The following is a 101,213-nucleotide window of genomic DNA, read 5'->3' on the forward strand; positions in this document are numbered from 1 at the left end:
ATTATTGCACTTGGGTAGGAGAATGTATGAGTATATCTAAATAGATGCATGTGGAAAAACGGAGCATAAACTTGCGGAAGGTTTTCTATCATTCTTTTAGGTAAGAAATAAGTTTAGAACCCTGAACCTATATCTATCAGATGTTGAGTGTTAAAACAGACTTCATTACTCATACTTTTCCCTACAAGCACATACATATCCTTGACGAAAGAAAATAGCTATACAAGACTTGACTAAACACCCTATCGATCAGTTGACAATAGATAACACTAAAACAAAGTAACAAGTAAGATATAAACTGTAATAAATAAGGCTGGAAGGGATATAAGACAGCATTGGACATCAAAGCTGTTATTCATATATTCTCTAATATTAACCATAATACTTCCAACAATCTACCCATGTATTTAGATGCTGAAGGCTAGGAATGACCTAATCCAAACATCAAATTCATTGGATCGAGTCTAAATCCCTCGATAGAGAAATTGATCATCCGGCGAGATCCAATTACTGCCCTTCGACGCATCAATGCATGAGTGACTGACCACTGCCCTTTCCAATCCCTTAATAGCCATCACTACATGGATCAATCTACTATACTTACTATACATTTTATATCTGACGGTTGACAACAAATATTATTTGTCTAATTTCACTCACAAAACAATATCGATCGTTGGATATAAGATATATAACATGCATCAATATATATATTAAAATTTTCCAACCCACGTGGCCTGAAAACACTACTGTAAACAAATAAAACAGGGCGTAATTCATTATATACCCAAAAATCTACACCCATTTAAAATTAAACCCACCACTTTATTTCTATATGATAGACACTTAAATAAATTAATTTTACTATATATTAAATCCTAATTTTTTGTATAATTTACACATATTGCCACCATTCAAATATAACATCAACATAATGAATGAGCTTAATTGACTCTAAGTCTTAAATACCTTAATTATGTTTTAAATCTTTAATACTAACTAATATGCTATTTCAAGCAATTTCATAATTATTGAGAAACTCATGGAATTTCTGTATAAATTTATGAAAATGTTAGGTGAAAATTAATTAATTCTAGCTCCATATATAGATAAGGTAATTAAAATCATAAATAGGATATATGGGTAACTTTTGCCTATATGAATATGATATGTAACTATTAAGGTACGTTTGTAGTACTTGAGTTTTTGAAACTCATCTGGTATATAGGAAATTTATTTTATGTTTGTTTTCATTGATACCTCTATATATTAGACTCCAATTTAGGTTATACCTTTTCGTTAGGTATACGCCTTTCTATATTATACCTATGTTTTAGTTTGAAGGTTCAATGTCATATTACTCAAGCCCTACTTAATAGGTAAATTACAAATGTAAATAGCTATGAGTAAAAAGTTTTCTCGATCATAAAAATATACCTAAAACTAAGAGAAAAATTAGTAAAAAAAACAAGATCACCATGTACCTTATAGATAGATATCATTCGTGTATGTAGGGAGTAGAGACACATCAAATGTGAGTTTAAGAGTAAAAATGCAATCCAATTTGCAAAAACAAAGCTCTTTGTCTCATTTTTTCCTCTTCTCCAACCTTTTTTTTTTCTTCAGAGTATTTCTTCATCAATTAGTCCGTTGAGCCACTTGCAAGAAGAAAAAAAATATTGTATGCTTCCATTTCTTTGAAGCAAGTAAAAATTTCATTCTCATGATTCAAAAATGAAATGAGACTTTGCACTATATATAAAATCTAAAATTTTATCTGTCATAAAATACCTATACAATAGGGAATAAAAAACTATAAAACTAGAAAATTGCTTAGATAAAGAACTAGCATATATATATATATATATATATATATATATATATATATATATATATATATACAATCAAGGTACAAAATTAAAAAAGTAAGAATGCAATTGATTATGATTGATGTATTTAGTTCTAGCTAAAATTTAGTTCATCATTTAAAATTCAAATTTACGTTGAGGATTGAGAAAATACCAAATTTAGTTTTATACAATATGAAGGGAAAAAAGGTGAAGACATATTAAAATTAATAAAAATAATAATGAAAAATACTATTATATATTTGAATTGGATGTAAATCTATAGAAAATATATAATGGGTTTAGTTTAAAAATGGGTCTTCAAAATCGAGTTTATTTCTAATTTTCTCATAAAACAGCTCAACCCCGCATTTAAAGACACTCTTATTACACCAACTAGGTGGGAATACGGTCAGTGGGAGTCATTCATTCCCTTCGATATTAGTCTCATTAGCGTGTTCGATCAGAAAGTAAATTTGTTGTTCACCCCTATTGTGTCTATTACATGCCAATCATCCTAAATAAATGTCAAATGCATTTTTTCTCAACAATTTATAACTATAATATTATATAAACAATATTTATTATTTATTTAAAGGGGTGGCCATTTCCGTCCGAGACCCGTTTCATTTTAGTATTTTACTACTGCCAGTATCTTTGGAGTCAGAAAGTACAGTGCTGATCTCTGCGTAGTGCGTACGTGCCATGCATCTAATACGTGACATGGTATATGTACGCATGCATTGTGATCCTAGCTAGCTAGCTCCATATAATTACTTATGCTCCACTATGAGATAGCATTGGCAACGGCCCCAATCTTCTGGAAAGCTGCTTTAATTTCAATCTCCATGATTGAGTTCTTGGTACTTTTAAGTAAATGATTCCAGATTTCGAGCCCACCGTCAATTCTGATTGTTTTGTTGAATCACAGTCACCAACTGAACAACGTTATGAACTTATCATGAGGTTATAATATCGCAGCTTTGCTCATTGACAATAAAACATGAATCACGCATGCCTGCATTGCTGCATATACATGATTAACAAAATCCCAAACTCCTATCGAATCGATGTGACCAATAGATTGCCCGATAGTCTGTGTGGAAAACATGCACCCACAAGTCACATGCAATTCACTTTCATTGTGTAAAAGTAATTGACATATTCCAATAATTCAGTCATCCCTTTATATTTATTAGTCATGATCAGGAATCTTTACTAATGATCGAGGAAAAGTTTAACACTACTCTTCTAATTGACGATAGAATATGAATATCTTGCTAAACGTACTATATATATTGTTTTCGTTTTCTTATTTTTAGGTAAGTGGTGACAATAGCATATGTGATAAACTGATAAATGTGCTTTGTTTTCAATCACTTCGTACGTGTCTGTGGATTTTGAATGAATTAGTGCATATGCATGCATGATTTCAACTTTCAAACACTCAAAACGCTTGATATCAACACATATAGCGCTCCTTTTAGTCCTTTCATAATTTACATTCGTACATCGAAATTGATATGCATTTCTTCCTTTCGATGGAAAAGACGGAGATCATGCATGCAAATTTGTGTGGGTATGTGCATGTGCTCAAAAATTCTTTGAGCCGACCAAAACTTGTACGCAGTGACGCTATTAAATTATTGGTTGACAAATTAGCTAGATTAGATAGAATCATAGAAAAACTTGTCCTGGCTTACTTGTTACGTACATGCGCATATTCATACAATGTTTTTTAAATTAGAACATATGCACACAATGTTGCTGTAGAACGCATAGAATAGAGATGAAACTGAAGCTGCTAATAGCCTAATATCATTGATTATTACTCTCATGAATATTACTAGTCGATCAGGTTTCGGCCATTGTTCTTCGTCGAGCATCATTGATTAACAAACTCTTATGAAAATTACTAGTCGATCAGCCATTGTTTTTCATCGAGTTCCTACTGTTTACAAAACACTATCAACGATCAAGATGACATTAGTACGTTATATGAAGTAGGCAGCATACAATCAATCAGTTTTATACCACGTATATATACATAGGAAAAAGTTTTTGCGTCATAGTATGACAGTAAATCCGGCGTCACAATCTCATGTGACATGTTACGTCACCTTGCAATATCAGTAATTATAATAATCACAAATAATTATATCTTTGTTAATCTAACGATTCTAGATTATTATTAAAAAATTATAATTCTTTTTTATATCATTTATTAAAAGACAATCATATACATACTATATAGATATATATGTGTGTGTGTGGGGGGGTGCCTATATGGTAGTTGTATTAATTAATTATAGTCATTAATTAATCGTAAATATAAATTAATTAAATAAGAAAGTCATGAATCTTGACATATTTGTCACTAGAAAGATTACCATCAACATAATTGTATTAAATATGGTATTAATTAAGATATGTATATTATAGGAAAAATAACATTTGTTACATTACATATCCCCTTAAATCGATTGTACCTTAATAAAAGAATATTCAGTTTTAGAAAAAAACCAAAAGAATATTACCAAAAGTTTTCATCTAAATATAAATGTTGTAGTTACCTTACATCGTCTGAAATTTAAAAATAAATATATTTTGTGCATATATATATATATATATCGCGCATGCACACACATATTTGAAGCATATTTTCGTAAATATTAATTTTTTAATTGTATTTTAGAAGCATTATTGTGATAAAAATAAGAAATGATAATAAAAAACAAAAATAATAATAATTTAGAACTGTTGGATTAACAAAGATATGATTGTCTTTTCATTTAAAATGATTTTTTTATATAATTTTAATTATTGATGTGATAACGTGACGGGACATGTCACGTAGAATTGCAGCGCCGGATTTAATGTCATATTATGGCGCCCTAACACTCCTCATATACATAATATGCACAATGATGAAAGCAATACTCGATCATAACAAAGGGACTTACCGGGAACATATACAAATGGAACCACCGTCAACCACGTCTATGGAATGCGACTGGTAATGGATTTCATTAAAATCTTTATCTTAAGAGATAAAAGTAAAATAAAAACTAGGAGCAGAAAAATCTTTATCAGATGAAATCCAATCATAGTAGTTCTATACTTCGAATCTTCGATGATGTGATAAAGGAGCAGAAAAATGAAAGCAGCTCATTGTGCTGTGGACGTCGATCACTGCAGATGGGGAAATCATCCCTAAGTAAAGACATGATCGATCAAGTAAAAGGGTAGCTTCTTAACTATAATGGTTTTTGGGCTAATATTCGTTTAGTCCCTGTATTTTTTACATGTCGTCTATTTAGTCTATGAAGTTACACTTTTATTTATATAGTCTTCAAACTTGTAATTTTTAATTTAAAATGTATGTTCCGTCAATTTAATCGTTAACGTAATGAGGTGACAGTTAAGGATCATAAAAGGGTAAAATGACATGGATATGAACAATGTGACGTACTCGTGATACTACCTGAACGTTCAAAGGACTCTTACCGCACGATGTGATGTGTTATCAGAAGGCTGGTAATTGCTAACATTGCCTTGATGAAATGATATTTCTTGCATCTAATCGATAATATGTCCCTGATTACTTTTCCTTTCTCTTTCAATCTCTCCTTCTTATCTGTTATCTTCTTTTGTTCTCCGGCCATTTAATAAGATTTGAACATATCGGAGCTAGTGTCCAGAGAACTCATTTAAAAACCATGGCCTAACTCCTAGCTTCAAGAAATTTGACAAAAAGAATTGATCGAGACGTAAACAACTAGCTTTGATTGAGCCAAAAAGAATACCAAACCGAATTTGCAAACTTGATTGTCATGCTTTTTGTATCTTAACATATTAGTCAGTATGTAGTCGAAAGTGTCTTTTTCTAATAGTTTGTTCACTACTCCATGGTTTATCAAAGCAATTTCCACTAATCTATGAGCCACACTGCTTGTTTCATAATACATGTGTCGTAATTGAAAAGAATAAATAGCACTTGTATACCTCTTACAATCCTCAATAATCGACCCACATCGGATAGTTAATCTTCATCCATAAGACTTTGACAAGTAAAGCACAAATTTGAGTGGAACTTGCATGATGTCAGAAAAGGCATCGTAGTCATTGATGAAAATCATTGCACCCTGAAAACACCACGGTTCTCCTTTCTTGACCCAATTCTGATTACGTTCGTTGTTGAACATAAAAAATGAATCGATCACTCCTCTCTACTACCAATCCTGGGACCAAAGTTCTCCACATCGAGCGCACCGCGCTTCAGAAGGAGTCGAAGACGACAACGTACCTTCACCATGTTCAAGTACCCAACAAGGTAAAATCTTGTTGCCACAAAACCCTTTGAAGGACATCGGCAATTGCCGTGGTCCACCAGTTCCTCCCCCTTGTTCAGAATAAAAGTCGACGTACGTAGAACCTGATTTCTTTAAAACCAAAGTTATACCAAACTAGTCCTTACTGGGTTAAATGTGGTTGATTTTATAACATAAGGTTAATCGGTTAGCTATAGAGCTGTAGAGCATTTTATGCTTGCTAAAGTTGAATGTGTTGGGTGTTGGGACATAGAAATATCGGCCCAAATTCAATTTCTGCAATCAAATTACCTTGCATTGGGTTTGAGAGTAATGATAGGTGACCCATACTTTTGTGAACCATCGAGAGCCCATCTTATGTGGCAAATGATGTGGTATAGCACTATAGCCAATTCATCGTCTTAATTTCTGATTTTTATAAAATTATTTAAAAAATCTTAATTTATCTTCTAAAGTCTAAACTTTAACTGTTTCTGATAATATATCATATAATCTGAGGAATGTATTTGTGAACCTTTTTTTCATCTCTAACACTCAACCTTCTCAGATGTCAACTTTCTTAACTCCTCTTTAATTAATTGATCAACACCTTCGATCTCATTCCTATTTCATTTTTCTTACAAGCATGATCGATAGAAGCGAGGATTAGTTCTTTTCCTCTTGAGTATGAAATTAGGGTTAAGGAGAGAGCGAATTTGATTTATAGAAATTGCTATATGTAGGCATTAACCCTCTTCTCAATTGATCAAAATGTTGTCTCATCTAATTTCGTTTTCCTCACAATAATCATTCACTGATGTTCTTCCTATTAATCTAATAAGAAATTATTTTCTTGACAAATATCATATTTAGAATTAGGGTTTAGGGGGAGTGAAATAGATTCATAGAAATTGATGAGATAATTCAAAAGGAGGATGGGGGAGAAGAAGAGGGTTGTTGTTGAAGAGGAAGTTGGAAAGATGTTTAATTGAAGAGATCGTGAGTCAAGCATAGAGACAATGGAGGAGGATGAAGTACACACATGAAACCACGATGAAGATAAATTCAAATAAAATAAACAGAAAATTGAAATTGAGCAAATAAGACAAATACTAGAAATTAAGATTTGATAACATACTATGCCACATCATTTGTCACATTAAATCGACTCTAGGTGGTTCACTAAAATATGAGTCACCTAGCATTTCTCTTGGTTTTAAGAGTGTAAGGGTAGCCAATAAATGAATGGAAGAAGAGGAACTGTCTATGAGTGATGGATCATAGTTTATATATGCATGCTATAATTATAGAACTGCAAAATCTGCAATGCAGGCAAAACATCTTGCGATCAATAATGTTGCATGAAGCCTATTACAAAAGACAATTCTGCCAGTTTTTTCTGCTCAAACTTCCATTTTCAGAGTCTGCTGCAGAAAGTACGTGCAAACCCATTGGCCCATTGCCCCAATCACTCATCGTCTTTTTTACAAAAATGAAATCAATGAGCTCGTTTTTCATTCAAGACAAACACAAAGGTGCAATTAGGGTGGACACGGTCCATTCAGTTCAGTTTTAGATCAAACTTATAATTCAACTTAAATTTTAAATTCAGTTCGGTTTGGTTTTTTTATTTTAGAGACTGTGACCACAACCCAACCCAACTCGTACGGTTCGGTTCGGTTCGGTTTTTTTTTTCGATTTTACCCGTATATAAAATACGTAATATTATATATTAATTTTAAAAATACAAAATTTAACATAAAGATGAAAACTAATGGTCTAATGATTATTCCATACCTAATTGATTTATGTCTCATTATTTAGCCCGCGGATCCGAAAAGCTCACAGAGCCCCACAAGCCCGATAGCCTTTTACCCGAAAACAATACTAATATCTCATAAGAGAAGACACATTACCAAAATGCGAACACCAAAAGCCGTTTGCATATATGAAATCACCTAATTTTTGTCACCGATTGTGTGCAGTCGGACCAAAAAAACATATTTGGCACAACCCCGGTCAATGAGGATTTTAATATGTCAAAACACCTTTTTTTTAACCATAGGTACGGACGGTTAATCAATATCCAAAACGGACGAAATTTTTACGGGTTCCCTACATATATATACTGATCACATCTGCTGGTGTCGATCGACCATATTTCAAACTGGAGTTTTTGATCGCCGAAGTGTCCACTAATGTATCATAACCTTTATATTAGGTTTATAATAAAACTATCGCATTATAAAGCGACTATATGAAGGAAAATTCTCGGGATCGATTGATACTATCTGATATCATCGGTATATATATTTAGTGACCTTGTAAAAATTTCATCCAATTCGGACCTCGTTTAACCGTCGGAATTTACGGTAAACCGAAAACACAACTAATTTGTCCTAAGGGATGATCCATTACAAAGGTGCGAACGCCGAAAAGCCGTTTGCATATCTGAAATCACCTAATTTTTGTTACCTATCGTGCGCGGTCACACTAAAGAAATCTATTTGGCAAAACCCCTGTCAATGAGGTTTTATTATGTGAAAACGCCTTTTTTTTTGTTGACCGTAGGTATGAACGGTCAAACCATGTCCAAAACGGACGAAATTTTTATGGTGTCCCTAAATATATATACCGATCACATCTGCTGGTGTCGATCGACCATATTTTGAATTAGAGTTTGCGATCGCCTAAGTGTCAACTAATGTATCATAACCTTTATATTAGGTTTAAAATAAAACTATCGCATTATGAAGCGACTATATGAAGGAAATTTCTAGGGATCGATCGAAATCAGGCGATGTGATCGGTATATATATATATTTAGTGACCATATAAAAATTTCATCCAATTCGGACCTCGTTTTACCGTTGGAATTTTTGGTAAATTGAAAACACCACTAATATACCATAAGGGATGACATATTACAAATATGCGAACGCCGAAAACCGTTTGCATATCTGAAATTACCTAAATTTTGTTACCTATCGTGCACGGTCGCACTGAAGAAATCTATTTGGCAAACCCCGGTCAATGGAGTTTCAATATGTCAAAACGCCTCTTTTTTAGTTAACCGTTGGTACGAACGGTCAAACCATGTCCAAAACGGACGAAATTTTTACGGGGTCCTTAAATATATATACTGATCACATCTGCTGGTATCGATCGACTATATTTCGAATTTGAGTTGGTGATCGCCTAATTGTCAACTAATGTATCATAACATTTTTATATTAGGTTTAAAATAAAACTATCGCATTATGAAGCGACTATATGAAGGAAACTTCTAGTGATCGATCAACACCAGCCGATGTAATAGGTATATATATTTAGTGACCCTATAAATATTTCATCCAATTCGGACCTCGTTTGACTGTCATAATTTTCGGTAAATCGAAAACACCACTAATATGCCATAAGGGATGACCTATTACAAATATGTGAACGCCGAAAGCCGTTTGCATATCTGAAAATCACATAATTTTTTTAACCTATCGTGTGCGGTCGCACTGAAGAAATCTATTTGGCAAAGCTTCGGTCAATAGAGTTTCAATATGTCAAAACGCCTCTTTTTTAGTTAACCGTAGGTACGAACGGTCAAATCATGTCCAAAACGGACAGAATTTTTACGGAGTCCCTAAATATATATACCGATCATATCTACTAGTGTCGATTGACCATATTTCGAATTAGAGTTGGTAATCGCCGAAGTGTCAATTAATGTATCATAACCTTTATATTAAGTTTAAAATAAAACTATCGCATTATGAAGCGACTATATGAAGGAAACTTTTAGGGATCGATCGACACCAACCGACGTAATCGGTATATATATTTAGTGACCCTATAAAAATTTCATCCAATTCAGACCTCGTTTGACCGTCGGAATTTTCGGTAAATTGAAAACACCACTAATATGACCTAAGGGAAGACCTATTACAAATATGCGAACGCCGAAAGCCGTTTGCATATCTGAAAATCACCTAATTTTTGTTACCTATCGTGCGTGGTTGCATTGAAGAAATCTATTTGGCAAAGCCCCGGTCAATGAGGTTTGAATATGTCAAAACGCCTCTGTTTTGGTTGACCGTAGGTACGGACGGTCAAATCATGTTCAAAACGGATGAAATTTTTACAGGGTCCCTAAATATATATATCTATCACATCTATTGGTGTCGATCGACAATATTTCGAAATTAGAATTTATTTGTGACTTTTTAAGGATGTTTTCTAATAATTATTTTATTGTTTCAAACCCTTAAATTAGAGTATTATATTTTTTTTTCTAGTACAAGCCCGGAAGGCCCGGTCTGTAAAAGTTGGCGATCGCCTAAGTGTCAACTAATGTCTCATGTGAGCCGTTATTGATACTTATTCGCTGAGAATATGGAACATTAATAGAATCATTGATTAGATAATTCAATTTTTAGAGTGATGGTACAGAAAGAAACGATGGAAAATGGAGATCGAAGGAAGAGGCAGGAGGGAGGAGTTATATGGACTGGTTTTCCGGAATGAAGTAAACTTTTACTATAGTGCTAAACTAATGAGTGAGGAATTTGAAAGAGAGAGGGTCATAAGTTTTTTTGTCTGAGATATGAGAGAGACTGCAAGATTGATTAGATCAATTAAGTTTATGTTGGCTTTAGTTTTACTTTTAAAAAAAAAATAATTAAAGTAAAAATATACCAAAACGATGACGTTGACCGTTGACTTCGAGTTATTTAGGTCGGTTCGGTTTTGTTCGGTTTATGAGGAACTAAACTTAAAACCCAACCAAAACATAATCGGTTCGGTTCGGTTTTTTTATTCGGTTCGGTTTTTTTTCGATTTTTGGTTTTTTTTTTTCGAATTCAGTTTAGGTTCGGATATGATTTTTTTTCGGGTTTTGGGTCTCCGTGTCCACCCCTAGCTGCAATATGATCATGGAAATAACTAAGACTTTACTTTTCCCTTGGCTTCCCTAATTAAGTTAAGCATTTCAACAAGAAATAACCCAAATGCTCAGTGAGGAGAAATATTATGTGTATGGTGGATTGTTCAATGTAATACGTATACGGAGAGCTATAAATCTCTTTTCTTTTTCTAATCGCCGAAATATCACTTAATTTTTCTTTTGTTACAACTTAGTTTTTTCTAGTTTTCGCTAAAAACATTCTTGATTTTGAAACGATGCACCTTTTTATTATAACGTAGGACAATTTAATGATCTGCCAAACTCAATCGCTCCTTCGCAGTTAGTGATATTATTTCATGGCTTGACCAGTTGGCCCTGAGGACATGCATAATTGAGTATTCTATACAAAATTTTCACCTAGACTAGCAGGAGGAATATGATTGAAGCTGAATGAAAAACCAGCTTTTTAGGTGAATAATACATGTACTATGTGATAACATTCATATATTTGTCGAACAAGCTATATAAGGACCTGAACGGTATCACGAGTGATATGAAAACATGATATGGTTGTGGATGTAGGGCAAAGCCCTTATGAGAGGAAAATGACCCCCTTTCAGTACTTCATGGAGCAATTTCGTATCTCTGCTGAATTATTTCTTTTTCTTTACTTCTACTCTTGTGATCGAGTTGTATACTTGTAGATTGTACAGGTACTGATATATGTAGACATCAGAAAATGAGTAACACTTCTAATATTTTTCGCACCATGCTGGCCTTTTATTGTAGGGAATGCCTTTAATTTGGATAATGTTTTCGAATTTTTCCATGCAGATCTTACCGCGTGGCGTATTTTACGTCTTTTTGAAGAAATTGCATGAACTTGAATTATAATTGACCTGTTTTAGTAACAAATTTGAAATCCTTAATTCATTTTTTTAGAGTACGTTGATACCTATGACAAAGTTACAATTGTCATTTGAACAAGACACACTATACAAGTATACAACTGCATGTCCTTATGTACGTAGGTCACAATAACTACCATTGCAGCACATTTTGGTGCAATTTGCATCACTCTGTCTGCTAAATCACAGCATTTAGCATCATCAGAATCAAATGCGAACTAGGAAGTAAAAAAAAACGAAACAAGAAATATGGATTTTTATTTTCTAATTTTAAGTTTGAGAAAAAACAAATGCTCTGAAATAAATATTGAAAATCAGATACCATGCATGTTGCTGGTTTTGAGAACAAGATCAAACTCCCAGGAGGGTTTGGGTTGCAGATCGAGCATTCAGCAAAGCAACGCAGTACTTATTGTCGATTGGCGATGGCTGGCTGAGCTAGCTGGAGATGGTGCTAGGTTTTAGGGTTTTGGGACAAGAAAGGCCCAGCTGCATTTAATGGATCTGCCTTGGTCACTGATTTCTTCTTAATTTGTCGATCTTCACTTATTGATTTTGTTTCCATTTGGAACCAGTTTCAAATTTCGAATTCTAAGGAATTTCCGAAAACGATAACGGACATGATTCGAGTATCCGACATACTAGAATATGAGTCTAGCAAAAAGTTGCTCGCGTTTGTGAAGTTGATAACAAAGTTTACTTCTCAAAAAGTATGTGAGAATGAATTTTCTTTGAAATAACACTAGTTGGTTTGTATATATATCCGAACGCTACATATTAACATACAATTTCTCTAAAATAGACTTTATGTTGTGATCAAATTCAAATTTGTTTATCAAGAGATTAGAGATAGAACCCACTTACCCGAATATCATTGGATTTTGATCACATACAATAGTACTATCAAGTTCACTCCATTTTACTACATTCATACTAAATTACCAGTTTATAACTTATGGAGATGAAAAATCCACAACCTCAAACTGCACTGCAGGTTGCTCCTGAAATATTCAAAGCTTGAAATGATTACTGGTCCCCTTCGATTTCATCAGAGAATAGGGAAAGGAAAACTCAGTACCATATTGAATAATCAAATGGTCCCGAAATACCCAGAATACAATGTAATTTCAAATATTTTTTTAAAAAACTTGCTATCCCGAAGTCCTTAACTTGTTCTATCTTTTGGCAAATAAGATATGCAATCTTCATGCAGATTGAGGGTCTTTGTCCCTATGCTCTGTTCCCAGTTGCATAGGGAATAGGGCGTTTGTGTATAGAATTTAGAGAAGAATACAAGAAGACCTTTTTGACGTGCATGGTGCAAATCTTCCTTACTATAATCGGTTCGCTCTAACTTGTAATGCAGTTGCTTGATTTTAAAATTATACTATGTAGTCTGAAGTATGAACCCAACAAAGAGTATACCAACTTAGCCTATTTGTTGAGACTTGAGAAGTGTGTGCTAAGCATTCTTCAACACAATTATATACTTAATTCACATCTAACGGTTGACAACATATATTATTTTTTTGACTCCACTCATAAAATAATATCGACCGTCAGATGTGGGATGTATAACATATATTGATATATACTAGAATTTTTCTTGTGTTGGACCCTAAACCGATTTTACCCACGAGAACTCAGCTCGATGGCGGCTTAAAATGTTCAAGCTAAGCTGGATGTGTAGTCTTACAACGATATCGTTATGTGAACTGTAAGACGGCGAATGAATTGCTCAATCAACAACTCGATCATGGAAATGAATGTTTGAGTAATGAATATTGGTAGTGTGTCATAAATTGTAGATGCAACACGGCATTGATGTTGATAACAACAGACAATGCTCGTAGTCACATGTGCCCGAGAGTACAACAGGCAATCAAATATCCACTCCAACGTTATATACTCCTTACGCCTTCTTAACCACCTCTCTAAATTCCTGAGTGTTGGCGGTTGCCGTGGCATATTCCAACCACATGAAAAAAAAAACAGTATTTTCAGTGAAAATGCATCTTTTTCTCAATAGAAGAAGAACACTAATGTATGTCTGTCAAAAATAGTTGAAGCTATCCGAAACTGAATTAGAAGAGAAACCATCGAAAATGCCCGGCGACCTTAATCCATCAAAATCACAATTACATTCACATTATACATCTATTATCTTTTTAAAAGTCTATACACTTTTTTTTTATATTTTCAATAAACTATTAACATAATTCATATAAAAAGTTAATCCTCATTTTGATCATAAGGTTGAACCGTACGAGTTATCGGTTTGGCCTGACCAACGTTGTTTACCAATGTAGCTCATTTTTGTTACAGAATTACAATTAAAAGCTTGGACACAGATGATAATAATTGCATAATTTGCCACATTCATAGTTGTAAATTGTATATTTTTCAACCGATCGAGCATAATAATACATGAACTCACAAAAAAAAGGACTCAAATAATTGAGAGGTACAAGAATACTTGAGCCAACACGTTGCCATACCATTTGCCCCGTTTCTCATTCCCGAAAATCCGAAATAGAATAACCTAAACCGAAGAAGGGTCTTCATGTGGTTCAACAAACACACCTTAGAATCCCAACCAAATTTGTCATTAACAATTAACTCATGTAATAATCTCGATTCCTCGACACAAATAATAATTAACAATGTCCGTTATATTGGACAGGATCCGGATTACGGGGCACCAGTGGCCGAGGGTACCGGAGGGGGCCGCCGCAGAGAAACGACGTCGTTGGGTCGCCGTCTCATGCAATGCAGCGAGAGGCGGGTCCACAGGCGTTAAAAGTGATTGCCGTGAGAGATCGTTAAGTGCATGGGGAAGCGTGTCCGTCCGGCGAGGGTGACAGGAAATATGGTATGATAGATGAGATGAGGTGCGGTGGGATCAGATGGGTCACCGGCAACAGTGACAAACCCTCCGCCAAAACGTGACCTGTCCCTTCGTTTGTGGGGCCACCTGCCACTGTGCCTCTTGCATTTATGGCCGGGTTTTATTTCTTTATTTTAGGGAAGATAATTTGAATGGGGGAAGATGGAGTTACGATCATGCCCTGTGACTTGTTTGTAATCCCCGGCTTGACACGTGTGGACAGGAGATTAACACTTTCTTCTTTTCTCTTTATTACTTTGTTTGATTAATCAAGTTTTCATTATCGCCCTAGATTTAGTGTAGTTATTATGTGGGTTCGGAAGTTGTTATTGTCGAAAGTCTCTCAATTAATGGCAAGAATAGACTATGAGGAAGGAAAAGAGGGCGTTTATTAATATACTTGACTTGCGATGTAAACTAATGGAAGAGATGCAGGGAATGAGAATTATTTAAGAGAACATTAAGGTTTTTATCTAAATGGTTGAATTCATTTATAATAAAAATTAAATAAATTATTCATAAAAAAACCTACGTTATAGTTTCACGCTCAAGATACTACGTATTTGATCACAAATTGGTAGAACATGAGGTTGGTTTAGATGAGTCATGTTGTTCCGGTCCCAAACACGCGATAATTGATCATCATTTTATTAATTTAGTGATCTAATGACATGAAATCAAGTAATTTATAGAAGTTTAACTGATAGTCAAAAAATGAGGGAATATCAAACACTTTCCCTTTACGTTTCCTCAAATCACACTAATCACCTTTAATTCAAAACAAACTAGTCCTTTTCCCCATCCTTTAATTTAAATTCGCCACAAAGTGTAATAAATCAAGTTTTACATGGGCGTTTTCAAAACCCCAGTCATCGACGGCGATTCACTGCAAAATTTACAGCAATCAAAACCTCATCGGGTCTCTGACTCGTCTTGTCTGGGAGGTCACCGTCAACAAGTAGTGTATCGCAGTAAAAAATTAAACAAAAATAAACTCATATTGGGTTTGTAAATCTCGGTTTACAGTTTTTATTGCATTCACAGAAACTTTGCTAACCGCCATCAATGCTTCCCCCTGTGAAACTGTGAATCTCTCTATCTCTATATCTCAAGTTTTTCTCTTCCCAAAAACCCAACCAGTTTACTATTACATTTGTTTCACAGTCTCACTCTCTCTCTCTCTCTCTTTTTGTTTGGCGCTTCTTCTTGACGCTTTCATCTCAAAACAGAGCACAGACCAAACCAGTCTTCCACCAGTTTCCGCCAAACCCAAGATTTTCTTTGCTACTCGGTAATGGTGTTTTGCTTCTGCTTCTGGGTTTTGAGCTTTCAGGTTTATAGTACGTCATGGTCATGGTGTAGTTGTCACAGACTTTCTTTACATGCATTCGAAGATTTGTTCTCTCTTTTTTTTTTTAAATTAAAGAAAAATGGTTTTTCACGTGTGGTGGTTGTGAAATGCCGTATTCCTCGCTCCGGTTTAGATTGTTTTAGCGTCAACTGGTTTTTGAGTTTAGTTTAATCTAGTTGTTCTTTGATGTTGTTGCTATGTGTTTGGTCTCTGGGAAAACCCCAAAACAGAAACCAGGGATATATTTTTATAAAATATATATGAGGTACTGTTGGTTCTCCCCAGTTGTGTAAATGTGGAGTCTCATCAAATTTGGTCTCTAACAGATTGCAGGTTTCATTTGAGGTGTATCTGTGTGGGATTTTGAAATGAGAGTTCATCTGCAGCAAAAGGGCTATGCAGCTTCCGCTTCTTTGGTCGTATGTTGCTGATTTGATTTGATTTGATTTGATTGTTCTCTGTAGTCGCTGTGGTACATCATCATATTGTGGAATCCTAAGGGCTAAACAGGGTTGGCAATAATTCACTGGATCGAAATTGACTGAATGATTTTGGGTGGTTTTACCTTTTGCAGCTATTTATTTCACCTATATTGATTCAGTGATTTGAGGTATCAGGAGCTGGGTACAGTGTAGTGAAGACAACCATACATGTGCGGCTGTGTGTCGTTTTGCAATCTCCAGCCAAAAACTGTTATGATCACTCCTTTTTCCATGGGCGTCAGAAAAGTGTGAAAATCACTACAGGGCTTTTATCAGGGAGAGAGAATCGATATCTTGCTTTCAGGGCCAAAAAGGGTATCTGGCAATCTCAACATTGTTGCCGATTTTGGAAGCATTGGTGCTTGTTTTCACTTGCTGAAGTGACTGAAAGCTGAGCTCTAATGGGTTTGGTCTGGGTTTGATTCTGCAGGATTAGTTGAATTGGTATTAAGGGTCTTTTCCAATTGGGTCTTTGGCTACTGCTAGGAGGCTAGAGGAGAAGAGTTGGCATGTCTGCTAGTGTATGCCGGAGAATCTAGCACTGTGGAAGGAAACTAGTTTTGGAAATGTGCTCTTGTCTTGTTTTTGTGGTTATGGGAATTATTGAGGGCAGCATTTGATTAACTGAGGGTTTTGAGCAAGGTGGCCAGACAAAATTTAGTTTGCTAACTTTGCAATGAGTCGAGAGCAGAAGAGAGTGAAGCAGGAGAAAGGCTCGAATGACGCCGAGAAGGTTGTGGTTGCGGTTAAGGCGTCGAAGGAGATTCCCAAGACTGCTCTGGTTTGGGCATTGACTCATGTTGTTCAACCTGGAGATTGCATTACATTGCTTGTGGTTGTCCCATCTCAAAGTTCAGGTATATTCACTGTGCTGTTGGGTATGCCTCTTTTCATGTTCAATGTTGGTGATAGGTAAATGAGTGTAGTTTGCAAAACAGAAAAACAATGCCTTGATTGGAATTATTCCTCTTGATTCTGCTCTCTTGCTAAAGATGCCTTATCTGCTGGTTCATTTACTTCTCCTGGTTTCAAGGAATTCGATCAATTTGTCTACTCTTGCACTTGTTTTGTTTGATGTAATATAAGTAACTTCTGGTATATACTGCTTCAAGTAGTCAAGTTGGATGTATGCATATTTCTATGTGATTCACGTCCATGGCAGTCTTCTGAACTCTGGGTCCTGATTTATGCATGAGTACTATGATACACAAGTTTTAGTGGACTAATCCTAGATTACCTGTTCTTTTGAGTTCTAATTCCTGCAATCCAATCTTTTACGCAATATCTTAAGTTTAAAAAGTTGCCTTTCCTAACTTTCAGGTAGAAAATGGGGTTTCCCAAGATTCGCGGGGGACTGTGCGAGTATAAACAAGAAGTCTCTGCCAGGAACTACCTCAGAGCTGAAGGGTGATATCTCAGATTCGTGCTCTCAGATGATCCTTCAACTTCATGAAGTTTATGATCCAAATAAGGTAATTGCACTGATATTTATGCCCATTTTTATGGTACTTCTTGTGCTTATCTGTTAAACTATCCTGCGCTCTTTTGCAGATAAATGTCAAGATAAAGATTATTTCTGGATCACCTTCGGGGTCTGTGGCTGTAGAGGCCAAGAGAGCTCAGGCTAGTTGGGTTGTGTTAGACAAGTAATTTTTGCTAATTTTTTCCCCTTTCAAATGCAGGCCTTTTGATATCCAAATCCAAATTCCTATTCTTGTTTTGAAACTACATGCTATCTCTCTCTCTGTTTTCAATATTTATAAGTTTGTGTTTTGCTTTACAGACACCTTAAACCTGAAGAAAAACGGTGCATGGAGGAGCTGCAATGTAATATTGTGGTTATGAAGCGTTCCCAGCCGAAAGTTCTTCGCTTGAATTTGAATGGTTCACCTAAGAAGGATGCTGAGTCAGGCTGTCAGGTATCTTCTGAGCTTGAAGGATCAGAAAAACATTCCAAAAAGCAGAATAATTCTTTAAGTTCCTTACATGGACCGGATGTGACTCCAACTAGTAGTCCAGAGCTAGGGACATCATTTACAGCTACTGAGGCAGGAACTTCATCAGTGTCAAGTTCAGATCCAGGAACATCACCTTTTTTCATTTCTGGAATTAATGGAGATAAAAAGAAAGAGGAATCATTGGTTGATAAGGATAACCAGGTCCTTGATGACAGCAGTTCGGATACAGATAGTGAGTGTTTATCTGGATCTTCAGGAAGTAGGAGGTTTCAGCCGTGGGTAGCTGAGTTTCTAAATTCTCATCACCAATCCTCACAACACACAGAAAGTTCACATAGAACTAATGATAATCCAAAAGCACCTAGTACCAAAGCTTTGCTTGAGAAAATATCAAAACTTGAAAGAGATGCTGAAATTGGAATGTCGAATTATAGAAGTGACATGGACTTCAGTGGAAATCTGAGAGAGGCAATATCACTGTCTAGAAATGCACCTCCTGGCCCTCCTCCATTGTGCTCGATATGCCAACACAAGGCACCTGTGTTCGGGAAACCTCCACGATGGTTCAGCTATGCAGAGTTGGAGCTTGCTACTGGGGGATTTTCACAGGCCAACTTTCTGGCTGAAGGAGGGTTTGGTTCTGTTCACAGAGGGGTGCTACCAGATGGCCAGGCTGTTGCTGTCAAGCAACACAAATTGGCTAGTTCTCAAGGGGATCAAGAGTTCTGTTCGGAAGTTGAAGTCCTGAGCTGTGCTCAACACCGAAATGTTGTCATGTTGATTGGCTTCTGCATTGAGGACAAAAGAAGATTGCTGGTTTATGAATACATATGCAATGGATCATTGGATTCTCATTTATATAGTAATATTTCTTTTCCTGACTAGTTTTTTCTGTATTGTATGTGATCTACTATGTTGTGGAATAACACTTAATCTGGGCGCTGTCAGGACGAAATCGTGAGCCTTTAGAATGGTCTGCACGGCAAAAAATTGCTGTGGGAGCTGCTCGGGGTCTGCGTTACCTTCATGAAGAATGCAGAGTCGGTTGCATTGTGCACCGTGACATGCGGCCCAACAACATTCTCATCACTCATGATTTTGAGCCACTGGTACTTCCACCGTAACTCTTATTTTCATAAATGAATAGTTGGAAATCTGAAAGAAAATCTATAGAATAGTCAGTGTGATCCTCTATGCTCCTTTTTATCCTAAATAGTACTGGAGTTCTTCTTTGGACCAATAATACTGTATACATTCAACATGTCCATTACAAGCTATAAATTATGCAGTTATTTCAGATCCTTGAATTCTGTGTTTCACTTGTTGGTTAGTAGATAGAACATAGAAGTACAGAGAACTGAATTCATCTGTCTTGCTAGGTTGGGGATTTTGGTCTTGCAAGGTGGCAACCTGATGGAGACCTGGGTGTGGACACTAGAGTAATTGGAACATTCGGGTAAATGATGCGTCTCATTTTGCATATGAGCATATGTTTACATGCTTGTCATTATCTAATAAACTGTTATATATGTAGATATCTGGCACCTGAATATGCTCAAAGTGGTCAAATCACAGAAAAAGCTGATGTGTATTCTTTTGGAGTGGTGTTGGTGGAACTTGTTACGGGGCGAAAAGCAGTGGACCTCAACCGGCCAAAAGGGCAGCAATGTCTCACTGAATGGGTATGAGCAAGCAAAGTCTAATATAAGTGTACCCATCATTATCTATTTTATCTTAGTAAGAGAAGACATGTGTATTACAGTTGTTGTCTTGTTGATAAACATGAAAGCTATTGCACTGATGATACAACTAATCACTAAAGCTTTCTATTGTTCTGTTGCTTATATGTTGTTGATCTTAACAGGCACGCCCACTGTTAGAAGAATACGCCATTGATGAACTGGTTGACCCTAGCCTGGAAAGCTTTTCAGAACATGAGGTTTATTGCATGCTGCAAGCTGCCTCTCTATGCATAAGGCGTGATCCTCAAACTAGGCCTCGCATGTCACAGGTAAAAGACATATTTTTGAATGAGGATTCAGTACTGTAGTGTAGTTAAGAATTCCTTCGCTTAAACAAGCTGCTAAATATATTAGTGTGGTAACCAATGTGGTGACATGCGGTGGTGATTACAAGCCTGAGAACTTGTCATGTCGACTAATGGTTTTACAATTTACTTCTGTAAGGTTCTGCGTATACTAGAAGGCGACATGGTAATGGACTCAAATTACATGCCAACACCTGGGTATGATGTTGGATGCCGGAGTGGTAGGATTTGGTCGGAGCACCAGCAGAAGGAACATTATAGTGGACCCCTGGATGAAGCATTGGACGGTTATGGAAAGCTCTCTCTCGAAAATTCAAGGCCAGCTTTCTGGGAGAGGGATAAGGCGAGGACTTCTTCATGTGAAAACCATTTGTAAAGCGCTCACCCCTTTTAGAATTTTACATACAAGGTAGACACTGATTATTTATGCGCTCCTTTTTTGTAATGAAATCCATGTTCCTTTTGCCTTCACTATCACATGCATTTTGCTTCTGTATAGTAAAGGAAGAGGATAACCAGGAGGCTTTGTAATTTTTGAAATCCAAGGAAAGCCGAAAACCACGTTAGTCATGCCCAGAACTCCTTGGTCTACATTGAGAGGTGCTGGTGGGATTTGAGTGCTTACCATAAACTTATCATTGTGGTCTGTGACTAGTGAATGTGGTGAAGTCTAAGAATCTATATGATGTGTTACAAATCCTACTCAAGTAGCTAGCACTATCATCATTAATCGGTCAGCTGTGTCCTGGTCAGTTATATTGCAATGAAAAATAATTTGATAACTTGAAACTGAAGATTCCTCAACAGGGTGGCAACCCATCCGCCAATGATCACTATGCCGTTGGTGGTTGGAAACCAGAATTTCCCAAGGGACGCTGTTACAATTGCTAGTGTTCATGTGGACGACTCTAGAATGCCTTGAATAGTTTCATTTGGCAATCGACTCCTACTGGAATTGGTGGCTACCTTACCTTTCCCAATTGCCTCAAACTGTAACTTGGAAGTTGTGAGTAGCTGGATATAATGCAGATTGTGCATCTTTTCTAAATCAAAGGACGTTTTAACTGTGCCTTTGCATCCTCCTGTTTTTGGCAGCTTCAACCATGGTACATTGATACTGAAGGGAGCTGGCTGCTTGGTGCAGTCATCTGTTCTTGGGGGTGACAGTTTACAGAGACTAAATTGGCTTCGGTGCTGAGGATTTTTTGTCTTACGATTTTGGAAGCTGAGGTGAAGATTATTCTGAGTCCAATTTTATTGATCTCCAAACGGTGTGATTCAAAAGGGTTGGCCGATTTAGTTCTCCCCAATACTTTTACCTGTGTTTATGGCCAAGGCAAGGATTATAGTTGAGAATCCATTGATCTGCTTGCTCGATTTTTACCATTTCCCTCTCAATCTTTTCTCAACTCGTATAGCTTACTCTACCAGCTCTGATTCAAGAATAACATGAGCTGACCTGAATCCATCCCTGATAAAATCTATTAATCCGACCGGGCATAAATATGGATAAGGCACCGTGAATATCGAAGCTGAAGAATGCATGCAACCTAAATCCCGCATCTCATGAATATCAAGGAAAGAGCAATAGCATTACACTAGACAATTGATGATGATATCGATATTCAAATATTCGGTTGCTTGTAGGAGTTGCAGCAAGGGTTGTACTCCCAAATCCTAGAAATTCTCTATGATAGCGTTGCGGCAAGGCTTGTACTCCACTTTGGTCCAAGTTGGAAAAAGATAAGCTACCGTAATCACCTTGGGTTCCAGTTATGACATCGGTTCGCTCAGAGATTCAAATTACTAGCTGATCTGGTCTTTACTGAGGCAACACTGAATATATTATGGCAACTCTCATGGAAGATTATACTAAGGTGAATTTGAGCGGACAAGAATTAGTGGAAGGAGAAGGAAATCTTTGTGTTAGGGAAACGGCTCGACTCAAATGATACAACTCCACTTTTAATCATATATTTGAACTAAACATTCCAACCTGTACGTGTTGCTGCTGGCATCAACTGGACCTAAGTTTAATGATCGACCTTTTGCCTTTCCCGGCAATTTAAGTGTTTCTTTTTTATGTATATGTAAGGGCGGACTATTATAACTAACTCTCGCAAGTAACAGCATTGAACTCTAATTAATCATCAATAACATAAACAAACAAATTTAATGGTTACTTGAAACCTAGACTAGGAATCGTATAGCTTACCCAGGCATAGACGGCGGCAGTTGGTTAGATAACAGCAACAATTCAAATCGTATAGCTTACTCTACGACTTCCTCATTTTGGACCTTGCATATCTTTTTTTTTTTGGGGGGGGGGGGGGGGGGATAGATCATCAGAAGACATATGAAAGAGAAAAAATAGGATTGTAGTGTCATTGAAGACAGGATATCTGAAAACAAAAGAAGAGATGAAGTACTCTAAATGCATGCCGCCCGTCTGAAGATGGTAACATGGTGCCACGAAGTTCATCCATGGCTTTATTTGCTTGTTCAATTTCCTGCCAGAGAGAAACAAATTGAAGAACCCGGAAAATCATGCTCCAGCTATAAACATGCACATCCTAAAACAATATCATTTTTTATGTAGGGTTATGATTATTAACACACCAACATCTCTATTCACACGCCTTTCAAATGTTCCATGCTTTACATTCTCAACAAAAAAAAAGTTCCTTAATTGGGTCTGTGAATAGAGAAAGTGTTTTAATTAGTAACATCCATCCTTATTTGAAAGATACATTGGCTGTGTCAATAGAGAAACTTGTGTGTTGATAACACCACCCTGCTAAAGTTCTAAAAAAAATTTGAACCAGGAAATCTAGTGCCCAATTAACTCATCAATACTGTGTCAAATTCAACATATACTGCTTACACACAATTGTTAGATTAGCAAACCCTCTAATATTTAACTAGAATAACAAATTGCAGTAGTAAGCAAGAGGTACCTCAGAATCAGCAAACGCAACTGGCATCCCACCTTTAGCACGCAATTTGATCACACGTCATCAATTTTACCATAATCTATTCAAACTTCAAAAGCATAAGGATTATCAACTAATTATGCAGAAGAAATATGGACATCATCTGGGGTGCTAAAAAGTAAAAACTTTGTTGGACCAAGCCTCCCACTCTCTTTTCGATACAAATGTGACATTATCCAGCTAAAGAACTTGGGATAATTACTCACTGAGACAAAACTTGCTTCAGTTCATCTTCGGTGCAATTAGGACCTAGATTTGCAATGAAGAGAGTGGAACATTGCCTTCCATCAATATGCTTTTCAGATTGTTCCTGCACGACCAATTCAGAGACAAGAGGTTGGAAACCAATATACGTAGAATCATACACAAATAAATTCCGCTTTCTCCATATTTCAATCTCACTCATACAAAATTCTATGTAGTTATGATAACCTCTTTTCAAGTCTGTAAAAGTCCAAAATAATGAATGATTGAAAGACATTCTTTCTGCAAATCCTTGAGCTCTACACAACTTAAGTGCAAACTTTCAGAGAATTCTGGTAAATATACAACGAGAGGAACACCCTTATATAAAACTAGTATCCTGTCCTCATCTAGGCATATTTAGTATCTTTGTTTCATGCTTGTTCATCTTGATATATATTACTCAAACACGATACACCATAGCCTGTTTTCCAAAACTTAAGATTAAAATGAAAAAGGAGGGTAGGAATGAAACAAGAAGCTGGCTAGCAGACATGAGCCATATCCAAAAGACCTAGAAGTTATTGTTATTGTTGTTTTTCTTTTTCTGCCAAGCTAAATAATTGAAGATTTACGATATTAATGACTAACATAGCATGAGTCTTCTCATTTAGAATATAGAACCATATACTTACAATTACAGTAGCTACAGGATTATCAGAACCCACCACTGCCTCACTGCTGCAAATAACCAGAAATAAAAAATAATAATAATAACAAGCTTAGCAGCTATCCAGAGAGAAAACTAAAATCTGATAATATGCATTTCTTCTATACATTATGCCAACTGCATAATCTATAAAACATAATGAACTATCAAGCTTTTTCACCTCTTTGTGTTTGCTAAATCACTCTTTTCACTAGAATCATGATTGTCAGTTTCAGATGGTTCTTCAGATTCACTGTCCCCTGGATGTGCAAAAGAGATCCATTCACAAAAGTGAGTCACACAATCATGTTCAGGTGGCAGTGACTCCCAATAGTAAAACATTAGATATGCACAGGACTCAAGAACAAGGAAAGATGGAATATGAAGAGATATAGTATTACATCTAATACAGTTATGCTCTACAACGGATAAGGGAAAAACTAAAGAGTAGCTATATAGTCACAACTATGGCTGTGAAACACATTACCGTCATCACTAGATGATCCTCGGTTATCATCCTCTTTTTTACTCCTTCTATCAATAACCACATAGGCTCCACTGCCTGTGCAAGTAACACATTAAAAGCCTTCCATAAAAATAACAAATTGTTCTGATTCAGATCAAACAATATAAAAATAAAAAATTCACTCAGTATGACATGCATATATCAACCTGGTTTACGCTTCCTTCTCGAGTTTGATCTAGCAAGTTCAATATGCAACAAGGACCCAGTTTGAGGATCAAACTTGACACCCTGGTCGTGACCATCAAAGCAAAAATAAAACTTAGAAGGAACAGAAACATAACCAAAGTTTCACACAAATCGTCATCATTGAAAGCTAAACTTAATTCCTCCCAGACTCCCCCACTCTGTCATCCAGCATCATAACCAAATCGAGAAGAAGTGACTTCTTTAGAATTCACCTAATTCCTAAATGACTTCATTACAACTCCATTACTCGAATAAGTGACAAGAAGCAGTAAACAGCTACTTGACATATGCCTAGCTAGTCTCCTTTTTGCTCAACAATCTCTACAAAACTAGAATAGCAAACATTTTGTTGTTCGAAATTTCGCGAAACAGAGCACTCATTATGATAAATTCCTCAATCATTAACAAATAAAAGCAACATAAACATGTAAATAAAAGCTCAATCACTTGAGAACGAATCAAAATACGTACAGTGACAAATTAGAGGCATATAATTACTGACAGTCAAAGCATGTAGAGCTGCAATTGCCGATTGGTGATTGAAAAACGTAGCAAAAGCAACGACCTGGAATCAAAACACGAACAGATACACACATTCTCATCAGAAATTTCATATATTTCAAAAGCGCAATAGAGAAAAAAAGAGAGAGAGAAGCTTGTGCCTGGTTGCCGCGGCCGGTGTACTTGAGCTGGCAATTGTCGAAGCCAGGTCGCCGGCGGAATAGGTTGTGAATTTCACGCGCCTTGACGTCGTCGGGGAGGCCGGAGACGAAAAGCGTGTTAATGACGCTCCGGCCGCTGTAGTCCGGAAGCGGCGGCGGTTGCTGTGGCTGCGGCGGGTAGTAGGGCTCGTAGGGCGGGTGAGTCATTTTGGCTGTGCGCGGCGAGAATGGACGGTTGAGATTGAAGAGGCGGATGGTGATGGGAGGTTGTTCTCTGAAGTCTGAACAGAGGCTCTAGGGGAGGTTTCAAATTTGTTCAATCAACTTTTATTAACTTGAAATTCAAAATGAACTTTAGAGCGTGTAAAAGAGTCCGCCTAGGACGAGGCAGTGTGTTGCTAACTTTATAACGTGGCTGAGGTATTTGTTCTTAGCCGGGTTAATCTAGTATACATTAATGTATGCTATACATTTCACATCTAACGGTTGACAACGGATATTATTTTTTTGACCCCACTCATAAAACAATATCGACCGTCGGATGTGGGATGTATAGCATACATTGATGTATACTAGAATTTTCCGTTCTTAGCCCGCCAACTCGAGGTAGGAGGGAGAGTAATCAAGTGCTGATCAGTACATGAATTATTTGCTAAACTCCAAATATAAAAAAAAAATGATCATGTTTAACACCATCCGATAAATTGAAACGAGGATATTAACATGCTCCCATTTTAAGAGGACACTCTCCTACCGTGCGTATCAATTGAGAAATGAATTGAGGATATTATACTACTGTAATACCAACAATGGTCGCAGTGTATCAACTACTTGTAACCCCAATTCTGCAGTTCCTAAATGATAACATTTCCCGGTAATAACCGGAATCCCCACCTTAAATCCGGGGGTACTCTGCCAAGACGTGACTGACATTTTCTTCTCAAAAAAGAAAAGAAAAGGACGTCGCTGACAGTTGAACACACCAAAGCCAAAAACAAAGAGTTGTTATTGGATCAGATCACACGATCAATTGCAGGTAGATACAACAAGCTCATTCAATTTAAAAATATTTCAAACTCCAAAAAATTAAAAAGGAAAAGCAGTGGGAAGGATGATTGGCCAACTAAGCTGAAGAAGATCCCGCCGGGCCGGTCATCAATCCGGCATTCTCCTCATCCACGTGTAAATCCTCCGTCTTCCTCAGCATCGCGTGCACCGCCACCACCACCACCGCAACCAGCAGCGCGATCAGGATTTCCGTCGTGGCCGACGTCAGAAACAGAAGCACGATCGTCACCACGCTCAGCACGATGAGCACGATGCGGTCGTCGACGGTGCGGCCGAAGAGGACGAGCGGCTCGTCGCGGAGGAAGTAGAGGAAGAGCCACCCGGCGAGCATCACGACGAGGACGATTAGCGAGATCGGGTGCCAGAGCAGGCTGAGCAACAGGATCACCAGGACGATGATGGCGTAGTTCATGCGGAAGTAGGCGGTGTTGTAGCGGAGGCGCGTGAGCGCGTCGCCGAAGCCGTGGGCGAAGTTGAGGGAGTGGAAGTCGAACATGACCTTCCAGGGGCGGCAGGCGCCGAGGCCGGCCTTTATGCGCTCCTTGGCGCGGGAGATGTACTCGCCGGAGGCCGAGGTGGATCCCGACGGCGACGACGAGGTCGGAATGGTGCCGTAATTCGTCATTTCGGTTTCAGGGGTTTGACTTGTTGACTTTTCGGAGGGAAATTTTAGAGGGGAGAAGAAGGTGGAGAGACTTCTTGTGATTGAGAGCAGAGTTGTTTTAAGAGGGAGAATAAATTATGTGGGCGTTGAGGGGTTTTTATACTCTGTGGGTGAGGCGCACTGTGTGTACGTGTTTGTGATTGGTTGTGATGTTTGAGAAAGTTTGGACAAGCGGATCAATTATAGGCTATTATTTCTTGGTTTTTGTCTGTTTTTTGTTGTAATGACCAAAACTTTTTACAAAGGGATTGGATTTTGCTCATAAATTGTTTTCCATTGTCATGTATAGTTTGTCATTTGGTATCACAATACTTTGATTCAAAAATGTTTGAATATAAGCTGGAAAACAAAAACAATTTAAACTTGAACGTAATACATTTATTTTGTCATAGATTAAAATGAGTAAGTCTATCATACGTTGGGTCTCTTCTATGACCTTAAAATGACTTATACTCTTAAGATTTCTAAGTTTGAAATTGAGTTTGACTCTGCAGTTCTTGTTCAACTTACGCATAATGATATTTCCACTATTCATCATCTTGGTTCTTTGATGCAAGGCTGCCACAATTTTATGAGTAACGTGAAATTTTCCTCTCTGTGTCATATCTTTAGAGAAGCCAACATGACAACTGATTCTCTTACCAAAAATAGTATTTTGCATGATAAAGTCCTGATGCAATTTGATTTCCGCCCAATCAATGCTTCTCAGTTCTAGTTGGATTATCTTGTGGTTGTGACTAGGGCTAGAAGAGTATATTCTTCTAACATTTCTTAATTTTCTTTTGTTTTAGTTCTTTTGAGCATCGTTTGTAACAAAAAAAAGACATATGTTTGTTTAAAACACTATTCCAAAAGGAGATTAAGATCCTATATGTGGCTTAGTAACATTGTGAACCGAACACGTTGCCGAATTAGAAACTAAGTATGTAGTAATGATGTTTTCTTAAGTGCGACCGAACAATGTCAATCGTCAATCATTTGTGCTAGTCACATTATTTAGAGAAAAGAAGTATCGAACTATGGATTGGGTGAAAGCGATTAGAAATTGAGAATGCACTAGAGCACTCTACATCATCAAAGACATGAGCTAGATGTAGGAGGGGAGCATCGAATAAACCATGTGGTGTCAAACATTGAAAACAAATTCGTTAAAGAAACGTTGGCAGTTGTCAAAGGCCCCATTCTTCTTTGAACGAACTACCCTTCCATACAGATAAGCCGGGAATGCTCTATTGCGGAAAAGACCACACTAAGCATGATGGGGACGGCGACGATATAGAGAGAAGCCGGCCCGGACACCACGTGGCATGCTCGAAAAGGAACAACAAAGTCGAGTCGTCATAACTATTCCCTTTTGGACCTAAATATCTAGGCGGTCTCTGCTAATTGGCATCGGCGGAATATGATTGGGTGAAATGCTGCGAAGTGGCAGCTGTGGCCAATGTGAAGCTGCCGCGTGTGGGGGAGGAGGATCTGGAATGCACTCTATTGGGTGATTGCCGTAACAAGAGGTCAAGGGGAAGAACGTCACTGACAGAGAGACGGAGGGGCATGTTAGGGTGCGGCCAATGAGAGGGAGCATGTGGAAGTACTGATCATGATGGGTACTTGGTTACGGTGGTGGCATCTCTTTGTGTTTGTCTAGTTGTTACTTGCTATAGAGTGCTACTCTTGGTTCTTACTTCTTTAGACTACTCGAACCTATTTCAATGAAAATTATGGGACCTTTTAATGAAAGTTTTATGATGCATCATAACCTAAGAGCTTTTGATGGTGTGTTTCTTCTAAATTTTTTAACAATATTGAGTGTAAAATTTGGCAGTAGTTAGTAGTGGTGGAACCAGTAAGAACACTGGATTTAGCTGGTTTTAAGCAAATTTGTTTTAAAGTGCAACATTAATCTAGGTATATGAGTTATGTAGTTTTACCATTATTTCCCGAATAATGCAAAGGAGAATCACTACCATTATTTCATGAATAATGCAAAGGAGAATCACCAATTTTAGCTCAAACTAGTTTAGAGTGTTTAACGAGGGCCGATCCTTTTCTTTTTTTTAAACGTCGTCGTTAGTGGTGAGGGGCACTGGGGCAGGAGATTCCCTTACTGATATCGACCCCTCTGTTTTAGGAATTTAGAGTGGATTTGTGCTTTACAAATTGTGTTATTAGAGTAACGGAATGACAGAAACTCCATTAGGGTTGTTCTCTGATGAATCTCTAACCCTAATCACAAAGAAGTTTGTGAATAATTAGAAACAGGGGACATAGGTCCCTCATTCCCATTTCAGATATCTACTTATCAGAAACTAAGAAAGTACAAATGCATGTGAAATTTTCTTATACTCACATTTAGCATTTGATCATTACCTAATGGATTTCCTTTCCAAACTCAATCCCACTAATTAATTAGCACTTGGCTTTGTAATTGCTCTTTTCAGGAACCTTTCTTGTTTCAAATATGTTATTTTCTCTTTTATGTTGGGCCTCTAATCGTGACAATGATACGTACAACAACGTGTCATGCATCGTCCACATCTCTATCTCACCTCACAACATCATTATCTAAACCAGATGCTATAAAATAAAGTTTCTCTCCAGTCTCTATTATATAGAGATTGCTTTCCAGTTTCCAGGCACGTTTTTGTGATATATCTCCCATTTCCAGCCTCTTTAACCAAGAGTTCTTCGGGTACATTTTCTTCAAAGGACAATGATCAGTGCCCTGCTCCTGATTCAATTCTAGATTTTACATAAGTTATGCTATGTAATTGTGTTCTGGAATGTGATAACCAGAAACTAATTGGATACAACCTCTCGTTTGGAACTTATGGAGCCTGATGATGATGTTAGAAGTTAGAACTACCAAATTTGAGGCAAGTGACCGAACCTGACCAATGTTGATGAGTTTTAATCTAGAAATTTAACCAATTTCTACAATCCAGAAATTGTATAGTTTTATACTTGTTTATCTTAACTAGTTGCTAAGTTAATCTGCTATGCACTATGCAGATCAGTAAAGCCCTTAAATCATGCAAATGATGAGAAATCAGATAGGTCCTTGGGTTCAGATATATATATCGGCCATTCTTGGCTGTGGAGGTCCGCACCACTATTTTAGTGCGGATTTCCATATTTGTATTATTTTCGATTGAATTTTCTCATCTCCACCGTCTAATATCTAGATAATATTGTGTAGATCATCTTTGCAAAATTTCAGCCAATTTGCTGATCGTTAAGGCCCTCAACATTGTGTTTTTTTGTTAAAAACATGAACGATTCATATTTGACAGAATTCAGTCCGTCCATTTGTTTTTCGATTTTGAGAACCTTAACACAAGGTACAAAATCTCCCCGATATTTCTGATATATCCTCCGATATCTCTATTTTTCAAAAAAAAAAAACGATATATCTTTAGAGTAAATATCTTATTTTTTTCCCGTATCTGTGATTTCTCCGATAACATAAAATATCTCCGATATTTACGATATATCCGATATATCTTCGATATTTTAGAAAAATATCTAAAAAATTTCACTTAAATTTTTTTAACTCAACTTGAGGATGTCTCAGACTCTTCTTAACCTGAAGTTTTTGATTAATTAATCACCTCGAGAGATATAAAAAATAAGACTAGAAGAGTAGTCCTTTAATCGTCTAATTTTTAATTTTTCGTAAGAGATATCGAGATAAGGAGTGAAAGTTCAAGTCTTAACTCTTAAAAGTCAAGTCATATCAATGACCAATGCTCTACTTGACCTTGAGGGAATCCAAAATAAAGGGTCACAACGTAGTCTCATGAAGTTGGAAAAACTCGTATACTGCTACTACAACATGAAGTTACGACTACGTGATAAACGAGCAAATGATAATGTGATAAATGAAAACAACTATATCGATCTACTTCATGTTGCTAGTGAACCACTTCAGAAAATGACATTGATCCTCTTCATGATTGGATTATGACTGCACACCTCAATGATGAAAATGACAACTCTCTTCCACATGTCGTAGAAAAGGCAACTAATTTTGGAATTGATGTAAACAAGGTATTATCTGATAAAGTTAGAGATCCGGGAAATAATTCTGATAATACTAGTGTGTAGAGCGGTGTAGCAACTCTAGATAGTTCAAATAGTGTTGATGATGATGGTGGTGGTGGTGGTGGTAATGGTGATGGTAGTGGTGGAAGTCGACAAAGTGATGAAGATACAAGGTTTGAATATGGACAATTTTATGTAGGTGGAGGATTTGAGCAATTTACTTGTGAAAGTAATTTTGATCATGCTACCCAAGATGAGAATCATGGATCTAGAGCATGCATTCATGGTGCGCAACAACAAAATATGTGCGGGAGGAAGACAAGATGAGCCATTGATGATCAAAGTATTTCATCTGATGTTAGTTCAGTTGCTTTAAGTTTTGATTCTATCAGTTTAGGCACAAAGCACAATGAGTTGTCAAATGAATCACATGAAGTCAACTATCAATCTGGTCATCATATTTACAATTATGGTCAGTTTGGAGACGTTTATGATCAATTATCGAGTTGAGTTCATTCTTACTATTCCATTTTCGGAGAAACTATTGGTAGTTCAAAAGAGATATATGACTATCATGTTAGCCATTACAATTTGTACTATATGGCTCGTATGTCTTGGATAAAGTATTGTAGTTTTGTTGACTAACGTGCATCTTTTCAAGCACCTAGAGCCTATTTTGAGTATTAGATAAAATTAATAATTGTATTTGTTTGTATGTAATTCAATAATAAATAAATAAATAATTTCGGAAGAAGAACGATATATTTTTTCCAATATCCCCGATATATCTGATATCTCATTTTTTCCAAAAAAAAAAAACGATATATCCCCCGATACCGATATTTTGAACCTTGCCTTTACAATCACCAAATTGGCTGAAATTTTGGAGAGATGATCTACATAATATTATCTATATATTAAACAGTGGAAATAAAGAAATTCGACCGAAAGGCGGTTTAAAAATGGAAATCCGCACTAAAACCATTGTGCTGTCGTGCAGACCTCTTTATTTGAGAAAATCTGATTGAAGAAAGAACCAACAGGGAACAACAACAACAAGAACTACTAAACCAACAAGGCAACAACAACGCTAAAGCATAAAAAAGCAGAAACACAATTACAAAGAAACAAAACCAAGAAGGAAATGGGTTCAGATCTTAACTATTTACTCTTGAGCTATCAATTTATGGTGCCAATGATGAGACGTCAGATTGATCCTTTGGTTCAAATCTTAATCATTTACACTTGAGCTATCAATTTACCACTGTCAAACAGAATCACTCTATATATACAGGCAGAACATATAAAGTCACTCTAAATGGACACAGATGGATCCGCAGAACTACCCGTTAAAAAAAAAACTTTCAAAATGTTTGCATTATGGTATGTTACCAAGTGTCCGTGCATCCACCGGAGAAGGGCAGACACTGTCCATCTTCCTTCCTGTCCTCGGAGAACCTGGCTTGACACTTGAGCTATTTCCATGTCCTAAAATTCACTGATCATCTTCGATATTCAAGTAAGGAGCAGGATCACAAAAAGTTGAAGCACTATGGTCAATTCAATTTAACTGTTCCAAATCACATACAACATCAAGAAGATATTCACAGAACAAAATTCCATGTTATAATGGGTATGTAAATATGAAATGGCCTTCATGATCTCATAAAACAGACAAGTTGAAAGTCAGACAAATTATGACTAGAATGGAACCAGACCAGAAGAAAACTCTTCAGGAGTCACCCTTCTGTCGTACAAATGATGCCTTTTGGTACCTTGATTTCTCAATCTCCTTCCCCAAGAAATCCAACGTGGTGTCAGTGACATGGTTCGGGGTGCAGCCTGAGTCCAGCATCATCTTCAGAAACTTATACGCGTCTTTCAGTCGACCTGCTTTGCTATGAACTTCAATGAGAGTGTTGAAAGTGACAACGTCGGGATTTATTCCACTACTCTTCATCTGCTTAAACAGCTTGTTAACTTCGTCAATCCGGTTAGCCTTCCCCAGCACACTGATCAAGGTGTTGTACATGACTACATCAAGATAACCACCCTGCTTCATTAGCTTATCCAGAACACTACTGGCCAGATCAGCTCTGCCCATCTTCCCCAAGCCTTGAATTATCATATTGTATGTTGCTATATCTGTGGGGCAAACTTTTTCTCCCATTTCACTAAGTACACCCCATGCCTCATTGAAGTAGCCCTTCTTGACAAATGAACTCATGATGGAATTGTAAGTGTAACTGACAGGGTTTGCACCAGTATCACTGAAAATCTCAAACAATTTGCAAGCTATGCTCAGCTTCCCCTTGGCCAAAAATAGAGACAAGAAAGTATTTACCATATCAATGTCGAAAGTGCTTTCCCCTTTGGCTTGAACTCGTTGCCCTCTCGACAGCGTAAACTGTTGCGAAGACTGGTCAGTGGACGTGATTTGATTGGCCAACTGATCCATATGGGGGGATGATGACCACAGATCAATAGGTGACGAAGAATTCTCATCATATGTAACCCCAACATTAGCTGATTCATGGCCTCCATCCATCATTGAGGCAGAAGAACTTATTAAACTCAAAACGTCACTAAAGTCACCTTTACTCGGGAACAATGGTGTATGGTCCTTTTTATTGCGCTGTGGAGCTTTCATTGTAGCTTCCATGTCTACCTTCCATTTAAGAACACTAAGCAGCAGATTACCATCCCTAATACGCTTCATGAGCTTGTCAGTCCAATCCCATCGACTGTGCTTATACAACCCAATCATGAGTGTTGATATAGTAACCAAATCAACAGTAAAGCCTCGCATTTCCATTTCTTCCACCAATTCTAGAGCCTCTTGGAGCAGACCCTCCCTACAAAGTTGTAGAACAACAATGCTGTAAGTAATTCCATCCACAAACTGACCCTTCTTCTTCAAGTCACAAAATAGAGTGTAAGCAGCCTCAGCCCTTGCATTCCTAAACAAACCGTCAATCAAAATATTATACGTCCACGTCGAGGATCTCACACCATACTGAACCATCCTCTCAAACATCTGACAGCCTTCATTAACTTTCCTCGCCTTGAACAACCCATCTATCAGAGAATTATAAACAACAGTATCCGGATTGTATCCATTGTTCTGCATATCACTAAAAATCTTAGTAGCCTCCTCTATTCGATAACACCTACAACACCCCTGAATAAGAATCCGGTACGTAATCCCATCCGGCTCATGACCAGAGCACTTCAACTCCTCCCACACAGTAACCGCATCATCCACCTTCCCAACCAAACACAACACATGAATAAGGCTGTTATAAGTAGTTAAATCAGGGTAAACCGAGTCCGAATTCAATTCCTTCATCTCCTTAAACAGACTCAAACTAGTACATAAATCACCCCAACACCCAAATGCATGAATACATACGTTATAACCCCAAATATCCATCTCAAACCACTCATTCCCCCTAAGCTTATCAAACACTTGCTTAAACTCAACCTTCATGTCACTCTTCCTAAGACCCACCAGCAGTTCATTACAAGCAACACAACTAGGTACCTGGGAACAAGACCCTGCTTCCAAAAGCCTAACCAGAATAGACATAGCCAAACCCAGCTGACCCTTCCTAACCAAAGCAACTAAGACAGAGTTGTACATATCACTATTCAGTTCAGCACCCAGTTGTTCCATAATGTCTAAGATTCCAAGTGCCATGTCAAACTTACCTGCTTTTATAAACGCGTCTAGAACCATCTTGAAGGTTCCGGAATCGACGAGGGGTGTAGTAGCAGTAGTTTGCCTCATGATGCCGAGTAACTCGGGGATTTCGGCGAGAAAGCCGGCGCGGGAAGCGGTGCGGAGGACGTGGGAGAAAGCGAGAGGGGAGTGTTGGATGTTGTGGGTGTGGGAGCACCATTTGAAGAAGTCGAGTTTCTTGGAGGGGTGGAGGGATTGGGAGCGGAGGATACGGAGGATGAGGGAGGAGGAGAGCAGAGGAAGGGGGTGAGGGAGGTTGCGGGTGCCGGATTCGGAGAGACTTTTGGTGATTGAGGCCACCAGGAGGATGTCTCCGAGTTCGGAGGCGGCGGCGGAGAGGGGCTTGGGTTGGAATAGAGGCCTTCCATGGCGCATTGCATTTCCAAGGACATAAAAATTTGAGCTTTCGTTCAGTTCATGAGTAACGGAGACTTAAAAGACTCCAACTTTGGATGTGGAACAGTGGAAGTACTACCAAATGGTACTTTGGAGTTTGGACTTTGGAGAAATCTATGCATCTCTTTGTGTTCGTCTACTCGCTACTCTTGGTTCTTAAAAATAGGTTGTATACATATATTGATCGAGAGAATTATGAGCTATTTTCAGTGATAGCATTAGAAGTTTAGAACGTATGATGTTGGGTTTTTTTTAATTTAAATATCTTGTTCGTATTAGTAACAATTTTTAATGTAAATTCAATGGATAGATAATCTAATTTTACAATGAAGTGTAGTAATGAAATTTCTATAAATAAATAATATCGGGGGACCGAAAAAAATTATTTTAACGAGATTATTATAAGATAAATTATAAAAAGGTATCATTTCCAACTTATATTAGAAAAATTTCACTACTTATTAATTAATTATAAAAATGTCATCACATTTAAGTAGAAATTAGAAAAAATGTCAACAAAGTTAGAAAAAAAGTCACTTAAAAAATATTTTATGGACTGTTATTCCCTTTCTCACTTTTTTCTTCTTTAATTCATTCTTTTTCTAATTTCGGCAATAACTTTCCCGTCCGGCGATAGATTTAGGGTTTGACGAAATTGGTACCGTTAGAAAGATCTCGCTCACCTCTTTCATTTGATATACTACCCACTCCGAATTCACCAACCGTACAAGGCGCAACAACCATCGCAAAGGGTTGACGCCATCAATGGCGGTGCTCCAAGTAATTCCGGCGAAACTGAAGCTCAAGGTTCATTTATTCTAGCTATTCTCTTCATTCTGAGCATATTTATACAAATCTAATTTGAATTTTAACAAAATTTCGCATATTTCCACATTTTTTCTCGGGATGTCACACATACTACCATAATCACTCTCACAGACACTGTCACACTACTTCTTACATTAACTGTCACACCTCCTGTCACAACCGCTATCACACCCACTGTCACATAAGCTGTCACACTATCTATTTACACTAACTGTCACACCCACTGTCACACCTACTGTCACAATCACTGTCACACACATTACCCATGTCACAACCCCTGTCACACTACCTATCACAACTCCTGTTACACTACCTGTCACAACCCCTGTCACAACTTCTATCACACTACCTGTCATAACCACTATCACACCCCCTGTCACAACCCCTGTCACACTACCTTTCACAACCCCTATCACACTACCTGTCACAATTCTGGTGACACTCCAATCAGAGGGAAAATATCACAAATATAGTTCATGGCTCTTTGGAGATGCCTATGCAGACATGGTGCAACAACTGAAGACAATGGCCTAGAGTGAACAACAACACCTCTGTGAGCAGGGGTGATTGTTGACATGGCCTCAATGAAGTGGTACTTTTCAACCCTTACTGAATCAACATCAGTTACAAATTTATCATCATTTGTGTAGACTTGAGGATATTTTCACGAAAAGCACGTATGGTAGCTTCGGTGCAAAAAGCCTTTAAATTAGCACCACAATATCTAACATAGCTAGCCGCAAGCTCTGATTTTAACTCATGTGAAGGAGGATGCTTCCATTTCCGACTGTGGATGTCTAAAATTTCAGCTCGGGCCTCACAACTGGGCAAAAAAAAGTTGAATTCACGATCAAACCTATAAGGGCGCCACAAAGTTCCATCAATTGCAGCAATTCGATTGGTTGCTCCGATCAAAACCACTTGTCCACAGGAATTAAGACCATCTATCAGAGCAAGCAAAGTAGACAATGGAATTGTGAATTTGCTCTTGTTGCTGGATCAAAACCACTTGTCCGATTCATCTCGCTCCACACTTTTCTCGTCGTTGTCGCCGAGGCCTACATCTGCCTTGGTTTTTTATTTTGAAAATGCAGTGGCATCATGTAATTTTAATAAACTTCATGGGCAACGGTCTAAGCGTTTTTTAAAATAGATTTTTTTCCAAGTTTCTCTCCAGTCTCTATTATATAGAGATTGCTTAACAGTCTAGTACCCATTTTCTTGACATCATGTAGTAGGGGAGACAACATGTAGTGATCCGAAGATGAGTTGTGCCTAATGGTTCCAGCATACATTTCTAAGCTTCTTTTCCAATAATTCAACTTGGGGGATACCCAGAAAAGGAATACAAATTTAATGACTTTGAGTTAGATTGGATTTTGTTTAGCATGTCAAACCCAAATAGGTTAACGTCTAATTCATAAACCTCCCTTGCTTGTTGGTTTGTCACTTTGTCTTGGTTTTCTTAGGTAATCAATGTAATGGTCAGCTAATTCTTGGAACTCATAATTTTGAAGAAGACTAAACAAATGGTACTCTATGAATTTAGGTTTTCAGGGCAAGGAAATGTGTTCATTTGAGTTTAAGACACTTCAACTTGACGTGAAAACTTGTGATGGAGTTGAAGGTTGCCTCTAAGACTAGACATTGATAGTTTCACAAGTTTTTCCTATTGCCAGCCTTATCATTTGCATTTTAAGTTTCCCTTCCCAATTATCAATCGCATACATAAAACTTATCAGAAGTCCAGAACACCTTTATATAGTATGAACTATGAACAAGGCCAAGACAAAACGAAATCCATATCATACCTGTCTGTTTCTCTCTGGTTCGAATACTTGCTAAAAGGCTACAGCTTTTTGGTTTTGTTTTTGTTCGGAGTGAAGGTTTTGAGTTATGGAGGGAAAAGTACAAAGATTTCTGCATGGAACACTTGAAGCTACCATCTTCCATGCCACACCTTACATACCACCACCATTTCCCTTCAGTGTAAGTAGTAACTGAACTATGAATCAGGAATATCGAAGCAAATGATTTTGATCAAAGTCGAATAATTAACATTTGATTTTGGTCTAGCTAACAAAAACTTGTGTAAATGTTTTGTGTTCTGCAGTGTGTATTTGGAAATGGGAAGCCAGCGTATGTGACCATCAAGATAGACAACAAGAAAGTAGCAAGGACAACCCATGAACGCGACCGCGTTTGGAATCAAACCTTTCAGATCCTATGTGCTCATTCATCAGATTCAACCATTACTATTACACTGAAAACAAAATGCACCATCTTGGGGAAATTTCAAATCCATGCTCATCAGATACTAAGTGAAGCAAGCTTCATTAATGGTAATCTCCCTCTCCTAATCGAAAGTGGGAAGACGAATCCAGAACTCAAGCTTCGTTTCATGTTATGGTTTAAGCCTGCTGAACTAGAACCAAGTTGGGGGAAAATGATTAGTTATGGAGAATTCCAAGGGCTGAGGAATGCATCATTTCCACAGAGATCCAATAGTCATGTCACTCTTTATCAAGATGCTCACCATTGCTCAAGTTTCAAGCCTTCGCCGGAGCTTTGTGGGACTCCAAGAAGACTATGGGAGGATGTGTACAAAGCTATTGAGGGTGCGGAGCATTTGATCTACATTGCAGGCTGGTCTTTCAATCCAAAAATGGTCCTGGTAAATGAGCTTGCAAAACTACTATCCCTTGGCTATAAAAGAGTATCGTTTGTTTTGTTTTTGGAACCTAATTGTCTGATCTTAACCAGGTCAGGGATCCTCAAACAGAAATCCCACATGCAAGAGGAGTGAAGCTTGGTGAACTATTAAAACAGAAAGCTGAGGAGGGCGTCGCCGTGAGAATTATGATTTGGGATGATGAAACATCTTTACCTCTTATCAAGAACGAAGGAATCATGAAAACACACGATGAAGATGCACTAGCCTACTTTTCACACACCAAAGTTATATGCAAATTGTGCCCAAGGTTGCACAATAAGTTTCCCACAATCTTTACTCATCATCAAAAAACCATAACATTAGACACTAAATGTAGCATTAGTCCAAGAGAAAGAGAAATTATGAGCTTCATTGGTGGGGTGGATCTATGTGACGGGCGCTACGACACCGAGCAACATTCATTGTTCCACACACTCAACACAGAAGCTCATTGCAACGATTTCTACCAGACGAACATTGCAGGGTCTAGCCTTCAGAAAGGAGGGCCAAGAACGCCATGGCACGATGCTCATGCTTGTATAACCGGGGAGGCTGCTTGGGATGTGCTAACGAATTTTGAGCAACGCTGGACTAAACAATGTGATCCTTCTGTATTGGTTCCTGCTAGTACCTTAGCAAGCATGATTCGGCAGACTTACGCAAGTAAGCCCTCAGAAAGAGGTTGGAATGTTCAAGTTCTTAGATCAATAGACCACGTTTCAGCATCCCAATTGTTTCGAAACTTTACTGTGGAGCAAAGCATTCACGAGGCGTACGTCAAAGCAATTAGGGGTGCTGATAGGTTTATATACATTGAGAACCAATATTTCATAGGAGGGTGTCATTTGTGGGAGAGAGACCAACATTGTGGATGTAGAAACTTGATCCCAATTGAGATTGCACTCAAGGTGGTCAATAAGATAAAAGCAAAGGAGAGGTTTGGGGTGTACATAGTAATACCAATGTGGCCTGAGGGTCTACCTGAGAGTGAGCCAGTTCAGGATATACTTCATTTCACTAGAGAAACAATGTCAATGATGTACAAGTTGATTGGAGAAGCTATAAAAGAAACTGGGACTCAGGAGCACCCAAAAGACTACTTGAACTTCTATTGCCTTGCCAATAGAGAAGTAGAGACCCAAGGAGACTATGTTCCTCCACATTCTCCACATAGGGGAACACAGTACTGGAATGCACAGAAGCATATGAGGTTCATGGTTTATGTTCACTCAAAGCTCATGATTGGTATGTGTCTCAACTTTAAAAACTAACTTTCATTTTGGTGGTTTATGTTCACTCAAAGCTCATGACTGTAGATATATCCAATGTAGTATCTCATCTAATGTAGTTTCTCTCTATTTTGGTGTCTTCTCTTCTATCAGTGGACGATGGATACCTGATCATAGGATCTGCAAACATAAACCAAAGATCAATGGATGGCAAACGCGACACCGAGATCGCCATCGGTTGCTACCAGGCAATCAAAGACGGCGATCATGACAGCAAGACTATAAGCAGGATGAGCTCTACAGGGGACATTGGAGCATACCGAATGTCATTATGGTACGAGCACACGGGCCGTGCTGAAGAGTTGTATAAACACCCTGAGAGCTTAGAATGCGTGAAAACGTTGCGCCACATCGGAGACCAGATGTGGAAGACTTACAGCGGCGAAGAAGTGGTTGACATGGAAGGTGTTCACCTTGTGACATACCCTATGAGTGTAACAGAGGATGGCGTTGTTGAGGAACTTGTGGAAGGAGGCGGTCATTTTCCAGATACAAAGATTTTGGTAAGGGGCAAGAGATCAAAAGTTTTACGGCCAATATTTACTACCTAAGTCGCGCTATAATTTGCTGACTCAATACACTGGCAGCTAACAGTGTGGTAAAAAATTTACGTTTTGGTCAAGTTAGTTGATGTAACAAGTAATTCCTTTTTAACCTTAACTTAGTTAAGGAGAAACACCAACATGGCGACATCAGAAGTGTGTTAATTTTCATGAACAGTTTGATGTAAATGTGATTCTTTTATCTTTTCCTTAATTTCCAAAAATTCTTCGAGTTTCAACTAGAATCCCTTCTACAATTGGTGCAATTTTTTTACACCATTTGAAGGCAGCTAGGTAAAAACTGCTATATTCTACATTATTTTTGTAGTAAGAGTGGAAGTGAAAAATAATCAAACTTTTTAGTGATCGAAATTCGTTTGAGTTTATGTGTATGCACTTATGTATCTAAGCCTAGCTTGATTGTCTCCCAAGTTACTATTTTAGGCAAGGAGTAAAATGGTCAGCTACGCATAGTATTAGACTGAAAAATGCCAATATAAAGTCTTTGAGAAAAATCTTCTTCATTTTGTTCTCTCTTATTCAAATCATACTGTTGCTCACAATAATGGATCACAGGACGAAATATTCAATTATAATTACGTCGTTTAGTCTCAATTATTCAAATGCTTACTCATGCATTGTGGTCTGTGAATCTGTTACACATAATTATCCCCAAAGAATAGTTTACAGAAGTACTTTCTTCTTCAAAAATATTATTATCCATCGATAGTGACTTGTGTGTCGTTCACATCCACTACCAAACATGGCACATTACATAATAGAGAACATGAAACTCATGCTAAAGTTCTAATCGACTAGGAGCCCACAAGAAATGCTTCTTTGAATTAAACATTGCAACCTCAACTTATCCTAATGTTTCTTTTCCGTAACCTAAATATTAGAAGCATGAAATTTCATAAGTTGGACTCCGAGATTAAGGTCCATAGTGTTTCTTGAAGAAAGTAATCAATATCTAGATTTGTTTACCGAAACCAAATTACATTATTAAATTAGTAAAACCAATCTAAATCAAAATTTCATAAAACAAAATCGAATTCTTAACTGGACATGCAAATGCTCTCGATAGACATAGGCACTCGAGTCTCTTCTTTTGTCTCAGGAAGCTGCCTTAAATTTCGACTATTTGTAGCGGAGTGCTCAATTTTTTTGCAAAAACAAAAAAAACAAAATTATTGAATTAAATTTAATAAAATACGTAGACATATAAAAAATGAAAATCATCAACCAATAATTCCCTCCCTCCCTCCTTTCTCCAGTCCTATCTTCCATTGGAGCTTTACAAGCTGCAGGTTGATCTAGAGCTTCAATTCTCTAATGACAACGACGACAAACACCAACGAGAGACAGCGAGCTCTTCTCCTCCGCGATCTTCTGTTGCGCCGCAACCATGGCATCCATCTCGGCTTTCTGGTAAACTCATACTGGCTTCTCTAACATTCCCCTCCAATATTCGAGTCAAAAATTTAAACCATGAATGTTTTGATTTGGAAATGACAGGATTCAAGCTCGAGCTCGCTCCGAATCGGCGAGAAGCTCTGCGCCATGTGCATACCGGTGGTTGGTCTCATAGAGGCTTTCGTCTTCAGCTTAGCTGGTTGCTTCCAGCACCACCCTCCACGTCATCTCACCCACGACGACGTCGTTCGCCTCGCCGCCGCCTCCCCATGTTCGTCTAAGTCTTTGAAACTCAATTCATTGTTTTTGTTTTTGGTTTGTTTAGATGTGATGGATTGTTTGTTAGCATTGGCTGAATATTTCAGTGTGTTATTATGACAGTCAGTGTGAATGAGGTGGAAGCTTTGCGAGAATTATTTAACAAGTTGAGTAGTTCGATTCTCGATGATGGGTTGATTCATAAGGTTAGAATAAGATTTCAGTGTGTGTTTATGGGACAATGTTAGTTTTTTTCTTTCTAGAATTAGTATTCATGTTTATGATTGTAATCTGGTTGTGAGTTGTTTGTTTTTAGGAGGAGCTTAGGTTGGCTCTGTTCAATACTCAAGTGGGCGAAAATCTTTTCCTTGATAGGGTAAGTCCATTGCAAAATTTGTGCCTGACTTTACATTGAATCGATTGATTTATGAATGTTGAATCCTTTCTTTGACATTATAGCTCATCCTGGTTGCTATAAAGTTATAACCTTGTAAAATAGCTTTGTTTTCGTTGTGTTTTCTTTCTCCTTTCCTTTCTTTCTCAAATTTATGTTTTGAAGGTCTAATGGGATCTGGAGATATTCTAGTTTGCGGATTTAGGATATGTACTGCTGATGTAGTCTGCACAAATCCTCTTTGTAGATACTTAAAGTTATAGCCTTTATGCAACACAACAGCCTTCTCTTTATTGCTGGATTTTTGTTTACTTAATTGAAATCGGATTTAGAAATATTCATTAGCTGTAATGCCAGATGTATATGATCAATGTGAGTAATCTCCACCAATAATTCAGCTCCATATGTGCTACATGGGTGACCATGGATGTGAACTTAGACATAATTTGTTTCTTTTCAATGTTTTGTGACTCAATGGGGGCCGCAGGTATTTGATGTTTTTGATGAAAAGAAAAATGGAGTCATTGAATTTGAGGAGTTTATCCATGCATTAAGTGTATTTCATCCCTGCACTCCTCTTGAACAGAAGATTGACTGTAAGTACTCTATAGGCCAACTTCATTTAGCATAACTTTACATTGAAAGATTTGATGAAAATTTAAATATATTCTGGGGTGTAGTTGCGTTCAGATTGTATGATTTGAGACAGACAGGATATATTGAGCGTGAAGAAGTGAGTTTTTCCTTGATATGATACGTTCTTGTCCTCATTTTACACAGTATTAATTTATAAATTGCATTCTTTATCCATTTTTCTAATTTTATTTGTAGGTTAGAGAAATGGTAGTCGCCACTTTGCTGGAATCCGGAATACAAGTGCCAGATGAAACTCTTGAAGCTATTGTGGACAAGGCAAGCTTCATGGGTACTCAAAAGTTTTTTTTTTTTTGAATGGTAGTGAAACTTCTCCTGAATTTTCAGAGGCATCTTTCTCTGTCCAGACATTCGAAGATGCTGATGCCGATAAGGATGATAAAATTAGCAATGATGAATGGAAGGCTTATGCATTCCAGCACCCTACACTCCTAAAAAACATGACACTTCCACATTTAAAGTACCTTCCTTGATCCCTTTTCTTTGCAATTTACTCGGTATATCATTGCTTCATACTTTATCCATTCAGAATCTATTGGCACATAACTCCATGTATTTCTATTCCAGGGACATCACCACAGTGTTCCCAAGTTTTATTTTTAACACTGAAGTCGAGGACTGAAATGCTGGCAAGTTCGGCTATGCCTGTGGTTACATCTTGGATGCTGAAATCAAATTCTGTGTCGCATTGTTTTGTAGTAGTTCTGTTTGAGCTACTAAAAGTGCCGTATTGACCTGATTATACTGCATTGAAGGTTCTGCGGTACACCAGCTGGAGAGGCAATTTTGAGATTGAGCAAGTGCAATCCAGCGACAACCTTAGCAAGTTAAAAAAAGACTTCATCTAGTGGAATTCAACAGCTAATTGCTTCAATGATTCACTTAGAGATTATACTTCAATATATAGGCTAATTCTAGCACTATTCTACCTACTCACTTCCACTAATTTCCACTAACTATTCCACTAATTTCTACAAATCATTCCCATCTCCACTAACTCTGACACTCCCCCTCAAGTTGGCGCATACATATCAACCATGCCCAACTTGCTAAGTGAATGATAAAAAGCCCTTTTAGACACTCCTTTTGTGAGCATATCGGCAAGTTGCTCTTCTGTAGAAACAAAAGGAAAATCGATGATCTTCGCGTCTAGCTTCTCTTTTATAAAATGACGATCAATCTCCACATGTTTTGTACGATCATGTTGCACCGGATTATGGGAGATATCAATGGCTGTCTTGTTGTCACAGTACAGCTGCATAGCACATTCAGGTTTAATACCCAAATCTTGTAGCAAACTTCTAAGCCATAATAATTCGCACACTCCCTGAGCCATACCTCTGTATTCTGCTTCAGCATTAGATCGAGCTACCACATTTTGTTTCTTACTCCTCCACGTAACAAGATTGCCTCCAACAAAGGTAAAGTATCCTGATGTGGACCTCCGATCGGTAATATTTCCAGCCCAGTCTGCATTTGTGAAGCCACAAATTTCGAGGATATTGTTGTGATTAGAAAACATTACTCCTCTCCCTGGAGCGGACTTCAAGTATCTCAAAATCCTCACAACAGCATTCATATGATCCACACTCGGATTATGCATAAATTGACTCACTACACTTACTGCATATGCAACATCTGGTCTGGTATGTGACAAATAAATTAGGCGTCCAACTAGCCTCTGATAACGAGCTTTTTCAGTGGGCACTTGATCTGGATACTCTGCTAACCGATGGTTCTGCTCAATAGGAGTGTCAATTGGAGTGCAATCTAACATCCCTATCTCCGTTAGTAGATCAAGGATGTACTTCCTCTGACACAGATAGATACCATCACTTCCCCGGGCTACCTCAATACCCAAGAAGTACTTGAGTGTACCTAGGTCTTTCATCTCAAATTCTGTGGCTAGCTGCTTTTGTAATCTGTCCACCTCAATAGTATCATTACCAGTAACTACCATATCGTCAACATATATGATCAGAGCTGTTACCTTCCCTTGTTGGTGTTTGAGAAATAATGTGTGGTCTGAATTACTCTGCATGTATCCAATTTTCCTCATAAATTGTGAGAATCTTCCAAACCAAGCACGAGGTGACTGTTTCAGACCATACAAAGACTTTCTCAACCTGCATACGGAGTTACTTGGAGAAGCGGCCACATATCCAGGTGGAAGATTCATGTATACTTCCTCTGTTAGTTCTCCATGAAGAAATGCATTCTTAACATCAAACTGCCTAAGTGGCCAGTTCAAGTTAGCAGCGATAAAGAGCAATACCCGGATAGTGTTTATCTTTGCAACAGGTGCAAATGTCTCATCATAGTCTATGCCATATGTCTGGGTGAACCCCTTTGCTACTAGGCGTGCTTTATACCGGCTTACTGACCCATCTGGATTATGCTTCACTGTAAACACCCATCGACATCCTACAGTCTTCTTGCCATATGGTGGAGGTACAAGCTCCCACGTTTTGTTCTTTTGTAATGCTTCCATCTCTTCCTCCATTGCTTTCCTCCATTTTGGATCTCTTAATGCATCCTGCACTTTGTTAGGTACTGATACAGTAGATATTTGATTCACAAATGACTCATATGACTTAGATAATCTTTTAGTAGATATAAAATTGGCCACCGGATACTTGGCTTTAGTCTGAAGGGTAGGTTCATATTTTTTGGTTGGTTGACCTCGAGTAGACCTATTTGGCAAAACATATTGTCTACTATTAGCCTGAATAGATTGACTAACCTCAGATGAGTGATCTTCTGTACCAGGAGAGTATTGATCAGGGGTATAAACAGTAGTACGAGATACATGAGGGGCAGTTGTGTTGTCAGCTTCCGGTGCCTGAATCTCTTGAGTGACGACCTCTGGTGGTGCAGCTTCCGGTGCCGGAATCTCGTGAGTGACGACCTCCGGTGGTGCCTGTGTGGCTGACACTTTGGTAATCTCAACAGAACTTGTTACCATATCGACTGGCTTACTTGTCTCCCCCTCTCCATGATACAGCTCTTCAAAATAGGAATTCTCCCCCTGAAGAGCAGTATCAGAAGAGGAAAAATAACTCATGTCCTCAAAAAAGGTAACATCCATAGTGACATAGTACTTCCGAGTAGGGGGATGGTAGCACCGGTACCCTTTCTGATGGCCTCCGTACCCAACAAACACACATTTAACTGCCCGGGCATCTAACTTAGAACGCTGATGTTGCGGAAGATGAACAAAAGCAACACAACCGAAAACACGGGCAGGAAGATTATGAAAAGAGGGTAATTTGACATGAGATGCAAGCACCTCATATGGAACTTTCCCTTGAAGAACACGAGATGGAAGACGATTAATAAGGTGGGCGGAAGTAATGACAGCATCACCCCAAAGGTATTTAGACATGTGGGCACTAAAAAGAATACACCTAGCCATATTAAGTAAATGACGATTTTTCCTTTCAGAAACCCCATTTTGCTCAGGTGTGTAAGGACATGTTGTTTGATGAACAATCCCGTGTGCATTAAGAAACTCCTGAAAGTCATGATTCACATATTCCCCCCCCCATTATCAGAACGAAGAACTCGAATGGTAGCATTATATTGTGTTTGGACATTGGCATGGAAGGCACGAAAGGCTGGAAAAACCTCATTTTTATTCTTAAGAAGAACAATCCAGGAAAGACGTGTGCAATCATCAATAAAGGACACAAAATAACGCATTCCTGACACAGTAGACTCTTTAGAGGGTCCCCAAACATCAGAATGAATTAATTCAAAAGGAAGAGAACTTTTAGTAGAAGTACTAGGGGAATAGGTAGATCGATGACTCTTGCCTAAAACACATGTCTCACAACATAAACAAGACTCGTCCACACTAAGAAATAAAGTAGGCATGGATTTTTTCATAATACTAAAAGATGGATGCCCTAAGCGACGATGCTATAACCAAACTTCACTTAGCTTGTCAGAAGTGGAGAGTAAAGCGGTCCGAGGCTGCCCTCCTGGTTTTTCCCCTGCGTATGTCAGATCCAGATGAAACAACCGGCCCCTCAGATACCCCCGACCAATTGCCCGTCCGGTGAGAATATCCTGAAATATCACATACATAGGAAAAAAGGTCACAGAGCACTGAGCGTCAGCGTTCAATTGGGGAACAGATATCAAATGATGGGATAAAACAGGCACATAAAGGACATTGTGAAGTTCTATGGTGGGAGTAATACGAACGGACCCTGTCCCTAACACGGGGAATGCCTCACCATTAGCATTAGTAACATAGGGTACGGGTGGATAAGACAATACGGTGAAATAAGATTTGTCATAAGTCATATGATCAGATGCACCAGAATCAATAATCCATGTATCAAAACTAACAGAGTGAGAAATATTAAAAGCCATACCAATTGGACCGCGGCCAATGATGGAGACTGTAGGTGCTCCTCCAGCAGTATGATGATCATTCCCAAGTACACCATAGATATCGGGTTCCGGAACTAATTGAAGAGCGGCTTTTGCCTGGGGTCGATAATGAGGCCTCTTAGGCCTAAGGTGTGGATATAATTTCCAACATGTAGCACGAGCATGGTTAGAATCATGGCAATAAGAGCAAGGAGGACGAGGCTGATTCCCGAAGCCGGGTGGTGGGCCTTGTCGGTGAAGGGGAGCGGAAGCTGCTGGTGGAAGAGGTGGTGCCAGAGAACGAGCATGAACAGTAAGACTGGAAACGACCGCCGGTGTCTGAAGACTACTCTCCTGCTGAGACTCATCCTTTCGGATATAGGTGAAAGCGGTGAGAAGGTTAGGTGGTTCAGTCATTCGGAGCAATTCGTCTTTTGCACTGGTATGCTTTGCATCGAGACCTTTTAGGAAATGGTGAACTCGTTCAATCTCCTTCTCTTTTTGGTACCAAACAATATCCTCGTGATTTTTGATCATGCAAGGACGTTTCATATCAATTTCAGCCCAAATATTCTTTAGTTTGGTGAAATAGTGCGCCACCGGTTGCCCATCCTGATGTATTGCCAAAGCTGTGCACATTAACTCATGAACCTGTATGAAATCAGAGTCATTAGTAAATAAGCCGGCTAGTGTCTCCCATATTGCCTGTGCAGTAGCACATGCTTCCACCAGATCAACTATTTCATCATTCATAGCCTTTCACAAGACGGACATGACAAGACCATCATCGTCGTCCCATTTATTGTAGGCAACAACATCTTCAGGGCTAGGAGCCTTAGTGACGCCGGTGACATGGCCCATCTTGTGCATGTCGCGAAGATGAGCAGTCATAAGTCGTTTCCATTTACGGAAATTGGTTCCGTTGAGTTTGGCGCCTCCAAATGAACCGCTGTCAGAACCTTTGACAGATACTTCGAAGGTCGGAACGTCAAGGAGTGGAGAACCCTCCGCTTCATGTCCAGAACCCATTAAAGAAAGGAGACAATGTAAAAATCAGAGATTAGAGAGCAAAAAAAGAGGCAAGAAATGAAGAACAATCTGTCGCCGGTGCACTTGCACTGTCGGTGAGTAGGCACTGACTGAAGCTGAGTTGACCGGGTCGGGTGGAGTGGACCGGGTCGGGTCGGGTTGAGTGGGCCAGGTCGGGTTGAGTGGACCGGGTCGGGCCGGGCGTCTCGGATCTGGGCCGAATCTGGGCGGGTCGGTTTCGGGCGCGGCCGTGGCGAGTTTTCGCAGCGTGATGCGGCGGTTTTAACGCGGCGGAGGATCTCGTGGAGGAGCTGACGAGACGGTGTGTGCAGCGGGAACGGTGGTGGACAGGTTGCAGCAGCGGGAACGGCGACGAGATCGGAGGCGGCTCGTCGGTGTCGAGGCGCCGAGGGGCTCGTCGGTGTCGAGGGGCTCGTCGGTGTCGAGGGGCTCGTCGGTGTCGAGGGACTCGTCGGTGTCGAGGGGCCCGTCGTAGAGAACGGCGCTCGTCGAGGCGGCTCGTCGAGGTGGCGAGGAGGTGAGGTTGCAGCAGCGAGAGCGACGAGGAAGGCGGCGCTTCGGTGGTGTTGACTTCTCGTCGCCGGGAAACAGTTGGTGATGCCGACTGATTATGTTGCAGTGGAAAAACGGTGAAGGCAGAAAAACAGAGCACTGCTCGGTGACTTGGCACCAAAAAACAAAAAAACGCAAACAACAATCCCAGTAAAACAGAGCACTGCTCTGATGAAGGCAGAAACCCGGCCGGGGAGGAAAAAACGGGAAAAAAAAAATCCCAGAAAGAGACAGAGCTCGAAGGCTCTGATACCAAGTGGAATTCAACAGCTAATTGCTTCAATGATTCACTTACAGATTATACTTCAATATATAGGCTAATTCTAGCACTATTCTACCTACTCACTTCCACTAATTTCCACTAACTATTCCACTAATTTCTACAAATCATTCCCATCTCCACTAACTCTGACACATCTGGACTCCCGAATTATTGCAGCATCGGCCTGAGTCTTTTATTGTGATAGATCAACCTATGTTTCTGTACATCGAGCAGTCTCAGATTAAATTCTTTGGCCAGTATATTTCAGTTCAGCTAAGTAGCGGTTGTTGACTGGCTAATTGTACTCTAATGTCAACTTCAAATGCTCTCTGGCAAATGTAATATATTCAAGTCATTCACAAATAAGTCTGACTGGAATGAGAAACGAGTGCAGGATTAACTGAAAAATGGTTGTGGAGAAGTTGAGAAGAAAACCCATCTGTATTGTGTTTTTTTTTTCCAGTTCCAAGACATTTCCTATATGGGGCCCGAAAGCAATCCAGCGGAGGACAACCCCCCAATGCTCCACGGTGGTACGCCGTTGTATACCGAAGCGGAGGGGCTAGTCTAGAAACCGAGCATCATGGTATCCCCCAGCCGAAAGTAATACTCTAATCCTTGACGGGACCCATGTGAAATGGTTCTAATCCGGAATTTCACCGAGTGCCCTGACCATAGTAATGTTCTCAATGCCCCAACTCAAGTCCATATTGTGGCCCAGTTAGAAACAAAGAGGTGTGTTATGCATCCACCAACGATCGAACCCCTAACCAATGTCACGTTTAAGCCTTGGTCAAAAAGTTGCCGCGTTCAGAAACCACTACACCACACCCTGTAGTTAACTGTATTGTGTTTTAGCTAAACATAAAAGGGGTACCACCACCAATTTCTACTCAACAGCCATTTTCATTTTAAATCACTGATTTTGTACAAGCCCCTCTAACTCGGGTTTTTTTGTAAGAGGCCTGTGAAACTTTTTTTTGTTTTTTAATTTCTTTTGGTTAAGGGAAATTTCATTTTAGGATCTGTGGAATCGGTATCCTTGACTTACTTTTGTTGGGGGAATCGGCGGTCTCAGAATGATTTTATTTTCAATAATCATTCTTGTCTGCATAAGGTGGGTACTCAAAAACACATTAACCCGTAAGAGCTATCTCTTCCTTTAGTAACGGGGCTTTAGTTGCTAAGCCACTCGGTAGATGGACTGGTTGATTGTTTAAATGGAATGGCTTAGTGGTGCGTATCCAACTTATAATGTAAATTCTCCAAGTTGTTCGTAATGGAGTTACACTCGACATCAATTTGAGCTCCTAATTGTTACACGCTGAATGACACTTTACTTCCATGTAATCTAGGTATCCTTTAGCACTTATGAATAAGCTTTCTTATATATTTCATTTTTATCCTACATGTAGTTGAATATTACTTTATATAATTATATTAATTTATTCCAATATCTTACAGTATGTGGAAGTATAAGAGTACACACAAACATATTATTAACAGAATGAGTGATATTTTAAGACTGATCTATGTGTTTTTTTTTTTGGGTCTGAACCAGGAATAAAACCTATGTATATATAGGTTCATACCACAGGAAAGTCATCACGCCCATGTGAATTCCAGTATCATGTGATATACACATATACTAGCTATCGTATGTACTATTTTTGGGAGAAGCCACTAGATATTCATGAGCTGATTGAGCTGTACATACGTAACATACGTATAGAAGCATCGATGCATTATGCATACTAGCAGAGACTACAATCATTCTAAAAATATGTGTATTTTTAGCTAGTACACACATTCCTTGCTAGAAGAAGAATCAAAGAAGATCGATCGGAGGGCAACAGTCGTTTCCAGCTGATAGCAACACTTGGGTTTATAACGCTTTCTCTTTCTTCTTCCTCTCCACACACTTGAATTGAATTCTATTCCAAGCAAGACTGCCGATGAACCTATGTTTCTGTACTTCGAGAAGACTCAGTTTAAATTCTTTTGGCCACTTATTTTCTATCTTGATTTGATTTAATCAACTCATATAAAATGAATAACAAGGACAAACAAATTTCTACCCCCTCCTCCTACCTCACATACAAGTGATACAACGTATCCATTTTCTTTTCTTGTCTTCTCTTCTTTTCGCTTCGCCTTTTTTTAATCTCTCATACCAAGTTAGGTAATTATAAACTCAAAGTTACTGCTATCTATTTAGTTGCATGTTTGCAGTATTTGTCAATTATGTTTGCAACGATAAAGAGTACTAGATTTTTATTTCGCATCTTTTTGCTGATCCAATTATTTTTAGGTAATTGGAAATTTTATATAAGTGTGGATATAATTAGTGGATGCTGCTTTGGAATAAAGTGAGGCCACACCTCCTTTCTAATTGCCTTAGAGATTGACGATGGAAATTGTTATAGTAGAGAACTACTTGGCTTATAGTTTTAGCATAATTATATAATTCTCTCGGGCTTGAATTGATGATAATCCTGAGCATCGGCTAGGTCAATCTTTGACTCATTCGTTCAACTTGAATATTTCTTGGTGAAAAAATATTCTTTGGAGTAGAAGACAATCGATAACCCAAGCTTCACAATAATTTAACAAGTAGCACCGGGTACGATAGACTAATTAATCCCGTGAACCTCAAACAATGTTAGAACTTCATATGCCTCTTCTAAACTGGCAAAGGATTTTTCAATGAAGAGCTAATAAAGATAAATAAATAGACAGTGCATGAGCAATATAAATAAATATAGAAATAGAGATAGAAATAATTAGATGTATTTTGGTAAGTAATAAGAGATGTACTTAGTTTTTTGATTAGTTAAAAAAGTAATATAGAGATATAGTAAGTACGGAAGGTATATAAAGTAATTTTAGAGGTGCAACTATAATCCGTCTTGAGGAAACCTACTGTAAATAATTACTCTTAAATAGAAAAGGCGATGAAACTCATACTAACAGAGTAGCATGTTAATAATTCGTGTTACTAAAGAACAAGCAAATTATATTGTAAACAAGCAATTTAGCCCTCGGAATCAACCTCATTAATCACATTTTATAAGGAAGTGGGTAAAAAATCACAAGAGATTGCTTTCTAGCAAATTAAGCGATTGCCGAAAAAAAAAATACTATGAGGACAAAAATGAGTCATCATGTGATCCCCTCCCACACGTGTGGACTAGCTAGAGCCAAACAAAGACAGTCTTTTCGTGCCTGGTTGTATTGTACCTTTGTGTACAAGTTGCCTAAACTTCTTTTTCTTTGAAAATACTGGCTGGGATGGTCGACCTTTTTTCTCTTGACCCAGATTGGCATCCTCCTTTTCATTCTTACAGTCGGGAAGTTCACAATTGTGTCATCCTCAGCAACCCAACTGCACACAAGGCAATTCAATTCAATCACATTTTGCTGATAGCAAAGAAGGTTTAATTAACTACATGTTTAGTATGAAAAAATAAATACCAAAAATGTGGTTAATTAGCCATACTTGAGAAGATTAGCAGAATGATACTGATATTTTTCTGTATACCTGAACTGAGTGATAAAGTGGTGTAGGAAGATAGAAGCTTCAAGCCTAGCCAGATCAAGCCCAGGACAAAGTCTTTGTCCACCTCCAAAAGGAGTGAAGTTACAGCTGCTTATGTCTTTTCCCTGAAGATCAGTACCTCAAATTAACCGTTACTCTAAAATCAAAGTGAAAAGTGAGAAAAAATTAAAGATATTGTATATGGTGAACTGGTTATCAATCACTACTTACTTGCCACCTCCATGGATTGAAGTCATAAGCCCCACCATAGTTATTCTCATCAAGATGAACTGATCTAAAGTATGTGAAGACACACCACCCCTTTGGTATATGATAACCTTTTATCTCTACATCTTTCATGGCCTTCCTCATCACTCCATTAATGATGTTTCCCATTCTTAGAGTTTCTGTAATCACCTGTATAAAGAATTACATATGTAAGGAGCATATTACAGAAATAGACTCTGATAACATTTTAAAGACTCCTCAGATCAGGTCTAAGAGTAATTTACTTACATTCTGTGTAAATGGTAAGGATAAGTAATCACTCCAACACAGTGGCTCTCCAAGCTGCTCTTTGAGTGTTTTTAACTCGAAGTTCTCCTTCTGTGTTCATTAAGATTTCAGTTGTTAAAAGACCATACTGTAGGTTTCCACAGCCAATTATTTGATCATCAAAATTTGGGGGTCCTAATAGATATGGGATTAATTGTTTAGTGCCTGTTTTCCTCTAGCATATTAGAACTAAAGTATGATTCTTTATACTATTATAGTCACATATGCTCCTTAATTTCATCATCATGATGAACACACATACTATACTGAGGAAAAATGGACCAGAATGTTGCAGCACAGATCTTAGAAATATATTCCACTTTCCCCTAGAAATCTATGGGGCAATGACAGCCACAAGTGGAATGTAAATCTACTAAAACGACAAGAAAAACGAAATTGGCACAGATAAAAGCAGTCAAAGAGTTGGACATAAATGCCACAAAGTTCCAAAAAGTTCAAAAGTGGGCTGGTTTAGTTAATAATACTCATGCGGCTGATGAACCCTAATAAATTTATACTAATGTACCACTAGGATATTTGATTATGAAAAGTAATAGTGTGATTTTCCTGAAACTGATATCTGTAATGCAGTGGGAATCTATGGTACTTAAGTATATATGGCCTAATAGTTTGAAAATCAAGTTTAAGTACTAGTACTTCTGATGTTTCCGTACCGTTAATTGTTGAAGAGCAGAGGGGGAATCTGAAAGGTATTTGATTGCAAGAGTCATAAGAAGTGGAACTGAATCCTCTCCTGGTATCATCATGTCAATCATGTTATCAGCTATTAGATCATCTGTTAATTGATCACTTGTGTCATTCAGCAAAACATCCACCACATCTTTAGAACCATTGGAAATTCCACTCTCCTTTTTAGCTTGTATAATTTTCTGAACTAGCTTAACCATTTTCTTCTTGGCCTGAAATTTAGATGGCGAAAATAATCATTACAGTAATGCTATAGATTAGTAAGAAATTTAACCACATGAAATGTTATTCATAGTTTCATACTCAGATATGTGAGTGAAATAGAGCATAAAATTTGGAGTGCTCAATGACTTTTCGAGAGCGTTTTTACTTGCCTGTAATGATCTGTAAAGTCTACTTCCAGGGATATTGATGGGTATTGACATGAGGCCAGCAATGAATTCTCGGAACTGTTTCTTTAGAAACTCCATATTTTCACCAGGATCCAGACTAATTAAGGCCTTGATAAGTACTTGGAATGCAATCTGGGGACAAAGAGGACATGAGTTTCGTAACTTTTGTAAAGGAATGTTAAAACATCATGATTATGAATCTCATTCTGCAGACAGTATGATTCAGGTAAAATTATTATGAACCCCCTTGACAACTGGTTAGCTTTCTCATTAGCAAATCATCTCCAAATAGGTAACCCAATTAGAAGCCAGAGATAAAATTCAAAACATCAGTGATTCATTTGATCACAAAGAGAGGAAGAGCGAGAAAGATTGGAATTGTTTAAATTTTAACCAAGTGATTAATGGGGCACTTACTTTACCATAAAACGTTTTTAGATAGAAGAGAAGAAGCCACATACATCCAAGAGAGATGGCATCTTTTGTTTTTTTCTTCTGTTTATTGAAACTCTTCTCAAAAAGTCATCTTGAACTTGGATGAATGGAGCAACTTTCAAAATTCATGGATAAAATTCTTTCCAGGAGAGATGGGAGAGAGAAATGGAGTACTTACATTTTTGGTTTCATCTTGAATGAAAATGGGAAGGTCATCTCTCCAAGTTGCCATTGATTCTTGTACATACTTCTGCATGTCACTGGTGATTTGAGCTTTGAGGTGTGGTGACTTAAAGAAGGCTCCTATGAGTCCATGTATTCTTCTTTGCAAGTTTCCATTGATGAGCAGTATAGAAGACTTTCCCATCAACTCTGTGAGAGATTTTGGGTAAGATGGAACAAAAGCCTTGGCATCACTTTGCAGAACAAACTTACTCACTTCTGCATCTGTTGAAACAATAGTTGGACTCCCAAATATGTGTGATTTAAAGACCTTCCCATACCTATAAACACCCGAAATAAGATCCTAAAGTAAGGTAGCTGAAACATGAAGCTGAAGAATCATCACTGAAAGCTGCTTATAGGGTTTGTTGTTTGCTATATATTCAAAAAACCCCAATAAAATATAAGCATATTCATTAGTTCAACCATAAGCATGACTTACATACCTGCATGCTAACAAAAGAAGCTAACTCAGTTATATGATGTGCATGAGACACAGATAAATTTAAATTTCTTTAAATTACAGATAATTAGAAAACTTACCTATGGCGACGTTTATTGACGAAGCTCTCGGGGCAATCAGAGTAAGCACAAGACACAAACTCAATGGTTTCACCAAGAAAAGGCCATCCAAGACTACCTAAAGGAAGTGAAAGTCTTCTGCGATTTGATGATCTGATATTGAAACAGACTGGACTAAGCTTGAAGTAGTTTATGTAGACACTGAGCACTATGGACAACAATATAGTAGCACTACATATTAGTACAATCAACAACAAATTCTCCATTTTGCAAATGAAGTACGCTCCTTTCTCTATAAATAAGATAGCTTTGCTGCCTTAAATAATATTCCTAATCATGGTTGTGATTGCAGAAGAATGAAATGTAAATGTGTACGTGCAACGGTGCACACGTGTGGTTGAAGAGAGAAGGAGAGAGGGAGAAAGAGAGAGAGACAGATAGAATGTTTAAGAAAGAATACAATTCTATGGTATACATAATCTAGGCTTTATATATTAGAATTTTAAGATGGATTTTCTTTGGCTGCTATGTAAGTTGTTAAAGTTTTACCTGGAGACTTCTCAGTTCTCACGTATGAGTTGATTTGGACGTACTTTACCCGGTTAGAAAGCTTTGCCAAAACCAGCTTTCTGAGTTTGTCTGACTATGCACACGTCTATTTCATAATTAGTCATATTAAGTTAGAACGTGGAGACATGGAATGCAAATTCCATTATGTTCGTAACCACTAGAGCTACAAACCGTAATGCAGAACTTGTTTAAATCGGAAAGGAGGAAAATGTAAGTAGCTCTCACTATTTGAGAAGTCCTATAGAGCATTGTACTTAACCTATAAGATCCCAACTCATTTCTTTACCCCTTTTCACTACTTCAAACTAATAATCAAAGTGCTTTAAGCGTTGATCAATTGTGATTGAAGGACTTGAAACATTGATGTTATAGGTTGGCTTCAAGGTACCAACTAGTAAGGCAAAGGAGTCAGCAGAAAATATTTTGCATCTGTATTTTAATCTACGGGTGGTTTCTCTGTGATGCATGAGTAGCAGTCTAGCAGAAAGCACTCAAAATAGCTTCATGGCTACCATGATAAGCTTATAATATACATAGGTATAGAAATCAAGAGAAAATTCCACAGCCCCCACAATATCATGATTGATCTTGAGGATTTGAGGCAAGGCCCCCCAATGCAGAAGGCTCAGCTGGGTGGCCTCGTGCGTTCATGTGAGATTCTTTAGTATCATCATCATCATCATCATAGTCTCCTCGTCATCGCTCTCTCTTTCTCTCTCTCTCTGTGAAAAACTACAAACTAGCTAGGCCAACCTCTCAAGTCCCATTCATTCCATCCTCAGTTCCTCTCAATTTCTGTGGTAGGGGCCTGGAAGCCACATGTATCTTGCCTTCTTCTCTTTATCAAAAATAATCTTACATTAATCATTATATAAATCTCTCTTCATGAAAGATGTTGAGTATGCCAGTATAGGCAATGGCGTCTTTTTCTGTAATGACTAAAACTGTCTAAACACAACAAGCTGAACAAAGGGTCCTCAAATCTTTTACATAAGGGAAAGAAATGCTATCGGATCCTATTTTGTTTTTCTAACTCTTGTGTTTCTTGAGGTCTACACGATTCTTGTAACTTTTGCTGCTATCCTTCAAAATTGTGCAATAATAAATGGCTTTGCCAAGGCATTGTTCTGTATGAACCCATCCTTTTAGGCTTTAGCTTTCTAAATTTTCTTTGACTGTTGCTTAACGATATCGAATTCGAATGATGGCCATTTTTTGCCCATGTTTCCTATGCAAATCTTCCTTTACCTTTGTTCAATACCTAACTTGTGATTATCTTGCAGATTCAATACTTCAGTCTGGTTTCAATCATCATTCTTTATGTAAACTAATGCACACTTTAGGCCACAGACTATCATTTGATCAATTTGTTCAGCTCATAATCCGCTCCCTCTCTTATTTTCCCTTATATCTTTCAGAATCTAAGAGAATATTTTTGATATGTTTGTTTATTTTCAAAAGCCATGGAGGTTAGAGATTTTTTGAAGTGTATTGTGTACTCCGTTGTAGTCTACGTGTATACTTCTAGGAAACAAAATTTCATTGGAGATTGATAAGTACTGTAAATGTTACTCTGTTGTGGTTAGGAGGGATTGCATTGTATGGCTACTTTCTTAATATGAACATTTAGTGTTTCCATCTTCTTTCTGGAAGGTCTTCATATGCATTTGGCGACTCTCACATCAAATGTTTGTGAAGAAAAAATGAGGCCAAAGAAAAAGGCTATACCAAGTTCCAGTGATTACAAATTGCATAGCATGAGACAAACTGTCAAGCAGAGAGGGGAATTTTCACCGTAGCTTCAATGTTAGAAGGGAAAATTATGCAGCAAGCTTCACTTGACGAAGATTTCCCCGAGTGAAAGAAATCGTTCACTCAGATATAGCATCTGCAGACGTTACTTTAGTTTGTTCTTTTCAGAAAAGTGAACTTCATTCCTTCCATCATACTGAATCACTTCAGTAAACGTTCAATTTTGTTTAAGGTCAGAGTCACAGATCTCACTAAATTGGCAACCCAAGGAGTATTCAAGGATCAAAAGGAGAACGGCACATATAGTTACTGAGTTACATGTGAAAGGACTTCAGTGTAACATAGGCAGGTGAATGACAGCAACCAGGATTCAAAATTAGCATTTGCAAATTGCATCACATAAGAGTCGCATACTTTCATCAAATGATAACGACAACTAAACCTGTGCAGACAAGATCCATCTTGAAATGTTGAGATAATCCCACGAATGAGTAGAAAACAGAGAATCACTTGAGAATCCAAACCTGTAGTTTTCCTTTTCAACAACGCTTTAATGGTTAGAATCTTGGAATAGATTTTGCTTGAATGAACTGTTTCAGAAGGGCTTTCTCCTCATCAATGCGCTTCTTCTCTTCACGATCTTTTGGTTTTACCTTTCTTTTCTCTTCCAGCATCCACTTGAACGCTTCACGTTGTTGTTCTTCTGAGATTGGTTCATGCACTTTCACAGGCTCTGTGATAATTGGCTGGGGTAGAGGTTCTTCAGTAATCGGAGTTGTCCCTTTCTTCTTCGTCCGCATGAACAGGTAAGCTGCAAATTAAGTGCATGACATCAACCTAAGAATCAAACTGTTAAGGATGGAGTATCACTGACTTCTGTAATTATCCAAAAAAAGAAGAAGCAAATAAGGTATGACAGCACTCTAAAGTTCAAACAAAATAACAAATCCTAAACATGCTTCTTTGTACTTTTTTTTTAACAATTATGCCAGGCACATATTCTATGTCCATACCCACAAAAGTTGGTGTAATGCAAATTTGATGTACCTACTTAACCCCACTATAGGGAAAGCCAAATAACCAAACCTAAGTTGCAAACTGGAGAAAGAAAGCAGAAGGTTCAGAATGTTACACCAAGTATATCATAAACACACTGGCAGATCACAACATCTTCATCATATGGTACATGATGGGGACATCGCATCCAAACCTTTTAAGGTTGATGAGCGAAAGAGATAGCATCTAATCATTCCCTTTTCCATAGGGCCTGATTAATGTCTTTGGAGGGAAAGCTGAGCCTGATTCTAGAAGTATCTGACCTTTTTGTCCTTTCAAGTCTCTGCGTTGTGTCTTTTCAAATTGTTATTCAGTTTAAGAGTTTAAAGTTTTCCTTCATTAGGTCTTTCATGTTTTAGTTTCAGAAATTAAGAGTCCTAAAAAGTCTTTAATGCAAGTTAATGTCAGTTATATTATAAATATATGTAAGATCCAAATGGCTGAGGCATTTGTTGTTCAATATGAATTATCAGAGTATTTATGAGTTGCCCTGTGATGGGATTGGTGAGAAGCCTATATTAAGGTGAGAAATCTGGGAGAGATTCCTAAATCAAAGTGTTTTGGGTGTGAAGCCTATGAGAAACCTGGGAGTCATTCCTAAATCGAAGTGTTCTGTATTTTCATCCTCTATAAATTAGAGTTTGTCGATCCTGGTATCTAAGCAGTGAGTGTGCTGCATCAGTACAACATATGAATAGGGGAAAAAAAGGAGAAGTCATATCCATCCAAATTATTATAAGTTTACATTCATACAAGTTTCTCTAGGGAATAGAACTGACCGCTGGATAAATCCATTAAGCTTGATATTAAGGGACAGAGCTCAAGGGTTAAAACTATCACCCCTAACCATCATTTCAAGTCAATATAGATTACCATGTAGCAACAAAACCTTATATGCTGGTCAAGCTAGCAAATTTCATTATCTATTATTTTAAAAAGAATATCAACAATAAGAAGAAAATACAAAGTAGGGGTCCTCTGATGATAGCTACATCACTAAAACAGGTCAAACAAAACATTTAAAAAGAAGGCAGAACCAAGAGAAAACAGCCATCCAGACCAATGGACTACCATCTAAAGAAATATCTTGAACCCAAGAGGAATTGAAGCCCGAAGCCAAAAGATGAAGCTGTCATAATTACAAATTTTGAACTCAAGTGAAAGTCGGCGATGGGACAGAAAGCCCTCCCTTTTCTAAGACGAAAAATGGACATCATAGACACTAACTTATTTGCCGTGATACTTCTCCGAATATCTGATTCAGCACTTAGCGCGCACACACAAGGGCAGAAGGGCTTACTGAGGAGTTTCAAGTTCAGGGGGGAAACCGTAGAGAGTTTATTCTGACAAATATAACATAAAAAAGTAACCTATACATAACCATGTTAAAGATAAAGTACGGTACTGAAAACATCTTAATGATCTTATCATATAGTACAACACAGGAAAAGTGGGCATGTTCAAGATAAGTTAGTTTACCTAAGCCATACAGTATACACCATCTTTTAGAAACAAATCAAGAGGCACTGACCTAATTAGCTTTACAGTCTATGCTCCCTAATAGACTGAAACACTTTGCAGTTTCTTTCTTCTTGATTTACTTTTTCTATGACTACCAGACTGATAAATTGCTTCTTATCACAAAGCATTGTAAGAACTAGCAGCCAAGGCAAAATTAACAGCTAACCAACCATCTCAGCAGAGTAGTTACAGATCCCGATTGTACCTAGCAAATACTGTAATGACCAGATCCAGCTAGCTCTAAGCCCCTATATCCGAACAACGACTTAAATTTAGACATAAGAAAACATAATGATCCAAGGGTAGATACCAAAACCTTACTCCCACAAAACCGGCTTTGCAACAAAAGATCAGAGCCTGGGAGTTACATTCAATGTCAAGACTATTATACCAAGGCAATTCAATCCTCTAGCCTATATAATAGATCACTCTTCACTCTTCACTAGTACAAGTTGCCATAAACAGCTAGACTTCTATGTCAGCTATACACAGATTCGAGCTTTTCATTTAGATCATGAGACATAATCAAACCAACATCACAACTTCACTACCAACTTATATATATATATATATATATATATATATATATAGAGAGAGAGAGAGAGAGAGAGACAAAAAACGGACCTCCAACGCCGAAATTGACAGCCAAGAGCATCGGCCACAGGAACTTGTAACGCCGAGCAAACGACTCCTTGGGAAGCTTCGGCGGCGGCGGAGCGGAGGAGTGAGAAGACGACATTGTTGGTGAAGCTGAAGCGAAAATCTGCTGATCTTGAAACTGTTTCAGGTGCGCTGTTGACACCCAGAAATCTCAAATTATTGAAAGCAAACAATAATTGAATGCAAAGAACAATTGTAGCTGGTTTGGAAAATATGAAAAAGTAGAAAAAGATTCGAACTTGGAGAAGAAGTTGATACCTTTCTTGGGTTTGTTGTTGTAGAGCTTTGGACCTTCTTCACTCATTTTTGGTATGTACTCCTTCACAGATCACTAGTCTTCTTTGTCTTGTTTATTTACCAACTTGTATTTATATGCTGCTCTTTACTCTCAGAGTGGTAACTAATGTTTTTACTTCATTTTTCGGGTTAAAGTTTTTAACTTTTTCCCACAAAGTTTTGGTTATAACTTTTAAGTAAGAAAGTTGAAAGCTTTTCAGTGTGTTGAGCTCCAGGAGGCGAACCGATTTTCAGAGACATAAGGAGGTATTAGTGCGAGTATTGTGGGATCTGTAGATCCAAGAAGGCTCTGCTTGCTTCTCATGTCGTAGCTCAGCACAAGGTTTGGTTTTGTGGGCTTATTCAAGTTTTGATTTTTATGAACTGGCTGTTTGATTTTGAAGGAGATAGGGTTCTAGGTTTGGATTAGATTTTGGAATTGGGTTGTTTCTGGTTTTGGGTGTGTTGATTGTTGGTTAAAGTTGGGTGCTTTGTTTTGTAGGATGAGGTGGAAAGGGTGGTGAGGAAGTAGAGGTGGAGAAGAGTAATGTATGTGAAGAATGCGGTGCTAGTTTCAAGAAGCCTGCATATCTGAAGCATCATATGCAGAGTCATTCTCTTGAGGTATTGTGTATATTGAATTTGATTGCCTATGTAGATTTTCATGAGAATTGATTGTTCTTATCTCCACAGCTGATATGTTTGGTCGTATGAGAACTGTGGGAGTAATCTGATTGGCAGTGAATTCAGTGGCATCTTGTATGATAGTCTGATGGTTCTGCTGATGATTGATTTCGAAAGACCTGAGATTTTTGTACTTTTGTAGTTGGTGAATTTTTTTCGAATGTTTTGAAACGTTGAAGATAGAGTTTTTTTTGCAGGAATTGATATATGTAGAAACAATACCGTTTGGGTTGCGTGAAGCATTGGGTCCCACCAGAGAACTCCAAAATGCGAGAGGGTATGGACTTGTACCAGGGGGGAGACTTCCTGTGAAGCTCCATCAAGCGAACCTCAATCACGCAGTGTTATTATTGAGCTTTGAATGCTTGTTCATGTGTGCTCTGCAATTATGATTGCATGTTTGTGAGTTTACTTGTTTGATGAATTTTTCTGTAATGGTTGCAACAATTGAAGATGTAAGTTTTGCAGGAATTACAATTTTTGAGATGTATTGTCTCGACGGCTTGAGGCATTGGATCCCAAACAAAGAACTCCAAAATGCAAGAGGGTTCAGCTTGAGTGGACTAGTACCAGGGGGGTGACCTCCTGTGAAGCTCCATCAAGTGACCCTCAATCACAATGCTTCTTCATTTGAACTTTGTAGTTGTGGTTATGTTGTTGATAAATTTACTTTAGGTTTTTCTTTACAGAGGCCATATGTCTGCACAATCGATGATTGCCGTTCTACTTATAGAAGAAAGGACCATCTGAACCGTCACCTTCTTCAGCATCAGGGAAAGCTTTTTAAGTGTCCAATTGAGAAGTGTAAGAGTGAATTTGCTTTTCAAGGTAACATGAAGAGGCATGTTGTAGAATTTCACAGTGAGGATTGTCATTCTACTGGCATTCAAGGTCAGAAACAGCATGTCTGCCAGGAACCTGGTTGTGGAAAGGTGTTCCAATTCGCTTTGAAGCTGCGGAAGCACGAGGATTCTCATGTTAAGCTGGACTCAGTGGAGGCCTTCTGCTCTGAACCAGACTGTATGAAATATTTCTCTAACAAGCAATGCCTTCAGGACCATATCCAGTCCTGCCACACTCGTATCACCTGCGGAATATGTAAGAGGAATGTGTGGAAAAAGAACATCAAAGGTCATCTCCGTACTCATGAAGAGGGAGCCTCTTCATTGGAAATAAAATGTGATTCAGCTTGTCTTCACACGTTTTCTACAAATTCAAATCTTCTCCAGCATGTGAAGGCTGTACACCTCCAACAGAAACCCTTCACTTGTAGCTACTCAGGCTGTAGCAAGACATTCTCATACAAGCACATACGAGATAAGCATGAGAAGTCTGATTGTCATGTATACGCCTGTGGGAATTTTGAAGAGTCTGACCAGCAATTCCTGTCAAGGCCAAGGGGTCGGCGAAAGAGGATGTGTCCGACAGTAGAAATGCTTGTACGTAAAAGGGTTACGCCACTGGACCAATCTGGCCTAGAGACTGAGTTCCTCTTCCAGTTCTTCTCACAAGAAGAGGAAGACGAACAGTGAGTCACAGCCTACCGACTGTAATGGTTAATAGGACTGCCCGTCTTCCCCCACTATAACCTTAGGAAATTTTTTATTTATATTTTTTTTATCAAACCTTAGGACGTTGGGTATTTGAGTGTCTAACTAGTTATCAATAGCTGCTTATTGTAAATATTACAAAGTGGATTCCCCTGGGTTCTGTGATTTTGTACATCAAATTTTGCTTATTGAAGCTGGAATATACTACTATGCTATGATATAGTCCTTTATGATTGAATTGTTTTTTTTATCTTAGTGTTTGCCTCGTAATTGACATAACGTGTCTGATGTGTGCCTCGTGAGTTCAAAAAATTGAAGTAGTTTTGAAAGACGAATTATAATCTGCCAAACTCTAATCATTTCTTTATGTCTGTAAACACAATACGAAAGTTGACAGTGTTTCTCAATGCATCCTGCCATAGTAGTTCCTATCATTATATGTGATTTATGTGAAGGTCCTTAAGGGCTTCCGTTGGTTTGGCAAACACATGTCATGATTGCCCCAAACACACATGTTATGAATGTGAGTCAACATATTATGTGTGAGGCGTGTCCAACGAAAGATGAATGTGAATATTGTGCCGTTTCAACAAGTTTTAATTCTTGCATCAAATAGAATGAGATATGTAGATAAAAGGAGATTGAAGAATGATGAGTGAAATTCCAAACGCCGAGTCATGAAACCAGAGTCCAAACATTCCTGTAATCGTAAGTTTTTTTAAGACTAAATTATTGGAGGAAACTAAGTAAAGCTAGAGGACGATAAGAACAGCGCTATGCCAAATTGCATGTAATTATCACTACCAACGTACCCTGGTTGTGGTTAAGAACTACTATAGAATTAGTTCAGTTTAGGCACTGTGAATAAAGACGTGTTGACTGATTATCATGCCAGAAGTAATTAATTGAATACGTCAAGACAATCAATCATATTGTAATCCTCTTTTGCTGTTATACCTGTGTTTCTTTGTGATATACTAACTTATAATAACAAACTGTGAAATAGTATAATAAATGTGGAACCGATTGGAATTGATAGATAATATGTAAGCGTACAAAATTAAGTTTCTGAGTTTCGAATTCAACAAAAACAAACCCTAACATCTTCAATCTCTCATTTCCACCACCAAATTCCAATGAAAGGAAGTCGGTGACCCAAGCCCTTATCCGCCACCACCACTACTCTTACGCAAGCTTCGCCAGCACCCCGCCCCTCCCACCAGCAATCTGCCCTCTCCTAGCTCTCACTCCCGTTCCTCAACCATAACCCGGTGGGGCAGTACACCATGCAGATGAGTGAGAATCTCGACATGGATGCGAGGAAAAAGGGGGGCGTTGGAGGCTGAGAGGAGGATTCTGGAGTAGAATGCGGAGTTGAAGAAGAGAGTCGAGTGGTAGAGTTTTAATTAAGGAGAGGGATGCATGTGGAGAATGAAGAGGGAGTTGCAGGCTGTGGAGAGGAACAATGGGGAAGCAGAGTTGGCAAGAATTGTGTGGGAGGACAAGGTCTGGATATTCGATAGCACATTGTTAAAGAGTGAAGCTATTACTGAATTGTTACTGGAATCTGGAATGATACACATCCTAGCTTCCTTTCTCATGTTTTACATTCTGAGTTGTGTACTTGATTCCATTTAGTTCAATAGAGCCTGATGCCCATTCCAAAAAACAAAAGTCTGATCTCATTGCTTTGAAGAAAAAAGATCCCTGTTTTCTGAACATAATACAGTCTGATTGACTGATTGGCATATGGAGGAATATGGTTACAGGATTTCCTCCAAGCATATAAGACTTATAACCCATATCACTCAACTCCAGGGACGATTGCCACCATACCCCTTACTGCGGTCTCGAAAACCCCCATGGCCTAATCAATTACAAGTCGTAACAATAATGGTTAGTAAATTTATTGAAATTGATAAATACGGAAAAAAAAACTCCCATGACCTAGTCGTAAAAATAATGGTTAGCAAATTTATTGAAAATTGAATTACACCGAAAAATTCGGTCAATACTTGAAAGGAGTCTACAAATTGCTTGTGAAAATGAATTGTCAACTATGATTTACTATGTCGAGACCAACTGACCTGAAGGGGGAGGAGGAGCACCACGGCCCATTGCTGCCAAATCAGGACTAATCTTCTGTCCAGCTTCTTCGAGTAAGCTAATCAGTTCCTTTGCGAATCTAGCATTGGCAGCTGTAAAGAATGTGTACGCTGTTCCTTTAGCCCCAGCTCTTCCAGTTCGGCCAATGCGATGGACATAGTCCTCAAGGGATCCCGGAAAGTCGTAATTAATTACATATTTCACATCCTTAACATCTGCATCCAAATTAAACATGATGACCTCAAGATATTAGAAACAGAGCTGTAGGCATATAGGTTATATACATTCAAAGAAATTTTGCTAGATCAACACACCTATATACCCCAAAGTTAGCAGGTTTTCCTATCAAAGCCAAAGGCAAATCCAATGCCCGCCAAAACGGCAAAACCTTACCTGACTCAAACGGAAACAATTATTTACTCAAATTCTGAGCACAGATGATTACCAACCTTAAAGGGTAAGTACTTCCCCTATGAGTAAAAATCAGCGGTATCCAGCCAAACTTGCAGGGTAAATGTTTCTCGAAAAGAATACAAATTTCCTCATATGATCAGTGGGAAAGGAATAGACCGGTAGAGTATGAAATTTCACAAAGATGCTTCAAATTGGAATTACTAAATACCCTGAAAATATAATACTCTTCTTGGAATGGGTCTCACCATTTAATAATATTAGAGTGACAAAATTGGTAAACTACTGAACAAGGAATTATTTTTCTCAAAAAATATAAGAAACAAAAGATGTAACAATAGATGAATCAAATAGCAAACCAGTGTGAACAAAAGAGATTCTAGTATAACCAAAAAAGATAGAACATAGAAACCACAAGTTGAAATATTACCCATGGTACCATTGCTGACAAAAATGACACTGCAAATTACTATTTACTGAATTTGGCCTCCAATTTTCTGAGTTAATATGAAGAATTGTGATTTTGAAATAGAGGGAAAGTAAATTTTATGAATGAAGCCTTCATCAGCAAGAAGAGATTAAAGATGTCAGATATCTATACAAATCAAATGATGATACTCATGTGCATAATCAAGTAAATAACCATAGCATAGCAAAATAAGAATTCCTGCCAACAGTGTTCTCACAATCTCACAAGATAAATAGAAAGAAATTCTTCCACATACCTAAACCACGAGCGGCGACATCAGTTGCAGTCATTATGGGGCTTTTGCCAGCTTTAAACTCAGAGAGGACCCAATCCCTTTCTGCTTGACTTTTGTCTCCATGAATGGAGAGGGCGGGCCAACCATCCATTCGAAGCTGCCGAGTGATCTGATCGCAACCTTTCTTAGTATCCATGAAAACCAGTATTCTGCTGCCATCCATGATATCCTCCAGCAACTTTACCAATCTGAAAAAGTGAAATGAATAAAAAAGGTAATATAAATTACATGGATAGAAGACTGGCAACTAGAATATATAGAAACAATGAACATGCCATACTTGTTATATTTCTGATTTTCAGTAATGATGTCAACAATCTGGTGAATTGAATGGTTGGCTTTCAAATCTGGAGAACCTATTATTACCTGTTTAACATCCGGAGAGATGTAAATATAAATTGCCAACAGAACAATAGCAATAATAAAATAGCGAGAATGGACAGTTAGCAACTAAAAGTTAATTTAACAATATAACTGAAACCCGATACAACACAATAACTGAAACCCGACAAAATGATGTAAAATGGTGACAATTGTCCTGAAAGCACTCGACAGTAAGAGTAAGATAGTGTACTTTGTATGCATTGTAAAGGAACTTGCTCGCCAGCTGTTCAACTTCCTTAGGCCAGGTCGCACTCCAGTATAATGTCTGACGGTCTGGGCGAATCTGTATAAAAGAAAACATTAGCAACGACAATTTTTCAACTGAACATAAACTTGGGAGCGAAACATGCCAAAAACTTATTATCCCTGGACTTCATAACAATTCAGAATGCAACTTATACCCCTAGTCCTAACCGATTTGCAATAACTGGCTACATGTGTTTCTAACACACTGCTTCATTTCTAGACTCCTCAGCCTGCTGCTTCGGTGGGTAATAATTAAACACATAGTAGAAGACTACAAGTCGAGGAGTCATTTTTCCTTAACCAAAGTGCAAATGGCAATCCAGAACCTAACCAGTTCATCTACAATTCTCTTATCAAAGCCTTGAATATTGTTTTATGGAAAACAAAAGGATTAAAAGTTTAAAACCCAACCTTCTAGCTGAAGCAGCTTCTTGGCTCCATTAAGTTACAGTACTATAAAAAACATGCACTTAGTTGTTGTAGTGCTCGAGAAATTAGAGAAACAAAATTCAGTTCTCAAATCATGTTACAGTAAGCGGTAAAATAAGTATCAAAAGTAGTATGATTAAGATAGTGGCATTGATCATCACTGTTCCGAAATGTTCATGGGCTTTCAAGATTCAAGTAGGATAATATTGATAGATGGAATCTTTTTCAAGTAACGGAACCGAAGGCATCTTTAGAACTGCTAAAGCCTTAGATATCATGTCATCTTGAAAAGGCACCTGCTAACTTCTCCAGGAACATATATTTCTAGTAAGAAGCAAAAATGCAGACAACCTAAAGAAAGCAAGCCCAGAGACTTCAAATGGGGACGAAAACTAAGTGAAAATTTCTTCATAACATAAAAACGAAACATGATAGTCACGTTTGAGTAAGAGTAAATCTCAAACCTGAGAAACAATCTTCCGTATCTGAGGCTCAAACCCCATATCAAGCATCCGATCAGCCTCGTCCAACACAAGATATGTGACCCTTCGTAGGTTTGTAGTATGCGACTCTAACATATCAATCAACCTTCCCGGGGTAGCAATTACTATCTCAACTCCTGAGACATAGTATTAATGACATCAACAAGAAATCTAAGCAATTACTACAACAAGATATGATGCTCAACTCACCAAACAGCAACTAATTCATTTTACTTATTACTCATTCCTATGATAGAATCGATTATATAATATGATTAATGCTCAATAGATGAGTATACAACATTTGTTGTTAAAGCAACACTATGATAATAAAAGTTCAACATAGTTTATCACCACCACAAACCTTTCTGCAGATCACGAATTTGAGGTCCCTTGGGAACTCCACCATAGATGCATGTGCTTTTAAGTTTTGAAGATGCGCCAAATTTAGTAGACTGATCTTGGATTTGAATGGCCAGTTCACGGGTAGGAGCTAAAACTAATACTATTGGACCATCTCCGGGAGCTGCATGGACAATAGAGTTACAAATGTACCATCAAATAAATAAATCGCTTGTAGGAAAACTTACTTAGAGAATATAACTATCTTAAAGATTCATGCTCACATAAAATTGGCTGAGCGTTGACATGTACAATTGCAGGCAACAGGTAAGCCAATGTCTTTCCTGATCCTGTTTCAGCAATACCAATAAGATCACGCCCCTTCAAAGCCATTGGCCATCCTTGAGCTTGAATTGGGGTAGGTTCAACAAATCCAGCTCTTGTGATTTCTTGCAAGACATACTCTGTGAACAAGAGGAATCATTCCGTTAATCAGATATTAGTACCACAACTTTACCAATATTTTAAAGAACATATTCTTTTAAAAGAGACATCTTTATTGACAAAAGAAAGATGAAATATATGTGGACAAGATCCACAAAAGAAAAAATTAAAATATAGATAAAATAAATAAGAATCAAACAATAACACCCATAAAATAGATAAGAATTAAACAAAACAAAAAATTAAAAAAAACTCCACAAAACGCCCCATAGAAAAGTCAAGTCCAATATTACTGCTGCTTTGCGAAGACAAGCTGTAGTATTTCAAGATTCAAACAATAACTCCCATAGAGCCGACCAACATATTGCTCTCTTTTAAAGCTTTTCCACCCTTCTACCTACATCGGGTTCACAAACTGATCTATACTATTCCATCTATCACACACAACTCACAGCCAACAGAACCTGCTGCCCCAGAGTACTGTTGGCCTTATTCACTTCAGATTCAGAACGGTTTTGACAAAACAAAAATGAAGTCCACGCTGGGGACTCACAAGACACCCAAACCTTCCCCATATGATCTCTTAAAAACAATAGCATCATTACTTGCCACTATAATCCTAACACCAAGCCTCATTTCTCCTCATTCATCATCAAACCGTCCAACACTCGCAATTGTAATCCGAAAATAGCCAAATAGTAGCACAATAGAGTACAGAGATCTGCCTGAATCAATTTCAACACAACCCCGAACACCCCCCCCCCCCCCTCCAAACGTGTGATCATGGCATCTGACTCGGGAAATGACCTAATCAATAGAGAGAAATATGTCCCTTGAGCAATCTCTTTTTTTATCTTCGATACCAACATCTAATTCTTCAAGTCAAGCAATCACATCAGTTCTCCCTTCAATGGCAGCTGACATAGCAGGGGATCCCCTCCCTCTCTTGCAACCGTCAAGTTTCTTCTCAACTCTCTATATCACACTTCTAAAAGAGGGAAAGTATATTAGGGGCTCATTCCTATCGTACATTCCAATACTGCTGCCTACTTTCTCACTTTCTGAATTTATTTCTACCAAAGAGCACATATTTATTTATTTCAGAACTGATTGCAAGTAGAAGCTATCGAATTAGCCCAGTTCTGAAAATTAGATGGTAACATCAGCAATTCTGAAGACGATTATCAGACCATCAATAGCGCTGCAATCCTTGTTTCCCCTCTAATAATCTGCGTAAAACATTTAGCACAAGAACAAGGAAAAAGAGAGACAAGAAAGTATCTAGTCTCAAACCTCTTACTGAACCAGATTTCCGCCTCCATTTGCACCATTATCATCTTCAAGAAAAGTATTTTCTACAGTTTCTTTTTTCTTTATCGACTCCAATATATATTTTTTCTTTCTTCTCTAACTTAGAACCCTGCCTGTATGAAATAGTGCCTTCCAGCACCTCCAGTAATCTCCCAGCTAAAAGTATAGCAATGATCTTGTACAAGCTTGTTGTCGAACTCTAAAATAGGAAATCTGTATTATTTAGAATCAGACAAATATATATTTCTTTGTAATTTCTGCACTCCATCTTAATAAAATGCTTCAGAAATTGAATAGCTCTCCTCTTACCACTTCCCAATTTATGTATAGGACTGCCATGGAATAGTCATTTACATTATCCTTATCAAAGTCAAATACTCCTATTTTACTACTACTTCTGCCACTGACAACTCAGAAAAAATCTTGTACTGCCACATATTTAGCCCAAATTTATTAACTTCTTTACTCCCAGAGTATTCATACTCAAAATTCTGCCTAAACTCCCTTTGAAATTTCACTTCAGCACTCTGCCATCTTTCCATCCCTCCTGCATTTAACTCTTTGCTAACATTCTCCACCTACTAATTCTCCAACCCAATATCAAACATCTCATTGACCTCTTGGTTTCCTCAAGCTACTTAATTTTCTTGTTAACTTGCCTTTCTACTCTGGGCAATCTTCTTCTCCCACTAATTCATGAAGCTCTCTTCAAAACTTAACAGATACATAATTGAGTATGAATTGCCAGGATCCATCTAAATTACTTGCATCCAATTAAAACGGGCAATGATCTTTAATTATTGTATTAAGGCCTTAAGGACTAACTCTGTAAACTTGGTCCTATCAGAGCAAAGACAGTAGAATGTGTCATAAGGCCAAAAAATCAACATTTGATCTCATATGGAAATATGATGTTTCTAATAATGTAATAGGGTCAGCACACCAATAACTGAGAAGTGAGAACCACGCACAACTTCTCTCAAGTTTCTGTAGAGCTAAAACTAAGTTCCGCTTTCTGTAAAAACAAAAGAAAAGTCTAATCCCCTAAAACTTAGAACTTTACTAAAACATGCAATTAAATGAATCGACAAAAATCCAAAAAAAGCTAAAGACACATAATTCCAAAAGAAACAAAGCAAACATACCCGGAAACCCAATGTCACGAAAGCTCTTGATGGGCTTAGGAACATCGCGGCCTTCAACAGTAATTTCCCTCCGTTTCCTATACTCCTCAACCTCCCTCTCTGTCATTCCTTCCACTTCAGGTGACTCAACATAGAAATTCTTCTCGAAAGGCGTCAAGCCATCCAGATCCAACTTCCTCGGCGACTCGGCCCCATCATAATCCTTCCTACTAGACGATGACCTGGCCGCCCCACCGTAGCCCAAATCACTAAAACACCACAAATTTTCAGTCTCTCTGGTAAATACTAACAAACCTTAATCATATATAATGCAATTAGATCATATATATAAGCTTGACTACACATATAGTTGTGATTAAGAGTAAAATTAAGCATAAGCATATAGAATCGAAGAGTATGAAGCTCAAATTGAATGTTCATACAGGCTCGAATCTAATCGAAACTCTTTCTAAGCTCGAAAACTACAGAATCATCAATTAGCGAAGTAAAACCCTAAAGCAAGGTGAAGCGATACGAAACCAAAGTAAAAAAAGGCGCACAAATAGGAGAGAGATGGGGCTGGGGAAGCTACCTTCGCCGGTCACGGTAGGAGGTGGGGTCGCCGGAGCGGTTGTCGTAGCGGCTCATGGTTACTGTGGCGTCACCCGCGGGTGAGATTTAATCTGAGGGTTTTAGAAGTCCTCGTCTGTTTTCGAATGGCCAAAGCTCGCTCTCTCTGCAGGTCGTTCTAGAATAAATTATTATATATACCCTCAGATATCTTATTATTATAAATTATATATACGTCTCATTATTATATAAATTATTATTTTATTTTTTACTGTGATTATTTCTAATTAATTCTTATAAATAAATAAAATTTTGTCATTTTCACTGCGTGTATGTATCATAATGTAATATGATTGACTTGATACACTACATAGCACGTGGTGTGATTCAAAATAATTACTGTCGTGTTGTGTTATAGATTACAAGCGTGAGACTAGAAAAGAATCTGACTGTCAAAGTAGACACGTGTCTACTACTATAAAGTGGAAAATTCTGCAATGCGATCAGCGAAAACCTATTTACATAAGTTAACAGAGGCGGAACCAGAGCATGCTAGCATGGGACTCAAGTCCCACCCAAAATTTTGGGGGCAAAAAAAAAAAGCTACATCTAATTAAGATATATATCATGACGTAATTAGGTTAATCTATATAACTAATATAACAAGTCCCACCCAAAGCAATAACTCCTACAATTAATACATACATATATGTTGTTGTTATAACAACAACCCAACACCCAAATCATATTCAAAGTAGTCGTGTTCGATTGTTTTTTGGGTTTGTTTCACATCTAATTAGTTTTCTTCTCATAATCTATTGATATATATCTTACTTTTCAGTTCATTTTTTAAGAAAACTAAAGACTAAGTTAAGGTTGTGTATGTATGCGTCATGCGTTCCGCATGTGTGGCCCTTTAGCACGCGCATAAAGCGTGTTGGAATGCTAGTCAATAATAAAACAGACCAAGCAAACTTGCTAGTTGTAATTAAACAAAATAGGCACCTCTATTCTTTAGCTTTAGGCGAATTCTTCTGTTTTTCCGCACTGATGCAGTGTGTCACTATGCCTCTAAAACTGGCTAGGAGCTAGGTTTGCATTTATATATTTTGAATTATATTAAGATGATTATGCATATACCTTTTGTGATACATTTGGATGATTATTGAGCTTAGTTTTCAATTAGAGTACTAACAAAACTTTTATTATTGTAAATTTAAGTCTCACTTGGTCTCAATTCCTAGATCCACCACTGCATAAGCACATGAATATGAATACTAGATTACAAGAAAACCTATTTACACAATATATATATATATATATCCTTAAATTACAAGAAATAAATTCTCTTGTTGTAATCAAAAAAGAAATAAATTTTTGTAATAAAAAAAGAAATAAATTTTCTTGTAATATATAAGTATGAATTACCTAATTATATAGGTATATATCATCCCAACTTCTTCCTCTCTTTTGCTTTTCAAAATCGTTAACATGAGAAGCTCTGATACGAGAAAAAGATCCTAGTTTTCTTTTTCACTGCCGGTCTCTGATTATAATCATCCGTCTCGAAGATTAAAAGTCAATAATACTGACATCAATTGCAATGATCTCCCTGAAGATGCATTGCTTGATATCTTATATCGACTTGATTGCTATAGGTTTGTTGCTCGAGGCAAGTGTGTCTCTAAGCGTTGGTGCAATCTTATGGCTGATCCTTCTTTCATTGGCACCTTTGTGAGTCGTAAAAGTGATCGATAAACATTCTTTGGTGCACGGAGAGTGGAATTCCTGGGTAGAATGTTATCTTCACCCGAGCTCCTAGGTAGAGTCTCAACCTCAACCGAGCTGCTAACTCCATTGTTTGAAAGACTCATAACCTGTTATGGTTTGAATATATAGCAAACCAGTTATAGTAGGTAGTTACAATGACTTGATTCTTTGCAGCACAAGCCTATATGATCAAGAAGAACTGAACTAGTGTATTACATTTACTTGCTTAAATCACATACAACAATCATCTCTATATATACATCTATAAAGATTTCTCCACTACTCATGGTGCTCCACTATCATGGTGCTCCACTACATGGTGCTCCACTATCATGGTGCTCCAATACCCGTTAGTGCTCATACTCCCTTTCAAGTTGGCGCATTCATATCAACCATGCCCAACTTGCCAAGTGAGTCATAAAAACTTTTTTAGATATTCCTTTTGTGAGCATATCAGCAAGTTGTTCTTCTATAGGAACAAAAGGAAAACTAATAATCTTCGCATCTAGTTTTTCCTTTATAAAGTGACGATCAACCTCCACATGTTTTATACGATCATGTTGCACAGGATTCTGTGAAATATCAATAGCTACTTTGTTGTCACAGTACAGCTGCATCGCACATTTAGGCTTAATACCCAAATTTTATAGCAAGTTTCTAAGCCATAACAATTTACATACTCCCTGAGCCATACCTCTGTACTCTGCTTCAGCACTAGATCGAGCTACCACCTTTTGTTTCTTAATCTTCCATGTAACAAGATTACCCCCAACAAAGGTAAAGTACCATGATGTGGATCTCCGATCTGTAATATTTCCAGCCCAGTCTGCATCTGTGAAGCCACAAACCTTAAAGATATTTTTGTGTTTAGAAAACATTACTCCTCTTCCTTGGGCTGACTTCAAGTACCTCAAAATCCTTACAACAGCATCCATGTGGTCCACGCTGGGATTATGCATGAACTGACTCACTACACTTACTGCATATGTAACATCTGGTCTGGTATGTGATAAATAAATCAGACGTCCAACTAGCCTCTGGTACCGAGTTTTTTCAGTCGGTACTTGATCTGGATACTCTGCTAATCGATGGTTTTGCTCAATAGGAGTATCAATGGGAGTGCAATCCAGCATACCGGTCTCTGTTAGTAGATCAAGGATGTACTTCCTCTGACACAGATGAATACCATCACTTCCCCGGGCTACCTCAATGCCCAAGAAGTACTTGAGTGTACCTAAGTCTTTTCATCTCAAATTTTGTGGCTAGTTGTTTCTGTAATCTATCCACCTCAACAGTATCATTTCCAGTAACTACCATATCATCAACATATATAATTAGGGTTGTTACCTTCCCTTGCTGATGTCTGAGAAATAGTGTGTGGTCTGAATTACTCTGTATGTAGCCAATTCTCCTCATGAATTGTGAAAATCTTCCAAACCAGGCACGAGGTGACTGTTTAAGACCATACAAACATTTTCTCAATCTGCATACATATTTACTTGGAGAAGTGGCCGCATATCCCGGCGGAAGATCCATGTACACTTCTTCTGTAAGTTCTCCATGAAGGAACGCATTTTTAACATCAAACTGTCTGAGTGGCCAATTTAAGTTAGCAGCACAAGAGAGCAATACCCGAATAGTGTTCATCTTTGCAACAGGTGCAAATGTCTCATCATAGTCTATGCCATATGTCTGGGTGAACCCTTTTGCTACCAGACGTGCTTTATACCGGCTCACTAACCCATCTGGATTATGTTTTACTGTAAACACCCAACGACATCCCACAGTCTTCTTGCCATGTGGTGGTGATACAAGCTCCCAAGTATTGTTCTTTTGTAATGCTTCCATCTCTTCCTCCATTGTTTTTCTCCATTTTGGATCTCTCAATGCATCCTGCACTTTGTTAGGTACTGATACAGTAGATATTTGATTCACAAATGATTCATATGACTTAGACAATCTTTTGGTAGACATAAAGTTTGCCACATGATACTTAGCTTTTGCCTGAAGGGTAGGTTCATATTTTTTTGTTGGCTGACCCTGAGTAGACCTATTTGGCAAGATATATTGTCTACTATGAGCCTCACTAGTATTAGTCCCAATAGAATGACTAACCTCGTATGAGTGATCTTTCGTACCAGGAGAGTTTTGATCAGTAGTATGAGGGGCAGTTGTGTTGTCATCTTCTGGTGCTTGAACCTCTGGAGTGACTATATCGAAATCACTCGGTGGTGCGGACATATCGGTAATCTCAATTGATCCGGTCATCATATCTATTGGCTTATTTGTCTCCCCCTCTCCATGATACAGCTCTTCGAAGTATGAATTCTCCCCCTGAAGAGTAGTATCGGAAGAGGGAAAATAACTCATATCCTCAAATAAAGTGACATCCATAGTGACATAGTACTTCTTGGTAGGTGGATGATAGCACCGGTACCCTTTCTGATGTCCGTCATACCTAACAAACACACATTTAACGGCCCGAGCATCTAACTTAGATCTCTGATGTTTTGGAAGATGGACAAAAACAACACAACCGAAAACACGGGCAGGGAGATTATGAAAAGAGGGTAAGGAGATATGAGATGCAAGTACCTCATATGGAACTTTTCCCTGAAGAACACGAGAGGGAAGACGATTAATGAGGTGGGCAGAAGTGAGGACAGCATCACCCCAAAGGTATTTGGGCACTAAAAAGAATACACCGAGCCATGTCAAGTAAATGACGATTTTTCCTTTCAGAAACTCCATTCTGCTCAGGTGTATAAGGACACGCTGTTTGATGAACAATCCCATGTGTGTTAAGGAACTCCCGAAAAACATGATTCACATATTCCCCCCCCCCCCACTATCAGAACGAAGAATTCGAACTGTGGTATTATATTGTGTTTTAACAGTGGCATAGAAAGTTTGGAAAGCGGGAAAAACTTCATTTTTTGTTTTGAGGAGAACAATCCATGAAAGACGGGTGCAATCATCAATAAATGACACATAATACCGCATCCCGGACACAGTAGATTCTTGGGAGGGTCCCCAAACATCAGAATGAATTAATTCGAAAGGAATAAGATGTTTATTAGAAGTACTACGGGAATAAGTAGATCGATGACTCTTACTCAAAACACATGTCTCACAATGTAAAAGGGACTCATCCACACTAAGAAACAAAGTAGGCATAGATGATTTCATAACACTAAAAGATGGATGCCCTAAGCGACGATGCCATAACCAAACTTCACTTAGCTTGTCAGAAGTGGAGATTAAAGCGGTTCGAGATGGTGCCCCTGGTTTCGCCCCCGCATATGTCTGATCCAGATGAAACAACCGGTCCCTCAGATACCCCCGACCAATTAACTCTCCGGTGAGAAGATCCTGAAAAATCACATACATAGGAAAAAAATGTCACAGAGCACTTAGCGTCAGCGTTTAATTGGGGAACAAAGATCAAATTATGAGACAAGGCAGGAACATATAGCACATTTTGAAGCTCTATTGTGGGAGTAATACGAACCGACCCTTTTCCTAATACGGGAAATGCCTCACCATTAGCATTAGTAACATGGGGTACTGGTGGAGGAGACAATACGCTAAAATAAGATTTGTCATAAGTCATATGATCAGACGCACCTGAATCAATAATCCAAGTATCAAAACCAACAAAGTGAGAAATATTTAAAGCCATACCAATTTTTCCACGACCAGCTATGGAGGCAGTAGGGTTTGCTCCGCCTGCGGTATGATGATCGTGTCCAACCACACCATAGATATCGGGTTCTTGGACTAGTTGAATAGCTGCTTTCGCCTTGGGATGATGATTGGGCCTCTTAGGCCGAAGATGTGGATACAGCTTCCAACAGGTCGCGCGAGCATGGTTAGTATCATGACAATAAGAACAAGGAGGGCGTGGCTGATTCCCGAAACCTGGTGGTGGTCCTCGGTGAAGTGGAGATGAAGTGGCCTGCTGAAGAGGTGCGGAAGATCTAGCACGGATAGTAAGGCTGTAAACTTCAACTTATGCCTGATGAAGGCTTTCCTGGTGAGATTCATCCTTACAGATATATGTGAAAGCTGTAATTAAGCTAGGAGGTTCGGTTTGGCGGAGCAATTCCCCTTTCGCACTGTTATGTTTAGTATCAAGACCTTTCAGGAAATGGTGAACTCGCTCAAGCTCATTCTCACGTTGGTACCAAACAATATCCTCCTGATGTTTGATCAGGCAAGGACATTTCATATCAATCTCAGCCCAAATATTTCTTAGTTTGGTGAAATATTGCGCCACCGGTTGCCCATCCTGTTGCATCGCCAAGGCGGTGCACATTAACTCATGAACCTGTATGAAATCAGAGTCATTAGTATATAAGCCTTCAAGTGTCAGCCATATTGCCTGAGCAGTGTCACATGCCTCCACCAGATCAATTATCTCATCATTCATAGCTTTCCACAAGACGGACATCACAAGGCCATCATCATCGTCCCACTTAGTGTAGGCAATAATATCATCTTTTCTAGGAGCCTGAGTGGCTCCGGTGACATGCCTCATCTTGTGCATGCCTCGAAGAGGAGCCGCCATAAGTCGCTTCCATATACGGAAATTGGTTCCATTGAGTTTAGTACCCCCAAAGGACCCACTTTCAGAACTCTTGACAGATACTTCAAATTTCGGAAAATCAACTTCGTCTCCAGAACCCATTTGAAAAAATACAGCGGAATCAGGAATGATACAGCGGAAACACCAAAAGAAACGGATAAGAACTTGTCTTAGGTGCACGTTCACTGTCGGTGCACCTACACTGACAATAAAGAGGTATTAATTCTGGGCCGGGTTGGATGTGAACCGGGTCGGGTCTGAACCGGGTCTGGTCTGAACCGGGTCTGAACTGGGTCTGAACCGGGTCTGAACTGGGTCGGGTCTGAACCGGTCGGATCTGGAGCTACGCGACGTGAAATTTTCAGTTGTGGTTACTGCGGCGACTGCGGCGGCTATGAGGATACCGGTATGCTGGATGGCTCGGTGAGGGTGGAGAGTGTTGCAGCGGAGGAAACAACCGACGAAAAACGCCGGCGTTCGTCGAGGAGCCGTCTCTTTCGCGCAAGGCAGCGGCGTCGGCGGGTGAGGAGCGCGGAGCGCGTCGTCACAGGAGTGCGTCGTTGCAGTGGTGTGGCGTTGCAGAGGCGTGTCGTCGCAGTGGTGCGTCGTCGGCGGAGTAGGAGCGCGTCTCGTTAGGCAGCGGCGGTCGGGTCGGGATATGCGGCACGGAGGGGTAGAAGCAGCACGGAGGGCCGGAGAGGGCGAGCACAGGTCGCCGCCGGAGGGTCCGAATGATGCGTTTGAGGAGCCCAGAAGATGACACCAAGCTTGCAGCGGAGTGTGCAGCAAAAACACAACAAAAAAAACGAAACCCAGAAAAAACAGAGCCTTGCTCTGATACCAATTGAACTAGTGTATTACATTTACTTGCTTAAATCACATACAACAATCATCTCTATATATACATCTATAAAGATTTCTCCACTACTCATGGTGCTCCACTATCATGGTGCTCCACTACATGGTGCTCCACTATCATGGTGCTCCACTATCATGGTGCTCCAATACCCGTTAGTGCTCATAGAAGACTATTTCATATGCAATCCATTCACAGTTCAATGGTTTCCTCTTCCTCCGCCTCCTGAAGTCTACAAGTACACACCGCCGGTGTGATTCATATGTGATCTTCCCTACTAATACTATAACTGATCAACTGGTGATCAAGGGGACAGTGTTTTTCATCTTAATGCTGACTACAAGTCTACAAGTGCAGGGTGGTGAAGTTAGTTTGCTCCGAGGAACATATGCACACACTTCTGAATGAAATCAAGGTGCAGATCTACTCTTCTGAGATGGATGATTGGATAGAGACGATTATATCGTTCCCGTCACCCTTCTATTTTGATAATATTACTTGTACCCGAAGCTATGCTAACAAGGGATGCTTTACTGGGATGGTTGTATAATTGATAATGAGAATGGTTATATAATATTGATAATGAGAATATTCTCATTGGATTTGATCCATTCAAAATCAACAGCAGCAACAGTTCTTGTTCGTCTGGTACTAATGGCAGCAGTATTTATGGTGATGATATTATTAAACACAACGGTTGTTTCATAGCCTTATGGAATGAGGATTATCAGTTTTGGCCTCTAGGAGTGTACAAGGGGTGAATGCGGATATACAAGGCTTACCTTCCAACATATATACCACATATTCTGGACTTTAAATAGGAAGAAATCCATGGAGTGTTTCGTAAAGGGTGAGGATTTATACACTAAATGAAGAAGTGGATCCGGGTATTTATAATGGGTCGATCACAATTTTAGGTTTCGACCCCGATAATGATAATATTTTGTATGTGGTCAGAAATATTGAGCGCATTAGAGACATTATTGCGTACAATGTTCGTATAAATATATGGTCGATGGTTGCTGAGAAGAGTAAAGCTTTTGGTGATGAGTTGTACCCGATTGTTGTTCCAGTGGTTCCAACACCTGTTCGTGTACCAGCACAACCTTCACCTCCTTTGTCACCCCTGGTTGAAGGCCACTCTAGCTTGCTTTAAGATTGACAGAAACACACTTGATACTGTATTTTTATTTTCAGTTCTCGTTGATATAAGTTTTACAGATGGGTATCATGAATATGGTTTCATCTTTAATTTCAAGAGTAATAAATTAATGTCTAGTTAAAGTCTATTCTCTGAGAGATGGAGGTGCCGATGAAGATCATGAACTGTGTGCGACGGATAGAGATTGAAAGCGCACCGGGAACATTTCATAATTACGCGCCTTAATATTCTATAACCAACTTACCGTCTATGTTTTTTTTTACCATTTTCTCCGTCAACAGTTACGTCGCTCTGAAATTCCAAACACACCTCTCTGTCTTCTTCTTCTTCTTCTTCTTCTTCTTCTTCTTCTTCTTCTTCTTCTTCTCTCACTCTGTATATAAATATCCCCACACCCCACCATTTACACAGTCGCAGTTTTGGTGGCTTCATATCAACACAGGTCTCTCTCTCTCTCACACATATATACTCGAATTGTTTTTGATGATTTAAATATATATTTGATTGAAGTTGCGGATCAAGTAACGGTAAATATCACCGATCGATAACTTCGTTTGTTAGTTTTACGATCAAGAAAGCCAAGAGACTGACTATGGTGAAATTGGTGATTTACATGCGTTTTATCTTGTTCATCTTCTCCTCGTCACATTCATAAAATGGTGTTTTCTTTTCTTTTTATTTTAAACGACGTAAACGTCATAATCGTTCCTTTTGACAAAACCGAATTATTCGACTTTGGCTTTTGTACAAAGCGTGGCGCTTTCTCATTTCCGTTTCTTGAACTCCAAGTTTCTATGTCTCTTCTAAAGGAAGATATGATATATATATATATATATATATATATATATATAATATGTGTGATGAGGACTAGAAGATCACATAGTTTTTTTCATTACTGTATTGCAGGTTTGTGTGATTGGCGAAATAACTTCACATAACAAACTCAGATGGGTCTTCAATGTCGTTATCTTCTAATTCTGCTAATTCTAGTATTGGCTTCATCAAAGTCTCACTCATGGAGTTGGTTCCCTTCTTCTGATGAGACTCGGTATACTGATGAGAACCCTTCTATGAGTGGAACTTCAGTAAGCAAGTTTTCCATGGAAGGTCATAATGATGACCCCAAGGCAGTCAGGCTTGTTGAAGATGCGGAGAAGAAGTTGGTAGGCCCGAACTCTTGTTGGCAAAATGCTTACCGGCATCTGTTTTCGGGGTGCTCGGAGGTCCATGCTGTTGAAGAGAAGCGCTCTAGATTTGCTTGGCATCTAAGTGATTGCTTTCAGAAGGACTCTGCAAGGCTTCCATTTCCTTCGTGTGATCCGAAGTCTGCGATGTATAAGTGCCTGAAAACTTTGAACAATGATCAGCACAAGGTCTATTTGGAGTTCTACCTTGAAACCAACTCCATATGTCATCAGTTGCAGTTGAGTGTTGTAACTTTTTCAAGTAAAATGACTCTGTTGTTTGTCTTTCTTTTTCCTTCATAAACACTAACAACTTCTTATGTTGCTAGGGCTCGCGCATTTAAGTTTGAAACCGAGAGACTTGTGAATGAACTTAAAAATTCAGCTCAGTATGCAGAAGGCAAGTTGGAACTGATTGAGGAGAAGGCAGAGTTTCTACTGCAGGGGTCGAACCAAATATTTGATTCTTTGAATTCGATTGATCTTCGAACTCAGCAAGTTGCTCAGACCGCACAGAATGTGGAAGATCATATAGATGTGGTGTTGAAGCATTCTACAGCAGTTTATGAACAATCAAGGAAAATCCAAGAATCACAATCTGAGCTGCAAGAAGGACAAGGAGAAATGAAGAAAAGCTTGAAGGAAGGAATGACAATGCTGAAAGATTCATATAATCATTTGGGACAAGAAATAGATTACTTGAAAAATGAGACGGTTGAAATTGAAAAAGAGATAACTAAAGTTGGAGACCAAATGTATTCTAGAATGGAAAATCTGCAAGTCAAAGCAGATGACATTGGGAATATGGCAGGGCTCTCTTTGGACAAGCAAAAGGAACTACTAGAAGGACAGACAACAGCTCTCAAGGAGCTAGACTTTTTGACCAAATTTCAATCTGAGGCATTAGAAGAGAGCAGGTAACAAATTAAGTTTTGAAGTTGGGTCTTGAAGATATGTAGAACGATTAAGTCTAACTCAATAGTAAATTGCAGGAGAACACTACAAAGGTTAACTGAATATGGCCAGAGACAACAAGAAGAGCTTCTACAGAAGCAGCTACAACTTCAAAAAGTCCATGATCACCTGATGGAAAACTCAAAGTCAATGCTGGAGGCACAGGTTTGTATAGCTGTTAAATACTAACTAATGAGATTTGTTTCAACAGCTATTAATTCTCATTTTGACTGTCATTTTTGTCATAGGAATCTTTTGAATTAAAGCAAGCCAGCATGTTCGCCGCATTAGACAAGCTATTGGCTTTGCACAATGCTATGCTGCTTGAATCACGCTTGATCAAAGCTTTCTTCATTTACTCTATATCAATTTTTGTCATCTACATGTTCACAAGCACTAAGCGAACATATGCAGTTAGACCTCGGCTATATATTGGTACGTGCACTGTCTTACTCCGAAAAATAAAATATCAGAAACGTATACAAGTTCATAAGCACATGGAAACTATTGTATATCAACTCTTGAGTTTATATTCTGGCTGTTTGATTTAAGTGTAAATTTTTTCACAGGGCTGTGTTTAACTCTGTTAGTAGAAGTAGCAATACTTCGGCTCACAAGGAATGATATTGAACAGCAAACATGGAAGATAAACCTTCTCAGATCAATCTTTGCAGCGGCCTCTTTAGTTCATCTAATGCATGCAATTTTCACATACAGGTATGAGATACATGGCAACAACTGTGAGATTTCAGCTAGCTAAATTTTGCGTTGTATAGTTTACATGTGACAGGTTGGCTTTAAATCTATGCAGGGATTATGAAGTATTGAACCATCAACTATTGCATAAATTGATTGAGAAGGTTAACGGCATGCAGAGATACCAGAAGTTCTCATGGGATGAAGACAGTGATTTAAACTGGTCCTCTTGGCTTGACAACAACTTACCAGAAGATGAAGACAGTTCTGAAGACCCTGACTTCTTGGTTCCCGAACAAGTTGGGGAGAATTTAATCACAGCTTCAAGTATCAAAGAATATGATCTCCGCCAGCGTCTTCGTTTTTGAAAAGTAATTCAAAACACCAAATTTATGTAATTAACTAATTATAGCATTTGTTTACCTAAGCAGAACAAGAACCTGTATTCATTTTGCACTATCCAATATCAGTATTCAGTAGCTAAGCTTATATGGTGTTATAAGTTTAATAGTTTATATGGTTTTGCACCTCAAACTAAAGGAGTAGCATCCACGAGCGCGCGAACTTGGTGTTATATCCATGGGTTGTTGAGTCTATGTTAAAACTTATATCTCCCTTGAGACGAAGTGAGTTGTTCATATTTCCTGTCGGGCCACACCAACGATCACTCTGATTCCGTAGCTGCCTCAACAGCCCATATGGTTGACCTCGTTTTCGAGCTTGTCATATAAAGCCGCCGAATTTGATGTGATCAGCTAACTGCTTGCTGTTTTTGAATACATCTGGGTTTGTTTTACGAATCAAATATCTAGTTTTACTTCACTGGGTAGCTGAGGAACTGATCATGGGTTTTGTTACTGTGGGTATAAGGGTCGACTAGACCTAAAATTTCGATTGGTTTCTTATGTTTAGTTATTGTCTTCCTGATCGTTGAAGCTTAAAGATTGAAACTTGTATTTTCTCTTGTCTCTCTTATACTGCTGTTAATTGAGCATTGCGGTAGTGGAAATGGTAGATTATATATGATAAATTTGGGATCTTTATGATGATTGCCAAAGCTGTCTTTCATATGTCTGAATGGGCGTTTCAATGCTGTTATCTGATATTTGCTCGTGATTTACTCATGTTATGAGTTGGAAGTTAGAGCTCATAATCATACTGCTATTGAGCATGCATATACATGATGAACCTGATGTAAGACAACAATTTGCTTTGGTCTAGATAAACAATAAACAAACATCTCTGTAATCTCAGCTTCTTAGCTGACAGGGGAGTGACAGCCTAACACACATTGGTTTGAAATATAACTAACAATACCAGAAAACCCCATAGGCAATGAAGTCCACCTATTACATAAGACAGCATGCAAAATTAACCAATGAATGCATTTGCTCAGAGTATTGATGATATCTCAATGTTAATTCATTTTGGGGAAAGTTTCAGCAACAGATTCTTTCATTTTGCACTACATAGGATCCATCTCTAACTGACTGATATAATGCATGCTTAATTTCTTTTGATTCCTGTGTAGAATCACATGATATACTTACTGAATTTTTGTATACAGGGAACACTAATGTTGACAAGGGCTTGTGTCATGTTGGTGGGCAGGAATGCTAGCATTGGATGTCTTGAGTTCTGCTTGTAAGTGAGCTTTCAGTGAATCTTCCTTAATATATAGCATATGATCATTTCACATTGCCATTATTGCTAAAGACTCGTATCTATCTTGAATTAGGATGTAGGTATATTAGCCACTTTGTAATCCTTGTTATGTAATTTAAGGCATTGTCAAACTTTTGTTTTGAGTTTGATGTGGTTTAGCCTCTAACCAGCCAAACTGGCATCAGTGGCATGATCCTGATTTGGTTTATAAAGACCACAGCTCTTCTGCTCACTTATTAGTTCTTATTGTAAGTAGTCTTACTGATTTAAATACTCACACACACAAATATGTTTATATGTATACATCAAATATTGGTCACAATAACATACTGCTATGTGGTTTATCTTTATTGTTTAGTTTGTCAAAGTTCAACCATACAACTGAACTATTACTGATCTTACTTACAACTACTTTAGCAACTAACATGGGCATTATAAAGTTTGGCTCAGGCCTGGCCTATGTGTGCCAAATCGGGCTTGAGGCTGGAAGTATTCTGCCTCATTTCAAAGTGAGGTTCAGTTCCAGAATAATTAAATAGGAGACAAGCACAAGTATCAAGAGACATGCGATGACCATAGTTGCTCATGATAATCTTTTTCTTTTTTTAAATTCTTTTTAAACCGGAACTTATGATAATCTGAAGACATGGATTCCAAGTTTTTATCAGATTAGCAAGTTCTGCAGATAATTTATTTGCTTTTAGCATGCTGTATCTGTATTCAACTTCTCGGTCGTATGTTTACAGTCAGTCATATCGATGCATACCTTACAGTGTTATTTAATTGTAGGATTAGGGAGCGCAAGTAATTTTTTGCCATGAACTGACGTTTGAGCCCATTTAACTCTCTTTTGATGTCAGCTACTCAGTCCTGTTGCTGATATAATAAATGTCATGTGTGAACCAATTCTAATGGTAAAATACAAAACTTAAAGTGAAAAGCTAGTCATAATCAAGATTGTTAGTTCATTACTTGGTACCAACTTTTGATTATTCCAGAAACTGGTTAAGATTCCCAGCCGCCTGTCATTAATCCCTAATTTGAATGATGAAAAGTCGGTGCTAATTGGTCTAAAAATTTTCTGTCTGATTCTAGAGGAGTCTACTAAGAAGTTCACCTTGATTTGGAATTCTGGACTATGTCAGTGAAGATTTAGAATCAAGAGTGAATTAGCCATGTCATGAAAATGTTGCTAGTGAAGATGATCTTAACTCAGATCCTCATCCAACTTGGATTTCAGTATAAACAAGATCTTTTTATACTCCTTTTCTTTTTTAGTGACTGGCTTTCTCAACTTTCGTGGCATAAACTGTTCAAATATTAGAATACTTAATTAAGCACCATCTTTCGTGACTGGCTTTATATTTCGTGGCATGTGATGGGCCATGTTTGAGAAAGTGTAATTCCACATTGTGGCTTCTCCCACTCTGCTAGCTGGGGAAACACCATTCGCTTAACCCAAAATTTTCATATGGAAATTGTGTGATGAAGTTCTGGGACTAGATTCCTGTGTTACTGTAAGTGCTTATTAAGCAGGCTAAGTGTGGAAGATATGATGTAGAGAATCAAGGTTGTGATCGATCATGTCATTTTGGAGGTGACTGGATCACGAATTCAAGATAATGGTGATGTATCTCTGTTTTAGGTTCTTTTGATAATTTTTTTTCCTGAGTTATAGAGTTTTAACTGCTAGGACCTTTGTCTGTCACTTTCTTGTATCATAAATTTGGTTTAATAAATGTTTCTTGGGTTGTTTCTTATATGCAAAGTTTGGATAAAAGATGGGTGCATGATACATTACAATCCGATCGTAATTTATTAGCATTTGCTTGGGTCCTATTCTTTGTTTCAATCCCACCTCAGTTTCATCAATGTTTGTGCTAAATGACAATATATATGTACTCTCAGCGCGCTTCTTAGCTAAGTAAGAATCATATATTTTTACTGAAACTGATATACCAAAAGTATTGAAGCAATGAAATCCATTTCCGCCTAATATATTACCTCCTAAAGATTATAGGCTTAAGCAGGATGCCCCGGAATTCGGCCAGGGTCTGAAAACCGGATGTGGAGGAGATGTCGGTATCCAAAAAACAAAAGGAAGCAATGTAATAACCCTAAGTTTCAAACAATATTTGAGTTTGATTTGAATTCTATAAAATTGTGAAATTTCATTAGAATGAATATGTTTGGTTACGACGTTATGTAACGAGTAACGGTTACGTTCTCGGAACATTTAATACGAAAAACGTTACGTTTCCGAACGAATATATCGACTTTTATTTCGTCGCTCGGTTGCGAAAACTTCCTTCATGAAAGTTGTAGGGCTCGTCGATACGAGTTCGTGGACATGTCACGCGTTCGAATCGGACGTTGTACGTAAAAGTTATTAATAACGGAAGTTAGTTTCCGATTTTAAGGGGGGTATAAAAGGAAATTTTGTGAAGTAGGGTTTCCATTTTCAGAAACCCTCTTCTCTCTCTTTCTCCCCGTCTCCCTTCTTCTCTCTCTCGAAGACTCCCTCTCTTCCTCTCGGCTTGCCAAACGATCTCCCTCCACCGAGGGACGTGCTCCTCACCGCCGGCACCAGCGACATCGCAGGCACGACGCGACGCACCACCGAGCAAGACCCGAGCCAACTCGCTGCCGTGAAGCTCGTCGCGCCTCGCCGGACGACACGACTGCACCAAGCTCTCCAACGAGCTTCGGTGCCTCCAAGACCAAAAATATGTGAGGTTTCGACTCTAAATGATGTGGTGATTGTTGTTGTGTGTATTGTGGATGTTTTGGTTGATTTGTGGAGGAGATTGGAGTGAGATCGGGGAGGGGGAGAAATGATGAACACCACCGCCTTAGGCGGCGCGTGAGGGGGTATGGGGCAGTCTAGGGGTGGTCTGCGACCATAGGAAGAAAGAGGAGGAGGAGAGGATGAGTTTTGGGGCGGAGGTGGCGTGATACGCTCCGGCGTCGGGGAAGGCGCGTGGATCCCACGCGCGGTCGCCGGCGAGTGGCGCGTGTACCCCACGCGCCACCACGTGCGGCGGTGCGTGAATAGTATTCTAGAAGGGTATTTTGGTAATTTACTTACGTACGGTAAATGTAAATGTAAATTTTATTTACTTACGGTAAATATAAATTAAATTTTATTTACGTACGGTAAATGTAAATTAAATTTTACCTACGGTAAATGTAAAAATAAATTACTTTCAGTAATTTGTAAAAGGTAATTTAATAAATTTTATTTACTGAGATTGTATTTACATTTCAATAGTATTCGTACGTACAGAAATACGAAAGCAGTACGTATACGTACAAAAATACATAAAAGTATGTATACGTACAGAAATACGTACACAGTATGTACACTTACAGAAATACGTATTAATTGTGTATTTGTACAGTAATACATGAACAGTAAATTCGTAAAACCGAAAATTGCTGAACAGTAACCGATTATTACTGTTACGGCATTTAAAGGTTTACGAAACGTTTCTAAATTCTTTTCTTATCTTTTCAAGGTGATCGATAAATTAAGGAAAAGAATTACCTCCGGAAAATTGTGGAATTACGCACGAGTCGATAAGGTGAGTAAAATCTCACATATTTACGAATCTACCCTCGCGGAGATTCAAGATTTTGCAAGAGTATTTAATAATGAATTACAACATGTATACAATATAGTGGATTACATATATACTGTATAAATTGTAATAAGTACATATATATATATAGTTCATTATATTATATACTGTTATTAATTCATTAGAAATGGTCATTTCGATGACGAAAAATTGTGTATTGAGCATGTGTTCGTGAAATACGACATGTATAAGATATAGTAGACTATATATATATTGTATAAATGGTAAATAAGTACGAATATATATAGTTTGCTATATAATATACTGTTATGATTTTATTGTGATTATATCGAGCATAATTTTGAGTTATACAATATGATGTGTGATTATTGTACGTGTTATTAACACGGTGATTGTTAAAATATCGATTTGTCTTCGGACTTGATTTTGTACAATATGATGTGATATTATTGTACGTGTTGGTAAGTCGGAACCTAGCCTTTGGCCGGGCGAAAGTTACGATACAGTTAGAGCTCTAGTCTGTCCGCCATAGTACTACATGTGAGGTAACGGGTGATTATCTGCTCATGAGTTCTCAGATTGTTTTGGATGTTGGGTAGCGGGTGGTTATCCAACATCAGCGTAGTACTGCATGTGAGGTAACGGGTGGTTATCTGCTCATGGGTACTCAGATTGTTTTGGATGTTGGGTAGCGGGTGGCTATCCAATGTCGGCGGTGTATTACGAGAGGGGTAACAGATGTGTACCAGCGTTCTTGGTACCCGTATTATAAATGCATTTGGGTAACCAGAAGGGTTACTTAATTTCTCATGAGCGTTTTATTTCATATTTCTTTGGGACAACCAGATGGTCCGTCCATTGACTCATGAGGGCATTTATATTTGTTTATTGTGATTTTTCGTATATATTAATATGCGAACTATATTGTCATTTTACTCATACGAGCTATAAGCTTACCGGGTTTGTGTATACAATCCCGGTGCACCAATTCGATGGTGTAGGGGATAATTCCGCAGGTACTGATTAGTGGAGATTGAGTGACGACTCCGGAGACTCGAAGTCGTTCGTATCCTGTTTGTGGTGAGATTTCTAGCGTGGATTTGTGTGTGAGAATTGGAGTGAATTTATTTGTGAGCTTTGTGAGAGATTGTGAGGATTATTACAGTTCCATCTTATGTAATGTTAAATTATAAATTTGGTTGTAATAATCGGTTGACTGAGTTGTATTTGGAACTCAGAGATGATCCGCTGTGGCATTTCAAATAATTTCGATTCGTTGAGATTGTTTTGATGCTTAACGACTTTGAAATTTTGAGTTTTCAGGCTCGAAATTTTAGGGTCGTTACAGTTGGTATCAGAGCCTAAGTGCGTATTTGGCGATTATCAATATCATCCGGGAGCGATGATCCGACTGCAGGCGGGCACCCATCACATGCTCCTCGGTATTGATATGTCGTCGGGTACGCGAGAGTGTTTAGGAGCCATACCTTACGGTTTGGTCCTCTAGGGAGTATCGTGATGATACTTCGATGATTCATCTTATTCTGGAATGTCATGTTGATATCTATTGGATCTATTATGGCTGAAATTCGAGATTTCAGAAGTATTGACTAAGTGTTTCATTTTTGAAGGTGATGAACTCTGATAAGGGCCGAGGACAGGGCCGAGGATGGGCGAGAGGCCGAGGTCGAGGTAGGGCCACAGGCCGAGTCCGCAACGTGGAAAACCTTTATGAGGAGGCTGCTCCACAGGAAGAGCAGGTTGAGCCTGCTGCTACGGTTAGAGATGATGGACGAGTGTTGAAGCTGATCAAGGATATCAGTGCACTATCAGCGCCTACCTTTCATGGTGGACTAGATCATATGGTAGCTGACCATTGGATCGAGGGTATGGAGACATATTTTGAGATGATAGAGTGCACTGAGATTGAGAAGAGAAAGATAGCTGCTTTCTTTCTAAAAGATGATGCTCTAGACTGGTGGAAGAGCATGAGACAGACAGTGGATGTGGCTACATTCACATGGGAGGGTTTCACTGCCCTTTTCCGAGAGAAGTATTTTCCAGCCTCCGTACAGGAGAACTTAGAGCTTGAGTTTCTGGCACTAGTACAGGGAGACATGACGGTTAGAGAGTATGATGCTCGATTTTCGCAGCTGTACCGGTATGTCAGGCCTATGGGTGCGACCTCTTTAGCTCAGAAGTACCTACGAGGGCTGAAGCAAGAGTACAAGACCATGATATCAGTCCTTTGCCTGACTACAAGGGAGCAGATATTTGAGAGTGCTATGAGCTTGGAGCAAGCAGAGAAGACTCAAGCAGGAGATGTGGGAAACAGAGATGCAAAGGGAAAAGGCAAGGCAATCTATACAGGCAGCGAGCACTCAGGGCCGAAGGGTAGGTCATGGAAGAGGCCAAGACCCCACTATCAGGCCCCGACAAGGGCACCACCCCTAGCTATCAGGGCAGCACCAATCAGACCATTAGTAGCGATGAGGTGTTATGGCTGCAACGAGATGGGACATTACGCCTCAGCATGTCCGAAACCGAAGAGAGCAGGCTGTCACCGGTGCGGGTAAGTGGGACACATAGCTCGAGATTGTACACGACCCCTTCAGAGTAGACAGGAACGGCCGCAGAGACAACTACCAGCGGGGCAAGCTAGAGTGTTCGCAGTGGGTCAGCGAGACACAGGGGTGGAAGATACATTATCACTTTTTGACTACCTTGCTAGAGTACTGTTTGATACGGGAGCATCGCATTCATTTATTGCTAGTTCGGTAGTAGAGATGCTAGGATTGATTCCTACACCTCTTGGAAACGCTTTATGTGTCACTTCGCCCCTCGGAGTGTCACTTGAGTTAGAGACAATCTGCAAAGCTTGTCCGATTTTGATTGGAAGTAGAGAGTTCTCTGCTTCGTTGATTGTGATTCCGGATCACACTTATGATGTGATCTTGGGGATTGATTGGTTGAGACCACAGCATGCTGTGATTGATTGTTTTGACATGGTGGTGTCATTTCATAGACCTGGGGAGCCAGTGTTTCGTTATCGTTGCCTCAAGTCGGATAACGCCATGAGATCAGGAGTTTTAGCACACGTGGAGTCGGTGGATCAGAAAGTAACTATCGCAGACATTGTGGTAGTATCTGAGTTTGGTGAAGTGTTCCAAGAGATACCGGGGCTACCTCCTCGAAGAGTGGTAGATTTCTGCATTGATGTAGTACCTGGTACAGCACCTGTGTCAAAGACGCCTTATAGAATGGGACAGAATGAACTTAAGGAGCTGAAGGTGCAGATCGATGAGCTATTAGACCAAGGGTTCATTAGACCTAGTGTTTCACCTTGGGGAGCACCTGTGTTATTCGTGAAGAAGAAAGATGGTTCTCTACGGTTATGTGTAGACTACAGAGAACTGAACAAGGTGACCATCAAGAATAGGTACCCCTTACCTAGGATTGATGACTTGTTCGATCAGCTCAAAGGTGCTACAGTGTTCTCTAAGATTGATTTGAGATCCGGTTATCATCAGCTCAGAGTGAAGGAAGAAGATATATCGAAGACAGCTTTCAGGACCCGGTATGGACATTATGAGTTTGTTGTCATGCCATTTGGTCTAACAAATGCACCAGTTGTTTTTATGAGTTTGATGAACCAAGTATTTAGCCCTTACTTGGATGAGTTTGTCATGGTGTTTGTGGATGACATTCTGATATACTCCAAGACACAAGAAGAACATGTGGTGCATCTGAGAACGGTGTTGCAGACCCTGAAGGAGGCGAGATTGTATGCCAAGCTAGAGAAGTGTGAATTCTGGAAAGGAGAGGTCAAATTTCTTGGTCATGTTGTCTCCAAAGATGGAGTATTAGTGGACCCATCAAAGGTAGAGGCAGTAAAGAATTGGAGTCGTCCAAAGAAACCTACAGAGATTCGTAGTTTCCTCGGTTTGGCAGGTTACTACAGGAGGTTTATCGAGGGGTTTTCTAGTATTGCATCTTCATTGACCAAGTTGACCAAGAAAGATACTCCGTTCGTGTGGACGGATACATGTGAGGAAACATTCAACAAACTAAAGACCAGATTGACCACAGCCCCAGTGTTGACGATTCCTTCAAGTGGTGGTGGCTACGTTATTTACAGTGATGCTTCGCTCCAAGGGTTGGGTTGTGTGTTGATGCAGCATGGAGGAGTTATTGCTTATGGCTCGAGACAGTTGAAGATTCATGAGAAGAATTATCCGACACACGACCTAGAGCTTGCAGCAGTTGTGTTTGCACTGAAGATTTGGAGACATTACTTGTATGGTGAGAAGTTTCAACTCTTTTCAGATCATAAGAGTTTGAAGTATTTGTTCTCACAGAAGGAGCTGAATATGAGGCAGAGGAGATGGATGGAACTCCTCAAGGATTATGACTTCACACTGGAGTACCACCCGGGAAAGGCAAATGTAGTGGCCGATGCTTTGAGCAGGAAACCGAGAGGTGTAGTGGCCTCACTTATGGTTCAGGAATGGTTCATGCTCGAAACTGCATCAGAGTTTGATTTGGTACCATCGGGAGGAGAACCAAGGGTCTTTCTTGGTAGCATCACGGTGCAACCCTCATTGATCACGAGGATCATACAGGGTCAGGCGCAAGACAAATTCTCACAGGCTAAGTTGGCAGATCTTGTAGTTGATACGCTTGATGAATGCCTTTTTGAGTGGAGAGTTGGACCCGATGGAGGGTTGAGGTTTGGGGCAAGATTGTGTGTCCCAGATTGTGATGATCTTCGGGAGGAGGTCCTTCGTACGGCACATCGATCACGTTATACCGTTCATCCAAGGAACACTAAGATGTACAAGGACCTATGCAGGCAATTCTGGTGGAACGGTATGAAGAAAGATGTGGCAGAGTTCGTATCGAAGTGCCTTACGTGTCAGCAAGTTAAAGCAGAACATCAACGACCAGCTGGCATGTTGAAATCACTGACTATTCCTCTTTGGAAGTGGGAGCAGATATCTATGGATTTTGTAACTAGATTGCCTAGATCGAAGAAGGGTCACGATGCTATATGGGTGATTGTTGATCGGTTAACGAAGTCAGCCCATTTTCTTCCAGTATCGATGAAGTATTCAGTGGACGTGCTAGGGAAACTATATGTGGATGAGGTAGTGAGACTTCATGGTGCTCCAGTTTCTATTGTTTCTGATCGTGATGCACGTTTCACTTCGAAGTTCTGGGGTGGTTTGCAGAAGGCGATGGGTACTACCTTAGATATGAGTACAGCTTTTCACCCTCAGACTGATGGACAGACGGAGAGGGTGAATCAGGTGATGGAAGACATGTTGAGGGCATGTGTGCTGGATTTCAAGGGTAGCTGGGAAGATCATTTGAGATTGATTGAGTTTGCCTACAACAACAGCTACCATTCTAGCATTGGCATGGCACCTTATGAGGCACTTTATGGTAGACCATGTCGATCTCCGATCTGTTGGGCCGAAGTTGGTGATGAGGCACTGATGGGACCAGAGGTGGTTCAGGAAACCACGGAGAAGATCTCGATCATTCGAGATAGAATCCGGACCGCCCAGAGCAGACAGAAGAGCTATGCGGACTTGAAGAGGAGACATGTGGAATTTGAGATCGGCGATCATGTGTTCTTGAAAGTTTCACCTATGAGGGGTGTAGTGAGATTCGGCAAGAAGGGAAAGTTGGCACCAAGGTACGTTGGACCCTTTGAGATACTTGAGAAGGTGGGCGAACTAGCATATCGACTAGCCTTGCCTACTAGCATGTCGGGTGTTCACAATGTCTTCCACATTTCCATGTTAAGGAAGTATGTACCAGATGAGTCACATGTTATCGATCATAGCACCATTGAAGTGAAGGAAAATGCTACATTTGTCGTTGAGCCGGTTCGTATTTTGGATTGATCCACAAAGAAGCTTCGGAGGAAAGAAGTTGAGTTAGTCAAGGTGTTGTGGAGTCACCATGATGAGGGTGATTCATCTTGGGAGCTAGAGTCAGACATGATGACCAGATATCCACAGTTGTTTGTTGAGTGAGTTTGAATTTCGGGACGAAATTCATTTAAGGGGGGTAGATTGTAATAACCCTAAATTTGAAACAATATTTGAGTTTGATTTGAATTCTATAAAATTGTGAAATTTCATTAGAATGAATGTGTTTGGTTACGACGTTATGTAACGAGTAACGGTTACGTTCTCGGAACGTTTAATTCGAAAAACGTTACGTTTCCGAACGAATATATCGACTTTTATTTCGTCGCTCGGTTGTGAAAACTTCCTTCACGAACGTTGTAGGGATCGTCGATACGAGTTCGTGGACATGTCACGCGTTCGAATCGGACGTTGTACGTAAAAGTTATTAATGACGGAAGTTAGTTTCCGATTTTAAGGGGGGTATAAAAGGATATTTTGTGAAGTAGGGTTTCCATTTTCAGAAACCCTCTTCTCTCTCTTTCTCCCCGCCTCCCTTCTCCTTCTCTCTCCCGAAGACTCCCTCTCTTCCTCTCGGCTTGCCAAACGATCTCCCTCCACCGAGGGACGTGCTCCTCACCGCCGGCACCAGCGACATCACAGGCACGACGCGATGCACCACCGAGCAAGACCCGAAACAACTCGCTGCCGTGAAGCTCGTCGCGCCTCGCCGGACCGCACGACTGCACCAAGCTCTCCGACGAGCTTCGGTGCCTCCAAGACCAAAAATAGGTGAGGTTTCGACTCTAAATGATGTGGTGATTGTTGTTGTGTGTATTGTGGATGTTTTGGTTGATTTGTGGAGGAGATTGGAGTGAGATCGGGGAGGGGGAGAAATGATGAACACCGCCGCCTTAGGCGGCGCGTGAGGGGGTATGGGGCAGTCTAGGGGTGGTCTGCGACCATAGGAAGAAAGAGGAGGAGGAGAGGATGAGTTTTGGGGCGGAGGTGGCGTGATACGCTCCGGCGTCGGGGAAGGCGCGTGGGTCCCACACGCGGTCGCCGGCGAGTGGCGCGTGAATAGTATTCCAGAAGGGTATTTTGGTAATTTACTTACGTACGGTAAATGTAAATGTAAATTTTATTTACGTACGGTAAATGTAAATTAAATTTTATTTACGTACGGTAAATGTAAATTAATTTTTACCTACGGTAAATGTAAAAATAAATTACTTTCAGTAATTGTAAAAAGTAATTTGTAAAAGGTAATTTAGTAAATTTTATTTACTGAAATTGTATTTACATTTGAATAGTATTCGTACGTACAGAAATACGAAAGCAGTCCGTATACGTACAAAAATACATAAAAGTATGTATACGTACACAGTATGTACACTTACAGAAATACGTACACAGTATGTACACTTACAGAAATACGTATTAATTGTGTATTTGTACAGTAATACGTGAATTAATACTGTTACGGCATTTAAAGGTTTACGAAACGTTTCTAAATTCTTTTCTTATCTTTTCAAGGTGATCGATAAATTAAGGAAAAGAATTACCTCAGGAAAATTGTGGAATTACGCACGAGTCGATAAGGTGAGTAAAATCTCACATATTTACGAATCTACCCTCGCGGAGATTCAAGATTTTGCAAGAGTATTTAATAATGAATTACAACATGTATACAATATAGTGGATTACATATATACTGTATAAATGGTAATAAGTACATATATATATATAGTTCATTATATTATATACTGTTATTAATTCATTAGAAATGGTCATTTCGATGACGAAAAATTGTATATTGAGCATGTGTTCGTGAAATACGACATGTATAGGATATATTGGACTATATATATATTGTATAAATGGTAAATAAGTACGAATATATATAGTTTGCTATATAATATACTGTTATGATTTTATTGTGATTATATCGAGCATAATTTTGAGTTGTACAATATGATGTGTGATTATTGTACGTGTTATTAACACGGTGATTGTTAAAATGTCGATTTGTCTTCGGACTTGATTTTGTACAATATGATGTGAGATTATTGTACGTGTTGGCAAGTCGGAACCTAGCCTTTGGCCGGGCGAAAGTTACGATACAGTTAGAGCTCTAGTCTGTCCGCCATAGTACTACATGTGAGGTAACGGGTGGTTATCCAACATCAGCGTAGTACTGCATGTGAGGTAACAGGTGGTTATCTGCTCATGGGTACTCAGATTGTTTTGGATGTTGGGTAGCGGGTGGCTATCCAATGTCGGCGGTGTATTACGAGAGGGGTAACAGATGTGTACCAGCATTCTTGGTACCCGTATTATAAATGCATTTGGGTAACCAGAAGGGTTACTTAATTTCTCATGAGCGTTTTATTTCATATTTCTTTGGGACAACCAGATGGGCCGTCCATTGACTCATGAGGGCATTTATATTTGTTGATTGTGATTTTTCGTATATATTAATATGCGAACTATATTGTCATTTTACTCATACGAGCTATAAGCTTACCGGGTTTGTGTATACAATCCCGGTGCACCAATTCGATGGTGTAGGGGATAATTCCGCAGGTACTGATTAGTGGAGATTGAGTGACGACTCCGGAGACTCGAAGTCGTTCGTATCCTGTTTGTGGTGAGATTTCTAGCGTGGATTTGTGTGTGAGAATTGGAGTGAATTTATTTGTGAGCTTTGTGAGAGATTGTGAGAATTATTACAGTTCCATCTTATGTAATGTTAAATTATAAATTTGGTTGTAATAATCGGTTGACTGAGTTGTATTTGGAACTCAGAAATGATCCGCTGTGGCATTTCAAATAATTTCGATTCGTTGAGATTGTTTTGATGTTTAACGACTTTGAAATTTTGAGTTTTCAGGCTCGAAATTTTAGGGTCGTTACAAGCAAGTTGATGAAATAACGTGTCTTTTTCATTTACTTTAGGATACTTTATAGTTAAGATGACACTCAAGTAGAAAATGAGTAGTTATTGTCGGCGTGAATCCGGCCGGTAATCACGGACCGTGATTCCCTCCGTGAATCACGGAGGGATTAGTGGTATATTAGATTATATAATCAATCTGTGTATCAAACATTCAATCAATCTATATAGTATTTACTTTCTACTTGGCATCAGAGCCAATTTCTTCTATTTTCTGGGTTTGGGTGTGTGTCCTTACCTTTTTCAGAGAACCGGCAGTGTTCTTGCAGAAGCTCGGCGCCTTCCTCCATCCGACGACGTCGGCAATCCTCGGTGCATCCAAGTCCTCCTCGCCACTCTCTGAGTCTCTGCCACCGCTTTGCCCCCTCTGCCTCCGCCTCGACGCTCACCGGCCCGTATCGGAGTCGCCACTTCAATCTCACCGGCCCCCATCCGCTCCACTTCGACCTCACCGGCCCGCATCTGAGTCTCTACCAGCACCGATTTCCGGCTCCACCGCGCTGCCCGAGATCGAATCCAACAAGGGCAAAGGAATTCCAATTTCTAGCAATTTCGGAGTGTTTCGGCCCTAAATAATACCCAGATCAATTCCAATTCGACCTGGCCCGGAACCATTTTGACCCGACCCGGAGACCCGAATTCTATTATTTTGGTTGTCAGTGTAGGTTCACCGACAGTGTAGGTGCACCCAAGACAGGTTCAACTCCACTTTTTATTCTATTGTGTTTCCGCTGCATCAATCCTGTTTTTTCGTTTTCAATGGGTTTTGGAGACGACACAGAGAGTTCTTAGTTCTATTGTGTTCCTTGCTCTTATTATCATGATACTAACCATGCTCGGGCAACATGTTGGAAGTTGTATCCACACCTTAGGCCTAAGCGGCCTAATTATCATCCCCAGGCGAACGCCGCCATTCAATTCGTCCACGAACCAGATATCTATGGTCTGGTTGGACATGATCATCACACAACAGGAGGAGATATACCTATCGCATCCATATCTGTTCGTAGTAAAATTGGTATGGCTTTGAATATTTATCACTTTGTTGGTTTTGATACATGGATTATTGATTCTGGTGCATCTGATCATATGACTTATGACAAATCTTATTTTACCGTATTGTCCCCTCCACCAGTACCCTATGTTACTAATGCTAATGGTAAGGCATTTCCCGTATTAGGAAAAGAGTCAGTTCGTATTACTCCCACAATAGAGCTTCACAATGTGCTCTATGTACCTAATTTATCTCATCATTTGATATCTATTCCCCAATTGAATACTGACGCTAAGTGTTCTGTGACATTTTTCCTATGTATGTCATATTTCAGGATCTTCTCACCGGGGAGTTAATTGGTCGAGGGTATCTGAGGAGCCGGTTGTTTCATCTGGATCAAACATATGCGGGGGAGAAACCAGGGGCGCAGTCTCGAACCGTTTTAATCTCCACTTCTGACAAGTTAAGTGAAATTTGGTTATGACATCGTCGCTTAGGGCATCCATCTTTTAGTGTTATGAAAAAATATATGCATACTTTGTTTATTAATGTGGATGAGTCACTTTTACGTTGTGAGACATGTGTTTTGGGTAAGAGTTATCGATCTACCTATTCCCCTAGTAATTCTAATAAACATCTTCTTCATTTGAATTAATTCATTCTGATGTTTGGGGACCCTCTAAACAGTCTACTGTGTCATAGATGCGGTATTATGTGTCATTTATTGATGATTGTACCCGTCTTTTGTGGGTTGTTCTTCTCAAAACTAAAGATGAGGTTTTTCCTGCTTTTCAAGCCTTTTATACCACTGTTCAAACCCAATATAATGCCACAATTAGAGTTCTTCGGTCTGATAATAGGGGGAATATGTGAATCATGTCTTTCGGGAGTTCTTTAACACGCACGGAATTGTTCATCAAACAACGTGTCCTTACACACCTGAGCAGAACAGAGTTTCTGAAAGGAAAAATCGTCATTTACTTGATATGGCTCGGAGTATTCTTTTTAGTGCCCATATGCCTAAGTACCTTTGGGGTGATGCTGTCATCATTTCCGCCCATCTCATTAATCGTCTTCCCTCTCGTGTCCTTCAGGGAAAAGTTCCATATGAGGTGCTTGCATCTCATGTCTCATTACCCTCTTTTCATAATCTTCATGCCCGTGTTTTCGGTTGTGTTGCTTTTGTCCATCTTCCAAAACATCAGCGGTCTAAATTAGATGTCCGGGCAGTTAAATGTGTGTTTGTTGGGTATGGAGGACATCAGAAAGGGTACCGACGCTATCATCCACCTACCAGGAAGTACTTTGTCACTATGGATGTTACTTTCTTTAAGGACATGAGCTATTTTACCTCTTCCGATACTGCTCTTCAGGGGGAGCATTCATATTTTGAACAGCTGTATCATAGAGAGGAGGAGACAAGTAAGCTAGTAGATATGGTGACAGGTTCTATTGAGATTACCAATGTGTCAGCTAAACATGCACCACCGGATGATTCCGGCAATAAAGTCACTCCAGAAAATCATGTACCAGCAGATGACAACACAACTGCCCTTCATGTCTCCCATACTACTGTTTCTACACCTGACCAATACTCCCCTGGTACGGAAGATCACTCA

General features: G+C 38.8%; 11 protein-coding genes across 17 annotated transcripts; 5 read left to right on the forward strand and 6 right to left on the reverse strand.

The window, feature by feature from the left end:
* Window positions 1–15,815: 15,815 nt before the first annotated feature.
* On the forward strand, window positions 15,816–21,135 carry LOC126798350 (inactive protein kinase SELMODRAFT_444075). Of its 4 annotated transcripts, none has more exons than XM_050525292.1 (12): window positions 15,816–15,934; window positions 16,079–16,140; window positions 16,527–16,619; window positions 16,775–17,539; window positions 18,003–18,154; window positions 18,234–18,328; window positions 18,466–19,502; window positions 19,589–19,749; window positions 20,020–20,096; window positions 20,175–20,322; window positions 20,505–20,651; window positions 20,827–21,135. In XM_050525292.1, exons 4-12 carry the CDS (start codon window positions 17,359–17,361, stop codon window positions 21,061–21,063), a joined length of 2,235 nt encoding a protein of 744 aa, XP_050381249.1. In that variant the 5' UTR covers window positions 15,816–15,934; window positions 16,079–16,140; window positions 16,527–16,619; window positions 16,775–17,358; the 3' UTR covers window positions 21,064–21,135. The 4 variants fall into 4 exon arrangements, with proteins under 4 accessions (XP_050381249.1, XP_050381251.1, XP_050381250.1 ...); XM_050525294.1 differs by having other exon boundaries at window positions 16,818–17,539; XM_050525293.1 differs by lacking the exon at window positions 15,816–15,934 and having other exon boundaries at window positions 16,015–16,140.
* Window positions 21,136–23,032: 1,897 nt separating this feature from the next.
* Window positions 23,033–26,203, reverse strand: LOC126799702 (uncharacterized). Of its 2 annotated transcripts, XM_050526950.1 has the most exons (9): window positions 25,947–26,203; window positions 25,787–25,849; window positions 25,245–25,326; window positions 25,060–25,134; window positions 24,754–24,832; window positions 24,559–24,604; window positions 23,887–23,990; window positions 23,645–23,729; window positions 23,033–23,197 (listed from the first exon to the last, which is right to left on the reverse strand). In XM_050526950.1, the coding sequence occupies exons 1-8, from the start codon at window positions 26,151–26,153 to the stop codon at window positions 23,711–23,713; spliced, it is 675 nt and encodes a 224-aa protein (XP_050382907.1). In that variant the 5' UTR covers window positions 26,154–26,203; the 3' UTR covers window positions 23,033–23,197; window positions 23,645–23,710. The 2 variants fall into 2 exon arrangements, with proteins under 2 accessions (XP_050382907.1, XP_050382908.1); XM_050526951.1 differs by lacking the exons at window positions 23,033–23,197; window positions 23,645–23,729; window positions 24,559–24,604.
* A 796-nt stretch (window positions 26,204–26,999) lies between these two features.
* Window positions 27,000–27,704, reverse strand: LOC126801055 (PRA1 family protein F3-like). The gene has a single exon (XM_050528509.1). It carries the CDS (start codon window positions 27,637–27,639, stop codon window positions 27,070–27,072), a length of 570 nt encoding a protein of 189 aa, XP_050384466.1. The 5' UTR covers window positions 27,640–27,704; the 3' UTR covers window positions 27,000–27,069.
* Window positions 27,705–33,040: 5,336 nt separating this feature from the next.
* On the reverse strand, window positions 33,041–35,920 carry LOC126801051 (pentatricopeptide repeat-containing protein At4g01570). The gene has a single exon (XM_050528504.1). The coding sequence runs from the start codon at window positions 35,834–35,836 to the stop codon at window positions 33,452–33,454; it is 2,385 nt and encodes a 794-aa protein (XP_050384461.1). The 5' UTR covers window positions 35,837–35,920; the 3' UTR covers window positions 33,041–33,451.
* Window positions 35,921–38,571: 2,651 nt separating this feature from the next.
* LOC126801053 (phospholipase D alpha 4) lies at window positions 38,572–41,238 on the forward strand. Of its 2 annotated transcripts, none has more exons than XM_050528506.1 (4): window positions 38,572–38,674; window positions 38,799–39,359; window positions 39,449–40,643; window positions 40,781–41,238. In XM_050528506.1, exons 1-4 carry the CDS (start codon window positions 38,582–38,584, stop codon window positions 41,236–41,238), a joined length of 2,307 nt encoding a protein of 768 aa, XP_050384463.1. In that variant the 5' UTR covers window positions 38,572–38,581. The 2 variants fall into 2 exon arrangements, with proteins under 2 accessions (XP_050384463.1, XP_050384464.1); XM_050528507.1 differs by having other exon boundaries at window positions 38,582–38,660; window positions 38,791–39,359.
* A 1,191-nt stretch (window positions 41,239–42,429) lies between these two features.
* LOC126801054 (calcineurin B-like protein 10) lies at window positions 42,430–44,791 on the forward strand. The gene is made up of 9 exons (XM_050528508.1): window positions 42,430–42,660; window positions 42,748–42,916; window positions 43,027–43,109; window positions 43,220–43,279; window positions 43,785–43,893; window positions 43,978–44,030; window positions 44,129–44,209; window positions 44,299–44,411; window positions 44,519–44,791. Exons 1-9 carry the CDS (start codon window positions 42,565–42,567, stop codon window positions 44,571–44,573), a joined length of 819 nt encoding a protein of 272 aa, XP_050384465.1. The 5' UTR covers window positions 42,430–42,564; the 3' UTR covers window positions 44,574–44,791.
* Window positions 44,792–53,248: 8,457 nt separating this feature from the next.
* On the reverse strand, window positions 53,249–56,884 carry LOC126801056 (3-epi-6-deoxocathasterone 23-monooxygenase CYP90D1). The gene is made up of 8 exons (XM_050528510.1): window positions 56,589–56,884; window positions 56,002–56,326; window positions 55,371–55,520; window positions 54,963–55,208; window positions 54,250–54,339; window positions 53,965–54,150; window positions 53,737–53,858; window positions 53,249–53,580 (listed from the first exon to the last, which is right to left on the reverse strand). The coding sequence occupies exons 1-8, from the start codon at window positions 56,831–56,833 to the stop codon at window positions 53,358–53,360; spliced, it is 1,587 nt and encodes a 528-aa protein (XP_050384467.1). The 5' UTR covers window positions 56,834–56,884; the 3' UTR covers window positions 53,249–53,357.
* Window positions 56,885–59,110: 2,226 nt separating this feature from the next.
* On the reverse strand, window positions 59,111–62,452 carry LOC126799078 (uncharacterized). The gene is made up of 3 exons (XM_050526194.1): window positions 62,385–62,452; window positions 62,091–62,258; window positions 59,111–59,700 (listed from the first exon to the last, which is right to left on the reverse strand). Exons 1-3 carry the CDS (start codon window positions 62,428–62,430, stop codon window positions 59,447–59,449), a joined length of 468 nt encoding a protein of 155 aa, XP_050382151.1. The 5' UTR covers window positions 62,431–62,452; the 3' UTR covers window positions 59,111–59,446.
* A 183-nt stretch (window positions 62,453–62,635) lies between these two features.
* Window positions 62,636–64,859, forward strand: LOC126798795 (transcription factor IIIA-like). Its single transcript, XM_050525853.1, has 4 exons — window positions 62,636–62,745; window positions 62,905–63,026; window positions 63,284–63,488; window positions 63,776–64,859. The coding sequence occupies exons 3-4, from the start codon at window positions 63,483–63,485 to the stop codon at window positions 64,616–64,618; spliced, it is 849 nt and encodes a 282-aa protein (XP_050381810.1). The 5' UTR covers window positions 62,636–62,745; window positions 62,905–63,026; window positions 63,284–63,482; the 3' UTR covers window positions 64,619–64,859.
* Window positions 64,860–66,161: 1,302 nt separating this feature from the next.
* LOC126797514 (DEAD-box ATP-dependent RNA helicase 20) lies at window positions 66,162–73,409 on the reverse strand. Of its 2 annotated transcripts, none has more exons than XM_050524144.1 (10): window positions 73,272–73,409; window positions 72,701–72,948; window positions 70,085–70,264; window positions 69,823–69,984; window positions 69,441–69,595; window positions 68,492–68,584; window positions 68,198–68,283; window positions 67,879–68,105; window positions 66,724–66,957; window positions 66,162–66,503 (listed from the first exon to the last, which is right to left on the reverse strand). In XM_050524144.1, exons 1-10 carry the CDS (start codon window positions 73,325–73,327, stop codon window positions 66,445–66,447), a joined length of 1,500 nt encoding a protein of 499 aa, XP_050380101.1. In that variant the 5' UTR covers window positions 73,328–73,409; the 3' UTR covers window positions 66,162–66,444. The 2 variants fall into 2 exon arrangements, with proteins under 2 accessions (XP_050380101.1, XP_050380102.1); XM_050524145.1 differs by lacking the exon at window positions 66,162–66,503 and adding an exon at window positions 67,057–67,135 and having other exon boundaries at window positions 66,815–66,957.
* A 9,124-nt stretch (window positions 73,410–82,533) lies between these two features.
* On the forward strand, window positions 82,534–84,943 carry LOC126799074 (protein GAMETE EXPRESSED 1). Its single transcript, XM_050526190.1, has 6 exons — window positions 82,534–83,048; window positions 83,139–83,726; window positions 83,802–83,928; window positions 84,012–84,198; window positions 84,333–84,480; window positions 84,575–84,943. The coding sequence occupies exons 1-6, from the start codon at window positions 82,573–82,575 to the stop codon at window positions 84,825–84,827; spliced, it is 1,779 nt and encodes a 592-aa protein (XP_050382147.1). The 5' UTR covers window positions 82,534–82,572; the 3' UTR covers window positions 84,828–84,943.
* Window positions 84,944–101,213: the final 16,270 nt, after the last annotated feature.

This window comes from Argentina anserina, chromosome 6 (genome assembly GCF_933775445.1).
Source record: "Argentina anserina chromosome 6, drPotAnse1.1, whole genome shotgun sequence".
Classification (NCBI taxonomy): Eukaryota; Viridiplantae; Streptophyta; class Magnoliopsida; order Rosales; family Rosaceae; genus Argentina; species Argentina anserina.

Bases quoted from the DNA above. Each gene is read 5' to 3' on its own strand.
- LOC126801051 (XM_050528504.1), bottom strand. From the start codon at position 35,836: ATGCGCCATGGAAGGCCTCTATTCCAACCCAAGCCCCTCTCCGCCGCC.
- LOC126801054 (XM_050528508.1), top strand. From the start codon at position 42,565: ATGACAACGACGACAAACACCAACGAGAGACAGCGAGCTCTTCTCCTC. The intron at 43,110-43,219 runs GTTAGAATAAGA...GTTTGTTTTTAG, and splicing joins ATGATGGGTTGATTCATAAG to GAGGAGCTTAGGTTGGCTCT. The intron at 44,412-44,518 runs GTACCTTCCTTG...TTTCTATTCCAG, and splicing joins ATGACACTTCCACATTTAAA to GGACATCACCACAGTGTTCC.
- LOC126801055 (XM_050528509.1), bottom strand. From the start codon at position 27,639: ATGACGAATTACGGCACCATTCCGACCTCGTCGTCGCCGTCGGGATCC.
- LOC126797514 (XM_050524144.1), bottom strand. From the start codon at position 73,327: ATGAGCCGCTACGACAACCGCTCCGGCGACCCCACCTCCTACCGTGAC. The intron at 68,585-69,440 runs GTTTGAGATTTA...TCTTTTATACAG, and splicing joins TACGGAAGATTGTTTCTCAG to ATTCGCCCAGACCGTCAGAC. The intron at 66,504-66,723 runs GTCAGTTGGTCT...GTAATTGATTAG, and splicing joins TGCTCCTCCTCCCCCTTCAG to GCCATGGGGGTTTTCGAGAC.
- LOC126799074 (XM_050526190.1), top strand. From the start codon at position 82,573: ATGGGTCTTCAATGTCGTTATCTTCTAATTCTGCTAATTCTAGTATTG. The intron at 83,727-83,801 runs GTAACAAATTAA...AGTAAATTGCAG, and splicing joins GAGGCATTAGAAGAGAGCAG to GAGAACACTACAAAGGTTAA. The intron at 84,199-84,332 runs GTACGTGCACTG...ATTTTTTCACAG, and splicing joins TAGACCTCGGCTATATATTG to GGCTGTGTTTAACTCTGTTA.
- LOC126799078 (XM_050526194.1), bottom strand. From the start codon at position 62,430: ATGAGTGAAGAAGGTCCAAAGCTCTACAACAACAAACCCAAGAAAG. The intron at 62,259-62,384 runs GTATCAACTTCT...GGGTGTCAACAG, and splicing joins CAACAACAAACCCAAGAAAG to CGCACCTGAAACAGTTTCAA. The intron at 59,701-62,090 runs GTCCGTTTTTTG...CTTAATTTGCAG, and splicing joins TGTCAATTTCGGCGTTGGAG to CTTACCTGTTCATGCGGACG.
- LOC126798350 (XM_050525292.1), top strand. From the start codon at position 17,359: ATGAGTCGAGAGCAGAAGAGAGTGAAGCAGGAGAAAGGCTCGAATGAC. The intron at 18,329-18,465 runs GTAATTTTTGCT...TTTGCTTTACAG, and splicing joins AGTTGGGTTGTGTTAGACAA to ACACCTTAAACCTGAAGAAA. The intron at 20,652-20,826 runs GTAAAAGACATA...TACTTCTGTAAG, and splicing joins CTAGGCCTCGCATGTCACAG to GTTCTGCGTATACTAGAAGG.
- LOC126799702 (XM_050526950.1), bottom strand. From the start codon at position 26,153: ATGACTCACCCGCCCTACGAGCCCTACTACCCGCCGCAGCCACAGCAA. The intron at 24,833-25,059 runs GTAATGTGTTTC...TTGCACATCCAG, and splicing joins AGGATCATCTAGTGATGACG to GGGACAGTGAATCTGAAGAA. The intron at 23,991-24,558 runs GTAAGTATATGG...TTGGTCGTGCAG, and splicing joins ATCCTGTAGCTACTGTAATT to GAACAATCTGAAAAGCATAT.
- LOC126801056 (XM_050528510.1), bottom strand. From the start codon at position 56,833: ATGGAGAATTTGTTGTTGATTGTACTAATATGTAGTGCTACTATATTG. The intron at 55,521-56,001 runs GTAAGTACTCCA...CTTTGTCCCCAG, and splicing joins TTCAAGATGAAACCAAAAAT to ATTGCATTCCAAGTACTTAT. The intron at 54,151-54,249 runs GTAAGTAAATTA...TTCTTTATACAG, and splicing joins CCTTACCATTTACACAGAAT to GTGATTACAGAAACTCTAAG.
- LOC126801053 (XM_050528506.1), top strand. From the start codon at position 38,582: ATGGAGGGAAAAGTACAAAGATTTCTGCATGGAACACTTGAAGCTACC. The intron at 39,360-39,448 runs GTAAATGAGCTT...GATCTTAACCAG, and splicing joins TCAATCCAAAAATGGTCCTG to GTCAGGGATCCTCAAACAGA. The intron at 40,644-40,780 runs GTATGTGTCTCA...CTCTTCTATCAG, and splicing joins TCACTCAAAGCTCATGATTG to TGGACGATGGATACCTGATC.